This window comes from Barbus barbus, assembly GCF_936440315.1.
Source record: "Barbus barbus genome assembly, chromosome: 43".
In the NCBI taxonomy this organism is placed as follows: domain Eukaryota; kingdom Metazoa; phylum Chordata; class Actinopteri; order Cypriniformes; family Cyprinidae; genus Barbus; species Barbus barbus.
Window position 1 is genome coordinate 5,805,133 of NC_136721.1, and position 121,896 is coordinate 5,927,028.

At 37.3% G+C, this 121,896-nt stretch overlaps 8 protein-coding genes across 12 annotated transcripts in view; 3 read left to right on the forward strand and 5 right to left on the reverse strand.

The window, feature by feature from the left end:
• The window catches only part of LOC306862917 (protein POF1B-like), a 22,164-nt gene extending 8,067 nt beyond the window's left edge, over positions 1-14,097 (reverse strand). The window contains exons 1-6 of one of the 2 annotated variants that reach the window (XM_079406018.1): positions 13,592-14,097; positions 12,252-12,320; positions 4,722-4,936; positions 4,388-4,421; positions 3,810-3,890; positions 3,243-3,335 (exon numbers count right to left, since the gene is read on the reverse strand). In XM_079406018.1, the coding sequence (XP_079262144.1) occupies positions 3,243-3,335; positions 3,810-3,890; positions 4,388-4,421; positions 4,722-4,936; positions 12,252-12,320; positions 13,592-13,957 (858 nt within the window). In that variant the 5' untranslated portion in view covers positions 13,958-14,097. Of the gene's footprint in view, positions 1-3,242; positions 3,336-3,809; positions 3,891-4,387; positions 4,422-4,721; positions 4,937-6,749; positions 6,829-12,251; positions 12,321-13,591 lie in introns of those variants that run through there. The other variant, XM_079406019.1, reaches the window with a different exon arrangement.
• A 2,157-nt stretch (positions 14,098-16,254) lies between these two features.
• On the reverse strand, positions 16,255-28,707 carry LOC306861985 (brain mitochondrial carrier protein 1-like). Of its 3 annotated transcripts, XR_013783517.1 has the most exons (10): positions 28,552-28,707; positions 27,928-28,023; positions 27,218-27,356; positions 26,002-26,096; positions 23,447-23,532; positions 22,624-22,719; positions 22,372-22,496; positions 22,057-22,270; positions 18,528-18,859; positions 16,255-18,254 (listed from the first exon to the last, which is right to left on the reverse strand). XR_013783517.1 is itself a non-coding variant. In XM_079404545.1 (9 exons), exons 2-9 carry the CDS (start codon positions 27,989-27,991, stop codon positions 18,818-18,820), a joined length of 861 nt encoding a protein of 286 aa, XP_079260671.1. In that variant the 5' UTR covers positions 27,992-28,023; positions 28,552-28,707; the 3' UTR covers positions 16,255-18,817. The 3 variants fall into 3 exon arrangements, 2 of the variants coding, with proteins under 2 accessions (XP_079260671.1, XP_079260672.1); XM_079404545.1 differs by having other exon boundaries at positions 16,255-18,859; XM_079404546.1 differs by having other exon boundaries at positions 16,255-18,859; positions 28,548-28,697.
• Positions 28,708-31,872: 3,165 nt separating this feature from the next.
• On the forward strand, positions 31,873-33,030 carry LOC306862261 (glucose-dependent insulinotropic receptor-like; the record flags this gene model as incomplete). Its single annotated transcript, XM_079405011.1, has 1 exon — positions 31,873-33,030. One exon carries the CDS (start codon positions 31,873-31,875, stop codon positions 33,028-33,030), a length of 1,158 nt encoding a protein of 385 aa, XP_079261137.1.
• Positions 33,031-34,959: 1,929 nt separating this feature from the next.
• On the forward strand, positions 34,960-39,439 carry LOC306862504 (uncharacterized protein). The gene is made up of 6 exons (XM_079405334.1): positions 34,960-35,004; positions 35,542-35,657; positions 36,218-36,269; positions 36,376-36,505; positions 36,716-36,902; positions 37,039-39,439. The coding sequence occupies exons 1-6, from the start codon at positions 35,000-35,002 to the stop codon at positions 37,584-37,586; spliced, it is 1,038 nt and encodes a 345-aa protein (XP_079261460.1). The 5' UTR covers positions 34,960-34,999; the 3' UTR covers positions 37,587-39,439.
• A 4,296-nt stretch (positions 39,440-43,735) lies between these two features.
• On the reverse strand, positions 43,736-75,753 carry LOC306862505 (E3 ubiquitin-protein ligase Siah2-like). Its single transcript, XM_079405335.1, has 2 exons — positions 75,204-75,753; positions 43,736-45,732 (listed from the first exon to the last, which is right to left on the reverse strand). The coding sequence occupies exons 1-2, from the start codon at positions 75,606-75,608 to the stop codon at positions 45,181-45,183; spliced, it is 957 nt and encodes a 318-aa protein (XP_079261461.1). The 5' UTR covers positions 75,609-75,753; the 3' UTR covers positions 43,736-45,180.
• A 269-nt stretch (positions 75,754-76,022) lies between these two features.
• LOC306862506 (transcription initiation factor TFIID subunit 9-like) lies at positions 76,023-88,319 on the reverse strand. The gene is made up of 7 exons (XM_079405336.1): positions 87,485-88,319; positions 87,040-87,121; positions 86,765-86,901; positions 86,544-86,678; positions 77,670-77,751; positions 77,372-77,482; positions 76,023-77,179 (listed from the first exon to the last, which is right to left on the reverse strand). The coding sequence occupies exons 1-7, from the start codon at positions 87,518-87,520 to the stop codon at positions 77,016-77,018; spliced, it is 747 nt and encodes a 248-aa protein (XP_079261462.1). The 5' UTR covers positions 87,521-88,319; the 3' UTR covers positions 76,023-77,015.
• A 63-nt stretch (positions 88,320-88,382) lies between these two features.
• On the forward strand, positions 88,383-94,709 carry LOC306862847 (ras-related protein Rab-24-like). 2 transcript variants are annotated; one of them, XM_079405870.1, is made up of 9 exons: positions 88,383-88,868; positions 89,507-89,635; positions 90,158-90,226; positions 90,305-90,383; positions 91,101-91,168; positions 91,246-91,345; positions 91,434-91,484; positions 91,582-91,641; positions 92,412-94,709. In XM_079405870.1, the coding sequence occupies exons 2-9, from the start codon at positions 89,519-89,521 to the stop codon at positions 92,474-92,476; spliced, it is 609 nt and encodes a 202-aa protein (XP_079261996.1). In that variant the 5' UTR covers positions 88,383-88,868; positions 89,507-89,518; the 3' UTR covers positions 92,477-94,709. The 2 variants fall into 2 exon arrangements, with proteins under 2 accessions (XP_079261996.1, XP_079261997.1); XM_079405871.1 differs by having other exon boundaries at positions 88,407-88,868; positions 89,492-89,635.
• Positions 94,647-117,682, reverse strand: LOC306862846 (histone-lysine N-methyltransferase, H3 lysine-36 specific-like). Its single transcript, XM_079405869.1, has 24 exons — positions 117,536-117,682; positions 117,327-117,457; positions 115,041-115,732; positions 114,446-114,590; positions 114,114-114,286; positions 112,169-114,023; positions 111,960-112,072; positions 111,585-111,867; positions 111,240-111,340; positions 110,787-110,832; positions 108,612-108,793; positions 108,073-108,201; positions 106,410-106,533; positions 106,106-106,306; positions 104,947-105,126; positions 103,784-103,940; positions 103,481-103,686; positions 102,623-102,735; positions 102,065-102,334; positions 100,018-100,134; positions 99,789-99,930; positions 99,587-99,693; positions 97,707-97,908; positions 94,647-97,470 (listed from the first exon to the last, which is right to left on the reverse strand). Exons 3-24 carry the CDS (start codon positions 115,377-115,379, stop codon positions 96,956-96,958), a joined length of 5,700 nt encoding a protein of 1,899 aa, XP_079261995.1. The 5' UTR covers positions 115,380-115,732; positions 117,327-117,457; positions 117,536-117,682; the 3' UTR covers positions 94,647-96,955.
• Between the last annotated feature and the right edge of the window lie 4,214 nt (positions 117,683-121,896).

The following is a 121,896-nucleotide window of genomic DNA, read 5'->3' on the forward strand; positions in this document are numbered from 1 at the left end:
AAAAGCAACCAACCATATAACTGTACATGGCTAGTGTAATAAAAATAGGCTTTTGGGTTTTCAAAAGGGAGAAACGCTTGCCATACTTTTAAGGCAACACAAGTTTAAGGCAACACGTTTGGTGCAAATGTGTCTGTTAACAAAGACAGGTTGTTTTCTTCCAAAAAACTAAAAAAAACCCTGAACAAGCTACAAAACTTAAAATATTGATTCAAGTTTTATTTATTTTTAATTTTGTGAGAAGAAAGGGACAATGATCAATTATACAGTTTAATGGTCATAATTACAGTTGCATGTTTAATCAAATAAAATTGAAATTGCAAAATGGTTGGATTATCAAATCGCACAGGCTGCAATTGAATTGAATTAATATATATTCTAATATATATGCTTTAGAGTAGTGCTGTCTCGCGATTAATCGCATCCAAAATAAACGTTTTTGTTTACTTAGTATGTGTGTGTGTACTGTGTATATTTATTATGCATATATAAATACACACCCATGCATGTATATAGGCTATTTAAGAAAAATATGTTACGTTTATTTATTAAATATATTTATAATATAATAATATAATATAATATAATAAATTATACGAATATAAATATATGCATGTAAATATTTTTAAAATATATACTGTATGTGTGTGTATTTATATATACATAATAAATATACACAGTACACACATATACTATGTATAATTTTTTTTTATTTTGGATGCGATTAATCGCGATTAATCGTTTGACAGCACTACTTTAAAGTAAAGCACGTCATTGTGATCATTGTGAGTGGCTTAGTTCACAGTAAATTCTGCTTCACTTGAAATCATCTCTGCATCTGCTCTGAGTTTGATTTACTTATAACATGCATTTGGGACGGCAACATGCGCCAGCAATCTTCTTGAAATAAGAAGCACTTATAAACCAGCAGCTGTCAACAAAAGAGAAGCTTTAAGGGCTCACTATGGTTTTTTAGCTAAATAAAAGCTTGATGGATTAACGTTTGAAAATCAAGAAATTAAGACATAAATGTTGAGAATAGTAATTTTACAGTTATTTGTAACAACATATTTTCATTTCATTTATTTAATCAGGGACAATGCAAATTAATAATACACACAATATGTAAAATGCACCAGATTTAGCCAACACTGGCTAATTTTCATCCATAGTCCCTTTTGGTAATAAATAATATTATTATTTTTCTAACATATTTTTAATTTTAAAGTAAATTTAATAGTAGTAATCATAATAAAAATTTGTTTTACAGTACCTTTACTATTATTAGTAGCAGTATTTTATAGGCATCATGAAATGTCACTATTAAAAAAAACGTGAAAAAAACACTGATCACAATCAGATTTTCCCAAAATCGTTCAGCCCTAGTCATAAAACATATATGACAGCAGAAGGCCTCAACTGACCAGTCAGATGTCGCACACACATGCAAGAATATATACAGTCATGGCCAAAAATATCGGCACCCTTGGTAAATATGATCAAAGAAGGCTGTGAAAATTTATCTGCATTGTTAATCCTTTTGATCTTTTATTTAAAGAAATCACAAAAATCTAACCTTTCATTTAGATTTTAAAATGGGGGGGGGGGATATCATAAACATAAGAATTTAAAATGGGGGTAAATATCATTATGAAATAAATGTTTTTCTCTAATACACATTGGCCACAATTATTGGCACCCCTAGAAATTCTTATGAGTAATATATCTATTAGTAAATAATAATAAGTAAATATCTCTAAAGTATATTCCCATTCATATTCACAATTTTGAGCACTCCAGGGTGATTATGAACATGAAATTATCCAGCCATGGCTTCCTGTTTCACAGAAATATAAATAGGAGGGAAAACAAAGCCCAAATTCCCTTAATCATCCATCACAATGAGAAAAAACAAAGAATATATTTCTGATGTACAGCAAAAGATAATTGAGCTTCACAAATTAGTGAAGTTGCTTTAAGAAAAGAGCTAGAGCAGTGAAAATTCCCATTTCCACAATCAGGGCAATAATTAAGAATTTCCAACCAACATACAATGTTATGAAACTGCCTGGAAGAGGACGTGTGTCTATATCGTCCTAATGCACGGTGAGAAGGAGAGTTTGTGTGGCTAAAGACTCTCCAAGAACCACAGCTGGAGAATTGCACCTACATGATCACCACATGTTGTTTGGGAGGGTTTCAAGAAAAATTCTCCTAGCTCATCAAACAAACTCCAGCATATTCAGTTATCAGACACGACTGGAACTTCAAATGGGACTGGCTTCTATGGTCAGATGAAACTAAAAAATGAGCTTTTTAGCAGCAAACACTCAAGATGGGTTTGGTGAACACAGGGATAAAAAGTACCCCATGTGTCCAATGAAATATACTGCTGTATTTTTGATGTTGTGGACCTATATTTCTGCTGGAGGTCCTGGACATCTTGTTTAGACACATGGCATCACTGATTATATCAAATACCAACAGATAAAAAATCAACACGTGACTGACTCTGTTAGAAATCTTATAATGGGCCAAGTTTGGATCTTCCAACCGTACAATAATACAAACACAAACCTCAAAAACAACACAAAAATGGGTCACTGAGCACAAAACCAAGTTTCTGCTATGATATGATATGATATGATGAATAATTTGTGAAAATTACAAACACAGACACTGACGTAGCTGCTGTAGTCTTCAGTAAGCTGTTGGCCACACGATGTTGGCTTACCGACTGAAAAGATGTGCATGTATTTGCAGTGACCCAATGATGGTTTCTGTTTAACTCAGCAGAAGCTTTGTTCAGTCTAACAGGAAATGAAAGCTCTGGAAGAGTTACCCCTTGCTGTACCAACATAGCAGGTTGTCTTTTTGTGATATACCACAATAATCTAAATTTGCAACATGCATATTATTATAGTTAACATATAAAGTCTTGTAATTTTCCACTGTACAAAAGAAAACATAAAATAGCTTTATTTGCAACAAAAATGAAGCTATCGTAATATTGAAGGGCTTTTGTGTAGCTGTTACATCATACCCTTGAATCTGTTTATACACGCATCACACCTTGAAAAAGACAAGGTCAGCTGAAAGCTGGGTTGTACAACAAACGCACGCCCACGGGGCAATAACCAGATATACTGTATTTCAACACCACATCTACAGTGGAAACTGGGGACTGTTTCTACAGGACAGGAGGCTGTGGGTTAGTTCAGTGGTAGAATGATTGTACTCACCCTCAGATCGTCCTGCATGTGCACTAGCTCCTCTCGCAGACTGCTGAACGTGGCCATCAACAGACGCATGGTCTTATCAGCCGTCATACGAGTCTACATGAGAGAAAAAACAGAACGTTTTTTAATATATAATAATCCTTTCTAATCGATTTAAAAAACAAATCATTTACATTATATTCTGAACATTTATTCACAACTAATCATATATACATAGTGCATTAATCAATTTTGCTCTTTACTGAACTAAGGGGTCATTAAAAAAAATGTCAATTAAAAAATAACAGCAATTAATCTAATCTAACTAACTCAAAGTTGAATGCGTCACATCTATAATGTTAAACAACGTATCTGTGGGTATCTATTTTTATTGTACTCCTATGTGAAACAAACAGAATAACTGTGAGGCACAGTTGCGCCTGGAGGAACAAGTGTTCCTGGGACAGGCTCAAAAATGAATAATCTACAGCGGTCATGAGAGGTGTCTGAGGGTGGGGTGTACTGAGAGGTGGGTGGGGCTGAGTGGAAGTGGGCAAGGCAGACATTCATAATTAGTCTATAAGCTCTCACCTGCAGCAGGTAGCGGATTTGTTGCTTAGTCAGTTCAGACACTCCTTTAGGAATGAGACTGTCTATTTCTTCTTTTTCCACCTGCACACACACACACACACACACACACACACATACAGACAGATATACGTGTTTAACAACTTCAGTGTAAAAAGTTTAACAACTTTATAAAAAAAATTCAATAATAGGTAAAAAAAGATTATGCACTACATACTACTTACTAATAAGCTTTTATTTTCAAGAATTACATTTAAATTATTCTTCTTTCTTTATTATGATATCAGGACAATTCTATCAACTTATGTTTTTACTTTATGCCCCCACAAAAATACGAAAATGAAATTTAAAAACATTTTCATTATAGAGAAGGTGCACTGAAGTTACTATGTCCATGAACTGCATTTTTTTTGAACAAATGTCAAAAAATGAAAATGTGATATTAAATGTCATTGACTCAATTTCATTGCTAATGATAACATTAAGGTTTAGAATTAACCAACTGAAACTTGAAATCCTTTATGTAACTTGGAAAACGTTCAGCAAACTCCACAAGAACTGAACAATTTGCCACTCCCTACCTTGTAGTCAATGGTGGGGTCCAGAAGGTGTTTCCTGCAGAAACAAAGGACAACATGAATGAGTCAAAAAAAAAGAGCCTTAAAGCAGAGGCGTCCAGAGGTGTTGCTGTTCTCACAACCATTTCCAATGTGCAAAGTACAGAACCTCTTAACTCGCCATTAATCGCGGGATTAAAATTAATTTAAACTACATTTAAATTAAAATTGATTATTTAATGATGCAATTTTATAAATAGTTTTTCTATGAAATAATGACATTTTTTTTTTAAAATAGCATTACGATTCTGAAGGATGTGTTAGACCGTTAATAATAAATAAAGAGAAGCTTTCTCACCTTCCACGAATCTTAGACACATGCTCTGAGATGCAGGTGTGAATATCTGAGTTCTTGCGGTAAACCTCGGCAAGAAGCTCACCAAAGAAGCGGTTGTCCATCTTGGCGATTGGTTCCACATCGATAACCTCGGTCTTAATCTCAGAAAGACAATTCTTTATTTCTCTCAGGTCCATGACTTCCTCTCGAATGCTTGAAGTCTCCACCAGCTCCGACTGGAAAAAGGCATAAAGGATGGACAGGATATCTTGAGTGGGAGTGCAAAATCTTTGTTGAGTTACAAAAGATGCTATGCTGTAAGACTACCAACTAATCAACTCAGCAAACAAATCAGCTACAGGATCAACACTATTCTTCCTTGAAACATGCAAAATGTGATTCTTGTGTAACAGTTAGTAGGTCAAAATGGAGGAAACTTCACAAGAAGGCAATAACCTCTGTCTATGCATGCTTAGAAATAAGGCTTAACCTTTTCAAGTATGTGTTAAATTCTTTACACTAGATTGTGAGTGAGAGACATCAGCCATTTCAAAGAATAGTAAGTGAAACACCACACCCCTGTGTATCGATCCAGATCAGACAATCCTGAGTGACTTCTCTTAAAAGCAGCAAACAAAACTACATGCCAAGAACTGAGTGGACCATACATACTTAAGGCATCCTGGGGAGTAGCAAAAAAATTTGTGGCATGCAGCTACTGAAGCGGTTGATGGAAGGGTCTTTATGCAAATTCTGTATTCTGTACATTGTCATCTGCTAGAAAGCATTAGTAGTGGTGGAAATGCACAATATGAACAGCCAATATAAGCATTTTTTTAATTATCTGCATTGCTCTGATTTTTCAAAGTCAACTTAAATTTATTTGCATAGTGCTTTTCACAATACACAATGTTCAAAAGCAGATTTAAAGAATATAATGATGTTGTAATATATAATGTGGGGTACACGAGTATACTGTATGTTTGCAGATAAAGTTGAATCATTTAAATATCCAACCCAACTTGTATAAAGAGCTACATTACATTCTGCAGTGAAAAAAAAAGCCATGTCATGTTAAAAATTCTAATAAATTCCATCATTTCTATTGTTAAATATCTGTTTTCTCTTTTAAAGGCAGGGTAAGTGATTTGGTTCAGAAACCATTTTTGTTATGCTGGTTGAAAGTCTCTTCATATCCCGATAACAATCACTAAGTTTAGTGGTCTAAATCAGTGGTGGACAAAGTACACAGATCAAGTATTTGAGTAAAAGTACAGATACGTATAATAAAATATTACTCCAGCAAAAGTCAAAGTACTGCTTTTTAAATTTTACTCGAGTTAAAGTACAAAAGTACTCATTTTTTTATGTACTTAAATAAAAAAGTACCGATAGATAGATTTATTTAGCAATTTTATGTAGACTACTTAATTTTATATTACCACATTTTTATAATCCTACTGCCCAAAATACCTGTAATTTTCCCAAAATGACCACTATATGGAGTCAAGATATATATATTTGTTGTTGATATGGACTACATTGATAAGAGTGATGTAAGTTAGTGATGTTCACTGTGAAGCTTACACTGCGATGTACCTGAGAGAAAACAGATAGGTAGAGCTAGACAGTTAGCATTAGCTAACAATATTTACTTATTTTCAGTATGGTTATGAATAAACATTCATATCGGTCTGCTCGGCTCGATAATCTAAACAATATAAAAATTTGTACTGTTGATAAGCAATATAAAAACAGACGTCACATAGGGCTAAATGCATAGCAATTTAATAAAACTGCTAACTTTACAGCAGCGGGGAATATGAACGTGCATGAGTTATTTTATTTAATCTGTGTTATTTTAATGTTTTGTTTTTTGACCTAAAACATAGAGACACTGACATTGATCTGTGTGCATTCAAGCATTTCAGTAGGCTTAAATAGATCACCCTTTATAGCAGATTTAGTTCACAAACAACTGACAGTTTTGACTTAAATATGATTTTCAGTTACAATAATTAATCCTAAAATTCGACATTAGTAACTTACTTTTAGCAGCATCAGTTGCGCGCGCGGGCGCTCACAAGATCTCCAGTGTTTACTCGTGAGTTCAGTTCACTGGAGACTCGCTCTAAACGGATCGTTTGAATCAGTGAGTTCAGTTCACTGGAGACTCGCTCTAAACGGATCGTTTGAATCAGTGAGTTGTCGACTCGAGAACAGCTGCAATCGGATCATTCCAATTCGTGAATGAATCGTTTGTTGCGATTTGCGAACCAATTTCACTGAAAAATTGGTTCATTGAAAATAATATTATAATATTATAATCATTGAAAAGATTATAGTAACGATATGTTTTATGAAATGTGGTGAAGTAAAAAGTACGATCTTATGCTTTGGAATGTAGTGAAGTAAAAGTTACTCAAAATAAAACTACTCCAGTAAAGTACAAATACTTGAAAAATTTACTTAAGTACAGTAACGAAGAAGTTTTACTTCGTTACTGACCACCACTGGTCTAAATGCATTTACGCATTCATACCATAAAATGTTGATCCAATCATATTCCTCATTCCGAGGGCTACAATAGGCTGTCCTACCGGACTGTCAACAGATATATTTGCATACCTCAGCGCAGACATGATACATCATCAGCACATTCCATTACGCTATTGCAGACCGAGCAAGAATGGAAGCCGCTATTATTGTAATATTATGCCCTTTATAACGTTTTTTCGCCATGAGGTAATCTATGCCGTCTCTTATCATGTCACTGGTTACTCTGCACATTCATGTGTTTTGGAGGAGGCGTGGCTTTGGAGATAGCCTCTCCAAAATCACCTACCCTACCTTTAATATTAGATAATATATAAAGTTGTGAAAGCTACTTTTTAAAAAATAATCATTAGCCAAATGTTCTGGCTGAATAGCGCTTTCATCCTTACCTAGTTAATGGGGACTGATTCAAACTGATTTATGTTTTTGCATTCTAAAAAGCATTAGCATTGTTTAAGTAGTATTTAAAAATGATTGATGGCACGACATTGAATGCAAGGCACAGAGCAACAGTTCTGTCAGTTCTCCAGTAACATCTAGAACTTGAGGTGTGTCAGAGTGGTCGGGCTGGATTCCACTCATCCGTGAGAGAGAATCATTGAGGGTTCACTCAGGGTCTAGTTTCATCCAGAATTATAAATGAACTGACACTACATTAGATCTTGTGTTTAAATATTTAAATCACATTGACATAATTGTAAGTCATTTACCCATATGACATTACTCTAGTCATAATTCTGATACATAATTCCATAATTTTCTACTTTAAGTAAAACTGTTAGAAGTGACTGACCGAATCTCACCAAAAATGCCCAGGTCATATTTCACCCCAAAATAAAAATAAGAAATTAATAAAGGCAAGACACTACAGGCAAAATCACAGCATTTTTTTTTTTATTATTTTACTATTTTTTCACATTAACTGCAGTCAGTACGTTTGTGATTGTGCTTTTTTGATCTAATAACATAACCTGCAGAGCCTTTTAGTGTTGCTAGTGCCACGCTCTACCAGACCAGCAACTGGAGCATACATCCTACAACTGTTCTCTCACAGTAAAAAGTGCAGGTTTAACAGTGCAGTAGAAGCACTATGGAAAAGAGAAACTTGTCCAGGTGTTTGCAGGCATTAGCACTGTTTTTGACTGTGGGTGTGTCAGTCCTTGAGAACATTCCACACATTCTGTGGCAGAAAGACCAGCGGTGATGGTGTTAACTGGGTGTGTGTTTGTGTGGCCTCACCACTGAGGCTGCTGTGCAAAAACCGGTCTGAAGCTGCAACAACAACGAACCGAGTTTGTTAACAGTTGCGCATATTACTAAACTTGTGATTTTTACAGGATTAGCTGTGCATGAGTGAATGTAGTGTTGTGTAAATTAAAAATTGTTTTTGGGTGTGTTCTTACAAGATTTGAAAGATAAGAAATTATCAATGATTGAAACGTACTTTGGACATTATTACTTTTAGCGTCTGACAAGTCGCAGCAGGTTCTGCACACAGCAAGGAAGGGCACATAATAAAGTTTAGTGCTTCTAGTTTCACTCAATCACTAGAGGTAGTATCATGCAATATGCAAATTTCATTCGGTTGTTGTAATGCTGTAACCTCGGTTCCCACAGTAGAATTAAGCAACTCTGCACAGGAAGTGCTTCATTACATTGCAATCTGTAATTCTAAAGTCAGCATTACATCAGGCCCATACAAAAAAACCAACATTTAAAAATTGTATATATATATATTCCACCATGTTAATAAACATCTGAAAATACTTTGTACTTGGCCTTTAAATCAGGGCTATCATTTGATTAATAATTTTCATCAAATTGATTGTATATGTAAAGCCCAAGGCTGAGTCCAAGCCCGTTCACACAAGTCTGTTGGTTATCAAAAGCTGTAAAAAAAAAAAAAAAAAAAAATGTAAAGGTCATTCAATTTTGAAATACGGGTTCTGGAAATTGTGTACATTTTTACCCAGAAATTAGGAACTGTAGGCTTAAGTGTCTCTCCACTTTGATATAAAGCTGAATAAACATTCTTATCTAACTTTTAATAAGCATATTCCCATGAATTATGAGAAGACACTGGATAAAGACAATCACTGATACTAAACCTGTGACTGTATTTCCTTTATGGCTCTGGCTTTTCACAATACCTTACTGTCTGCAAAAATGGGCCAATGAGTGAGCCAAAAGCCTCTCTGTTCCAGCGGAAGAACAGCAGCTCATTGCTCTGGTCTACAGTGAAAGGAAGAAGGAGCTCGGTTTTCAAGTTGCGTCTGACCGCAGGAAACAAGTGGAGAGAGATACATTTAACATTTGAAGGAAGGAAGGGATTGTGTTTTATTTTTTAAGCATAATGCAACATAAAATAATGATTGCTCTAAATGAAAATAAACTGAATCCCTTTACAAAGAACCCTTTTCACTGTTGTTGAACATTTTTGAAGTAATTTAGCTTTTTATAATCAAGCAATCCTGATCCTTCAGATTCATTTTGAAAGACATATCATTTTGAATGATATTTTTACATACTGTAATTCCTCTCCTCCATTACATGGTTTTGCATTCAGATTTTGCTCCAAGTCACTGTTTTGCAAGAGTCGAGTCTAAATCATGAGCTGTCAAGCAGTCAAATCATAGGAAAAAGTTTTAATCAAGTTCTGAATCATGCAGATGTTTAAGTCTGATTAATAATGTATTCAATCATGTTTACAAGCCTTTCTAAATGTGCTTTTATTAAAGAAAATATGTATAAGGCAAAACTAATTTTTTAAATAATTAAAAGCCTGAAACTTATGTAAAACAAACAAAAAAAAACGTTGCAGAGAATAAATCAGTAAAACAGCGTAATTTTAAATAATAATAATAATACCACTACTACAATAACATTAATTGTTTGACAGTTTAGTGGATTCAGTAACACTTTTGTCAGCTAATGCAAATCTACTTTATCACATTAAATAGTGTTTTTTACACACATTTAATACGTTCCCAACAAATGCCTCATGAAAATCTCCACTCATCAGCTCAAATCCTAATTTCTGAGAGACTAGTTTGAAATATTCTTGTACAGTATTTCAACATAAAACCTCACATTAAGCATCACACTTTCTTCTCATGAAATACTCAGGAAACTCAAGTCCATTTTTCTATTCAGACAAAATGACATCATAATGTGAAACTCCTGACCAGCCTTCAATGCTATCTCACATCACAAACCTAAAATTTAAGACAACCCTGTCTGAGTGCAAGACTCCGAATTACAATAAAAGATTCCTATGTGTACGAAACTTGAATCTGATGATAAGCTCCCAACTCCTGTCCCAGCATGTCTGCAAGCACAACCCTATGACAGCCCTTTTTTAATCATTGCGTGTAATGCTTTTCAAACTGCTGTATGAAAGGCTGATGACTCAACCTTACATGGCACACACTAGACCTTCACATCCATTAGTTTAACCCACAGACTGAATTTTCAACACCTATACAGACCATCTTATATATAAAGCTGCTAGAAACCTGACAACTTACAAAATAATAAATCCAACCATGTTTTGCCTTCTGCTGCATATTATGTTTAAAAGACCTGCGAATTTGTACAGTGAAAAGACTTTCCCCAATGAAGGAAATCTCTAAATGTCAGAGACTGACCTTATGGCACAATAAAAATATATTGCTTTTAGGTTTTCAGCTTAAAATTGTTATTATTTGTGACCCTGGACCACAAAACCAGTCTTAAGTGTCAATTTTTCAAAATTGAGATTTATACATCATCTGAAAGCTGAATAAAGCTTTCCATTGATGTATGGTTTGTTAGGATCGGACAATATTTGGCCGAGATACAACTATTTGAAAATCTGGAATCTGAGGGTGCAAAAAAATTAAATATTGAGAAAATCGCCTTTAAAGTTGTTCAAATGAAGTTCTTAGCATGCATATGACTAGACAAAAATGAAGTTTTGATATATTTACAGTATAAAGTTTTACAAAATATCTTCATGGAACATGATCTTTACTGATTTTTGGCATAAAAGAAAAATGGATAATTTTGACCCACACAATACATTTTTGGCTATTGCTACAAATATACCCCAGCGACTGGTTTTGTGGTCCAGGGTCACATTTATTAGTGATTTATTTTTATTATTATTATTTAAAAAGTTGTTTTAGAGTGTGACATCTTATCCTCCTTCCCATATTCCAAGCCTAATTTCATATCTCGGTATACACAACACACGTAAAAATTATATTTTGACACGTTTTGCATAATTTGACAAAATTACAGCTTGAATGGAAATGATGCACGATAAAAAAAGTAATATTTAACTTAATTCACATCTTAATTTATCTCTCAAGCATGATCCTTACTGACACTGTTGTCCTCTTAATAAACAAGCACACCAACTCTGAAAAACTATATTAGTGTGAAATAAAATTGTCATATACAGCAAGGTATTTGTTTGTTAGTACACATTTAAGCTCTTCCAACATGCACCTGTCATCTTATCACCTGCAGGCTGGTTGACAATAACAGCAATAACAGTTGCGTTTAATGGCAACTCCCTCTAACACTTTCCTTGCAATATTATGACTATTGTCAGGCACTATCTAAATGGGCGTTAACACACTGTCTCCTCTGGGAATTAATGAGTCAATTCTTTCTGTCAGACACACCCTAAACCCTGCAGGTACTGCACTTGTGTTCAAACGCATAAATTGTTGTCATATTAGTATGTGCATGCAACTACACACACACTAAAGCCTGGGTAACATTTAAGCTTGTTCTCCCGGCTCAGATCACAGGCCAGAGGCATGTACAAACCCAGAAGAAAATGTGTCTAATACAGTACCTCGTGTATTCCATGTAAAGGCATGAAAGTCAAGGGTAACTATAGGTGTGTGTGTGCTAATCATATGAATGAATACTAACAGTTTTTTCAGCCTTAAATGTTACCGATTATATGCCTGTTTGCATACACAATAAACATTATTGCATTACCTCAGATGGTTCAGGGCTTTTGACTGGACTGGATAACTGGCTCATGACAGATGCTTGTCCATTTATGTTCTGAATACAGAAGAAGAAAACATTAATAAATAAGGGCTTCTTGAATGCATTGTCTTGTGCTAACATGCAAGACTTACACACATGTAAACACACATGTTTGTCACACTTTTTACTCTAGTAAACAGAAACTTTGTTGACAAAAAAAAAACTATTTAACACAATTATTGTCCAGATAAAGACACAAAAAACTTCAATGAACATACACTGATCAATAGCAGGGTGTGGTATCAAATGGGGCAATTTGCCACAGCAGAACCTGATTTTAAATAGCATATTACAGGCTTCTCAGCAAAATTTAAACAGTTAAACAATATACATAAAATTCTGCAATTATTTAAAGCTACACTATATATATATATATGTTCTATTTTGTTAATCTGCACAGAAGAATCTGATGGCTTCAGGCACACCAGTCTTTTGAATGTGAATATCACTAACAAAATCCAAACGCCCCCACGCAAAAAAAACTAAAAAAAACAATAAATAACAAAAAGAGATGCATATCTGAAAAATATGCCTTTTGTTGTTGTTGTATGCTGTTGTTTTCACTTGTTAATAAATGGTTTTCAAATAATGTTACAAAAAATACTCTTATACAGTATTAGACAATGATTGCTATTCATATGAGATAAGGTGTACATCAATGCAAGCAATGCAATCAAAACATGCTTTATTATTTATGGCACAGCTGCTTTCCTTTTTTTACAACTCTTTTTGAGGTTAATTTGTTGGGGCTTCACACACCTTTCACTACAGTAGCTTGACCTTTTTTCCTTTATTTATGAACATGACGAATGCCGAAAATATAAATAAAAAATAATGACAGTTCTAAAATATAAATAATTATTACAGGCTTACCAAAGTGATTCAATATGTGTGTGTGTGTGTGTTTACTTATTTTTGCTGCCTTACCCTGATTTTTTTAATATATATATATATATATATATATATATAAGGTGTGGCCCATAATGACAAATTGATCTGTATCTTGTACGCGCAATGCCCATTTTTCATCAATCTTTTTATGGTATTTATGTCAATGTCTGATCTTAGGGGGCGCTAAAGAAACCTAAAACTTTTGAACTACATTATGTGCTGATATTTAACTTCAATAGCCTGCTGCATTAACACGACAGCATCTGATCAGCAGCATCATGTCTTTTACCAATTTTGGTAATATTTTCTACTGTTCCAACCTACCTGCAACCCTGTAAACATCTGGATACAAATGTAACACAAAGGAGAAGTAAGAAATCAGAATGAACACTCACTATTTGTCTGTATGTATCGGTTTCATTAACGCTGCTGACGCTGACGGGCTGAACGTTCTGTAAGTACACCTGCTGCATGACGCGCGGGGCCTGGCTCAGGTACACGTAGGACTCCGAGGGCCGCTGCTGCTGCTGCTGCTGCACAGGCACCAGGTAACGTGCGCCGCCGTACATCATGTTCCCCTCCATTTGGCTGTTAATGTAATGGACCGGCTGTAGCTGAGCTCCCCCGAGGTTTACCGTTCGGTAAGTCGTCGACCCTTCGCTTATCCCGACAGGAGTGGATGTCAGGACAGTCTGTGTGCTCGGTTCCGCGACGGTCACTTTCCTCATTGTCGTTACGCTTTGGGAGTATGGTAGAGTCATTTCTGCGGTCGTTTAAGTCCAGAAAATTAAAGAAGAAATAGCATTGATATAAAAATGAGTTAGTGAAGTTAGCGAAGCCCTTCTGCGCGCCGCTGCTCGACTCCTGAAGTCTGTCCAGTGAAGTTGTATAAATGAGAAGAGGCGTGTTTTCCCAATCACTCCTCCCTCAGCTCAAATATCCAAGTATCTGAAACGAAACCAAAGGGAGGAGGTGAGGTGATGTCGTGTACTGTGGCTGTATTAAAACCTAGTGATGAGTTATCTGTTCTACCTAGACAACAATTCTGGCCAACGTTGGCAACTTTGGCACAACTACACATTTGCAGGGGATATTCAAGATTATTGTTGGCGTTCCCATTCTATCCCTTTCTGCAAATTAACTTAAACTGTAATTATTCAATTATATCTGGATGGTAATTTACCCAAACATTCAGTTGTTTCTCAAATCATGTTTGATTGCACTTTACAAGACATATCTTGCTCATCTGCATTAGCAGATTATCCCAAAAGCCCAACAAAACATCACATGTAATATTGCTCACTTTCTAGGTTTCTAGGGGCATGTATGGCATTTTCTTTTCTCTCAAATTTATTCATATTTTTCACTTTAATTTTTATTCATGAAGATAATTCATGGAAAATTAATGGATTTCTGCCACCTAAAACAAAGACTTTTAATATGAAAATGACATATTACTATAACCATGGCTGCATAGGATTACTCATTGGCTCATCAGCCATTCCCACTCCTTAATATAGCTCTTTTCACTTGTTTTGCTTTTGGATTTATATTTAGACATTCAAAAATCACTATTGAAACATTTCAAAGTTTAGCACTGTTTTGTAAGTCTGAAGTAGTAAGAATTTTTAAAAACTCAAATCTCATTGAATTACATGAATTCACACAAATGATCTATTTTGAATTTGAAACCGTGAACTGTGAATATTTTGCATCCCCGTTAACAATCTCATTTGTTTCTCTTAAATGTAAATCGAACATTCATTCACAAACATATCACAACTTTTTTTTTTGATAGGTTAAGCCATCTGTTTCTCACTTGGACTTGCTGTCAGTTTTTTATTGCATTATTTTTTCAATTTCCCTTTGTTTTTTGCACCGGTGACTGTGTGGGACAGTAATGTCGACGGGAGAGCAATTGTGTACTCGCTTGCTAATAATTTTTGAACTAATTTCAATTTCTAAACAAAAGTCAAATACAGCTGTGTGCTTTCATTATTTATTTTTAACAAATAAGCTTTTGATTATTTCTAAATGAAGTCTAAATTAATCATAATGAAGATTCCCACAGAATGATTTTGGGAAAATGTGGCCATATGCACTTTATATAGTGCATACAGGTTCGTAAGATAATAAAGGAATATCACATCAAATGTCCAAATATCTGTGGTGGTGTCAAGTCCCACAAATCATGATACTACACTGTATTTTGCCAGTTTTTTTTTTTAAATGTTAAATCTCCTAATATTCCTGTTCTACAGATTATACACTGGTTAAATGTGATTTAAGCTCACCGTGTCATACAAGTCTGATCTGATTAATGATATGGGGGCCGTATTCACAAAACATCTTAAGGTTAAAAGTAGCTTCGAACTTGCCAATTTAGGCTAAACTCTTAAAAATAATGTCAGTCATATTTTAAGGACTTATAAATATTTGCGTATTTCACAAAGTATTTTAGTGCTAAAATCAGATCCTAAACCTGAGAAAGACGTCTCCTAGAGGTCAAGAGGTCTCCTAAGTCATGGCAACATGATAGGCCTGCCTTGTTTTTCAATATTTCTATGATTAAATCACCAACAGAGACCCATCCCCTATCAGTCAGTCACTGCGGGCTTGTTGATATCATCCATAGCAATGAGGTCAATCCCACTCTTTCTCTTAGCTTAAGATTTCTCTCCATTCCTCAGCAGCTTTGTGAACAGCTTTTAAAAGGAAACTCTTAAGAACTTCTACTGCTATTTGAGAACTCTTAGGGGTAAGATACAATCTTTTGTGAATACAGGAGCAGGCTAAACACTTAGCATGGAAGTGCGTTGTTTCTTCTATTTCCTGATTGCAGAATGATTCATATATTATATGAATCACTTTTTTAATCAAATGCCTGTAACCTCATAAACTGCATTAACTCATGCAGAAACTCAATCTTAGTTTATTATAGCACTGCATGCACCTCAGCTACTAAACCTGTATGCATATAAAAAAAAAAAAGTTGTTGAAAAAGTCGTACCATTGTTTGCTTCTACGACTAAAAGGGACCTATAAAAAAAACAGCTTTCAGTGAACATTGTATTTATTGTCAGGGTGCACAGTTACATTAGACAAAGCAAAATAAATCAAACCATCCACAAAAGACATTCTTGATACAATTCATTGTCTATTCAAGCAACAGATCATAATAAATAATGTTTGTGTTTCTCCAAAGACACTTAATTAAAAGAGTGGATTACAAAGAAATTGGCAATTTCAAGCAATTATATAATGTATCAGGGGTTTTGCTGCATAATATTCACTAGTCAATACTTGATTACCAAATTAGTGTGTGTGTGTGTATATATATATACCCCTTTTTACTCAAATGAATCTGGGTAATAAATTTTATAATTTCCCTCATTGCACAATGTTGTCAGAAAATTCATCCTGATTTCCATTATACATCCAAACGAACCAATTTAAAAGTACCTCTACCCGAAAGAACCTTTCATATAATAATGTATTTTAAATACAACAGTATAAATGAAAAATTTTTTTAGAAAATTTGCAAAGAAAAAAAAAAAACTGAGGGAGCATAACAAAAAGGTTCTCAACCTTATGATTGGTGAGTTACTAACAGTAAACTAAAATAAGAACACTGGCACATGGCTTAATGTGGTTCTTGGTCTTTGCACATAATGAAATAAGCATTTTCCAAAGTTATTTAGAGAGGAATACATCATGCACCATGCTGTAGTCACCAAGTTCGGAAAAAAATTGGAAGTATAACAAACTTGAAAACCCCTGAATAACCCAGGCATTACATACATTAAACCCTTTAAACTTGTCCCCTTAAAGTCATATGAAGAACAGATTGTCCATATAACTTAAGCAAGAATGTTTGCTTAGACGTTTACAGTACAGTTTGATTTGCATTTTAAAGGTTATGAACAATATAGACAGTAAATTATAGCAGAAGTTCAACACTTCATGTTTGGCTAGCACACCGAGAGGCATAAAACAACCAGGCAAAGGCATAGATATAAAAGCAGGAAGTGGTAAGGCTTGAATTATGACGACATACAATGATAAATATGTAACAGTACTTTCCCAATAATAACAATAATAATGTGTCACTTTTAAAAACCAGCAACATCAGTGCAGTTCTAGTTTAATGTATGTACACTTTGGCAAAGAGGCAAGCACTCAAAAATGCTACGGACACCCTTTTCCACAAAATCTGGGTTTAAAATTAACAAACAAACTATATATGCTAATATTTTATTCTATCGTACAGTAGCAGTATTTACACACTCTGACGGCTGCCAAAATATTTGCCATTTTACATGTGCTTCTCAGAACACAAGCACACACATGCTACATACACACATGCAAATGTACATGGCAATAATGATGTCACTGCAAAAAAAAAGGAAAATAAAAGCTTGTGAAATGTCACAAGCGCTTAGAATTCTGTGCATGTTTAAGCATAAACTTCTCACCCATTCCATGGAGCTTTTCAGAGGTCCTTGACATAATATAGGATAAGTAGAGGATGGTGGGGCAGTCGTGGCCTAATGGATAGAGAGTCGGACTTGTAACCCGAAGGTTGTGGGTTCGAGTCTCAGGTCCGGCAGGGATTGTAAGTGGGGGAGTGAATAACCAACACTCTCTCCACCCTCAGTGCCACGACTGAGGTGAGACCCTTGAGCAAGGCACCGAACCCGGGCGCCGCATCAATGGCTGCCCACTGCTCCGGGTGCATGTTCACTACTGTGTGTGCACTTGGAGCACAAATTCCGAGTATGGGTCACCATACTTGGCCACACACCACTTCCCTTTCACCTAAAAGAAGCTCTTTGCACACATTGGGCCTTATGAAACAAGCGTAACAGAATTTGTGCACAATGCTGAATTAAATGCGACAACACTGAGACTACACTGAAATTTGCTCGTGCTTTATGAATGCCCATTGAGCTCAAAGATACAGGATATGAGGCCACATCACTCCTTACTAGTTCCTCTGGTATTATTTTGGGCTGTCTAGAAGTTTGCAACATGGGCAGTTTCCATCATATCTGCAGTCTACAGATGAAGCAAAATACATTATCACTGAATCTGTGTTTACATGTGAGCATTTTAAATTACAAGACAATGTCTAATTTGGAATACATGGACCTCAAATATTCCTGCTTATATTCACCAACTGCATTCAGCTCTACACTAAACTATTGCTTTACATCCCCCACATGGCGGATGTGTTTTTAGTAACTAAGAACTATGCTATAATGCCAAACTCTCAAGCCAGTGTGGAGAAACTATGCATGGTGGTTTCCAGTTTTCGCTATAGCCCTTTACCTCAAATATTCACCAGTACGGCTTCTAGCTCACCAAGCATATAATATGAAAACACCACTGGGCCTGTGAACATGGCGCTGTCGGACGAGATAGCTGCCAGGAGTGAAAAATAAAGCATTTAGGAGCAAAACAAGTGTTTAAATAAGTCAAGTACGTACAATGCAAATGAGAACAAAATAAATGTTCTTAAATGAAAATACTTATAAGTGTGGACAGAAGCACCAGACACACACACACACACACACACACACACACAAGCACATACACACAGTTCAGTGAAGACACAAACTCTACATTGGAAGCTTCTTCAGCTGCTCAAAGGTGATGAAGAACTGAAAGTTAAGTCAAGGGCCACAAGAAGATCATAGTCTATAGTCATATGGCACTTTTCCAATGTATAGTACGGCACGATACGGCTCACTTTTGGGGGGGGGGGGGGGGGGGGGGTGGTTCTACTGGGTACAGTACCTGGTACTTTAAGTACCACCTCGGCTGAGGATCCAAGCGAGCCGTACCGTTACCAAAATGTGACATGTAAACCCTGCTGATAACTGATTGGCTGGAGAGAATTGTCACATTAGATTTAAATCAGCACAGCCAGTGAAGGATCGAATGCAACTTTGTTTTGAACGAATGCAACTGTTTTGATAGAGTACACTTTTTTAACAACCATAAAATGACTGTTTCGTGGTCTGTTGAGGAAGGACAGATGTTCCTCTTGTTGATAGCCAAGGAGTGGATGCAGCGAAAGCTTGTTTGGGAGATGTGTATAATCCCACCTACTCTAAACTGCTGTGGAAATGCAAACCGAGCCGAGTCATAACACAGTGGAAAAGTGCCAATAGTCAAGTCAATTCATTAATCCAACAGATGCGCACACACACAAATATTATGCTTATGTCACAATACGAATTATGTTTTGCCTGAAGTGCAGTTCAGTGTTTTTCAGCAGTGGCACTCATAAATCACATTTTCCTATGTTCACAACTTGTACTGAATGTGTTGGGGCTGCACACAAAAACAAACATAATGTGTATTTTGATTCATAAACAAATGACTTATTTGACTTAAATTTAAAGAAAACTAAATCATACAGCATGACCAGTCTGATTTGTAGAAGACTGACTCTTATTAGCGGATTCTTTTAATAAATAGTTCAAGATGGTTCAAAAAAGATAACCATTTGAATCAGTCTGGCGAATCCTTTAGGGAACAGATTAGAATGATTTAGTCATGATCAGACTCACTTTCTGAACTGCACTGCAAGTTTGCATTATTTTTTGACTGTCTGTATTCAATGTGTGCTATCATTAAAAACACATTTGATACAGTTTGTTGGTTATAAATGAATAAATATTCGGTCACACTTTATATTAAGTGGCCTTAACTACTATGTACTTACATCAAGAAATAAGTACAATGTACTTATTGTGTTCATATTGTTTTGCAAAACACTTTTTCTGCTATTGAGGTGGGATATGGCTAAGGTTAGGCACAGGTTTGGTGGTATGGGTAAGTTTAAGGGTGGGTTAAGGTGTAAATGATGGGTGAACAGTGTCATTATAAATGTAATCACAGAAATTATGTAATTACATATAGGGATTTTAAAAATATAAGTACAATGTAAAAACATGCATGTACACAATATACTCATCATTGTACCAAATGATTCATTTAAATGCAAGTACATATTAGTTAAGGCCACCTAATATAAAGTGGGACCGGATATTCTAATACATAGTAGGGATGCAACGATACCATATTTTCAGAACCGATCCGATCCTGAAAATTCTGAGTATCTGCCGATACCGATCTAATCCGATACAAGCGCAGTTTTGTTTTAAATCGATGTAGAATTTCTATACTTGTGTGTCTGTTACTCTTTTGTGTGTTAAACACAATCTACTACATATAACTTCATTTTAATGAAAAATAACAAATAAAAAAGATACTCTAGAAAAATCATGGGTGCACAATAATTGCACGAAAACTTTATGGTGCTTTATAATGTTTTTTTGCCTTTCGTGGGGCTCAACAATAACACAATAGTATGCGCACAATATCGTATTTGGATCGGTGTCATCTGACCGATACCCGATCCGCAGAAAATGACCGTATCGGAGCCGATACCGATCCTGAGTATCGGATCGATGCATCCCTAATACATAGTATCCTTGCAATGTATTTGGACACCTTTGAACACTTAAAGGGGAATTTACTGTTGGCAAAATGGGCTTTTAACAAAACTTTGCTGTCTATGCAGTATAAGCTTTTTCTAAAGTAGTTTTCTACTGCCACATTAATAAATTAACATGATAGTTTGACAACCATAATGTGTTCAAGACTTTTTGTAGTCAACTTAAACTATCATTTGCTTTATATTTTCAAAACCTAAGAAATATTTGACATTTTATTTAAAGTAAAGGGCACTTGTAATAATATAATACTTATATTCTAAAATAACAGTTGATCTAAAAATGATTTTTTTTTTTGCAAATGTACTCACTATCAGGCCATAAGAGGTATACAAGTTTATTTCTTCATCCAAACATTATGCATTATATCACTTGCTCACCATTGGATCCTCTGCAGTGAATGTGTGCCATTAGAATGGTAGTTCAAACTGTTTGGTGCAATCAGAATTAACTTAATTAAAAGCATCACAATAATCCACACAACTCCAGTCGATCACAATGTCGACGCAAAAAGCTGCATGTTTGTGAGAAACAAATCAATCATTAAAGCATTTTAACTTTTTTTAAATTCATCCACTCTTTCCAAATGTTGGGATCCGAAGGAAGGCATCACCTGATTGTATGTCAGAAGATCCAGGGAATTTTGATTTCTCAGTTCATGACCCCTTTAAACGGTTTCTTTTTGCTAAATACCATCCTATAATCAATAATGCCTCCTCAGTGAAAAAGTCCATCCCCTGTTCTCCTCTATAATTTTTTAGAACAGTTTTGGCTTGTAAACAGTGCTTGATCTGAAACATATTCACTGAAGTAAGTAACACTATGGATTATGAATGCATTGCAGCTTCTCAAGATATTAAGTGATGGACTGGAATTGTGTGGATTACTTGTGAAATACTGTGTTTTTTTGTTTTGGTTTCATCAACTCCTAGTTTTTATTCAGACAGCACTCATTCGCTGCAAAGGATCCATTGGTGAGCAAGTGATGTGATGATAAAATTAGAGACATTAAATAACTTTTCATTTTTGGATGAACCAAACACACTTACACAATACATTTTTGCGGCTTAAGTGTCCAAACATATTTTGGGGCCACTCTCTATGCATGTATATAAAAACAGCCAACAATCAGAGGCAATTATGTTTTGTCAATGAAAAGGGGACAGAAAATGGTGTACTAACTTGTGTTGTAAAGAAAATGTCTAATGGCTTTGCTGAAAATGACAGTCAAACGTCATATTGTAACATGCTGACCTCTAGTGGTTGAACTATGCAAACACTACAAAACCAAGGATCAAAATATCAAAACAATATATTTTGTTGCAAAAGGATACAATTATGTTCCAGGGCCCCAGACGCAGCCAGTTGGGCCAGAAGCCTTTATAGAGAGCAAAAAATCCTTCGTTTTTCCAGGTCTGCATGAGTCCGTCCAGGGTGCCCTTGTACAGAAGGTTACCTGCCAGCACACGTTGATTCATCATACGTGTCCTCACAACATCCACTGGGTTGGAGGCCAAAGCACCTGCCAGACCACACGTGAAACTGGAACTAAATAAACAATATGGATCACGTTCCTCATTAAAGTCAAAGTTTGTGCCACATAAATTCAATTTTGAATTGACACAGTAAGTACTGGTAGCAATGCTCACATGAAATGAGTGAACATCGTGTCTCCCATTAGGCCTGAATGAATCAAATGCTTCTTAGTGATGTCATAAACTGGCAGCTCTACACCCACCACGATGGCCGCCCTCTGTGCAGTAGGAATTACACCCTGAAAGCAATGAAGACAATCGCAGTTTTAAAGCAAAACCTATAAATGTGTTACACTTAAAAAGCAGGAATGCTACAGAGTAATTCAAACAACTGATGGCCACACGAGACATAATGAAAGCACTCACCCTCCACAGGCCTCGCGTGCCTTCTGTCTGGTAAATGTTCATGAAATTAGACATCATGCTTCCCTGTAACAGGCTGCCTTGAGCCTGCATGCGAATCTGAAAAAGCAAAGGGAAATAAGATACAAGATAAAACAAACTCAGTATAATAGGTGTTGGAAAAACTAAAAGTGAGGTTAAAGATAAGGCCAGAAACATTCATACTAAAGCTTGTCATTAACTTCTTACTACGCAAAATGTGTTAGCATGCAATTCATAACCGTAATCATGTTTGCTACTGGCCAAATGCTATGGCTGAGTTTGTGTACTTGCATAAAGTATGATTATGTCGAAATGAAAAATACACCAATCATGAGATTTATGTCTGAATATATAGACAAAACTTTATATAAAAATAGCAGACTATACATTGGACTGGCTAATTCTAGCATACAGGGCATTAGAGTAATCAAGCTTGGTTGAAATGAATGCATGAAAGTCTCCAAGTCATTAAAAGTAAGCAATTTTTTAAGTTTGCAAAGAACCTTAAGCTGCAGAAAGCTGGCTCTCACTACAGTCTACTTTTAATCTCTTTTAGTCTCACTACACTACTTTTAATATAACAGGTTATTTTATGTAAGAATTCTCTCACCCTGCTTTCGAGATAGTTACGCAACTGCTAAAACCTAATGGATATATAATGTTAATAAAAACCTAAAAACATTACTAAACTCAAACCAAAAAAAAAAAACATTATATGCACAGTTATATTAAAACATTTGGGATTATATATGCTAACATTTGTAGTGATTGGTTTTAAAGGAGATGAAGATTTGATTTTACTTACCTTAAGCACATCAGTTGGATTTGCCAAAGAGGATGACAAAACTCCAGACACCACACCACAAAACACATTAATTATCATGGTCTCATCTAAACAAAAAAACAATTAGAGCAGCCATTAGATTCAGAATGTCCTTCAATACATTTCATTAAAAAAAAGCCATAGAACAAAAAGTTTAACAATTCAATAAATCAGTAATATTACAAAGAGAGTAAAGCCCTGTTCACACCAAGAACGATAACTATAAAGATAACGATATTAGCGTCCACACCGGCGAACGATGTCATCTGTTTATTCCAAGCGCACGCTCGTCTGCTGCTTTAAATTCACGAGCTCCTTATAGCAGGATGGATTCTGATTGGCTGTCAATGTTTGTATCGTCCATCAGCTGGAAAAAATCGTTCTGAATGTGATTCCAACGATATCGTTTCTCTGTGCCTTTATCATTATAGTTGTGGTGTGGACTCTGCTATCATTTAATATTGGAATGATTTTTAGAACTTTATCTTTATAGTTATCGTGCTTGGTGTGAACGGACCTTTAGACAGGAAAAAGATAGACAAGAAAATCAAACGCAGATTTATTGAATTTAAAAATCACCCAAAAATCCCTATTTTTTTAAAAGCTCTTTAAGTAAGGTCTTGTTCCACTATTTTAAGATGTGACACCCAGCCTTTATGGAGCAAGGCACACAAAAGAGAGAAGGATTGAGATTAGAGTTCAGTGTGATGAGTAGAAAAATAAAATGATCAAATTTTGATCGATAGTTAGATTAATTCCTTATGTGACCAACAGTTTGACAGCAGAACAGACATTAGTACCTCCACTAGCAGCCAAAGCTAAACCTGTATCAAAATAAGCATTTGACACAAAGTGGCAACATCCTTGGAAAAGCATGCCGAGTGACAGCAACAGAAATTGTCCAGAAGAGCCTAAATACAGCCTGTTCATTCAATACAATAAAAAGCCACTGTTGGTCTAGCTGCGGCCATTCTAAGATTCAAGCAATACAGATACTGGCAGAGATTCAAGTAATACAGATACTGTTTGCAGAGGAGAAGATTTTGTACCATGTCAGATGGAAATCCGCTGGCGCCAGCAGCAGATAAGGTAATGCTAGAGACGTGTCTGTCTGCTGCTTCAGCACCTTTTGTTTGGACCGCACATTAGTGATGGTGGTTACACCTTGTTTTGTATTTCAGTATTGGTAGACCTGGGGTTTGTGGCGTAATGGTAGAAAATTGAGCTAAATGCTAAATTTAGGTCTCAAAAACTATTCCTTAAAAACCTATGTAAATCCCACTGTGCATTACACCATTCACTTAGGTGTAAGTGAAAAAGGCACCAGCTAAAGCAACAGCCACAGGTGAGAAAACAGAATAAAGTTCCAATGAGGTTTGTTCCTGAGTGTCAAGCAGGCACATTTGAGATCCATTTACAATATTCAATCTCTGCTCTGATCAATGTTTATATGTGAAAATCCTAAATTAAAATGTTCATTCTTTAAAGCAATCGCATTTCCTCACATGACTATTAACCCTGTAAAACCTGACATAAGGAATGTGTTTCTTGCCGAGCATCAATTTGATAAGGATTTTAATATGAGCCAAAATACGGCCAATCAGTATGATGAAATTCCGATAGTTTGTAATGCAAATCAATTAGGTATTTATAACAGTATAGCAGACTACTAACTTAAAAAGAACATACATTTTTTGTAGATATAGACCATTGGTCTCAAACTCAATTCCTGGAGGGCCGCAGCTCTGCACAGTTTAGCCCCAAATCACACCTGCTTGGAAGTTTCTAGTGATCCTGAAGAGCTTGATTTGCTGGATCAGGTGTGTTTGATTAGGGTTGGAGCTAAACTGTGCAGAGCTGTGGCCCTCCAGGAATTGAGTTTGAGACCAATGATATAGACGGACAACTAAAATTTAATGCCATTAATAGAATTTATGTGGAGTTGGATCTTGAACCAAAAAATTTCACTGTGGGCAGGACTACTCATCACAACGCCACAGAAATAGAAACAAACATTGCGACACTCTGTGTGATCACAGACAGTTAGGACAAACATTAGGACAGAATTACATTAGGACAGAATGTAATGTTCTCTTGAAAGTTACGGCACAGTGTTAGGTAGCTAATTAAAATGTATTCTTACACGTGGCTGATCTGAAATGCGTTCATAGGCAACTCTTAATTACTTATGCATATCCACACAAACACTACTCTTGGCAACTAAACGAATGCTAGACTAACGCTCAATGATTTCGGCAGAGTCCGTTAACAGTATTGCTACTATTGCTATTATCAATTAATAAAATGTACATAGTCAATTTTTGCAAAATCCAAATAAACCGCTCAAATTTCAGGACTGCTACCCCTACAAAACTGGTTCAGGGAGTCAAAAAATTATTTCAACACCATGACTTAGAGACATCATTGAAGATATCAACAAGTGCCAAGCATGATGTTCTATTCTCATAATGCAATTTTTTATGGAAAAGATCTTGTACAACATGAACAGTATCAAAGGATTCATTCCGTAAACCCACCTTCTGGATGACTAACAAATAGTGTCTTCAGTGTGTTGTATGTACCGATCTTGATTGTCCCGTAGGAAGCTTGTCGGAGGAGTGCAGGTGAAATTCTGTGAATAAAAAGCACATAACTTCAAAGTCAATGCTTTATTTCCATACTGCGGTTAATGAAGATCCAAATAGATTAGTGTTTAAAATACATCACAAGACCATGCAATGATTAACAAGCAAATAATGTAGAGATTAAGCACCGCCCCACTTCATAATTGAAATGTAGACAAACAGGCTATTCTTAATATTCAATTACTTAACAGTAATAGTGGCAAAGTTACAGCACTTAAAAAAAGAACAAGATTCTTACATACATTTAGAAATGGATTTGGATTTTTCTGAAAAAAGATGGCACCCACCCACGCAAAATGCTGCCCTAATGCCAAGTGTTTGAATGAAATACACCAGAGATCTCCAACCATGCTTCTGCAGAACTAACATCCTGCAAACTTCAGTTCCAGTTCAGTTGCCTGTAATAATCTAGTAATCCTGAACCTGCAAGTAACCCAGGAGACTTCGCTCTGACCCAAACATTGAATCAGTGGGTTTTTGATTCAGGAACATCAGAGAATACACAAAAGAATCATCCTGAGAGACTTGCATACCAATTCAACAGGTTCATTGAAAAGAATCGTTCACGAATCAGATGACAGATTTATTGCAAGATAAGTGAAAACAGTTCAAATGCTAACAAAATTTATATAAATAATAATAATAATAATGAGTGCATAGACCTAAAAAAGAAAAATGATAGGAAATGACAGAAACTTACTAACTGTAAGCTTCTGGCCAGAAAAAAAAACACACTAAAAACAGCACATTAATGTGAGATGATGGGTTGAAAAACAAAATGCTCAGTGACACAGACACCACGACTAAGCTAAACTCGAACGACTGCAGTCTGCTCATGCCAAAGCAGTGGGAAGTTTCACTTGACTCAGCTCCTCTACAGATCCGTGCAGACCATGTGAATTAAATATCATCTATATTTAGAGTTTATTACAGCTATCAGCTGTATTTAAACCCCTTAAACCACTGCATGGGTTGCAAATATGCCTTTAAATGGGAACAAAGTATACAATAAAACACCATAACACTGATGCTAAAAGTAAAACAAAAATTCTCCACCACAAATGAAGCATTTGCCATCACTCAGAATATTCAAATACTCTGCACTCACCCAGAGTACAATGCCCGGACGCCTTCTTCACGACCAATCCTCAACAAAGCGTGGAACATGCCCCGATATCGGATCTCCATGCAGTGCGTCTGCCCTTGAACCTGGAGCCGTGTTTTTGTGAGATCAATGGGAAACGTACCTGAAAGATTTAATTATCAAATGATCAATGGTAATTTAATAATTAAATCTATAAATACATTATTATCAGCTTCAGTTGAAAATCTCTCTCTATTATCTTTCATCTAATGTCCCACCCCAGACTCTTTCAGGTTTATTGTACACTGTGTGGTGGGTAATGTTGTTTTTCATGCTCTGATGTTGTGTTGAACAAGACTGTTCTTGCATTAATAATCAAGGCTCATTTCACAGTCCCTCCAATGTGAGAAAATACTGTCAAAGTTGTACAAATTGTGTCAATACAGCAACTAAGTGTGATGATAAATAGTAATAACAATGATAATAAAAAATATATTTTATTGTTGTGCCCTAATGATTTATTTACTTTCAAGTGTGTCAAAACGTAGAAACACGTTTCAGTATATCAGTTATTGGACATGTAACCAAAAAAAAAAATTATTCAATATTTGATTAAGAATATTAATATGCATTATGGCACTCCATTTGAGATATTAACATGCATTAAGACATGCTCTATGCAACCTTTATTTGTAATAGATGATGATGTAAAAACAGCAGGTGCACAGACTCACCGAATTCTGCGACAATTGAGGCCATTCCCCCAAAGACGAACGGCTTCCAGTCCAGGTTTGCCATTTCTGTTGCGGCCCCTTCGGCTTGATGGAGTCCTACCAAAAACAGCAGAAACCCAAAGTAGGTGCAAATCAGCTGTTTTAATCTCACATTGTACAACATAGCGCTACCCGTCTGTGTTACAGCCAGTCTTGTCAGACGCATATACAAATGTGCACCGGAATAAGACGAACCGCATTAAAGATTCATTGCAAGCGCCATAGGAAATTTGCGGAAATCCTATTGGTTGCACACGCTGTCAATAATTTTGTCGGCGATGCCGATTGGTTGAAACGATCTGATGCTCCACCTACTTCCGCCGCGAAGTAGGTTGAGTGACAGCAAGCAGCGACTCGCCTATTTTGATCAAACCGTGTAACATTTAACTTTTAAGGTTTCCATAAAGAGCAGCGCATAGCCACCAAACGCACGAATATAAATCAGATATGTCTATGCTGTACTTGGCTCCGTATCCGACATCGAACGGCTTGCAACTGTTAGAGCGGAACTCTTCTCACCATTATAAAGTACAAAACTGAGTAATCACGACATTCTTGTAAATATCGCCTCGTGAGCTCACCTACCTGAAGGCTTGGTGCTTCAGTCACACTCTGTTATTTTATTTTGGACTCCATCGTCTCGACCACATGTAGGATTACTGTACTTTTCGCAGTAAAACTCCAGGAGCGCACATACGGCATGTGTCTGTAGCAGGAACTCAACTCACTGCGACCGGAAGTTCAGACCGGAAGTTCGAAAGAGACTAGACTGCCCAACCCCCTCCCCTTTTAAATGTCACCCTGCCCCTCAAGGGGAAGCAATCTTTGAGGTTTGATTTACATTCCCCCCATTTTTAAAGAAAATAAATTAATTGTCAAATGTGGGTGGTCCTTCACGTAGTGCCCCTTATAAACTCACTATAAGGTGCAGTAAATTGTACAAAATAACAACATTCAGAGCTCAAACAGTATTTATTTATTGCATTTTCATGTTTACACATTTTTATCATTCAATAGTAGTCAGCAGTCTGCTCCTTCCCCATAAAATTACAAATATAAAAATATGTTTTGTGAAAAACTACTATTTAAATACGTACAGTAGGCCTTGTAAATGTTAACGTTTTATTTAAAACTATGAACTCTCCAGTCACTGAACTCAATACCTAATATGTAAATACTGTTTTAGTTATTTCAAAGTCCCTTTTTTTCAAGGATATTTATATTTATGATATGTTTAGTATATCTAAAGTATTTAGTTGAACAAAGACACACTAATATAACAAAATAATTACTTATTGACTGTCTCTGTTATGTATTTGCTCTTTTTATTCAGATCATGAGTTAAGTTTTGATGTGGCATATCACGTTGTAAAGCAAGCGAGATTTGTCCATCTCTAACAAATACACACCAGCATCATTCGCAATGAACACCTCAACCTGCAAAGAGAGTGCATAAAGTGTCATTGTAAATCACTGTAAAAATGACTTTTTATGCATCCTTATGGCCGGGCCATAAATTTGAACACCCAAACTCATTGTAAACAAGATGCTCCTTTTAATGATGTTGGGGAATATCTTTTAAAGTTCTCACGCTCAAATGACCACAGTTTTATGTCAGTAATGCTGATCTTGTGATAAGTGGTCTGTAGATGAGATGATGGTTGTGGCTTCAGCATCCCTCTAGTTTGAGGCAGTTGTAATGTCACAGAGTGGTGCGTAGGAGCCTCATCACACGCTGGTACAGCTGCTGAACAACTGATACCAGATTCCTGCAACACACAAAAGATGTTGGTCTGCAAGATGAAGAACTTCATGAGTTACAGTTACTCATACAGGACTTATTATATTATAGGGATAAAAAAATTGTTGTCATTTACTCACTCTCAGATTGTTACAACCTATATAACTTCTTCAGAAACTCAAAAGAAGAAGTGTTTTTGTCCAAACAGCTGAAACATTCTTGTAAACTGGTTTGTAATTCTCATTTGTAAGCATCAGCTAAATGAAAGAATGTAAATGTTCAAAATAACTTCCTTTATAAAGTGCTTATGCTTTCATAGTTTCTGTGCCCATTATGATTTTCTATTATGCCTTTCATGATCAAATCTGAGACATCATGACCTTGCTTACACCCCTTATACAAACAAGAGGATCCGATATCCTGCCAAAAATAGGTATGGTAGCTGGTACAACATATTGGAATATAGTATAAAATAAAATAAAATGTCTAAGCTCAAAAAGCAAACAATCAAAAAATATAATATATAAATCCCAAATGCATATAAGTCCTCTGAACCTTACAGACTAACTTAACAAATACATAAAAATACACTCTACTGTAAAAGTACACTAACTACTTGAGTTTAACTTATTTTAAAAAGTTGAAAATTTTGAACTTATTTTGATGTGTTAAGAAATGTAAAAACATGTTGTAATGTCTTTTTTTTTCTTTCTTTTTTTACAGTGTAACCAAAAACTCACCGGGCACCATTTGACATGCAGTTGTTTCTGTCCGGGTGAAGGCAGAAGAGTGATGTCAAGCAGTACGCACAGCACAGCAACATGGAAAGAAATCTTCGCTTTAAAGACATCTTCTGCCCAGTGCTCTAAACAACCTGAACAATCTTCAGTATTCCTTTCAAAGAGCGCAAGATGTTCCTTATTTAGGCAGTTCAAGGCAAAGACATGCAGTGATGTGTAGTTGAGGGGTGGGCAAAGTTCAGCACAAACCACATCCAAGAGCTTTTTGTGGGCAGAGTGTAGCAGTGGGCACAACAACTGCTGACCAAAATCCACTTTCAATAGCAGTGAACAGTCTAGTAGGGATGAATAACATTGCCACATTGTTGACCAGCGGGAGTCTGGCTTTATTGTGTAGCGCTGTCAGATCTTTCCTCGGTATGGACGACTATGTGCAGATTGTTAAAAAGCAGTTGTGTGGTTTTAAGTCTATTGTACTTGAGGGCTTTGACTCATTCCCATGACTCCAGAGAGAAGTTGAAGAGGTTGCTGCATTAACTGATTTGTCTTGGTCCCAAAATATATCAGTATCTGTGCATTGACCCTGACTCCAATGATAAAATGTAAAAGGTTTTGGAAATGGTAAGCGTTTATTCACCCGTGAGCACTTCTGTTTATTTAGAGTTTGTTCACTCATGAGTAATCACAGTCATGCTGTTAGTGTCCATCCACCTCCCAGCCCTCTCTTCAAACCCAACCCTCTTTTCACATTCATCAGTTTTCTTTCCCCTTTTTAGGTTGTCCAAAATTAGACTGATTCCATGCTGGTAGAGAAACATCTCAGATTTCCGGCCAACAATAAGGACACTGGCACATCACCCCATTTTTAATGGAAAAAAATATTTTTTTGTCTTCATCCTAGAATGACTTCTCACTTGGAGCCCTTCCTCTGGACATCTTTTCCACAGTAGGAATATGTTCTCTGTTTAATTTATTGGACTTTTTCACTGTGATGAGAATACATTTCATGAAAAAAAATGTTCATCGGCTCTTATCACTTTTTCAGGCAAGGAACAGTCTTAATCTTCTGAGAAGTATCCTGAGAATATTTCTTTATGAAGAGTCAAGGATAAAGATTTCATCAATAGATCAACGTTTTCTTGCACTTTAGAAAGGTTAGGTCGTAATTTCAATATAATCGCAATTTCATGGCTATAGCCGCTTCCAGTAGGAAGTATGCTCTGATGGGACCTGGATGATAGACAAACAGAACAAGGGGCGGACAAACGAAACTACAGAAGCAGAAGGAAGAAGATTTTTTGTTTTTCTCAATGGGAGAAAAGTAAATCTACATCTTAGTGTCCATTTCTTCCTCTTGAAACCATCAGTATCTTGGCTTGTTTAAACTATTAAATTAATATCAACTTTGAAAAAATTGATGCAACAATGATCCCTTTCAACGTGACTCAGAAGACATCCTTGGAAACTATGAGCGAGAACTACGTAGTGACAGCACCCAGTCCAGAGCTCACAACCCCTGCTGTGATAGAAAGAGAAGTAGTGCCCATGGGCTTTATTATTAGTGCGGGATCCATTTTAATCATCTCCACCAACCTTTTAGTCGTTATTGCTCTGGTCCTCCTCATCCGCAAAAGGGGCTGCCAGAGCTGGTGTTTTGTCTTAAACCTATCCATAGCAGACATCCTGGTTGGCGTAGCTATCACTGGTATTGCCACTGATGTTCTTGAAGGAACGACGGCCTCCATGGAGAAGGGCATTTGTTTGTTGCGCATGACCTTTATCATGGCACCCTCTGCAGCCTCCATCTTAACCATGTTCTTGATCTCACTGGATCGCTACATAGCTATAAAGTTGCCACTGCGCTATTCGCAGTTAATGAATGGGAAGATGATTGCTGGGGCACTGGTTCCCGTCTGGCTCATCTCAGTGACTGTAGGATTTTTACCCAGCATTTTGAAACCGTTGCAGAAGGAAGACTATCGCAAAGTGTGCACGTTCTTCTCTGTCATAGAGCCAAAGAGCATCATTGTGGTCTTCTGTCTTTTTTTCTTTCCATTACTCTCAGTCTTCATCTATTTTTACATGGACATCCTGACAATTGCATGCGGCCATCAGAAGCGCATCCGTGCCCAGCAAGCAGGTTCACGCTTTCTGACGTCTTGCCGTTACTGGGGTCACGTAAAAGCCCTGCGGACTGTTGCTGTGCTGATTGGTTGCTTCACGCTCTGCTGGTGCCCCTTTTTTGTGGTCAGTATTGTGCAGGCATTATGTCCAACCTGTGAACTTCATTACTTTTTGGAGAACCATCTCTGGGTGCTGGGACTCTCAAACTCCCTAATAAATCCCCTTGTTTATGCTTGCTGGCAGTCGGAGGTGAGAAGCCAGATCTGTGAGGTCTTCGCTCATATTAAAGTCGGCTTGTGTTGTGTAAAACACTTTAAAACGGCAAACAGATGCCCCACAGACCACCCAACTGTCACTCAGGCAGTAACCTTTCAAGACAAGATGCTAGCCACCCCGTTAAATTACAGTAGGTCTGTCACAATTCCTGAACAACAATCAGAAAATATTTCCAATAGATAGGATATCCTTTTAGTCCACTGACCGTGAAACTGTAAAAGGTTTAGAAAAATGTGGATACTCTGGGCTCCGCATCCTTAATGGATGCGGAGCCCAGAGTATCTGTCCAAATACAACAGACGCCGCTTCATTTGAACACAATACATTCAAAATATAACCAAAGCACTTATTTCCCATTTCCACTTTTTCCCAGTTGTAAAATATATGATTGTAAGAAATTAAATACTATTTGTGCTGTATCGTAGTAGAGGGTTTCTCATCATCACTGTCATCTTGCCCACTGATGTTTATGACAGAGCCCTTTTAATAAGATAGGGCTATATTCTCTGTAAAATGGTTTTGTGCAATATTCATTGTGAACAGCACTATATAAATAAATTGTAACAATTCGATTGGAAATGTTTCTCTACTTATACATCTACCATTGCTGGAAGAAAAAAAATATATTTTAGACTTATATGAAGTACATATATTTACAACATAATATTTTGATCTTGCATTGTTGCTTCAACACTTGTTGACATGCAACAATAATTTTTATTGGTCTGAGTTTTTTAAGGCAGGCAGGGCATAGTGTTACATGAAGCTTGTCAGTGAAATTGTAAGGTAATTGAGCCTGACATAGAAAATTTCATTAATCACTGGTACTAAAGCAATTATAAATACGCTTACCAACAAAGGTTTATGGACAATGTTTTGACATGCTCTTTCACATAAAAAAAGTTTAATTTATAAAAGAAACTTTGATTTTTGTGAAAAATGTCATTTTAGGTAGAAATGACTGGTTTAGTTAAAATGGGCTGCATACACAAATACACTTTTAGACAGAAATTGAGGATGATAATAGGTTTATAGGTCTAGATATGTATCCATACAAAATCTTAACAGTCTTTAAAAAAAATACAAGCAAACACATACATGCACACAAAAGTCACCAATGCACAGAAACACACATACAACACAATCCGTTCATTTTTAATTGCATTGTTTAATTAAATATTCATTCAACTTTCTATGTAATGAAATACATTTATGGTGTTGCTATGGCACATTAAAGACAATAGTGTCAATTTACTGTTAAAATAAAATGATTTAAGCTGAAATTACCTGTGTTGTTCTCTTTTTATATTAGCTCATTTTAACTGAATGTTGTGCCATGGCTCAAGAAGGTACCTGCTGATACTCTAACTCTCATCATTTTAAAACTTTTTCACATTTAAAAAAATGAATATATTTAAGAGACCCATGCTAATCCATAAGAATATCATTAGATCACATGCATAGCTAATTTGATGGTATTACAAGATGAATTTTGTTGTTGCATCTGAACTCTTCAATTCTTAATCATACAAATCATACATGTGTGAAGTTAAAGGTAATAATCAGACATTATTCCATCATTCTGCACAGAATGCTGCTGTTTTATTTGGGTTGCCTGAATATATTGATATTTGTTTGTTTGTTGGTTTAGTTTGATCATCATGCATATCATTGCAACTGTCATATAGTCAATCCTCATAAAATGCACAGATGACAAGTTGTAGGCTATTTTTATTCCGTTTGTCTAATTTGTCATATTTTTATTCATATTTCTAATTTGTCTAATTTTGTAGTTAAGTCTTTGTTTAAGTGGACACAGTTAAGTTTAAGTTCAAACAATAATAATGAAGTCACCTAGAGCTTCCCAAAGGCCCCTGCCACTGGTTCCATATGCCATTATATACACCAACCAAACTGTTTAGGCTACTATTTTAATTTATTTGTATGCCAATAAAACTGTCAGTGTTTGCTTCAGTCCATCAGCTGTAAAAATTAATAGCAACTTTTGAGAAAAAAACACTCTAATTTACAAACACACAATAAGTAATGATAACGTTAATCTGAATCAGTCAACTACATATCCCACAATTCCGTAACCCGGAAGAAAATAGTACCGCGTGCAATCCTTCCGGAGTAACTGCGGCTCATCACAATGAAGTAAGTGATATTTTGAATGTTTGAATTGAAATATCTCGCTTACATTTGTTGCCATATGTTTCTAATTAGTCTAAGAAGATTCCTAGACCCGTCAGGATTGAAACAGGAAGTTGAAAGCTAAATAACTGGCCTCGTTTTTTGCAGCAGTAACGTTAGCCAAATGCTAATTATTCATCTGCTAAAACATGAACGTAAACTACTTTCCTTATTCTCGATTCAGTTATTCTTCTTGATTCATTTATAGGACACCGACAAATAACAAGAGAAGTAAATGCGTTCAGAATAAGTTACATAGTAAAAAAAACAAATCCTTATTACATGTTACTTTATTGCTATTTTTGTGATAAAATGTTGAAGCATTTCATTTTTCACGACTTCAAGTAGTCATAAATGCCCCTGATTGAAGAATCATAAATTCTTACACGCGTTGATCTTATGATGCAGACACCACAACAAAATAACAAGAATTGAGACAATAACTTGTGCACAGAATAAAACATGCAAATATATGCTCATTTTATCTCTGTTTATATACAGTCCGCTCACCAAAGTGAAACTCATCAATGAGCTGAATGAAAAAGAAGCTGAACTTGATGTCAAAGACAACGTGTCCTGGCACTCAGTCTATAAGGACAGCGCCTGGATCTTTATCGGTGTGTGACTGCTTAACATCCTGGCTGTGCGACAAAACCCAGTCGGGTTAAACAGTACTGGGCTTCTTAGACCACTAAAATGCTCTCTGAATAGGCCAGGGGTCTCATATCCTGCTCCTGGAGAGCTACTGTCCTGCAGATTTCAGCTCTAACCCTAATCAAACACACCAGAACCAGCTACACAAGGTCTTTAGAGTTACGACAGGTGTGTTGAAGCAAGGCTGGAACTGAAGTCTGCAGGAAAGTAGCTCTCCAGGAGCATGGCTGGAGATTCCTGGGATAGGCTATGTTCTGCCAGATGGTGGCAGCATTCACCCGTTTGACACTGAAAGTGTGCTTCTGGACAAAATGGCATGATCTCAGTCTTTCTCTGAAGCCCATTATAGTACACCTTGTCAAATTTTAAAATGATGAATATTCATTGTTTTTATATCTCATATATTTGCCAGACTAAAGAGACCCGTTAAAAAATGTAACAACATTTTGTTAGTGAATTATGTATTTATTATATTTAATGCCAACCCAGTCAGCACTGTATTTAAATATGTTGTAATCTACAGGTGGACTTCCATTTGAGCTGACCGAAGGAGACGTCATCTGTGTTTTCTCTCAGTAAGTCCTAATTGCTCTCACCCCCTTGTTTTCCCCTACATTTCAAACACATTTGCATTTCTTGCTAAAGAAGTCAGCACTTCAGTTTAATCCCTGTGCATCTCAGGTATGGAGAGATTGCCAACATCAATTTGGTGCGAGATAAAAAGACAGGCAAATCCAAAGGATTCTGCTTCCTGTGCTATGAAGATCAAAGGAGCACCATTCTGGCTGTGGATAACTTTAATGGATTCAAGGTGAAAGGCTTTTTGTATTGTATTAAATTATTGTTAAAGTTATGTTTGTTTATTGTCAAGGTCTAAAAACATGTCGATAGTATTAAATTCTCCATTAAAAGGGAATTAATATAGTCATAAATTTCAATATTGGAACATATTAGTGTCATGTAATTGACCGATTTGTTGCATATATTTTTGTTTTTTAATTGTATTTTTTCTGCTTTAAAGATTAAGGGCCGAACCATACGTGTGGACCATGTAGCAAATTATCGACCACCCAAGGACAACGAAGATATTGATGATGTCACTAAACATTTGCGAGAAGAGGGATGTGCTCCTAAAGTCCCCCTACCTTCCTCCTCTGAGTCAGAGTCTGAGAAAGAATATTCTGTACCTGTGAAAAAGCCAAAAAAAGGTGAGAAGAGGTTAAATCTTTTCAGTAAATGGAGCTACATTTGATATGATTTTTTTTCAAGATGTTTATCTTTTATTATGTAATAAACAGTATTTTTGTTATTTGACTACTTGACTGATTTGTTGTTTTACTCCAGATAAAAAGAAGAAAAAAAAGAAAAAGGAGAAGAAAGAGAAGAAAAAAGCACTAAATGAAGAGAAACATGAGGCACGGACTGAGCCGTCAGCATCATCTCCTATCAGAGTGAAGAAGGAGAAAGAGGACACGGCATACGAGAAGTATGCCACGAAAGTACCAGCAGGAAGCAGAAGGGACAGATCTGGACAAGATTTCAGGAACCCACAAGACAGAGAAGATGAGGTAGACAGATTCAGAGATAGATATGGAGGTGAGAGGGAAAGGGATAGAGAAGAAGACAAAAAGACAGACAGAAACAGAGAGGATAAAAGACATGAAGACATACGGCAACGAGGCAGGGAGGGAAACAGAGGAAGAGGTGTTGATGGAGAGAGAAATGGGGAAAGAGAGCGAGAACGAGACAGGGAACGTGAGAGAGAAAGGGAACGAGAGAGAGACCGGGATAGAGAAAGAGAGAGAGACAGAAGGGAGCGAGACAGAGGAAGTGACCAAGGGTTTGCCAAACACAGAGATCACAGTCGTGAAAGAGAACACAGGCGAAATTAAGCAGAAATAGTAATGTAATGGGGGGGGGGGTCAAATGGACCCAATGAATTTTTAAATATCTGTCTGCAATAATTAACTGTATAATGACTACCTGGCATTACATTACACACAGTGCACTCAGTTCACAGATAAATTCTAATTTTATTTGAATTTAAATGGTACAAAGACCAAAAATGTCTTGTTTAACAGTGTCAACAATAAACTCCAAAATTAAGATGCAAAGTATACCAATCATTGTGGATTCAAGTGTAAAACTACTAAAAGACATTTAGTTAAGGGTGTTCAGTTAAAAAACAAAAGATATCAGACCAAGCAGATGTGCACATTACTCAATACCTGCTCAACGGGAAACAGCATTTCATTGCTAATATTGAATAATAATAATAATAATAAAAAAAAATCACAATATTCTTTTCATGCCCAAAACAATTGTTTTCCATAGCAAGACATAATATAGTAAATTTAGTGAATCACCCTTAAATTAATCTGTTGTAACCTCGAGTTACTATGAGCTGTTCAATTCATGAACGGTCAAATATGAATTATCCATAATTGGCCAATCAGGAGTACTGCAGACATGACTCCACTAGTCTTGTTCTGTCACAGACACTAATCATTCAAGTCACTACACAAGGTTGAAGGTCAAATATCTGTTTGCACCTGACTTTAATAGTGTATGTTGTTGGGTCACCCCTGTGTGATGTCCCTCCTTGCAATATTCATATGCTAGACTACATTGATCACCAACCCCATTTTGAATAAGCTATCAAAAAATAGAGATAAAAAGCTGTTCATGCTAGTTCTTAATGGAGCTTAATCTAAATATACAAACAGGTGCCACAGGTCATCAGGTCTTTGGATGTAGCCGGCTTCTGTAGTTGTAAGCTGTCTTACTGACATTTTCACAGCATTTTCCCAACTAAATTGTGAATATTTACCATGAGAATGTTAAATGCCACAGCCATATCACCCTGCAGCCCAAGACCGGTTGCCCACTGAAGCTAAGCAGGGTTGAGCCTGGTCAGTACCTGGATGGGAGACCTCCGGTAAAAACTAGGTTGCTGTTGGAAGAGGTGTTAGTGAGGCCAGCAGGGGGTGCTCACCCTGCGGTCTGTGTGGGTCCTAACGCCCCGGTATAGTGACGGGGACACTATACTGTCAAAAAGCACCGTCTTTCGGATGAGACGTTAAACCGAGGTCATTAAAAATCCCATGGCACTTCTCGTAAAGAGTAGGGGTGTAACCCCGGTGTCCTGGCCAAATTCCCTCTACTGGCCCTTGTCTATCATGGCCTCCTAATAATCCCCATACACTTGATTGGCTCATTGACTCTCTCTCCTCTCCACCTGTAGCTGGTGTGTGGTGAGCGCACTGGCGCCGTTGTACTGTGGCTGCCGTCGCATCATCCAAGTGGATGCTGCACACTGGTGGTGGTTGAGGAGAGACCCCCCCACATGATTGTAAAGCGCTTTGAGTGTACAGCAATACACAATAAAGCGCTATATAAATGCATCATTCATTCATTCAAATGCTAAAAGCTGAATAATAGTTAAAGGAACAGGTCAAAAGCAAAACATTAGCTTTCTGCAGCAACACCATTCAATACCGCAAATTAAATTACAATAGCCTCTAAAAACTGAAATTAAAAGTAGAATTTGTTGAGAAAGTAAGACTAATATATTGCAGTACTGACTGTTGAAATGGTTGTGATTTCTGTGAGATGGATAGTTTATGTTTCCAGATTTTGTTTACAAAATGTTATGTACTTAAATTCATCTATTTTTTAAATGCATGTTCTTTTTGTGAACAATTTATTTAACTAAAGATGCATTAAAATTCCTTCTGAAATATTGTATTTACGAGTTTAGCAGACATGAATTCCACCACAAAGTCAGAATTATGAGCGGGAAATTCAGGAGCCTCATTTATAAAAGGTTCCGTAGAAACTATCCTACTTTGATCAAATCTCAATTCTCAAATGTGCGTATGTGTCTTTCAGAGAAACCAGCGTACGCACAAAAAACGTGTGCACGACTCTGTTCTTGATGTGAAATCTATAAATAGCAATGATCTTGAAATTGTGCACAGCTGAATGGTTTTAGATCTAAATCAGGGTTCCTCAAATCTTGCCAATGCACTGCAGAGTTTAGCTCCAACCCTGATAAAACTCACTTACCTGTGATTTTCTAATGATCCTGAAGACGTTGATTAGCATGCTCAGGTGTGTTTGATTAGGGTTAGATCTAAACTCTGCATGAAAGTGGATCTCATGGGTCAGATTTGAGGATCCCTGATCTAAATCCTTTACTTGAGAATGGTGAGAAGCAGGGGTTGCTTAGATTTGCAAATACCTGTAGTACTACGACTCTGCCTCAAGGAAAAATGCGTAGAACCTGACATGGTGTGAAGCATGTACAAAAAATGCAATATTATTGTACAGTCATGATAGAGTATATAATAATTTACAGAACCTTCATGAATTGAATAAGAACATTAAAAAGCAAAAACACAGATGCACATTCTTTATTCTTAAAGGGACAGTTCAACCAAAAGTGAAAATTCAATGTTTATCTTCTTACCCCCAGGGCATCCAAGATGTAGGTGACTTTGTTTCTTCAGTAGAACACAAACAAAGATTTTTAACTCAAACCGTTGCAGTCTGTCAGTCATATAATGGCAGTCAATGGGACACACGGCTTTGAGAGTTTCTTGCACAGACCGATTGTTCCGTGTCTAAAGACCTCAATGTATTGTCACGAGCTGCAGGGTTTAATTTGGTTTTGTCTGTGTATGTTTTTTTTTTTACTCTCAAAGCGTGTCCCATTGACTGCCATTATATGACTGACAGACTGCAAGGATTTGAGTTAAAAATCTTTGTTTGTGTTCTACTGAAGAAACAAAGTCACCTACATCTTGGATGCCCTGGGGGTAAGCAGATAAACATCAAATTTAAATTTTTGGGTGAACTATCCCTTTAATTATTTTGTAGGAAAGTTGCATTGCCATCTTACTTCAACCAAATCAATTCTGAATGCACCCAAGATAATAATTACGACTTCCCAGCTTGTAAATATGAATTTCCCTGGAGGACTTGAATGCACAACAATGGATTGAACCAAGTTTTCACCCTACATTTGTTTCTTCTGAATGTACAGGGTGGGCCATTTATATGGATACACCGTAATAACATGGGAATGGTTGGTGATATTAAAGTCCTGTTTGTGGCACATTAGTATATGTGAGGGGGCAAACTCCTCAAGATGGGTGGTGACCATGGTGGCCATTTAGAAGTCGGCCATCTTGGATACAACTTTTGTTTTTTCAATAGGAAGAGGGCCATGTGACACATCAAACGTATTGGTAATGTCACAAGAAAAACAATGGTGTGCTTGGTTTCAACGTAACTTTATTCGTAATGAGTTATTTACAAGTTTCTGACCACTTATAAAATGTGTTCAATGTGCTGCCCATTGTGTTGGATTGTCAATGCAACCCTCTTCTCCCACTCTTCTAAGGGGGTCAGATCGGGAGACCTTGAGGGCCATTCAACTGGCCCACGACGACCAATCCACTTTCCAGGAAACTGTTCATCTAGGAATGCTTGGACCTGGCACCCATAATGTGGTGGTGCAACATCAATGGAAACCTCAAGGCCACTGGATATTTGAAATTGCTACATGATGATGTGTTTCCCTCTTTATGCACTGAAGCTGGCACGTTCCCTGAGTTTTTCCAGCAAGATGATGCACCACCACATTATGGGTGCCAGGTTCGAGCATTCCTAGATGAACAGTTTCCTGGAAAGTGGATTGGTCGTAGTGGGCCAGTTGAATGGCCCCCAAGTTCTCCCGATCTGACCCCCTTAGACTTTTATCTTTGGGGTCATCTGAAGGCAATTGTCTATGGTGTGAAGATACCAGATGTGCAGCACCTGAAACTACGGATACTGGATGCCTGTGCTGGCATTTCTCCTGCGGTGTTGCTATCAGTGTGTGAAGAGTGGGAGAAGAGGGTTGCATTGACAATCCAACACAATGGGCAGCACATTGAACACATTTTATAAGTGGTCAGAAACTTGTAAATAACTCATGAATGAATAAAGTTACGTTGAAACCAAGCACACCATTGTTTTTCTTGTGACATTACCAATAAGTTTGATGTGTCACATGGCCCTCTTCCTATTGAAAAAACAAAAGTTGTATCCAAGATGGCCGACTTCTAAAAGGCCACCATGGTCACCACCCATCTTGAGGAGTTTGCCCCCTCACATATACTAATGTGCCACAAACAGGACTTTAATATCACCAACCATTCCCATGTTATTACGGTGTATCCATAGAAATGGCCCACCCTGTACATCACTGTACCGAAGAAAAGATCTCAGTACTTGTGTTTCATTGTGACTTTAACCTTCCATTTATTTATTTAAAATATTTTTCTTCAAATCATGCATTTGAAATAACTATGGTTAGGGTTTTTCATATTGATGGACCTGTAAGCTCGCACGTGCTAGTATTTGTATCACTGAGTTGGCACAGGAAACATCTCATTTCATTGGTGTGAATGTTAAGTATTCTAGTCCTTGACAGAGACTTGTTTATTCGCGAGTTCATTAGGATGTGGTGCTCAATATTGATCGTGATGGCTTGATTGCGAGGCATGGCACACAGCTCAGCAAACCACCTGCTCACTTCATTAAAATGTATTTATTCAGTTTTGTGTTCACTTCTATGTAGGGGAGTCTAAAATGCCATGGGAGAGAGACAGATGGCTGGGGGTCTCTTTTGACCTGGTATGTCTTGTCTCTGTCTTGGAGCTACAACAAGCTACAACTAGTGGAAGGTCAAATCGGAATTAAGACATCAAAATATATACGAGTATTATTTGAAAATCGAAGCTGATGCTAAATGTGCAAATTTAACATGGTTAGTCTTTCTGTGACTAAATTGTTATTCTTTATTGCACAAGCTTTGAAACGCATTGTCAGCCCAATGCTGTAGGAGTCATGCCACATAGATCTGGAAGCTTGGAGCTTCCTTCAGGGCTTGTGATCTACATGCAGGTACTTTGTCCTGTTCAACATGCATTTGATATTTTTATGCAGAACTTAAAATGATAGAGGTTGTACAGTCACCATCCATTTGGTTCAACTGCATAATGTTTTTATATATATATCTTTAGAGGAGTGATCCATGAACTGTAAATAACATGACATTCACTAATTTTGAAGTCATCTACAAAAAGGTGTGAAAGTGTGATTTCAGACCAATCAAGAACATTTAAAAAAAATATACAAGAATTTTCTTCTAGTAATGAATGAGCTAGATTTCTCATTTGCATATTTTGTTGCCATGACAACTGCATGTAGCGAGAACAAGCATCAGGGATGAGAGTCTGTCCACATGTTTGAGCAGCAGAGACACTGACCACACAAGCACACTTTCGTCTTTTCCTATTGGTTTCTAAATGTAAAACATTATCACCAAAACAGTACATTTGCTCTACAACAGATTTATAAAACATTTAATTTACATTTTTAAATTATTTTTCAGGAGGAGTAAAACAGCAGACAGATAAAGAAGAGCTGAGGGCATCGGTTGTGCATCAAACTTGAGATCTCTTCAAAGAACCACCCACATTCAGGGATATCAGTGCTCTTCTCGCACAGACGTCTCCAAAGTCATCAGAGGTATTTGGAAAGAGGCTGGGTTCCGTACTTGAACAGTGTAAGTGAAACTATGAAACTGCAGCAGGTTTTGGGGGGCAAAGTAGAATGACGTGCCATGTCCTTCCCACTCATAATGCCACTTGGTAAAATTGAAGTCTCTTTCAAGACACTGGAGGTTTGGAGGATAGTGACCTGAACTTGACACTGAGTCCTAGAAGGCGGCAGACTCTAAAAGACTGAGTTTGTATACAAGTAAGGCAATGTGGGTTCATTGACCATAGAGGAGAGTGAGAAATTGCTTAGATCTTACTGGGTTTTAAAGAACCAGAGTAAACAAAGCTAGACTAAACGATCATTTTGTAAGAGACGTAACAGTAACAACAAATACCAACAAAACTAAAGCGGTTTACATTTTTACAAAAGCTTTTCTTAAAAGATAACCTCGAATATAAAGTAAGAAAAAAGTACAAAGACAACAAAACCAATTAAATGCGGAGACTTTATCAACGAGAAAATAACATTTGTTTGTGCGCAGGCTAAATCTTTTACATACAGTCACTGTTGACAAGACAAAGTACGCTAAAAAGCAAAAGGTGGAACACCTATATAAAAGAAATAGTTCATTAACAAATTAAAATTCTGTCATTTCCTCTCCTTGTGTTATTGAGACCTGTATAGGAGTCATCTAGCAAAATGTGTGAGCTGCTCTTTTTCATACAATTAGATATTTTCAGTAAAAAGCCTTAAATTTCAGTCTCTAACAAAGCTATCATATGGCTTCAGAAGACTTGAAATATACAGCATAGGTTGTATGGTCTGCCTTTAGGGTGCTTTTTTGTCCTTTTTGGAGCTTGACAAGCCCCAGTCCCATCCAAGTACACTACTGAAAGAGAACAGCTGAGATATTCTACTTAAATTCTCCTTTGGTGCTCGACAAATAACTGTTAGAAAATGAAGGTAATTAAATAACATTCTTGCCAACATTCTATGATTCTTGCCAACTATCCAAAAAAAAAAAAAAAAAAAAATCAAGTATCAAATACAAATATATCTATGAATATCTGTGGCATTAGATCATGGGTAACAAAATTTGAAATGGTTGGCTGTAGTTCTGTCATTTTATGGAGTTTATATCTGTGCAGATCACAAACCAGTTCTCTCCTCTGGATAAGGACCATGAAATAAACTATATAAAGTATTGTCCTCATTATGTCTTGCAACATTGACGACAGATATGGTATTTAAAAAAAAGAAAGGAAAAAAAAAAAAACAGTGAAGAGGTCAGATTCTTGCCTTAAAAACATGGTGGCTGTGTACTCATTTTTGCAAGTGAATTTTATTTCCACCATGCACACCGCATTTCCACCATGGGCATTGTTTTATCAAACCAATATACAACTATGAAATTCAGAGGATTACCATTTACATTGCCATGTACAATTTCCATGGTTTCACTCAATATCCAAAGATGAAAACCAAAGTAGTCAGTGCAGTTTTGTACAACATAGGTTTTATAAGCTTCTGAGGCAAATGTTACACCTTCATGCCTAGACTCTTCCAAAGTTAGCATTTTGATTATGTGATGGTGTTCATACACACCTGAACATCTATTGAAGGTGTAATCAGAAAGTTGAGGTGTTTGTATCCTTGGGGTGTGCAAAAGAAATTCTCAATTGCACCAATGCTGTCAACGGATTGCTAATACCTGCACACTCCCCGCTTCATCTCGAGAAGCACTCTTGCCATCATAGCAAACTAACCTACTAGTGAATCTGGAAGTGTGCGCTGTTTTAGCGGATGGCTCTTGAACCGAAATATACTCAAATGTATACATCTCCCAACCGTTGCCTTCAGAACCTACAGTCTGATAGGGAACAGAGGTTGTCCAAGGTTTGGGGTCACTGGATAAAGCCTTACGCTGCCACCTCAGCACATGGAGATGGTCACGTTGATACCCAGGTTGCCATTGTCTGCAAACAGGTGGGCAATAGAGGTATCAAACACAAGACAGTCACTGTTCATGATGGCTGCTGCTACACCATCGTGGATCGAGCGCGGCGTGGCCTCCCATGTGAGCCGCCTACGGTTTCCATTCAACTCGAGGCGATAGGCAAAGTTCTCCGCTTGCTTTCGCGTGCCAATGAGCAGCACGATGGCAAAGAACTGCTGGTGTCCCTCATATTTCTCCTGCTTCTCTAGAACCAGCATGAAGTGGTGGCCGAAACATGACTGCATCATGACCCAGTCCACAGCCCCCGGTAGATTAATATCCGTGGCAAGAAAGACAATGTCCTCGCCTTGTAAGGTGGTAATGGATTTGTGGGCATGCATGAGATGTGGCATGACGGCCTCCAGGGAGCCCTGCCATTTACAGGAAGCCCCCGGGCACGGGCAGGTGTAGGGGCGGAACTCACAGACTTCTTCGTGCTCCGGCTTCTCGCTGTGGTGAAGGGACAGCAGACATCCAGCTGAGGCATACTGCAGAAAAACAGAAATGAGACTTGCATGAGCACCGGTACAAAAAAAACATTTGAAGAGATACATAATGACTGACTGAAAGGGAGAGAGTGAAGAGAATTCGGATCAAGAGTGCTCGGGTAAGTAATGGGACAACACTGAAAGAGTAAATGATGATGAAGGACAAAGACAGAGTAGCAGGAAAGGTGAGTGGGAGGCTGAAAAATGGTGAGAGAACAAAGGAAAAAAAGGGAAAACTAGGATAAGGGGATTACAGCAGGGCAGGTCAAGGACACAGGAGACAGGGAATTATATATAGGTAAAGCAAAGAGGGAACTAGCCATGTGTCAAGATATGTCAGTATCATTTGAAGCAAATCCATAAATTGCATAGCGTAATTTACATCCGTTCGTGTGTGTATTTGCTATAGAAGCGATGTTGCTGCTAATCATGTGTCAAGCCATGACAACCCTCTCATTTTTTATGCACGTGTCCATGCAGTTTGGAAAAATGAGTGGGAGGGATCGTGTTGCTTCAAGATGAATAGCACAGCCAGGCTCTCTCTTTGATTATCTCAAGAAGGGAATATAAATGAAGGTCAAATATGAATGTTACCCCAATCTGCTCACTTTGCTGGAAATGTGCACACTGCATGACTTTCCTTGCTCACTCTAAAACCAACATTTATCTCTCTGACTGGCCTACAGGATTGGACTTGCAACAACAAAAGGTGAAATCCCACAATAACCTGATAAATGCCCTTCCCGGGGAATTTCATCAGCTTAGCAGAGTTGCATTAAAAACAAGGTATTCAGCTCAAATTATAGGTAAAGGTTTAGAATTCAACCAAGAAATGTCAGACCATAGACAAAGCAACAAAGAAAGAAAATCCTTGCATGAATGGGCTGGGGAAAAGGAGCGAACCTACTGGTTTTCTGACAAAAGGCAAGCTCAATTATGTCTAGACAGTAAAGAACTAAGACTAAATAAAAATACTTTTTTCAAGCACACAAGCTAAGAAAATGAATTACAGATTTTTTTCCCATTTAAAATCATTCTATAAAGCATTATCCTTTCTTATGACGTTTCCAGTAAATCTATGTAAACTTCATTAATTAGAGTTAAATCATTACACCACAGGACAATCCGTTTCTATCAGGTTAGAGCAAAGCTGGAGGTGTAGGCGTTCAGCCCACTCAGCCCCCCCATCCCACCCCAAGGGTGTGCTTCAATATCTGCCAAATTAATTATTAATCTGAGTGGTAAGTCACTGGCTGCCTAGCAAAAATCAATGAGTGACAGCCGTTATCCAGTGGTCCAGAAGACCCCAGAGGCCGTAACTACCTTAAAACACTGACATTTATTGTCAAAAGCTGTTAAGATGCAGCTCGGGAGAAAGAATCGTTATATCTCCTTCACGTTACACTGGGTTTTCCAAACTGTCTTTTATTAGGACATGGCCTATGTCCAAATACCCTCAAATTCATTATGCTAATCCTTCCTCATTTCCCAGCCTTTCTTTTACAAATCAAACAATCTGACTTCTGGAGGTGAGGAAGGTTTATGTGTCCCATCTCTTCCTTCCCATTCAGACAGTCATCCTCTTATCCACCTTTTTAATGAGAGAATGACAGGATTTTGAGCAGTAATCCTAAGGCCGTATGGTGGAGATAAAGCCTCTGTCTAGAGCCTGTTGGAGCCAAGGGTATTGGCGTAGTAGGAAGGAATTGTATCAAGTTTCTGTTTAGGCTACACTGTTAAGTGTGTGATTTTTTGCGTGCCTGTATTCAGTCATTACTATACCTGATTCCAGCTGTGAACTTTGCAAAACAACCCTGTATATCACTTACCTTGCATTGATTAGCCCCTAGAGCGAACAAATTAACTGTGTTTCAACAACGCATCGGAACATTGAGTCAATGACTGTACCGATATGCCCACAATTTAAAAAAATCTATTCCGATAAAATGAGCAGAGGACCAACATACAAATACCTCTGCCACTGGCTACAAATTGAATTCACTTTAATTAAAACTTCAAATCTATCACCAGCAAACATTGCTCCAGAGACCTGATGAAATAATAAGTGAAGTGCTCTCTTTCTAATACACCCTTGACGCTGTGCTAAGCTAGCCCTGTGTAGATCCTGGGCTGGGAGCTTAGCTACTGAATTATTTACACATTTAAGTTGCAAATTATACATCTCGCCACTTTAGCCAAGAGGGGAAGTCATTGGATATGCTCATTTTGATGAATGACAATGACTTTTGACAGTTTAATTAGTTTTTTTGTGTGTTGAAATGGAAATGTGTTATAAAATTAACAAATTAATATCAAATAAACCAGAAAACGAAAAGGGCACGTAAGAGTCACAGTCTTCAGATGTTCTTTGGTGGTTTTAATCTTACCCTAGGATAAAATGCTTAATTTTCAAAACAACTTAGTGGCAAAGAGCTTATTTTTTTTCTAAACACGGCATCTGGGCCCAGATATTTCTCAGTGCATAATAAAAGAATCCTAGACCTTGAGAGAAAAACTTAACTAAGTTCTTAAAAGTAGTTTGCTGGTTTTAAGGCCAAACAGACTAAATACTATGTACTGAAAGTATGCAAGCAATATGCTTAACTTTACAACAAGCTGCCAGATAAACACATTGTTCTACAAGTACCGTTCAGTTCAAGGGTACCTTTCTTTTTACCAAATGACTGATGTCTCTGCCAACAATGTTGACAGTTGGGAAGAGCTGGGTAGCCTCATTTCAAGAAACTATTGATGTTTCCCATACACCTATTCAGAGCAATGAATGAGGCAGGCTTATCTCTCCTCCATTAACAAACAGAAGGACCTTGAATTGCCATCACCAACGTGTCAGTTGAAAAGGATGGCATCTCCACACTCAGATCCCCAGAGACTGAACCCAGGACAGACGTGATGGCATCATTACCATCTCTTTTCCCTTCTCCCTCAAGGACAGGGTGAGTGCATATGAAATGGCAAGAGAAAGTGCTCTTGAGACCAAGTGAGGCCACCAGCATCTTGGTCCCCTCTTATAAGACACCATGTCTGCACATGACCTCATCACTGCTGGGAAGCAGCTGGGTTCAGGTCATAATTAGAATCAACTCTGTGGGGGCCTTACGAAAGGCCCGTGTATCAGGCACCGAGAAATCCGATTTCTCCTGATCAGTGGCAAGCCGTCGCACCCACTTCAACCGCTGTAATGGAAGCCTAGACTCTCGCTTTCCCACTCTGGAATCAATAGCAATTTAGTTAAAAGTTTCAAAGCTGAAATCAGCCCAGTGAAGGCCAGAGTAATTAGGTTAGAGGGGGGAGGGGAATCCTTGCTTGCCATCATCTCACTCTCGCTAGGTTCTTCAATTACATTTAATGTTTTTTACACAGCAATTAGTGTAATGTGTTTGTATATACATAGTATAATTGACATTGAGATGGGAAAAAAAGCATAGCATCTGAGACTTTTGTACAGTAGGACAACATTTTAGTGCAACATTAAAATAAAATAAAAAAGTCAATGTTTGGGAATGATTTCATAATGTCTTTTACAAAAATGTATTTAATCCACTTTAATTCAAATGTTTAGTACATTAAGCCTTTTACTAATTGTTTTATAATGTCTACTTTGAGGCTAGTTTCTTTTTGACTTTGTCTTAACTTTAATCTTATGTTTTATGGATTTGTTTCTTTAAAAAACTGCATTCTATTACCATTATACTATTATGAGTGCATTCTTAAACACCTGATTATATTCCTGTAAGCACCACAACAGTATTCCCCATAGGTGGCACAACTTCATTCCCTATTCCCGTAATGTTCAGACTTTCCGGAAATTGTATTTAAAAAAATTTACCCCCCCCTACCAGTAAATGCATGCTTTACTACTAGTTGATATGTAACGAAACAAGTACAATGGGTGAGAGGGGAGGGGGATCTAGTATGTTCCTGCATCAAACAGCTAATGAACAAGTACCATAGTATATGATATCTAAAAAAAACTATAATACACTGAAAATGGAACAATGATCTTCAATACTCACCTTGCTTCCTGGAAGTGGTTTGGTATGACAAACCGGACGATTTGTGCCTGTGACACAAACACCTCGTTGTCGTGGCCAACTGAGTAGGCATCGCAACTGGGACAAATCCCTCAGGAGTGGGAAACAGGAGGCCGGGCACAACATCATTTCAAACACAACCCTACAATAACTATTCAGTCAAAATGTTTTGAGACCGTTTGCCTTGTCGGACAAAATTAGACTAACCTAATTCTAGCTTCAGCGAGAATTAGCCAAAATCAAACTCAAAGTAATGCTCAAGAAAACAAAGAAAAACAGTTTGTTTCATCAAACTGAATGTCTTAAGAATCTTACTGTCCACCGCAAAGAAATTTACTTCAAATTTGTGAGGAATTAACCTACTGACCTGCCAAGAGTCAAGGAGGCAAACTGAACACTCTGTACCCTTTCACTCGAGCGAAAACACCATTCCCACGAGTGCAAGTGTGTACGGCACCACTGAGTAATTACACTGAATGCCTCCCTGTTTACCTCTGATTCTGACAAGGATGCTTTTGTGTCCTCAAGGACACAGCCGGGATAAACCACGTTTCACATCTACTGCCAAAACACAAGCCTCGCGGACCCGTTAAAACGACGCAACCACCTCGTATGCTGCCAGACACATGCACGCAACAACAGTAAAACCAAACAAACGTTCTATTGATTCAAAACATACACCATGGAGTGCACTGTCCCCTACAGGACCAGAAATAGACCCATGCTGTGAATCACTAGCCGTACAGAAACTGTCATTGTTGAAACACCTCAATCCCAATTTAAATTGTTCTCATTCCATGCAGATGCAAAATAATTATTTTCTTTCAGTTCCCAATTCAGGATTTTCAAATCAGTCAAGACAGGTTATTTCTTCGAGAAAGCTCTCAGGATGAGCCACAAAAACATCTACGAACTGCAGCTTCCAGTTAAAATTGATCAGCCTCGATAAAAAGCTTCTATAGATCGCAGGTGAGATGTCGTAGCCACTAGGAAAGCATCAGCCTCGTCCCGTATTGTGCAAGATCCTACAAATACAGCTTGTCAAGTGACTGGGATCCCTGCGAAACAGTCTTTTCTTCTTCCTTTCTTTCTCCCTCTCTCCTCTGTTGTTGCTGCGCTCCGGAGGGTGACAACTCAGCAGAGCTGCGGACGCGGAAAAACATTCTGGACTGCAGCACTGGCAGCATGCTTGCACACGACGGGAGGGGGTGGGAGGAGGGGGAGGTGTGTGTGTGGAGGGTGGAGGGGGGTTCCCACCTCCCCATTCCTCTGCTCATGTTTTTTCTCTCTCTCATGCCTGTAGCACAGCCATTTGGGGACTTCAAGCAGAATGTAATCTACAGGTCTTTCATGTTAGATTTGGGCTCGTTTATATCCTCTGCGGCTCTTTGAAGGGCAGATATATGAACGTACACCATTCATTTACACTCGTGACTGAGTAAGCCATAAGGGAAAAAGATGATTATGAATGCATTATGAATATCTAAATCTGTGCTATATAGGGATGGGAGATATAAATAAAAATGAAAGATATTTACAGATTTTTTTTGGAAAGAAGTCTGTAATGTTTACCAAAAAAATCTTCAATGTCACATTACCCTTGAGAAAACATTCTAATATGCTAATTTGGTACTCAAGAAAATTTTCTTTTTATTATCAATGTTGATGATAGATTGAAACTTGTAAACAATGCAAAAAAAAAAAAAAAAAGGGAGAAAGACAGTCGGTCTCACTATATTCTACTCATCTTTACCCCATTTCACTTTCTGGGTGAGCGCCCTCACACACACACACAAGCCTCATACCTCTTGGCTTCCCCGCAGTGCAAAGGCTGCCTATTTTTAGCCTGATGATGACTGGCAGCACAATCAGGAGGTTACAATTAGAGGGGTACATAAGATGGAGTCTGACACTTGCATTCTCATTTCATTACAATGACATGCATGAGCATTAAGGGGTTGGTGGTATGAACAACACCACAGTATGAGTAATTTCAGATTATGTGAACACAATATATCACGGCACAGATATTTTTGCAAAATGCTATAGTTTGTGGTTTGGGTTACAGTGTACTTGCATGTATGCAGGACAAAGGTAAAAATTTGAAAAATGAGTGTTCAGAATTCAACAACTGAAATTTAAAAAAAAAAAAATAATAATAATCGGCAGATAACCGATATGGTAAAATGATATCGTGTTTATCAAATAGAATAGTTTTTTTTTTTTTTTGGTGTTGTGAGACTTTTAATATCATGCTGAGGACATATCGCACCATATCTCACCAGACAGCAGTAGGGGTGTGAATCGGCACTAGTTTCACGATTCAATTCGATATCACAATGCATCTTGATTATATCAAATTTATTTTTTGCATTTTTATTAAATGATATAAGCAGGCTACTTTTTAAAATAATGATGTTAATATATTAATCATATATAATTAATTATTGTTAAGAATTGAAAGTAAAAATATAGCAAAACATACTAGCAAATATAAAGTAATAAAGGGGGCAAAGACAATTACAAGCGATAAACAAAAAGCACTTTCAGTATCTGGGAGTGCTTTAAATATCGAAAGTTTACAGATAATCATAGTTATGGGTTTTTCTTTTTTCCTTGGCATTATTGCCATTTGATAATTACTGATGAGATCATAGACACTGGCAGCTTTAATAGACTGCATTCACACTAATGCACAGATCTATTTCCACATATCAGATGTTTGTCCTGTTCTGAAAACATAAATGTGTTTACATCAATTTCATATCATAAAAGTAGATGCAACTGCGAGCTTCAGGACAAACAAACAAAGCGCATGCGAAAGTCTGTCAGTACGGGAGTTCCGTGCATCTAATACGTACTGCATTCCAAACGACAAAAATGAAAGCATATCTAAAGTAAATGACTAAAATAACAGCGAGTGGAAGCACACACAGTCAAGCAATGCGCACGTGTCTGACGAACGCTTGGTCTTGTATTTAAAGGAGCCGCAAAGGAAACAAGCAGGTTGATCTTGGGTAGACTGACCACAAGTAGGGTATAAGTTAACGTCATGAAATATTTTAATTGTGAAAGTAAGAAATTGATGATGGAAAGAACTTAGTTACATGTTTGCTAACGAAATAATGGTCAGTGATATAGAACGAGCTTACTGATAACTAAGCAGTTATTTAATTTCTTAATACTGATTACTCGCTAGAAATGACTTCAGACACCATCTTTATTTTACTCAACCAGACAGGATTGTGGGTATCAAGGCAGCAAAGGATACATCTATTCTGCTTTTAATTATTATGAAGGCATCTCAGGAGGCAGGAAGTAAGAATTCGACATGTCTTGATGCCTTCTTTCTTCAAAATGTGTCTTTTAAAGGCAGCATTTCCAGTTTCGTATGCAGCCTTCATTTCAGCATTGATTCTGCTCCGGTATCAGACATGTCTAGTTGTTTTGGGAACATGCTTGTTCTTAAGCTCTTGGTTGTATTGGGAATAGGGCTGGGCGGTATATCGAGTTTGTACGATATATTGATATTTTCTTTATAAACGATACGATATAAGGCAATACCGTTCATATCGATGTGACAGACTTTATATGAAGGGCTTTAAAAAAAAAAAAAAAAAAAAAAAGTTTCAGTTTAAAGCGGCTCGCCATCACATGCTCTGACAGAAACTGCATGTGCCGCTGACAGAGATGCGCTGTTTCATGTGTTTGAGATGTGCTGTTTTCCTAAATGCTTAACTTACATTTCACAGGTATTCTCCATCTGTAAATGTTAGAAAGCCATGGAAATATTTCCATTTTGCTGTCGGAAGCATGAGCTTTTGCTTTGCGATTCTCCTCTAAACTTCACAGACTTCATTTAGAATGAGTGCCGCCATGCGCTTGCGCACCAAACAGATAGAGCGCAATGAAATGGGAGCGCAATAACTCTGACTAAAATATACATTTTGCTGAAATATTTGTAGTTAATAAACAATAAATGTGACATGTACCGTATACCGCAAATCAGCCAAAAAATACAGAGATATGAATTTTGCTCATATCGCCCAGCCCTAATTGGGAACATGCTTGTTCTTAGTCAAAGCTGTATTGTCGGGAACACGCTTATCCCAGAGCTATCTGGTTGTTATTGGAACATGCTTGCTCTAAAAGCTGTAGTTGTATTGGGAACATGCTTGTTCTTAAGCTGCCTGGTCGTTATTGGGAACATGCTTGTTCCGGAGCAATCCGGTCGTTATTTGGAACATGCTTGTTCCGGAGCAATCCGGTCGTTATTTGGAACATGCTTGTTCCGGAGCAATCCGGTCGTTATTTGGAACATGCTTGCTCTAAAAGCTGTAGTTGAATTGGAAACATGTTTTTATTAGCCTATCAGGTGTTATGGAGAACATATCGCTTATGCTTTTAAGGTATTGGCAACATTCATTAGGCCATCTGTTGAAGGCAACATGCTTGTTGCTCCAGGTTATGTGAGTTTTGCTAAATATTTGTTTTTGTATTGGTTAAGGGCAACATACTTGTTGCTAAAGGCTTTGAGATCTTGCTATCAGATTGTGTTGGGGGATATCAGCATATGGTTTTGTTTTGGGGGGGTTATCACTGCGCTCCCTGATCTCATCCACGCTAGGCTGCATGGATACGCAGGGAGTTCTTGCCCAGAACACAACCATTCCGCCAATCCAAACTATATGCTAATTGTCAATCATCTTTGACGATAGTGGTCCTGACAGAAATGAAAGATATGCTTGAGACGGATGGAGACAGAGAGAGCTAGACTTGCCTTGGGTTCTCAAAACCAGGCAATTCAATTAAGCAATGGTGCTTGTGGATTTATGGGGCATGAGAGATTGACCCATGATTGCAGTTTAAATTTAATGTTCGCTGAGCAGGGACAGAGATAGATCGTATTGATACCACTTCGGCACAACAACACAATGCCTTTTATTTTACAGGAGAAGGTAACATGATTTTTGTTTTTTTTTACAGTAATGTGATATCAATTCCAGGAAATGAAAGGAATCTCACCTATTCAAAGTAGCTTGAATAAGCTATGTTAAACACCTTTTGAAAAACATTTTTTCACTTTGGCTACAGCTGGCACAAGCTCATCCACTCGCTTTAAAAAGCAAATAGTGAAATTATAAAGCAGTATCACATAAGCGCTGATATTCAGTATAACAGCATGTTTGCTACTGGCATGCTTTCTACAAGAAAAAAAAATATTTGCCATCAAGTGACATTTCCGACACATTCTGGTCTGGTAATTTGTTTATTTTTCGCTTAGCCAATAAAAAAAGTTTGGTGCTAGTAATGTGCTGACCATTAGACACCAATCCAAAGCACAGAATCCACCCACCCACACACCAAACTCAAAGCAAAACAAAAAAACACACAAAAAAAAAAAAAAAAAAAAAAAGAAAATTATATATATATATAGTTTTTTTTATATAATGGGATTATTTTTGACATTTTGTAATTGGAAACATTTATACTGCTGCCAGGGCTCAAAAGAACAAAAGGCTGAAAACTGACATTTAAAAAATAATTCCACCATGGTTGTTGTTAGGGTTAGTTAGATTGTTAATAATAATAATAATAATAGGGTCTTTACCTTTTCAGAAAAAAAAGTCACTGGTGTGGTACCCTTTCAAAAGTTGCATCTTTGTACCATATTTACCCCTAAAGGGTGCATATTAGTACCTTAAAAGTACCTAAACAGTATTTATTAGTACCTTTCAGGTACTTTCACAGTGACACCTTTTGTACCTATTTTTCCAATTGGACTGGAAATAACTGCTGTATAAGATGTAAGCACAGGGTTGTGCATGTATAATATTCCAAACCTATCCAAACAGAGGGATAGGCTAGACCGCAGTTTTTAAATCACTCGCCTACCAACAGGCACCGATTTATGCCAAAGCCATACCCGAAGAGCTCAACAGTGAAGACCACCTGTCAATCAATCAACTGTAGACCCCAACACAGAGCGCTCAAAGAGCCAGGCGAGACAGTGACGGGATGAGATTGGCAGTCTGCCAGTGTGTGCACACTCCAAAATCATTGCCATTTCTCTTTCCTGCACGCGCACATGCGAACGCTAGAGAGACCAGCAGCTCTTACACAGACATGAGCAGAATGTAAAGAGCTGAGAAATGTGTAAAATTGGAGAGTTGACAGAGTGTGAAATGTAAATGATGGCGAGACTATGAAAAGAAGAGAGAGAATAAATTATAAGTGGGACGTTTTCCCCTCCCAGATTGGAAGCAGCAGTCAACATGGATACTTCCACGTGGAAATGTCTGGCATTATACAAATTTATATTCTGCCACAAGTAATTTAGTCTAAACACTATTCATTATGCCGACTCGCATGGCATTTACACCTGGCTGTATTATAAACCACTGATGTGCTATCTCAGTGTAATAAAACATCCATCCACATGGGAACTAAAGGCCATGTAAAACTGAAAACTAGTGATGCATCGACATTTCATATCTGACCTGCATTGTGTCCACATTCTGTGTCTCCTGTTCCACCTCTACTACCTACCAAAAAACAACAAAAAGCCCAAAAATAAAAAGTAATATCTGAGTATGATATGAAAGAGCAATAGGTTTTCATATTTTTTCCCCAAATGTTTTCCACATTCACAAACAACATTCAACCTATCCCTGACCAAATATTGCACATCATGACAGGAAACACACAAATCACTGACTTGAAAATCTGTCTAGTGGCATGTCCTACCACCAATATATTCTATTCCTCAAATTCTAATTGGGTAGAACAAGGTTCAATTGCACTTTCATTTAATTTGAGTCCCATTGTATGACAAACTGCTGTGTCCCCTTGAGTTTAGCCTCCTGGGAATCATTCAGTGCAGGCACAATAGTCCAAGCTGTCCATCTCTGCTCCAAATGGCCCCTGATTAAAAGGCTCCGTTAAGTGGATGAACGAAGCAGCTGGATGTGGACAGGCACAGGCTGTAGAAGGCGGCCTACAAAGAGAAGATGATTGAAATGGAGACAATTGAGCTATCCCATTAATCTCGCCTGACTTCCTTTTACCTTATTCACATGGAACTGGAACTGGGAGGGGAATATATTAAGCTATAAATCTACAAAGGGGATTGGTGGCCCTCACTTAGCTTATTTAACCCATCCATGGATTTAAGGTAAGTGCTCACTAGTATAATGGGATGAGGAAAGGTCACCCAGTAAGGGATTGATTACGGCTGGCTAAACAGCTCATTGACTGCACCATAATAGACATTAAACAAAGCTTAGGGGATGAGGGCCGAAGGTTAAACTACATAAAATTCAGCAAAACGTCTAAATGCATATTTAACTGGATGTTCAAACGGCTTTACTTCCCATACCTTACTTCCCATTAGGCTTTTATTGTGGCCCACCTGTGCAATAATCATGCTGTCTAATCAGCATCTTGATATGCCACACCTGTGAGGTGGATGGATTATCTCGGCAATGGAGAAATGCTCACTAACACAGATTTAGACAGATTTGTGAACAATATTTGAGAGAAATAGGCCTTTTGTGTACATAGAAAGTCTTTGAGTTCAGCTCATGAAAAATGGGGCAAAAACAAAAGTGTTGCGTTTATAATTTTGTTCAGTGTAATTGCCATAAGTATTCTTTTAAAAAGTATGCTAGAGTTTGCTTCTTTGAAGATGTGTCACAACGAGTTCAATTAACCTATTAACTTTTAAATGATTAATTGCTTTTTCTGTGGATCGTTGTACCCCATTATCCTGTTCAGATTCCATGATGGGCCATTTTCCTTGTGGCCAGTGAGCCATGATCAGTGGAGAGCCACTGGAAGGTTGCGGCCCTCAGGCAGAATCGTAAGCGAGGCAGATGTCGCATCATTAAACAGGCCAGACAGGGAGGGCGAGCAGAATGTGGTCAAGGATCGCTGCGTCCATCATTAACGCGCAGCAGAAGCGAAGAGTGTGCATCAGTGTGCCCACAAGGCAGATACAAAATGCTGCTGACATGGCACCAGAGGTCAATACTGTTTTCCATAGGCGTCCTCACAATCAGTAAGAGAGCAGGAGGAAGCCGCCGCTTGGGTGCACTGCATTCCAGCATCAGATAATCCAATTTGAAGATGGAGCCAGGGATGATATCGCTCAGTGCGTGATGAAAACTACTGTGCTCACGGGAATGTGCTATTACTTTGGGCTGGCTAATGAAGTGGAGGTAGACGCCTGAAACTGCGTCCATGTAATAAAAAAAATAAATAACAAATTCATGCTATAAGAACAAGCACTAGCTATAACATAGCTGATTTGGGGAGACAGAACCAATAAAAGTAATAATATTATTATAATTCACCCATATTGTTGCATATTTGTACCACAGAAATCCACATTGCACAATAAAGCTGTGTCTTTTAGTGTGGGGTGCAGATCAATATTTACTGATATTAACAAGATCTGAAAAACTTAGTTAACGCCTAATTTTCTAATAGATGTAATAGAATATAGAAAGCTAAATTAAAACAAAAAGGCCAATAAAAGGGCCTAAACATGATGCTGACCTTGTGGCTAGCTGTAAAGTAAACAAACATAAATGCTCAAGGCTTAATGTGACCATTTATAAGACTACTGAATTATCTTTAAGTGTGTGTGTGTGCGTGCATGTATATAGGTGACACTTTCATTTCTGTCATTCTTTGCCCTCTGAAGTTCATATGTCAATGTATATGCATGTATATATATATACACACACACACACACACACACACACACACACCTTACATAGCAATTACAGCTGTGACTCTGTAATATGACCTATGGACATAATAATTGAGAGGTTCTATGCTCATCAGTGGTGCAAAGAGGTGTGTATGCATTCAACTGCTTCCAAAATAACAAGTGAAAATGCGAAGAAAATATTCGCTGAATCAGCAAGAAACAGTTTAAATTAGTACTAGTTTGCTCATTACCATGCATTCTTTAAATAAAGCTAAAAAAGCTAACTTTGCATTTTTTCTGCCCTTCCATAAAATATTGTTTGACTGTGGTATTTTTAGTCTGAAAAAGAAATGCATATCATAAATGTGTTATTTATGCAAATATTCAATTTTAGTAAGGCAAACATTTCCAAAAAATTAATAAATGGATATAACCGATGCCACTATCTATAAAAAACTTCAGTGTCAAATGTCTTAGCAAATTAAAAAAAATTGCAAATCAGTGCAATTCCACTATAGTACAAAGTTGCAATATATTAACATGTTTTCCATTGCGGGACAGCATTGCCGCAAGTCAAATATTCATATTATTTACTCTTAAAAATAAAGGTTCCAAAAGGAGGCTTTTACAGCAGTGCAAAAGCCTCCTTTTGCCCCCCCCCCCCAAAAAAATTGCCATTTGATTACAGATTTTCCCATATGCACACAAAAACAAAGCAATATTTGTTGTCTCTCCAGTGAAACTATAAAATATATACAAAATATACTTGATATCACTGAGCCCAGCGTTGCTCACTATTATATTCTCTGCAGGTGTGAACTTCCTGTGCAGAAGCAGGAGGTATTATGGTGGATGACATGTTGACAAACAACAATTGCCCTTATTGACCACATGGATCCTTGAAGTATAAAGACGACCACATCCTACATTACCTCTGGTGAATGTACAGACGCCATTAAAAGCACTCTGCACTAACCTTAACGCTTCACTGCGGTCATCCTTAATGCCTTAGGCCTCCAGAGATACTCAAAGTCACTCTTTCATGTCTGTCATTTTTTGGCCTCTGAAGTTCATATGTCAATGTGCTGACCATGTCCTCTCTCAACACTACCTGCAAACACACACATGCAGTTTGTGTGTATGCAGCTGCAGTATGTGTATGCAGTATGCAGGGGGCGAGCGAGTCACCCTGTGAGCAACTCATCTGTGAAATTAATTACGGGCTGCTCACATTCATTCCTCCAGTGATATGATGAAGGGGCTGCAGTTATTACAGGAGGCGGAGGAAACGCTGTGGGCTAAAATGGTCTTTTGATCCACCCCTTAGCACAACTCATGTGTGAAAACTGCAGATTTATCATTAATACTTTCATTTATTTACTTAATTGACAATGAGTGCCTTGAGAGCTCTGTGCACGTGTGTACTTTGTATAATAATGCATGTGACATATGCATGCATGGTTTATGAATAGCTGCACGCTTGGGTTAGTTTGCCTATACTTGAGAAAAAAAAAAGTATAAGAAGAAAGTTATGTACAATAAATGTACGCAGTATATAACAAAATGCACAGCAATACATTGTGCATGGTACATATTTACATGGCACATGAGATATTACCATGGTATTATATTCCAAAAAAACAAAACAAAAAAAACTTATTAAAAATAAAATCAAATAGTAGTAAATGATATTGACAACATTTCTGAAGCTTAAAATAACAATTTAACAAGAAACAATTCACAATATTTTAATATTCACTCAATTTCAAATACATTTTTTATATGAATTAAAATTAGTGCTTTCGAAGGATTAATCATGCTTAGTACACATAATATATAAACTTTTATTTTGGATGTGATTTTTTAATTTATTATGTACATTTAAACACACAGTATATATTTTTAAAATATTTTCATGTTTACATGTTTATATGTGCATATTCTTATTTTATATTATATATAAATATAATTAATATATTAACATAACATTTTTCTTAAATATATACACATGCATGTGTTTGTATTTATATATACACAAACATACAGTATACATACATATATTATGTAAACAAAAACTTTTATTTTGGATGCGATTAATCACGATTAATTGTTTGACAGCACTAATTAAAATACATGGAGTATGTAAATAAATATCCCCCCACCCCCAAAATGTTGTTTATATATAAAAAAAATACATAGACTGATAAAAAAAAAAAAAACTATATATTTTATATATATAAATATATACAATATTTATTCTATTTAATTTTTTATAAAGATTTCATATGCATTACACACAAAGTATTTGCTAATATTTATGATTTGTTAATATGTATTTTTAATCTAAAAAACACTAAGTCAGAGATAATTATATATTGACTTTTTTAATAATAATAATAATAATAATAATAATATTTTCCCAATTTAAATACATGTAAATATTTTATATTTTAGATAATACACAAAGTTTTAATTTTATTTAAGTGTAAAAACAAAGACTTTATAACAGATTGACAAGGCTGTCAGTATAATTTGGAACTAAAACTTTTGTTTAGCCAAGTGGAAACTAATCGGATGTTGCCCAAAATATCAAAATTACTAACATCATCCTGCCTGATAGATTTCAATAACTATGGTAAACCACGGTAAAAATAATGATTTCTTGAAGTATGCAACAATTAATCTACAATTAATCTAAGCTAGCAAAAATCAAAAACAATGGTTTTCAAAGGCTTTGTGTGTTTTGTACACTGATGCTTGGAGGAGTATTACTCTCAGTGCTGCAATCAATGCAATGCATACACAGTAGCTAAGTGTCACCAATGTTCGCCACACTGGGGTGCTCTCCTCTTTAAACAGGGTGTGATGGGGATCATAACAAATCTCTAATTCGCTGTTCACCCGCCTCTATTCATAGTGACAGCAGCTTGTGTCTTAACAAACCCGCAGAACAGGCTGAAAATAGACTCACACAGCAAAATAAATGCCCAAGCCTGAAGGGACTAAGTGTCTCCATGTCTAATCTGGTTACGTATGCCAGCCGGACACAGCCGCCCGCTGCCAGAGCCTGGCGTGTGAGAAAAGCAGCTCAGTGACAGCTCTGAGGAACTGCTCCCTTCCTGCCAGACTCTCTGGGCCTTGCTCCAAACGGACATCCTACATGAGGTGTGCTACTAAGACATCTGAAGAGACTACGGCTGATATCCAAGTCTTTCCTTTCCTTTTCCACTTCTCCCAAAGCGTGCATTTCTTATAAACCAAATAAATCATTCTTTGGAATGTGAAAAAAGCAGATCCTGTTTCTGTTGTGTGCTAACAGGGATCTGTAGCAGGTTTAAGAATAAATCAGGAAAGTTCAAGTCGTGGTACAACATGCAGACTAAAAGAAAGTGCAGTCCCTCATGATTTAATGATCCGTTGCTGGCCGACGAGTTAAACATCTTCTACGGCTGCTTTGATTCCAACGGCGGCAGTGTGTCTCTGCCGACCAGCGCGTCAGGAAGCAGCAGGCAGAGCAGTGATGATCCTGTAATCACCGTGTTGGTGGATGAGGTTCGGAGGGCGCTTAAGAAAGTGAACGTCAGGAAAGCAGCCGGACCTGATGGGATAACCGGCCGTGTTCTGAGGTCCTGTGCTGATCAGCTCGCTGGTTTGTTCACTTCTATCTTTAATGAGTCCCTTGCTACCTCCGTGGTTCCCACCTCATTTAAAAAAATCTGTCATTATCCCTGTACCAAAGAACAATAAACCCTCTTGCCTGAATGACTATCGCCCAGTTACCCTCACATCAATAGTCATGAAGGTTTTTGAAAGACTTGTAAAGAGCCACATCTGCTCCTCCATCCCTGATACTTTGGACCCTCTTCAGTTTGCCTATCTCCCAAACAGATCTACGGACGATTCCATCTCTCACGTCCTCCACTCTTCCCTCACACACATGGACAGCAACAATGGGAATTATGTAAGGCTGCTATTCATTGACTATAGCTCAACTTTCAATACTATAGTCCCCATCAAGCTGGCTTCTAAACTCACAGACCTCGGCCTAAACTCCTCACTCTGTGACTGGATTCAAGACTTCCTCACCGGCAGACCTCAAGTGGTGAAAGTTGGCCAGTTCACCTCAAACTCCATCACCCTGAACATAGGAGCCCCACAGGGCTGTGTCCTGAGTCCCCTGCTTTACTCTCTCTACACGCATGACTGCGTGTCCTCTCACAGCTCCACATCTATTATCAAATTCGCTGATGATACTGTGGTTCTGGGCCTCATCTCCAACAACGATGAGACCGCATACTTGGATGAGGTAGAGAGACTCACATCATGGTGCCAGGACAACCGTCTCTCTCTGAATGTGAGCAAAACTAAAGAGCTGACCATGGACTTTAGGAAGAGACAGCACCGGCCCTACACTCCTCTTATGATCAGTGGGACCCCTGTGGAGAGGGTGAGTAGCTTCAAGTACCTCGGTGTAAACATCTCCGAGAACCTGACTTGGACTACACACATCCAAACACAGGTTAAGAAAGCCAGGCAAAGACTGTACCATCTGCGACACCTGAGGAAATTCAGGGTCTCACCAGCAATCCTGAAAACTTTCTATTCAGGGACCATAGAAAGTGTATTGACTCAGTGCATCTCAGTGTGGTATGGAAACAGCTCCAATCAGGACTGCAAAGCACTACAGAGAGTTGTGCGCTTAGCTGAGCGCATCTCAGGGTCTGCTCTCCCCTCTCTGCAGGACATCTACCTCAAACGCTGCAAAAATATAGCTGTTAAAATCATCAAGGACTCTAATCACCCTGGTAACCATCTATTCACTTTACTTCCATCTGGTAAGCGCTTCCGTAGCCTGATGGCAAAAACTGAGAGACTTAGGAGGAGCTTCTTCCCCCAGGCCATCAGGCTCCTAAACTCTAACTCTGTGCCATAAATAAAAATCTTGAATCTTGACTGTGTAAAAAAAATAAATTATCAGAAACCTGGCCTTCTTTAATTATAAGGAAGGTTAGTTCAGGTTGTAAAATGTCATGTGGTGCAAATCCACAACATTATCATATTTATAAATGAACAACTGAAATTAATTATAAAACAATACACTAAAAAACGCTGGGTTGTTTTTTCAACCCAAACGCTGGGTTGAGGCCGTTGGGTAGGACGTTGAGTTGTTTTAACCCAGTTTTGGGTTGAAAATTGGTCTTGAACATAACCCAGCGGCGCTGGGTTGGGAACGCGGACGTGAAAGAGCACGCACGTCACGTTAACAGTCGGACGACACCAGTGCGAGAAGCCGCCATTTTCTCCGCCTGAAAGAAGCGAGAAGCGAGTGAAAGACGTTATGGTAAGTAAAGATTAAAAATGTAAAGTCATAATTCATAGTTTGTGTCCGGGAGCATTTTGAGGTTTCATGGAAGGCGGAAATAGTCCAAAAAGTGCTTATATTGAAAAATACGCGGACGCGGTTTTCGCCTCAGAAACGGTCTTAACGGCCTTTTTTTTACTGAACGGAAGAGATACTTTTAATATAACGTCCGTGAGTGTCTTATGTCATATTTACATACGATTTTACATTATCTGCACCTTTCGAGGTGTTAATAGACTGTTATTAACACATTTACATGTTAATTCGTGATCTTATTTTTCGCGGTTAAACTGAATGTAGTTTCCTAAAGGAAACGGCGTTATGTAATAAAGACTATCTTAATTATTTTGAGGCTGATGAAGTGATAATTGTTATAAGTAATGTTTTTCATGTAATATTTCAGACTTGTTGAGCTTGTGTGTTAATGCCCGCTCCGGGAGTTAACGACACCGAGGCCTGCTTGTGTGAGGACGCGATATTCTCAGCTTCTTCAGAAGAGAGGGAAAGATAAGGCAAGTAAACTTCATAATCCTATGTTAGCAACATTTTTTTTTTTTTTTTTTTTAAACTAAGAGTAAAATAATGTTTGTTTGTTTTTTTGTAGATGTTGAAAGCCAGAGGCATCATTCTTTTGAGAAGTTATTTTTTAGAAAATAAATGTTTCTGTTGTCTCCTGCCTGTTTATTTCACATTTGGATGCAACAACAGTGTGTTTACGTGTTCATATTTTATGTAAACATTGATGTCTGTGTTTTTCATTGCAGAACTCAAACCAACTTTGGAGATGTCTGATTTGGAGAGTCATCATTCTTGGTCTTCCTTTCTTAAAGGAATAGTTCACACAAAAAAATAGTTTACTTGCCCTCATGTCATTCCAAACCTATAAGACTTTTGTCTGTCTTTACAACACAAATGAATATATTTTAAATTTTCTCATAATTTTTTGTTAATCCATTGAGAGTCTAGATAATCTGTATTTTCAAGATTCATAAATAGTTATTGTTGAAGTAATCCATTCCAATATTTATATATAAATAAACCTTAAATTATATGATAGCGAATGTCTGTTCAGAAGAAAATATTGGTCTCCCAGACTTGCAATGGAGGACAAAGCTTAAGAGAATATTAAATATATTTATTTGTGTTCCAAAAATTTGCAGAGTTTGTGTGGGTCTGGAACAACATGGGGGAGAGTAAATTATGACCATTTTCATTTTTTGGTGAACTAACCCTTTAAAGAGCAGCCCTCCACGTACATGGAAGATTGTGAGGTATGTGAATGTCATGTCTGTTTTAATGTTTCAGTAAAGAAGTAGCTTTCTGAAAGCAATATATTTATTTAAACAATATTACATGCCCTCACACTAGTGCTGCCACTATAGCATTCTAGAGCGCTGTGGTAGACAGACATTAAACAACCACACAAAGCAGATTAAATTATAAAACAGACTATTTACCTATCCTTACTGATGTGGATACACTTCTATCTGAAAATGGATAATTTAATTAAATGTTTTCTTTTTTCAAATGTTTTTTTCTTTTTAGGCCACTGATGGAGAACAGGCGGTGACTGGGATGGATGCTGGTCAAAGAGGAGAATGACATTTCCCCCAAACTGATGCAACAGTGGTATTAAAGGAGGACGCTGCCCTGGATGTTGTAAAAGATTTCACATGCTGTGCTGATGGGGCTTCTTCATGACTACATCAATTATGCTAAAGAGATCATGAAAATTGACAGTGATGCATGATCTGTATTCATGGACTATGAAACAAACTGTAAGTGTATAATTTGTAAAAACAAAATGTTAAATGTGTTGTTTAGTAGAAGTGAAGTTTACATGCTGTCATTCATACACATGCTTGCATTCTTTCACACACATGCATCTGTTGAATGTTATAATATCAGTCTTAATGTTGTGGTTTATTTGTGTAATGTTGTACCAGAATAGTTTGTAAAGGACTTAACTATTAACTAATTGTACAATTATTGTATAATAGTGTTTTTGTATATTTTTATGTAATATATAAAATTTACCAAAAAAGTCAAATTTGATCAGAAGTTATATTCAATAAATGTTAAATGCTTCATTTATAAACTCTGTAGCTGTTAATGCCATACTTTTCTGCATTTCTTCTTGCATGCATGTTACTTTTTGACTGTTTTCTCTTGTTTTTAATAAATATTTACCTTTTGAAAGTCATTCTTTGTGTGATTTTAAAATGAACAAGATTTGTAGGTTTAATTTGGGATCATTTTAGCCTAGCAATGTAGTAATTTTAAACCATAAAAAAGCAACCCAGCATGCTGGGTTAAACATAATAACCCAGCGCTGTGTTCGTCCCTTTTTGACCCAGCGCTGGGTTGCCAAATAACCCAAATTGGGTTGTTTTTAACCCAGCAGTTTTTAGAGTGTACCTTAAAATACTGATTAAGATGTGTACACTTGCATGCACTCAAGGTGTAAAGGTTATTTATTACTTTTAACTGGATGGTTACACCACATGACCTTTTTAGAGAAGGCTACCAAAGCCATGACATTGTGCTTATGCACAAAGTGCCAAGCTATTCGTTAACACCCATTAAGTCACTCTAGGTCTTTGATAATCAGACATACAGTATCTTAAGGACAACGGTCACAGATACACCACGTTACGTAACCTGTGATCACAAAAGAAATCTATGTGCTTTGCTGATGAAAGCATGATGAGATCTGTGTTTAAAGGATTAGTTCACTTTAAAAAAAACTTTTACTGATAATTTACTCACCCCCATGTCATCCAAGATGTCCATGTCTTTCTTTCTTCAGTCGAAAAGAAATTAAGGTTTTTGATGAAAACATGGACTTCATTGGGACCCAAACGGTTCAAGGTCCAAATGACAGTTTCATTGCATCTTCAAAGGGCTTTAAACGATACCAGACGATGAATAAGGGTCTTATCTAGCGAAACGATCGGTCATTTCAAAAATAAATAAAAAAGTTTAAGTTTTATAAGCACAAATGCTCGCCTTGCTCTGTTCTGTGATGCGCGTTCATGACGTCACGTAATACGCAATGACGTTGAAAAGGTCACGGTTGACTTAGGCGGAAGTACCGAGTCAGTGTTTACAAATGTGCGGAAGGAGGACCATATACACATATTCAAATGTCTTTATGTCAGTTTATCGTTTAAAATGCCCATTTCGTGTGCGTATCCTGGGTGTTTTAATATTAAAAAGCCTACTGACTCGGTACTTCCGCCTACCTCAACCGTGACCTTTTCCACGTCATTGCATATTACGTGACGTCACGAACGCGCATCACAGAACAGAGCAAGGCGAGTTATAAAAACTTAAACTTTTTTATTTATTTTTGAAATGACCGATCGTTTCGCTAGATAAGACCCTTATTCATCGTCTGGTATCGTTTAAAGCCCTTTGAAGATGCAATGAAACTTTGAACCGTTTGGGTCCCAATGAAGTCCATTTTATGGAGAAATGTTTATCAAAAACCTTAATTTCTTTTCGACTGAAGAAAGAAAGACATGGACATCTTGGATGACATGGGGGTGAGTAAATTATCAGCAAAAGTTTTTTAAAAAGTGAACTAATCCTTTAAGTTCCTTTTACTTTATGGATTTAAAATAAAACATGAAAGGATGTGCGAAAACAAAGTAATTTTAGATTATATTTTCATAAAATATTATTAAGTCCAACACTTATTATCATTTAGAATAACAAATATGCACCAATAAATTGTGCAAAGACGAAACCAGTAAAAAGCATTATAAAATCAGTAAATATTACTTATTCAAAGTAGTACTGTCAAAATTAGGGCGTTAACACAGGTGATTCATTTTTCCAGTTTAACGGCGTTAAAAATGTAATGCAGTTAAAGGAACACTCCACCTTTTTTGGAAATCATTTTACAACTCCCCAAGAGTTAAACAGTTGAGTTTTACAGTTTTCGAATCCATTCAGCCGATCTCTGGGTCTGGCGGTAGCACTTTTAGCTTAACTTAGCATAGATCATTGAATCGGATTAGACCGTTAGCATCTCGCTCAAAAATGACCAGAGTTTCGATATTTTTTCTTTTTAAAACTTGACTCTTCTGCAGTTATATCATGTACTAAGACTGACGGAAAATTAAAAGTTGTGATTTTCTAGGCCGATATGTCTAGGAACTATACTCTCATTCTGCCGTAATCATCAAGGAACTTTGCTGCTGTACCGTGGGTGCACCAGGTGCAATTGATATTATGCAGCACCTGAAAGTAGTCCCCGGCTATATCATAACTAGTTACCTAGCTGGGGACTACTTTCAGGTGCTGCATAATATCATTGCACCTGCTGCACCCATGGTACGGCAGCAAAGTTCCTTGATTATCATTGAAAATCACAACTTTTTATTTTCGGTCAGTCTTAGTATACGATGTAACTACAGAAGAGTCAAGTTTTAAATAGGAAAAATATTGAAACTCTTTGGTCATTTTTGAGCGACATGGTCTAATCAGATTCAATGATCTATGCTAAGCTCCGCTAAAAGTGCTACCGCCAGACTCAGAGATCGGCTGAATGGATTCAAAAACGGTAAACCCAACTCTTGGGGAGTTGTAAAATGAGCCATTTTCCAAAAAAAGTGGAGTGTTCCTTTAACGCAGAGGCGGGGCTAGGGTTGGCCACCCCACTCACAACTGCTGCTTCTGTCTCTTTTTTTCTTGACAAGTATTGAGTTTATTTAGATGCAGAACGCCTTTATGACTACATCTGTGTACGGGAGACTTTTCAGACGCACACGCCAACTTTGACTCCACGCCAGGCGCTAGTCAGACGAGTGCGGAAAAGGTCCAGGTGACGAGGGAGCATCAACAGTGAATTGTGGTCAGGTGAGATGTTGTCAGGCCATATGTCCGTAAAAATTAATCTTCTTGTCCTGTTAGCTGTTATACTGTGCTCGTAGTGCGTGCTTTTCAATTGCACACACAAATACGGCGGAGTGTGCTGTTGCCTGCATCATTTCATATTAAAGCGTCAATGAAACTATGAGCATGCATGTCAGATTCGCGTCACGTTCAGCAGCAGCTCTTAAAGTAATAGCAGCCAAATAACCTGATAACCCAGCTGCTGTGAAGTCTGATAATAAAAGAACAAAAAAAAGGAAATCAATAACTTCTCATAGCTTTATGGATTCATATATTTAATTTAGAATTTAGTGTTTGATAACTATATTCAATTTCTGTATATTTCCTACTTGCTGAAGGGCACAGGTATGACATTTATTATAATGGGTTCATGTAAAACTTGTTTTAAGTTCACTTAAATTAGAATTTGTTATTTTGTAAATTCTAATAAATGTTAAAATTGATAGCTCTCAATTATACTGTAATATTAGCATAGTCAACATTACATATGGTTAAATATTATGGAAAAAAAAAATTCCTAGAGACATCAGTATTGGTATCAGTGATACTGGCCTCCAAGATGATAAACAAATATCAAAAATATACTCTACATATATCTACATTGAATGTGAAATTATTGCAATATAAAAGTATATTTAAAATCTTTAATGTTAGATGGGATTAATCGCGGTTAATTTCAGAAAAAAATGTGCAATTAGGTTTTTTTTTTTTAAATCGATTGACAGCACTAATTCAAAATAAAAATTAAATATTTCTCACATTATTTTGAAATTGTGTCATCATTTATTCACCCTCATGTCAATCCAAACCTGTATGACTTTATTCTGTAAAAAATAAAAGATATTTTGAGAAACATCTTTCTTTTTTCTTTTTTGTCCACACAATGAAAGTTGGTCACCAAACATTTTTCAACAATCTTCAAAATATCTCCTTTTGTGTTCCACAGAGAAAAAAAGTCATACAGTCATAACTCAGAAAGCATCTCAACTTAAGAAATATCTGTAATACTGTAACTTTCGAATCTCAAGTCCAAAACCCACAATTTATTGAACCAAAGCTGCAATAACAATCTAGCATTAACAAAGTGTTTGCTTAAAATTGCAAAGGCAAGCAGACAATAAATGGCCCATTTATTTGTTTAATTCTAAGGGTTATAGAAAAAAAAAAGAAATAGTCATAAATGTGTCACAAAAAATTACTTTAAGATTTTAAATTAGTATATGATATGATGCCTGGCAAAGTTGCTGTCACCTGTTGAGTGCAGCACATGGCACAGTCCAAGAATGACTGTTTTCACAACATCCCTCCACAAAAACCTGAGGTCCCATATACTTTAATGCTGTTAGTACAGAGCATCGAATAACTAGCTGACAAAGCCCTTTGCAGAAACAACAGCGGATCCAGCTTTACTTTCACTACAGAAGTTGAGGGCTACTTTCCTTTACTGATGGCCGGTATCACCCTAGAGACTGCACTACATCACGAACCAGTTGCCATGTACTGATTACAGCCACTGTAAAGGAGGAAACATTACCCCAGGGAACAAGAGTAGTGATCAACTTTCACAGGCCAGTGATAACATATAGAATACAACTTTAATGTACTGATGATGCAATCAAGGTGTTTCAGGTAAGTCACAGTATATCTATATCTATCTATATCTATATCTATATACTGTGATTTACCTGAAACACCTTGATTGCCTCATCAGTACATTAAAGTTGTATTCTATATGTTATCACTGGCCTGTGAAAGTTGAAGAGCTCAAACTGCCCAAAAAGTCAAAGAAATTAATGTAAAAGCAGTATCTTTCTAAAGCAATTTGGTAATCAAATAACGATCACAATCAAGTTATGTTAGGTTTTAATAAAACTTCTTACATTTAAACCAAGCGATCAAACTTGTTTCCAGTAACTGCGCCAGTAAAATGTGACTAATTCTCATTTGACAATAGAAATTATAATTTTCCCTGACAATATTTCAGCAATCACATCATGTGTTTTCTATCAGCCGTTTAGAATCAGAAATAGCAGTTTTGGAACTGTGAATGAACCACTTTTGATACAATTCAGTTCCCCTAGTCTTTGTGCAATACCTCAATCGCAGAACACAATCAATAAAATGTTGCCATTTATTAACAAAAAGCATGAACACGTTATTGACATGACAGTGTGATAAAGAAACATAAATGAGAAAATAAAGCACACAATATGAAAATAAACCAAAAATAAACAAGCATTTTGCTTTTCTTCCTGTTGTGTATGACTATTGTCCATTTAAAGGGTTAGTTCAACCAAGAATTAAAATTTGCCTGTGTTTTACTCACTCTCGAGGCATCCTAGGTGTATATGACTTTCTTCTTTCAGATGAATGCAATCGGAGTTATATTAAAAATTGTCCTGACTCCTCCAAGTGTTATCATTGCAGTGGGCGGGTGGGTTTTTTTTTTTTTTTCAACGTGCACATCCATAAAACATGCCTCACAAGTGTTTTTTACATTTGAAATATGGATATTTTTCTTACAAAAATGCATGGATTAGCTACAGGAGGCCTTTATTCACGCCCCGGAGACGTGTGAGGCACATTTTATTATGGATGCACGCGCTTTATTTGACATCTTGTGGACTGTTGAAAAAACACCCACCGCATTGATAATGCTTGGAGGGTGAGTAAAACACAGGCTGATTTTCATTTTCGGGTGAACTAAGCCTTTAATGGCATTAATAATATGATAAATGTGATATACTAATTATAAAATGACACTGCAAATTTTCCACAAAATTCTGGAAACACCACTAAATCAGTCATTTAAATTGCAAAGATATCCTGGTGGGACTCCTAATTGATCAAACAGATTTGCAAAAATATCTGAAAACGTTTGTGTTTTCGTTTGTTTCACTTGGACAGTTTACTTATGCACTGAATTGTTTGTAGAGATTTCTCACACTGAAATAGTAACAGGATACTTTATAAGACGCAAAACCAAGAGCACTGGATTAGATTGATATAGACCTTAGCCAGGTTAGACGGCATATTGAATTTAACGCAGATGAAAACGAGGCTGTGAAGGATAGATTTACAGTCTTAATGACAGACACTGTAGGCTACATATTATTCACTGTGCATTTTATAACTGCAGATTGTGTACTGCAGTTAAAGACAATGCACATACTTATATCTATAATGGCTCGTTTCCACCGAGCGGTACGGTTCAGTACAGTACGGTACGCAATTATGTCCATTTCCATTGGCAGAAGTTGTGAATGGTACCAAAATAGCAAACCGTACCGTACCACTTTTTTGGTACCCTTCCGTTGGGGTACCTAGCACAGCAAAGGGTACCAAAAGGGGGGAGCTAAACTCACTGCAGAACTGCAGAATTGGTTGACTAGAATCGTCACTTTTCCGTGATACAAGGAGATAAAGCTTCTCCTTCACTCCTTCCACTCTGCTGTCCATAAGTGTTGAGCTTATTTACATCAGAATGCACAAAAAAAGAAGTGTATTTTATATTTTCACAATAACAGCCATTTCTCAATGTATTCTTGTCTGTTCTTGTGAAACGTCGCTGCCCAAAACCCACGTAATTTTCTAAATATTATTGTTATTGTGTCATGAAATTTAGTTTTAAGAGTTTTTCAGTCGAGAATGTAGTTGTTTAAAACTCAAATCTGCGGTTTATTTATAAAGATAGTGCCTATTTGAAAATTTGCTATACCGATTTCGGAGCTCCAGCCGATCACAGGGCGCTCCGAGCTCATGTATCCACCTAGAGCAGCCTTAGCTCGGCTAGTCCTTCCGACATTTGCCGCTGGCTCTGATGTCTCTGTAGTGATTAAACATTAGATACAATTCGTTTCGGGTATATTTAACAGGCATTCATGGTCTCATGAATCTATTATTTGTTCCTGGTCATATCGTTTTGGCTGAGCACAAAGTTATGTTTAACTTTATATATTTATTTTGAACTTTACCATAGTACTGCGCTGACTTTGTAGCATACATTTGACTGAGTTTGATTTTGTCTTTATTTCCTATATATAAGCCTCTTATACTTTGTACTTTTATAATGGCTATTATTGTTAATTATAAATGACATTTAACAAAAAGAGGCAGAGTTCTGCTTATTGTCATGCTTTATCTTCGCTAGCTACTTTTCGGCATACACCGCACCTATAAAGTAAGGGTACTGTTGGCGGTGGAAACGCAAGCCGGGTCAGGGTGTTCGTTCCTGACCCGTTCGTTCCCGACCCCTTCTGTGTGAACACAAACACGTCCCGGGATTAATTCCGGGATTATTAGCGAGGCCGCGGCAGACTTGTAAATCTGTTGTGTTCGGCGCTGCCACCGTGCTAGTGAAACAAAACATGAAACGTATTCAGTGACTTAAGACCTACCTCTGTATTGGCTCTCTAGCCTGTGGAAAAGCAACAGGTTCTTAAAGGGCTCGCCAGTCGAACCAACAAAGAACCGGCAATAGCACTGGCTCTGAACTAGCACCTGGTTCCTGCTGGTGGAAAGGGGGTAATAGATTCCGGAAAATCACTGGCAGTGTGAATGAACCACAAACAAACGATCCCAGGACAAATTCTCTGTGTATTTTCTCGAATTTCTGTGTGAAAGAGGCTTTAAGGCCCAGATATACTCCAAACGAAGTTCGTTTTCATTCTTTGTTTGGGGGCAGAAAGAAGTTTAAAAAGGTGTGGCGGTATACTGTTTTTTAACATTCCAACATCCCCGCGCTGCTGGAGGCAGGGTGTAGATTAATGTAAACATGACAGGTATCAATGGTCAGAATATTATAGACAAAAGAATAATGATTAGCAGCAGTTCAGAGTCAAGTATCCTGTTTGCAAAACAAAAAAGCACCATTTCCATAATCAGTCCTTTAAGTGTGAACGGCTCATAGTCTGAAAACTTTAGCATGATGTGGAAAAAACCACTGGAGTCATCACAAACCTGTTTGTTACTTTATTTTATTAGTCTTCGTTTATTTTATTAAACTGGATAAATTATTACACCGTTTTATATGTTATGTGGTGTCATGATTTGCTAAAAAGAAAGGTTTATTATTGTATGTTTTTTGGCATTTCATTTATTGTATACCTTTTAAATGAGCTTATTGAAAGAAGAACAACAGCAGCAGTGTGGTGTAACATTTATTTGAAACATGTATTTTGTGCTACCTTATATCTTTACTCTTTCCTTTCATTCTTTTTATGGCTTTGAAAAGCTTGAATCTGATGTTTCTCTACGTCGCTTTTTACATAACTCCGAGTCGTCAACATCAAGCTTCGTTGCAATTTCTTTCTAGGAATTAAATGCTTGCTCTGAATCTTTAAAGTCTCTGTGAGTGATCGTAAAGGTGTGGATATATTTGTGGCAGCTCAGCTATTCGACACAGTGCATTTATGTTGCTAGTGACTTGGAGATGTTGTTCTCCTGCCTGACCTCCGTTGAATGAGTAATGAACCTTTGGAAAAAAAACAAATATAGAAAAATAATTGCACATCAAAGAAGGTGGAGTTCCCATCCATCGATTGCGTAACGCCACGGACCGATGGTAGCTCAAAGGTGTTTAGGAGCCAAAATTAACTCCCCAGAAAGTTTGCTTTGGTGAGCTGTTTTGAACTGCCAAAACGAACTTCGTTTTGGCCTGATTTTGTTCGCAATGACGTCATATCAGTTCGTTCTTCGATTTCATTTGAAGTATATCGGGGCCTTTAGTCAGACTTATTTTAAACCAAATCAACTGACTATAAGCCAGACTAACTAAAATAAAGTCTTATTTGGTAAACTTGTTTTATGAAACAGGCCCCTGGTTACCTGTTGACAGCAACATTGCTCAAAATGTTGCCCCGTGTATCATCAGCCTTAGGCTAAATGGGGATGCTTTATGGATGGGGTGCCTGTGAAACTATGCCCTTATTTTAAAGCTGAAATGTGCCATTTCTTCAATTTGAATTACAAACACAACAATTGTTCTCAAACAGGTTTCCAAAGCACTCCCCATCCGCCTCCCTACCTTCCATTGGTTTGGCAAACTGATAACCCCGCCCCCAAAACCACGCCATTGGTTGAGACGATGTTGATACGCTGGCGATGATCGGGACATTTAAAAAAATGGCTTAGATTTTCCTACGAATGACTCAATAGTCAATATTAAGGTGTGACAGATGAAAGGGGTTAACACGCAAAATATACACATCAGCTGGTTATGTCATTGGAAATATAAAAGAAGGTGACTTAAAAATATGAAAGAAGCAGAAGTGCTGCATCTTGGCCTGATGCAAAATACACCTGTGGCGTCAGAGCTGCGTCTAAACTCATGACTGCGTGTGTGATCGTACAGCACTGAATGAAACAACATTGCATGCAACTTTGGATTGGTTATGATGGCAGCGAATTCATTTCACCCGTGCTACAGGTTTGTTCTTACCTTACACGGAAACGGCAGATTAGATGCAACTTTTTCCATTGCCAAGTTCCTTATGCTCGGCGTGAGAGGGCCGCGACAAGTTGGACAACAGCTGAGCTTTTGCCGACATTGGTTACACACCAGATGCCCAGCCTGGCACTGCAAGATCGGGGGCAGCACGTAGTCGAAACACACCGGGCACTCGAACAGCGCTGTCAGTTCAGCTGACTGTCCCGGTAGAGCAGCGGCTGGAAGGGCTACAACGGCCACGGGGACCGTACCAGAGCCCGCGACAGAGCCGGATACCCCCGCGGCGGCGGCAGCAGCAGAAGCGGTTGTTCCTCCAGAACCTCCATGCTTACTTCCTCCTGCTTTACCAGCTCCGAGCCCTCCGGCCCCGCCTCCCGCGGAGGACGGACGGCTCATGGCGAGGAGTGTAGATCTGTAATGGTGTAAAACCCAGACGAGTTCAAGCCCGAGAGCCCCGCCGTATACTCCCGACTGAAGACAGACTCGGTTCCGAACAGCCTCCAGTCCCCCGCGGATACAACATGGCCGCCATAGTTTGAGAGCGAGTAACGAGTCTATTGGATGAAGGGGCTTTGATTGACACTGTCCTCAGCCAATCACAGAGTCGCTCTTGACGTTTACGTAAGAGTCGCTGAAATATGTAGTAATTACGTGAGCGAAGTAAACAGCAAACAGTTGCACTGTGGGACCTTCAACACGACCAAGGATGTTTCACCGTTCGGTGCAATCAGCAGACTGTTTTTTAGTCTAAAGTTTTTACAGGGCTAGTAAGTGGAACAAGGCAAAAAAGGAACAAATGAATAACATTATATGATCATGGTTATATTTAATATCTCTAATAACCACCCCTCTTTTCTGGTTCAGTTAAATATTTTGTTCACTTCAGTGAGCATGCTTGGGATGTACAGAAGAAATGTAAGCACAAACAAAATGGATACATTCATACATTCTTAATCTAGATACATTTAAATTTTGAAATACACATTTCTGGAATACTGGATGTTCTAATATATGTACATCTGATGTACTTTGTTCTCTGTAAATACACAAGGTAAACGTGTATTGCTACCACCATTTGAGCAACAGATACACCTTTGTTAACTTGCTATAATGTACACTTAACCATTTAACTATTTGTATTTCAGAAACTGTGTAAATCTCATTGGCTGTCTCTAAATTATACATCTATATATTCTGCACACATCATCAGGACTGATCATTGAATATACAATATCAGATGACCAGAACCATGTAAAGAAGAGTCTCCAAATATTCAATATATAATATAGTCTTCATAACTACATTATAGTACTATTAACATTTTAGTGTTAATATTTATTCCTGGAGTAAAAGCACACAGATCTGCCTAACCAGCTCCCTCTGCTGGCATTTTATTGATTTATTTTAAAATGAACTATATATAATGAAATTTTATTTATACCTACCTAATATATTCAAATAATGAAGGTATTTATGAAATTATCTGAATAACTATCCTTGAAAGGCTTTCCTTCAACCCCACCCCCCAAAAGATTTAGATTTTTTTACACCACAGTTAACCAACTAAACAACTAAATTTGTTCTATGTAAATACATGAGATACATGAGCTTGTGAAACAACAACCAAACACACAATTTATGAATTTATTTTTATTTTTTGTACTTCCAAAAAGGAACAATAAATGGTAATTGGCTGTTATTATCTAAGAATCTAAACAAGACAAGACTACTGAAAGGCAAATTCATAGTTATCAATTGCTTATTTACAGAATCACTTCCATACTAGTAAGAAACCACAGCAGGTCATAGAGCATCATAGTCATCCTCATCTTCATGCTTCCTCTTAAGAGAGGTTGAGTCACTAGATGAGTTCTGCGACACCATATTAGTAGTGATGAGGATGTTCTTGGAGCCGATGAGAGAAGGATTGATGAGGACATTTTGAACTGTGGGAGTGGTAGGAGTAGCTGTGAAAACAAATTGAATCATTCATTTAATGAGGTTAATGCTAGAATTCACCACATTACCTTAAATCTGGCATGTTTTTATTTTTCTAAGCTCAATCAATAGCTTAACTTTTCATCTGCTCACTGATTTGGCACAAAATGTTCCATATAGTCCATACAAGAAGAACTGCTTATTCTAAGGTAGAAACTTACCTGATTTGACAGAGGCAGCCTGTGAGGAGGGAATCTGAACTGTAAAGCGCTGGCCGGTCAGTGACACAGGCGTCCCCACTTTAGTCCCCACTGTCTGCACTGATGGCGTACCTGCAATAAATGCAATGATGATCCTTTAAACTCAGGTTTAGATTTTGTACTTGTTCACCAGGGAGAGAAAAACTAAGTAAAACAACTTAATGCTCCTCTTGTAATAATGAAGCTTAGTGAATGTATATTGGAAATTGTGTGCATGCTTGAAATATTTGAGTATTCTTAAGTATTTAGAATAACTGACCAAGAGTTGGAGTGCTTGGCCTACTGGACACTGCCCCCACACTTAACCGTGGCACTGTTATCCTGCCCGCAGACGAAGACACCTAAACATTCAAATCAAAACCATATCAGACTGTACATTCTGCCACACATTTTAACTTACATCTGTTTGTTTCCTATGAAGAACCAGCATTCTCACAGCCTGGATATGGAGATGAGGATACTGAATTTCACCTTTCTATCAGGCTTATAGTTAAGTGAAACTAAAGCAATAAGAAAAATAAATAAATAAAGTGACAAAAAAATACAACTAAAATGTTAAAATGAAAATAAAATATAAAAATCTAATTCAAAATATTAATTATACTAAAATAACTCCAGTTTCTATACTACAAAAGGACAAAGAAATTAATAAAAAAAAAACATATGCATATTTCTAAGGAATATACATTTTGTTATGCCAAGCTTTATATTTCATCAGGCAGACCCTGCATTTAAAAAAATAAAATAATAATTATTTATATATATATATATATATATATATATATATATATATATATATATATATATATATATATATATATACACACACCATAAGTATTGGAACAGTAAAGACTAAATTGCTCTGTTGGCTGTGGAGTAAAGACATTCACAAATATGATTAAAAGATGAATGTCACATTTTATTATTGGGTGATTTCAACACATAGATGTTTTACCAGCTAAGAAGATCAGTACTTTTATAGTTTCATCTCCCTATCTGATGTGAGCATAAGTATTGGAACAGTTGCCTCACATGTCTTTCTAAGTGTGTCCTGTTGCATTAATTCTTCAGATATTAAAAGCAGGAAACGTGTCGTATCAGTTATATCTATTACTTCTGTATTCTGAATCTTGCATTCGATGACACAAACCAGGATGAAGACGAGGGAGCTGACTTTGAGAGAAAAGCAAGCAATTTGGATGCTAAAAAAAAGAGGAAGTCAGTTAGAGCTATAGCAAAAACAAAGGGCATGGAGAAATCAAGAGTTTGGAAAACACCAGCGACACCAGCAACCAACAACGACCCGATCGGCTGAGAAAACAACAGTAGTTGATGACAGACCAATCATAAAAGCTGTAAAAATGAACCCTAAAAGACATGTCTGTAAAATCACCAACAACTTCCAGAAAGCTGGGGTGATGCTCTGACAATCTACGGTCCTCAGGAGACTTTGACACAGAATGCTACACAGCAAGATGCAAACCTCTGACCAGCTCCAAAAACAGAAAGGCAAGATTAGAGTTTGCAAAAAAAGCACAAAGGTGAGCCAGAAGAGTTTTGAACTGTGTTTATGGACAGATGAGACAAAGATGAACCGTTATCTAAGTGATGGGGAAGCAAAAATGTGGAGAAAAAAGGGAACTGCAATGATCCCAAGCATACAGCCTCATCTGTAAAGCATGGTGGAGGTGTTGTCATGGCATGGGCATGCATGGCTGCCTCTGGAACAGGCCCTCTCAACTTTACTGATGACTTAATGTATGATGACAGTAGCAGAATGAATTTGGAAGGGTACAAAACCATCTTGCCTACCAATATTCAAGAAAATGCCACCAGATTTATTGGGAAGTGCTTCATATTACATCAGGATAATGACCCAAAACACCCTGCCAGTTCAGTCAAGGAATTTATAAGGGCAAAGAAATGGAAAGTCTTAGATAGCCCAAGTCAATCTCCAGATTTAAATCCGATTGAACATGAATTTCACCAGCTGGAGAGGAGAGTAAAGGCAGAAACTCCCCAAAACAAGCAACAATTAGAATTGGCTGCATTAAAGGCTGGGAAAAGCATTTCAAAGGATGAGACCAAGAGTCTGGTGATGTCTATGGGTCACAGACTCACTGCTGTGATTGTGCGCAAGGGATCTGCAACTAAATAATAGCTTTTAATCTTGTATCTGCCGTATGTTCAACAGTCCCAATACTTATGCTCACATCAATGAGTGGGATGAACTCTAAAAGTGCTGTTCTTTTTATTTGGTAAAACATGTATGTGTTGAAACGGCCAATAATAAAATGTGACATTCTGTAGTTTTGTCTCATATTCATCTTTTAATAATTTTTGCAAATGTCTTGACTCCACAGCCAACAGAGCAATTTAGTCTTTACTGTATATACACACTATATTGCCAAATGTATTGGGTCACCTCCTTCTAATGAACATGTTTGACTACTTTAGGAATTTCTATGAGTATAAATCTTAATGTTTAAGCGTATAATGATATTCTAAGGAATTGTGTGCATCTAATTTTATAGCAACAGTTTGGACAGGACCCTTTTCTATTCTAACATGACAGTACCTCTGTGTATAAGGCATGGTTCAAAAAGACATGATTGATTCAGTCAGTGTGGAAGAACTTGACTGGTCTACAGAAAGCCAAGTCTTGATCCCAGCTGAACACCTCTGGTGTGACTTTAAATGCAGACCTTGAGCCAAAAACTCATCACCAACAGCAATGATTTGTATAGACACTATAAGGACAAAAGCCCCGGGGACATATCCCCAGTGAAGACCTCGACTAAAAATACAATAAAACAAAATAACTAATAATATAATAAAATACCTATTAATTATACCATAATACTATTATTGTTAGAAATTGCAGCAATATAAAAATAGAAATAATACATTTATACATTTAAAATTTTAATTAAACATAAATAAACAATATCCTGGCCAGAGGAGAACTGGCCCCCCGACTGAGCCTGGTTTCTCCCAAGGTTTTTTTTTCTCCATTCTGTCACAGGAGGAGTTGTGGTTCCTTGCCACTGTCGCCTCTGGCTTGCTCAGTTGGGGACACTTGATTTCTAGCGATTATTGTCAATTTGATTTCACAGATACTATTTAAACTAAACTGAGCTAGACAATGACATCTCTGAATTCAATAATGAAATGCCTTTAACTGAAAATTGAGTGTTTAATCTTATTATTATACATTACTGACACTCTATCCTCCAATTTGATACTGTTAAGCGCTTTGACACAATCTGTATTGTTAAAAGCGCTATATAAATAAAGGTGACTTGACAAAAGTGTTGGGACACCCCCTTCTTTAGAACAGAAAAAGGCAATAACAAAAATGTGGCAACAAATATGGAAACATAATTCATGTATTTAAAAATTTTATTTCCATCTCTGTTGCAACAGTTCTAAAATGACAGTACCCTTATGTACAAGTCATTGGTGTATGGTGATGAGTACGGATGCACCGATATGAAAATTTTGGCCAATATCGATAACCGATAATTCTTTATATTTGAAAGCCGATAAATCGAAATTAAATTTTTAAATCAAATTTTTGAGAGCCTGATTACAAAAAAAAGGTCTCATCATTAAAAGCCACGTCCCAAACACTTCAACATAAGCAGCCTAGTTTGAACAGTGTATGTTTTAAAAATAATTTCACTCTCCTATTACCAAATTTCCTCATAAAAAAATCTTACAAATAAATAAAATAATGCAAACAATCAATGGACATCATTACTTACATGTGAAGAATCAAAATGCATGCTCTATGGATCAATAAAATGGAAAAGCCTCTGAACGGACAATAATAAAAATTATTTTAATTACTAAACAATATTTTTAAGGAAAATAATAAGAGAAAAATAAAAGTGGTGCTTATTGTTAATAATGCATCTATAATTTTGATAAAGTAACAAATACCACTGTTTTAAATAGCAGCAATGCTGTTTTGAGCTGCATGCGCTGTGACTGAAGAACTGAATGAACAAGTAAACTGAAGCGTTTGCTAGCAGCTTATTTACGTCAAGGAAATGCATCCTATGAGATGAATCAGATATTAATACAACATAAACATAATATTACAACTTCTATACATGTACAAAATGATGCAGTTATTGCGTGCTATATTCAGAATGTGTATCTCCTCGTGGACACGCTCTTGGCTCTTCCCATAACAACGTGCTGAAACACGGCAAATAAACCCAAAGAATTCACAACGTTTTATTATAATAATGTTCTCATTAGAATGTTACATACACACCTTTCCCAATCATAGTTATTAATGTTGTGCGCTGCTGTTTGAGCTGTGTGTGCGGAGCTGAAGATCAGCGGTAAACTGAAGCGTTCTATTAACTTAACCAAACGCATTACATATGAGATAAAGCAGATATACATAAAATAAACAACATTACATCGTACAATTGCACAAATGGCTGCAAATGCACAAGCAAACTTAACTGTGATGGAGGTGTAGCTCCGTTGCTCAACGCATGCACAAAGATTCAACAACATTACTTTCAGTAATGTTCACATTCACATGTAGCCTTTATGACTTGTTGCACTTAAGTGTATTTTCCTTTTCATAGAGATTCCAATCATATTTTAAGCATTTTAAAACCATCATGGTGCACATCTGAAGTGTCTCTGAAGGAAATAATGCATTATTTAAGATATCGGCCAAATTTTCTTATCGGACCGATACCGATAACAGAAAAAGTTAACATTTATTGGTCAATACCGATATGGTGGCCGATATATCGTGCATCCCTAGCGATGAGTTTTTGGCTCAAGGTCTGCATATAAAGTCACACCAAAGGTGTTCAGCTGGGATCAGGACTTGGCTTTCTGCAGACCAGTCAAGTTCTTCCACACTGAAGGAATCAATCATGTCTGTCACTGAGTTAACCCATGAGTATACATGAACTATGGGCACGTACCCGTATAATACACACACACACAGTGTGCAGTGTTACACAGTCTGGTTGCCGGCACCGACATCTGTATAAACAGACTTCTGTAATGTTTGACCCATACAAATGTTGTGTGGTTGAAGTATGTTGGGGTAATGTGTATTATGTTCATTGGGAAGTCTGTACATGACAAGGTGTTTGTTTAATATAATTTGACAGCATCTATAAGTTTGTTTATACATAAATCCATGGTACAAATAACCACAAGACTCATTTAAACAGTTAAAACATTTATTTGGTAGAAGTTTATACAGATTAAAAGATATACAGTTGCAGTGAAATAAATGTGTAACTGGTTGGGTTTTTAGGCCTATGTCGTGTGTTTAAAACTGTATTTGTATTTGGAGTTATGTATTGTGTGTTTGTATGTCTAAAGGTTATATATTGTAATTGGGCCTGAATTTACCCAGAGTGGTACGTTTCAGAAGGAGGAGCTTAAGATGTAAAATGGCCACCGGAGATTGTTTGGTGTGCTCTTGCCCCAACAGTGTGTAGCGTGGTCGCACTCGTGTCCTGTTTCTCAGTTGCAGAGAGTGGACTTTTTAAATTTGGTGTACTTCCTTGGTGCACGTTTGTAGCACGGTTTTTCTTGCTGGGAATTTGGTTGGCGGCTGCACAATAAATACACCTGCAATTGGACTTTAGTAGATTGGCTGTTTTTTTTACCCCAGACGCAAAGGCTATTCCGGACAATGTCTTTTTGAACAGTGCCTTATAGACAGAGGCACGGTCATGTTAGAATAGAAAAGGGTCCTGTCCAAACTGTTGCTATAAAATTACAAGCACACAGTTCCCTAGAATATCATTATATGCTTAAACATTAAGATTTGTACTCACAGAAATGACTAAAGTAGTCAAATGTTCATTAGAAGGGGGTGACCCAATACTTTTGGCAATATAGTGTATATATATAAATATAAGAGAGAGAGAGGAGCGCTGATCTACAATGGTCTACGCTGATCTAATACGTCTCTGGAGAGACCATTGCGTCTGACCTCTGATCACTCATCACCAAATAATCACTAGAAGATTTGCTTTTCTAAGTTTATCTACCAACCAGAATCTTGCTTACCTATGTATTGACGTAATTAGCAAACTATGTCAGAGTATAACTATTGGTGTCTGGAGCATGTACACAGAGCAGCCGACGAGTATTGAAGCGAACTTCTGCTGATGAAACTGCGAACTATTTTTTTCAGTAAATTTTTCTTCAATTGATTGCATCTCTGACTACTGGTCTTCATTCAACACACCTGGTCCTTGGGTTTTAACTGTAAATTCTCCTACTAACTAAATATAGTATGTGAGCCCTTTAGAATTTTACTATATTTCTGCATAAATATGACCCAAAACCTCATCAGATTTCAGAAGTCCTGAAAGTAGACGAAGAGAACCCAATCAAACAACTGAGAGAAAAATATCTTTTGTCATTTATTTATTGCGAAAAATGATCCAATGTTACATATTTGTGCATTGCAAAAGTATGTGAATCTTTGCTTTCAGCATCTGGTGTGACCCCGTTTTGCTGCAGTAACTGAAGGTAAAGTTTCTTGTAAATGCTGATCAGTCCTGCACAATAACATGTAGGAGTTTTAGCCCATTCCTTAGTGCAGAACCACTTAAACTCTGTGATGTTGGTGGGTTTTGTCCTATGAACTGCTTGCTTAGGTTCTTCCACAACATTTTAATTGGATTAAGGTCTGGACTTTGACTCAGACATTCCAAAACATTAACTTTGTTCTTCTTTAACCATTCTTTGGTAGAATGACTTGTGTGCTTGGGGTTGTTGTCTTGCTGCATGACCCACGTTCTCTTGAGACTCTGTTCTTAAACTGATGTCCTGACGTTTTCCATTAGAATTTGCTGGTATAATTCAGAATTTATTGTTCCATCAATGATGGCAGGCTGTCCTGGCCAAGATGCAGCAAAACATTCCCAAGCCATGATACTACCACCACCATGTTTCACAGATGGGATAAGATTTTTAAGCTGGAATGCAGTGTATTCTTTTCTCTGAACATAATAGCTTCTCATTTAAACCTATAAGTTCTATTTTGGTTTCATCCATCCATTAAACTTTTCTCCAATAGTCTTCTGGCTTGTCCACATGATCTTTAGTAAGCAATTTTCTTTTTGGAGAACAGTGGCTTTCTTCTTGAAACTCTGCTATGCACACTATGGTTGCTCAGTGTTCTCCTGAGGGTGGGCTCATGAACATTAACATTAGCCAATGTGAGAAAGGCCTTTAGTTGCTTAGAAGTTACCCTGGGAACTTTTGCAACCTTACCTCGCAGACTTTTACACGTTCTGCTTTGGAGTGATCTTTGTTGGTCGACCATTTCTCGGGAATGTAACAGTGGTCTTGAATTTCCTCCATTTGTACACAATCTGTCTGACTGTGGATTTGTGGAGTCCAAACTCTTTAGAGATGGTTTTGTAACCTTTTCTAGCCTGATGAGCAACATCAACTCTTTTTCCGAGGTCATCAGTAATCTCCTTTGTTCGTGACATGTTTCACTTCCACAAATAATAATAATAATTTGTTACATTTATATAGCACTTTTCAAGGCACTCAAAGCGCTTTACATACAAGGGGGAATCTCCCCAACCACCACCAGTGTGCAGCATCCACCTGGATGATGTGACGGCAGCCATAGTGCGCCAGAAAGCCCGCCACACACCATCTTATTGGTGGAGAGGAGACAGAGTGATGAAGCCAATCAGTGTATGGGGATGATTAGGAGGCCATGATGGTCAGAGGCCAATGGCCAAATTTGGCCAGGATGCCGGGGTAACACCCCTACTCTTTTTCGAAGGACATCCTGGGATTTTTAATGACCACGGGAGTCAGGACCTCGGTTCAACCTCTCATCTTAAGGACGGTACTTTTTACAGTATAGTGTCCCCATCACTATACTGGGGTGTTAGGACCCACACAGACCACAGGGTGAGCACCCCCTGCTGGTCGCACTAACACCTCTTCCAGCAGCAACCTAGTTTTCCCAGGAGGTCTCCCATCCAGGTACTGACTAGGCTCAACCCTGCTTAGCTTCAGTGATCTTCAGTGATCAACCCTGCTTAGCTTCAGGGTAGGCATATCACCCTGTAGCAACTGGTCTTGGGCTACAGGGTGATATGCCTACTTTCAGGACTTAAATGAAAATCTGATGATGTTTTGGGTCATATTTATGTAGAAATATAGAAAATTCTAAAGGGTTCACAAACTTTCAAGCAGCACTATATATATATATATATATATATATATATATATATATATATATATATATAATTCTTATCCTTAATTTTAAAGCGTTGTGACATTTACCATTGTTCAGCATATTTTGCAGGAAAAATTTCAATAAGCCATTTCAATAAGAATCAACACAATCATTGATTGTTGTTAATAATAAAAAAAATAATAATAATAAAATAAAAAAATAGAATCAACACAATCGTGAAATTCACATGAGGGGGGAAGAATTCCCACACAGACTTTGCAACAGATTCAAGCTCATGTGAATTCGCATCACAAAATTGCTTGATTTAAAAAAAAGTTACTGTCTGAGCTGTGTTTAAAGCCTGGAATACACTACGTGATTTTTCCACAGATTTTACAGTCTGAACAAGTTGACGCTAGTTGAGGAAAGTCAGAGCCAGTCTGCAGATTACAGCTGACAGACTCCACAGAAAATTGCGTAGTGTATGATGGTCACAGACTTTGATTCCATCCCGTCGGAGGATATCAAGCATGTTTGATATTTTCAGCCGATTTTAGAACACGCATTTTCATTTGTCATGAGTCTCCTAGCAACAAGGCACACGTTTCTGCATGAGTTCGTTGTGATCGGAACAACAACTTTAAAGTCTGGTAGTGTATGATCTTCAGTCGGGTAGTGTATAATGCACAGTTTTCCTTTGTCACTATTTACAAAGTCGGTAAGTGTATGATGCCTACCCCCGGTTTCACAAACAAGGCTTAAGCCCCTTCTAATCCGCTTGAGAACCATTGCTTTACATGTACAATTACAGTAGTAATACATCCCAAGACCTTGTTATAAGGAATCCCTAGGTCAGCTAATCCAAATTTTAGACCCAAAATACAAAAACTGTATAGTATCACATATTATTTAAAATAATACCTTTTTCTGCAAGGACTTCAGTCTGTAGTTTGGTGCGGTGAGACAGTAGCGGTCTGGTGGAAGACGTGGGCCTGTGTATGGTTTGATCAGGGGCAAAGGAGTTTGGTTCTTCTGCCTTGCTATGTCCAGCAGAAACTGAAACCATGGACCAACTTTGAATTCTCAGAAGTCACAAATGCGTTATGAATTAAAAAAAAAATAAGTCAAGAAGAACAACTTACATCTCGTGGTGGAGGAGATGTGAACGACTGATCCACTCGACACTGGATTGCTAACCTTATATCATCTGCATCCACAGTGGACTTCTTGGCATGGGTGGAATATATTTTTGCATCTTCAATAATAGTTGTTACATATCCTGAAAAGAAGGGGAAAAAAACACAAGTCCGTGAATTTTAAAATGTTATTGGATGACTTCCTAGTACAGACCTGTAACTGATGGAGATTGTCAAAGCATTTAACAATATGCTGAAGGGTTAAAGTCATATTGGCTTACTGTATGTAAACTCCAGCATTTGATTGATCACTCTGGGCTCGTACTCCGTGATCCCCATGTCTTTAAGAATCTGCATCATAACCTTTGAAGATAATAACAAAAAATAAATAAATAAAAAATGAAAATATAATGTATATTAAATTAGCATGCAGCGATGGACCAGCAAATATCTAAGCTTACATTTGAACGCACTAATCATGAATACATTTGAATTTTTCAAACAAACCTTTTAATTAATAAAAACATGGTAAATTATAACACATTCTGTTAATCGCGCCGAATTCAAATGCATTGCAGTGGACCAGTTAGCAGTGTGTGCACAAAGAAGAATATGATGAATAAAATACATAGTCGCTCTTTAAACATGCTGCTCTAATCGCTATGGTTTAAAAAGAATAAATGTTGCACAACACGGAGACAAAACAGTTTCTAAAGCATTATTTACCTGGGCATCTTTAGGCACTGTTTTCGGAGACGCCATTTTCACATGAGCTCTAACTCTTCTCGGGTTGTGTTTCAAAACGTAGTAAGTTGCCTACCTAGACATCATTTTGGCAAACTTAGGCGGTGCCGAAGCACAGCAGCCAATCTGAATGAAGAAACCTTGAGTGGCAGAGACAAGCAGCCAACCACAGGGGGATAATCAAATACTCAGCAACCTGTCACGCACCAAGTGAATCGAGCAGCAAATCAGCACGTGCCTGTAGTGATAGGACGTCCGAATCATTTCCGCGAACCGATTCTTTCGAAGAGAGTTTAATTCAGACCATTGAATCGGATTAGACCATTAGACCAAAAATGACCGGAGAGTTTCGATAATTTTCCTAATTTAAAGCTTGACTCTTCTGTAGTTAACGTACATCTGTACTAAAACCGATATCGTTCCTAGCCATATCGGCCTAGAAAATCGCAACTTTTCATTTTCCGTCGGTCTTAGTACACGATGTAACTACAGTAGAGTCAAGCTTTAAATAGGAAAATTATCGAAACTCTCTGGTCATTTTTGATGACCAAATGCTAATAGTCTAATCCGATTCAGTGATCTATGCTAAGCTAAGCTAAAAGTGCAACCGCCAGACCCAGAGATCAGCTGAATAGATTCAAAAACGGTAAAACTGAACTGTTTAACTCTAGGGGAGTTGTAAAATTAGCCTATTTCCTATAAAAGTGGAGTGTTCTTTTAAATGAAGTTGTGAACATATTTCCAGTACGTGTTCCTCTTGACGCTTCTGCGATTCGCTGGAACCGATTCACACTGATCCGTCAACAAATGTTCAACCAGTTCATTAAAAAGCTTCGACTCAGTCGATTGATTCTTAAATGATTCGTGCATCGCTATTTGAGACACAACCACTGGCCATGAAGTCACATCCTCCTCTACATAAACAATAAAAAAACAACAACACAGTTGTTCCAGCTAGCCATACACACTACAGTTCCTCATTGACCGAATACATAACATTTGTCAGCCCATTTACTGTAACTGTTTTTTTCCCTCCATGTAAACGGGGAAACATGACTTGGACGTTCTCTAGCTCTGCTGTATTTAGTGATGTTGAAAGCTAAGCTGCTCTCTTCTGTCGTATTAGATTGAAAAACGTTCAACATATCACTGAACAATTTTTTAACGTGTCGTCAGTTCTGTGATTGTGACTCGCTGCCTATGTGTTTATACGTCAAGTAGTCTTCAATTTTATTATTATGAGCTTTTGTGGAACATCAGTGTGGATTGCTACCTAAACCATTAGCCACCCAGTTACAGTATTTATCTGTCTGTAGAGTCGCTCTGGACCTCTGAAGTCCCGGCAACAGATACAACAAAAGCCTAGGTAAGTGAAAAAATGCGACAACGCCAGTTAACCTCTAGTGTGTTTCATGTGGATAATATTTTATTTGATATACTGAGACTGCGTTATTAGCCAAAGCTAGCTCTGTAGATGTAGTAGTGCTAGAAATCTTATAAACACAACATTTAAGTGTACTTTTAAAGAGTGTTTTTTATATACTTCAAAAGGCTATACTTATGTTCTAACTGCACTTAATGCTTTCAAACACTTAACTACATGTTATTTGCATTTAATGTCATTTTTATTTACATTTGAATGTCATATAGGCCTATTTAAATATTTTTGTAATTATACATGTTTTGCAATTATGATGTTGCAATTTAGTACATTTAAAATATATTGACTTATGTAATATTAAATGGAATACTATAGGTAAAATTGTCACTTTAAAGTAACTCAAGTCAACGACAGTCATGAAAATACACCTAAGTGGTGTTTTATTTCATTAATATATTACCTGCAAGTACAGCTCTCTCTATTTATTTGTTTTGTAATAAAAGTGCACATTAAATACAATTCATCAGACTTCTGTTTTCCAGGATGATACTGTTGATACAGTAGTTGTAATATGCCTTATAAAAACACTTATATGTTTATATTTATAGTGTCTTTTTCAACAGATCTATATAATCATGACTGCCATGCGAGTGGATGCTAAGGTGGTCATGCTTGGTAAGGAGAGTGTGGGTAAAACCAGTCTGGTGGAAAGATATGTACATCGCCGCTTTCTTGTGGGACCATATCAAAATGTAAGTATGTGTTAGCATAGCAGCCTCTAGAAGCAATTAGTCCGTTAGAAGTAGGCTAATTGACCATTTTCTGTAATAGTTTGTTTTCATGAAAGATATTTTTGTGTATGATGTAAGTTTGACTGGCGATCAACAATCTCTAATCATGCGTCACATACTATAAACCTGCTCCACAGGTAAAGTCACCTTCCATGGATGTCATTGGCTTTTTCACGATGACCTGTTATGATGATTCTAGGCTTTATGGCCCGGTTTCACAGTCAGGGTTTAGACTAAGCCAGGATTAGGCCATAGTTCAATTAGGACATTTAAGTAATTTTTATAAACATGCTTAGAAAAAAAACATTACTGGGTGGATCTTGATACAAAACAAAGGCACTGATATATTTTAAGATCAGTCAGTGCAAGTTTATTTCAGTTGAAACAGCTCAGACTTACATTTTAGTCTAGGACTAAGCTTAAGCCTTGTCTGTGGAACCGGGGGGTATGTGTTTTTTAATAAATTGTTTTTGTCTCATTAAGACTATAGGGGCTGCGTTTGTTGCAAAAGCCCTCAATGTCAATGACAAGGTGGTTACTCTGGGAATATGGGTGAGTGTAGTTACTTGGGACTTTATATACGCTGGTCAACCACTCATTTGTGACTTCACATGTTTCCTTTGATCTTAGGACACTGCTGGGTCTGAACGCTATGAAGCTATGAGCAGAATCTATTACAGAGGAGCCCGTGCTGCCATTGTCTGCTATGGTATATCTCTCTGTGCAGTTTGACAGGAAGTGTTTCTTTTTTTTTTTTCCTCGTCGGAAAGAAATCCAAAGTGCAGCATGTACCAGCTCGGTCTAGCAGTCAGGTGACACTGAGCAAGGAAATGGCTCATGCTTGCTCACTCTGTGGACAAATTACAGTAGTTACAAGTCCTGCTAGGCAGTTCACACGATTGATTAAAAAACAAACAAATTTTTTTTTTTTCTCAATGTACTTTTTTTGGACCGTCAAATGTAAAATGTGCCCTTGAGATATTTTATTTTATTTTATTTTTTAAATTCAAATCAGATTTCCTTCTACATTTTAAAGATTGGCCCAAAATTTAACATTTTATTTTATTTGGTTATTTTAATACTTTTTTATTTGAAACTACTGTTTATTTTATTTTTTTTAGATGTATGATAATAATAATAAAATCTGGAAACAACTATTTAATTTTATTGTTATAATATCATACTTAATATTTTTCTCATACACAGTAAATGTTTTTTTTTTTAAACACCACCATTCAACAGTTTGAGTATAATAAAAGCAAAAAATAAAAGTATTAATTTCTTTCTTTAAAAAAAACAAAAAAACTTTTGAATAGAAGTGTACATGGAAAAATCAGAAGAAAATTAGCCTTTTCACAAGTGAAAAAGTTTGAAAACATCACATTTTTATCCTAAATTCATGTCTGTTTTTCACAATCACACTTAGACTTGACTGACAGCAGCAGTTTCGGAAGGGCCAGGTTCTGGGTGAAGGAGTTGCAGAAATGTGAAGAGGTAAAATAAACCCACGTCGCACAAAAACATGAGCACAACTTCAGCACAACTTTATGGATGCATTAATTTATTTTCAGCACTGCAAGATATATTTGTGTGGCACTAAGAGTGACCTCATCGAGGCCAATCGAAGTGTGCGGCAAGTAGACTACCACGATGTTCAAGACTTTGCAGATGGTAAGCAAGTATTTAGCTGTTTTTGTTTTCTATGTGCACCTATTACAAAGCATTTCAATAAAACAACATGAACTTTTAACATTTACAGAAATAGGTGCACAACATTTCGAGACCTCCAGCAAAACGGGAAAAAATGTCGGTATGTTATGCTTCAGTTTATCTGCTCTATTGAACACTGTATTTGTGTAACACGCAATTAGATACCGAGAAGTTTCACTTCTTTTTTTTTAATACAGATGAGGTGTTTCAGAAAGTGGCTGAAGATTTCAGTAGCTGTGCTTTAGAGTTCATCCGAGGTGAGAAATCGCTGTAACGTGAAACTTTAAAGAAATTTTACACTTTATACCTGGGTCTGTGTGTTTCAGGTACAAGGCTTTTCAAGCCCCGTTAACAAATGTAGCACTTTCTCAGTTACTTGTTGCTTAGCATAAGCATGAAAAGCACAAATGTTTGTCATTATAATGACAATAGATGAAGCAAACTGCTTGTAAGGACCATCTTTGTGAGGAAACAAAGGTGAACCCTTTAGCATTAGCAGCCCACAACCAATTCCATGACCTAACCCATTTTTAACATTATTAATAGGAAATCATATTAGCTGTTCTTTTTTCTCTGATAAGTAATGGTACAGAGCATGTATTAATTTCTAAACCTATTATCCACCTTATTTTTAATGTAAAAATATGTGGCCAATTGTAACGCGAATGTGAAATTCTTCTGGTGCCATCTAAATTATGTTATGTTGATTTATAATGTGAAACTGGTATTTGTTGTTGTGTTATTTTAATATATTATTTTACTCACTGTTTTGTACCGTAAACTGCACTTCATTCTTCTAGTTATTATCCTATAGCTGCTAATGTATCAGTCTCGCACATCATTCAAAGACAATAGCTTACTTCTGTGTTGCAAAATAAAGTGGGTAGAAATATTAAGCATAAAATTCTGTATGCATTTAATAACAATTTTATTTAGGAATGTAAATAATATTATATAACTGGTACAATAATGTGATTATTGTTGCTATTTGGATTTATTTATTTATTTTGGTATTGTATCCTCACAGAGGAGAAGGGGGTGGATCTTGGGCAAAAGAAGGACTCTTATTTTGACAACTGCTGCCATAACTGACCTATCACAGGAAAAACTGCTGTATCATATGATCTATTTTGGGATGACTGGAGGTTCACCATCTTTTATACTCCTCAAAGCATCAGCTGGAATTTTTTTCTTTTATGATTTTTTCTGGTGTGCAGTAGAACATGAAGGATTCCACTTTTCCCAGTGTTCAAGCAATGAACTCTTTTCTTTTCAGGAACGTTTTTTTTTTTTGGGACCTGAGAATGTTGACTGAAGCAAATATTAACAGTGCATGGCAATCCGTTTTACCAAAAAGACAAGACACAAAACAAGCTTTAGGGACAGATGCCATTGCATGGAGGTTATCGTTGCCAATTTTCACAAACAATGCCTTGAGGGATTTATCACCTTTCATGATTTAAAGTGTCTCCATTTTATAGATCTTTTGAGGATCGTAATGTTTACACCCTTCATTTATCGCACTGCACTCATGTATGAACAATTTAGTTTCATATGTCCACACTAAAGTATCAGTTTTGACAGATCTGAGACTAGTAATGATAAAGATTTAGATGTTGATGGAGTGGAAAATTACATAGTACAAGTAAAAGGCAGTTTCCAATTACTATGTTCTTAAACTGTAAAGAAGTTGAAAAATTGATGTCAAAGGCTAATAACCATAGTTACTTGAGGCATTTATAATATCATGATTAATCTGATATACGGAGTATCAACAACGACAAAAAAAACTCAAGCGTTTCAGTTAGTTTGCTCTGTTTGGTAATGAAGCCCATATCTGTACCGCGTTCCAAAAGCAAGTCAATTTGCAGCATTTGATGAATGTGATGTTAATGTTTACAATGTTATTTTTACTATTATTTAATTTTCAATGCAACTGAAGGGTAAGATATTGTAAACTGGGACACTAACTTGTCAGTTGTGAAAATGTTTGTGCATACTTTGTACATACAGCCTTAGTTCATATTGTGCCTGTATTAAATACTGATCAACAAGGCCTGTAGCTAAAAAATATGGTTCTTGTGAAATTTTGTATATTTTACGTCATTCCAGAGAGATCCTGATATTGTGCCATTTTCACTGGTTGTCCTACAGGAAAGAAGGACAATATTATATTACTTTGTTACATTTTACTGTGAAATTACATTAAAAAAAAAAAAAAAACATAAGCATGTGATCTTAAACAGCTGATGCATATTTTGTTTAAAATGTATCAAAATAGTATAAGCAAAGCAGACCAAGTCATTTAAGACTGCCAGATATTGGAAAGATGAAATATCAAGCGTGTGTGCAGCCTGCTTGTTAATACTGTAAATGTATCTTAGACCTCTGAGGAGTAATAACCTAAATTCATGGATTTTTTTTCTACATATCATATTCATCCTTTGCTGCCTATTCTTGCTTCCTTTTTTTTTTTTTTTTTAAAGTACTCTCTCACCAAAATAACATTACCATTTAGTGTAACATATCAGAGGACTGGAATTCATTGATTATGAATATTTTGAATTTATCTCATATAAAAATTATGTGTCCTCTGTGTTGGACCTTTAAAATATATATATATAATGAAAATATTTAAAAAAGCTTCAGCCTAGATTGCATAGAAATTAATGTGAAATTATTGAATGAAATGATCTGAAATGGAATCAAATTAGAAACTCTGCACTTCCAGGCTCTTTTGCACAAAGAAAATGAAATTAGTTGCAAGATTTTTGCATTAATTTCATGACAATTGCCCCAAATTCTCCATAAAATTCTCATTACTGTAATGCAGAAATAAAATGATCCTATCTGGATACAACAACTATTATTATTATTATTACTTAAGCCTTTATTGTCAGCATATCTAAAATTAACGCTACCATTATGTATACTTACAGTTTACAATATAAATATAATTGTTTTGTGTTACAGTAATGACTAGACAATTGCATGTGGAAATGTGCCTAATTGTCATGCAATTAATGTTGCAATTCAAAACACTTTAATTATCCTGAAAATACACTTCATTTTCTTTGTACAAAATATCATTTGTTTTTATTTTGGGGTGAAGTATCACCCAAACATTTGTTGACAGTTTTTGTGAGATTTACAGTTCAACGGTTCTAATCACATTTCATTAATGCAATAAATCTATTTGAAAAGTACAATTTTGATCACTGTATTCACAGAGGTGGTAAAAACAGCAGCAAAGAAGCGTAAGAAGTGTGTACTGTTGTTTATTCTGTACAAAGCACTACAGCACAATTAAACTCTCTAACAAGGCAACAGATTTTTTTTTTCCCTTTTGCCTGAAATTTGTCTGAAATATACTGAAGTGGAATGACTCTTAGAGCAGCGTTAAAACTATTAAGTGCAATTATATACATAAATACAGTTTAAGAAACAAAAATTAAATGCTGTTCATTATGAAAAACACTTGATCAGTTAGATGGGGGTGAGGAAAGCCAGCAGAGAAATTTCAGGAGTGTAGACATGCAACAAGCCACAATCATTTGTCCTATACATTAGCTTCACAGAAGACTATAGAGGGCTTTATTTGCCAATTAGTGTTTTACACTACATGGTTTCAGTTCAAATTGTATGTTGAACATCTTTTAAGATATCAGCCTTTATGGAAATTTTACATGAATTCACTAAATGCCAAAGACTTGACTGGGAGTATTTAATTATCAGGCTTGCAAAGCCTGTTATCTTCTTCCATATAGATTTAATGTATAAAAAAATATATACAGCAAGATGGAACAGACTCAACTGACTAGTTCAGTTAAGAGACCTAGTTACATAGTTGCACTTTCTCAATGACTGGTGTAAGCCAGGGACAGGACTTCCTGTTTGTTTGAAAGTTTTGTAACTGCTGGATGCCACAAGTGTTTAAAAAACCACACAGTTCACCTTTAAATTCACAGCATAGTTTACACCAAAGAATTTAGGGAATATCTGTCTCCTCAGTGGATATGATCAATCAGAACACTTTCTTTGTAGACTGCATCAAGCTCTTCTGGATTTTGTGCCAGTTTGCCAAAGATTAATTCAAAGACAATTCTGGGAATTTCCTAAATGATCTCAAATAAATAAGCATACTTGTAAATATTCTGCTTTTGTCTTAATATATTAGCAGGCAAATTTTGGACTACTATACAAAAGTGCTTCAAAATGATAGTCTTCAAGTTATTTATAACAGTTGGCTAGGATATTTTAATCTTATTAATTACGATCACAATTTACTGCACTCTTAGGCCCAAAGTAAACTTCAGTTTTGACGCAAATGCGACAACCACAGCCTTTCAAAATGAGCTTCATTTGATAGCGTACATGATTTTTGTCTAATCTATGTACTATTTCTCTCTAGAAATGATAAAAACTCTTTGTACTATTTTAAATTAGGATTGTGTGTATCTTTAACCCCCTAAAGTCTCCTATGCTTCTTTTTTGAAACAATGATTTAGCCCAATGTTGCCACCTTGTGTACCAATTAATTAGTAATGTGCAAGTTACAAAAACTGGTCTGCACATGTACAGTGCATGCGTACCGTGCAGATGATGAAATTACGTGATGTGCACTGTATGCATACAGCCTTTGCGTAAAAACCGAAGTATACTTTGGGCTTTAATCATTTGCCTGGCCAAAAAATGTTGCTGTCTGGATTTAAATAAGCAAATACTTAAGATTTTAGGATTGAAATATTACTTCAATGATTAGTATGTTTCTGACATGTTATATGTTTGACAACGATTCTTGTCGTGTCGTGGCCAATCTTTCGCAATTTGGGCCCAATGAACCTTGACATTGTCATCCAGGAATATGGACAAGTGTACATCTTTCGAAATAAAAACTGTGCAGTGCATCAGTTAGGGTTTAAAGAATTGTTGCCAAACATACAACATGCCAGAAATATATTCATCCCAGCAATAATAACCCAATCCTAGACTCTTCAGTATTCAGTAACTTTTTTGTTTTGTTTTGACGAGGCAGTGTATATGAATCACTTACTCAATAGTAAAATTTCCCCTAAGCTTAAATTCTGTACCATTTGCTCACAGAGCAAATATACAGCACATGAGTTTTGGTAAACCAATTTATAGTCATTATTATTTGACTTGAAGAAGGCAATGGAATTTCCAAGGAAAAATATATTCCCTTCCCTAAATACTATATCTTCACTCTCTTCATTGTTGCTTTTTGGGGATGTTCAACATCTTTCATAGTCCCAGATGTAGCAAGAAAAAACGTGACATTGGCTACAATCTGATATTGCATGACGTCGTTCTGTATAATCTGTTTGAAACCATTTTTTTCGAAAACATTGTCATCTTCATCAGTCTATGTCATCTTCATCAAAGGGATTACTGACAGGGATGCAAACCGTTCTGTGTACCATCTTCAAGTATGTTGTAGTGAAAAGTTAATTTACATCAGATAGCCTCAGCGAAAGTAGTGAAAGCATGGCTATAAAGAGGTCTGTTGGGAAATTTAAACCTCAGCTCAGTTTGCTTCAATCGATTAAACCTTCATACTTCGGTTTTCTTCTTTATCCTCAATCGTTCCGAATTATCTTGAGTTACGCTCTTCTCACCATCCCCTTCTAATTGCATCAAACTTTCTTCCTCTTCTGCTTTTTCTTCTTCATAGGGAGAAATTGGTGAATATGCACAGTTTAAAGAGATGTCGATTGGTGGAGGGCTTCTGGAGGGGCTAAAGGACACCTGAGGGGCTACATCAGGGGGAGAGGGAGCCTGCGGGACAGGCGTAGTGTTTAGGGTTGTGGATTTGGTTTTGGCAGCTCTGATGAAGTTTATAGGGTATGTTGTCATGAGTTCCTGGGGGTATTCCCGGATCTCGCCAGGCTCCAGGGGCTCGGGGCCGCAGGGGTCATGCTCGCTGCATGACAAGCGGCCATCCAGTTTAGATATAAAAAGCATGCCATCTCGATGTTCGACACAATAGGAGCTAGGGCACATCTCACAGAAGGAAGCTGCTTCCTGCCCACACAAGTCACACTGATGCCAAGGACACTCCCAACGCCCTGAAATGCAAAACAAGTTATTCCCTGATAATCTTCCCCTCCAGTGAGCTGTTAATTGATGTTGAGCATCATTTTGTCTTAATTTACAGAGAATATTAACTTAAATTGAATCTATTCCTCACAGAAAAATGTCCTATGATTTCACAACACAACACGCGATCATGTATGAACTTCAATATCACCATTGACTTTATGGTCGGTGAGTGGTCTGTGTTTGAGACAAATTCAAGACTGACCTGCAGGTCTCTTGGTGAGACTGAGGCAGTCGGCGTGGTAAACCTTAGGACAGCCCGGCCTCTTACAGGACACAACCTGTCCTCCATCTCCACAGCTAAAGCACTCATCTTCTCGCTCCTTGATTGCCCCCTGCTGGGATTTACGCTTCATCTGAGACTTCTTCTTCATTTTACGGCCTTTATCATCTGATGGGGGGTTGTTCTGATAGACACAGAGTTGATGTCTATTTACAATCACTTATCGAAGCAGAAAATATGCTTTAGATACAAAAAACATTGCTGGGTCAGTATCACTGTGGGGTGCATTTTGGTGTCCTGTACATAACATAACATTTGCCATGATAACATAAAAATGACTATGAAAGGGTGTGTTATATTATGCAAAGTTTTTATATTCATAACAAAATATAAAAGATACATTTTCTCTTTTTTTGGTGTAAAGGATGCATGTTATTTTGCTATGTCCTATGCACTGCTCATTAAATTTGAATGATAGTAGAATATTGTCAAATCATAACATTTAAAAATTGTTAAATAAGAGATTACTCAATTTGAGTGTATCGATCATTTGGTAATAAAAACAACATTTTTATTTAATAATAAAAAAAAAAAGAGTTTGTCCATGTCCCTTGAATAGTTGTCCACCCTGTCATGTTGGGGAATCCGCCCCTTTAAGAAAAGGCCGTCCCCTTTAGTGACAACAGATTTTTTGTCTCTTCAGTGGCGGGAATTTCAACCGCTTAGGTGAATAAGTTGGTGACTTTTCAAATGACAAATTTTCTTTGTATGAGTTTGCTTACTTGCTTTGCCAAAGCTTAACATGTCCACCCTGTCGGCATAAAATATGTCAGAAGTGATTAGAATACAGTATTTTCAAAATATGTAAGTTTAAATATACCAAACTCTCTTCAAAAACCAGACTAAATATTTAGCTAGTCACAGTTTGTTGTAAGCTAATATGCTAACTGAAGCTCAAAATGTCCACCCTGTCGTTGCCACTCATGACACATAACAGGGTGGACATAGGATTCATTTATAATTAATATTGCTAAAAACTATATCAATGCGGGGGGGGGGGGGGGTGTATATATATCAATGTGATCGAGGATGTAATTATATTATTTATTATTATTATTATATTTTTTTCCAAAGTTGAATAAATGTTTCATTGTCATATTTTGTCAGGCTTTGTGTGTTCTGCATTATGTGTCCACCCCGTCATGTGCTGGTCCACCCTGTCATCTTGATATTTTACAATAATATTTTAAATAATAATTCAATCATATCTATATAATCCAGTGTGTTCAATAGCTAGGTGTGGAGGCAATAACGTGCAAACAAAAAAACTGCATCCAAATATAACCGTTTTCTCCAAATAAGAAAAAATACATGTGTGAATTGTATGAGTTTCTTTAGAAACACATGATTTACATAAAATCTTTTATGTATTTATAATCTGTAAAGGTTAAATGTTTTATTATATATATATATATATATATATATATATATATATATATATATATATATTCAATTTGTTTTGCTATAGACAGATTATTGGTTCCCCCTGTGTGTTTTTATTTTATTAATAATGATAATAATTATTATTATGAATGTAATTATTTTTTTTTTATAGATTGATAATTGGTCTAGATTTAATTGGGATATGTATAGATTGATAATTGGTCTAGATTTAATTGGGATATGTATAGATTGATAATTGGTTTTCCCAGTATTTTTTTTAAATAATAATAATAATAATAATGAAATATTTATAATCCCAAGAAAAAAAATGTTGGTCAAACCAATTAGCAATGGCATGATATAAAATAATAATAATATGATACAATATAAAAGCTAACACCATGGGATCATCTCCTTACTTTTGGCCTCACTCCCAGGAATCCACTGCAATTAGATGCCCCACACTTGCATACCGTCTTCCCATTGCCCAGACACTCAAGGTTATAGTTGAATGTTAACTCAGTGCCTTGGAAGAAAACATCAGCACTTAAATGTTTTGCAAAATGTTTATATGCAAGGCTGCACTACAATGTTTATAATACATAATGAAATTTGACTTACCAGCAGGGATATCTGTAAGCGCAAAAAGCCCAACACGTGTGTCTCCGTTGACAGTCCATTTTTGAGTCTCGCAATTTGGCTGACAACTGTGGTTCATAAAACGGGCTTCATTTCCCTTGGGCCCGGCATCAATAATTCGATCCTTCCAGAAACCACAAAGCAACATATTATGTTTCCAATAATAGAAATTACAAATAACAAAACAAGTGTTGTCGTTTTAAAATCTCACCTTGTCCAATGTAAGCATGTAGAAATTGCCGATATTGTTCTCCTGAGCATGTTTAATCCGGGCACGGCATTCTTCCTCATCAATCACCTCTCCAACATATTCGTTAACAAATCCTCCCTTGGGTTGAGTTTTCGATAAAAACAAAGAATTTGTTAGAAAGCAGACTGGACAAACTAAAGCTAATTATATCTAAATCCACACTGGCTCTCTGTAGATATATTTTATGAGGGAGGAGAGAAATAGACGTTGTAGAAATTGAATTTTTTTATTTTTACTCTAGAACTGAACAGTTTTTGTGTGATTAGAGTATTATAACAATTATATTGTTATAATATTGTCAGATTTAGTTTAACATGCTAAGCATCAACTGTGAGCATTAAAGGGATATTCAACCCAAAAATGAAAATTCCGTCATTATTTACTTACCCTCATGCCATCCCAGTTGTATAAGACTTTCTTTCTTCAGATGAACACAAAGATGTTTATAAAAAATTGTCACTTCAAAAAACTCAACATTCACAAGTGAACATGGCAGGAATCTATACAAGCAAAACAATGGGTGTGTGTAAAAAATGATAATATTTTAAATCCTTTTTAAACTGTCATGCATGAGCTCAAATGGAGCTTCATGGAGCTCTCATTGGACCTGTGTGCGACCAGAAATGGTTTATAATTAAATATAAATCTGGGGGGGCTACACAGAGATAGATTTTTTTTTTTTTTTTTTAAATAAGTAGTCCATCTGAAGACAGAAAGTCATATACATTTGGGGCATTGTAAGGATAAGTAATCAATGAGAAAAAAAAAAATTATTTGGGGTGGAATATCCCTTTAAGATGTGGTATACTTCATCTTCTGCTCCATCTTGCACACAGTTGACACAAAGCCCTACAAAGTATACTCTACTGACAGTGAGCATGGATGGACACATTTGGTGTGTATGCACTAGCTAATGGACCTTTGTTTTGACTGTTTAAAGCACTATCACATGCACTCTTGTTCACGCACAAGTCTGCACGAACACAAAAACCAGACATCAGCAGACTGTGCTGAAAACCAACAAGGGAAGTATGCTTTTGGCTTTTGTTTGAGTGGCACGTAAGAAACGGACTTTCACACCGGGTAGTTATAGGAACTCAATTACAGGAACTAGCCAGTAGGGCAGTCCCCTGAGAAATAGGACCATTTTCCTGGTTGTATTCGCACCACCAGTAGGAACTCTGACGTAAGTCGACTAAGAGCGGCGTCATTTAGGCGCAGCATTCAACAATGTCAACAACTGGAGGATAGAGAAGTGCCTTTACATTGCCGTCTGTCCATCACTGTTTTCCATGTTTGTGGTATTAGTTAATGCAGTAAGTAAATGTAAACTTACTGCAGTCGTGGCCTAATGGATAGAGAGTCAAACTTTTAACCTGAAGGTCACGGGTTCGAGTCTCAGGTCCGGCAGGGATTGTCAGTGGGGGAGAGTACAGCGCTCTCTCCATCTTCAATACCATGACTGAGGTGAGACCCTTGAGCAAGGCACCGAACCCCCAACTGCTCCCCGGGTGCCGCAGCATTGGCTGCTCACTGCTCCGGGTGTGTGTTCAATGTGTGTGTGTGCGTTTGTTCACTACTCACTGCTGTGTGTGTGCACTTGGATGGGTTAAATGCAGAGCACAAATTCCAAGTATGGGACACCATACTTGGCCACACGTCACATCCTAAACTTTTTAAAAATGGCAGGTACCAGTGTTTCATATGGCCTGCGTTTGGCCAATCAATGTACTTATGTCTCTGGTAGTTCCTATTGTGTTGGGTTGAACCCTACTCTAAAGCAGGAGATAATTTAGTACCCCAAAAGGTGTTCTGATGACTAAAATCCCAGTTCCTACAGTGTGAAGATGCTAAAAAGCGGTCCTTCCACCAATAGTTATGGTAACTATAAAAACGTTCCTCTGGTGCAAAATCCCCTAATGATGGTTAATGGAGTCCCTGCACATGATGAACATCTGAAATCAGTTCAGGTTTTGGAAAAAAAAAACATAATATGTAATTTAAATACCTTTTTGATGTCGTGAACACAGAGCAGCCCCCAACCTCGAGACAGCGTTCTGAAGATCTCCACCTGGCAGTACTGTCGTTTGGTGAAGCACTGGTTCTGGCAGCGCTCACCTGCGGGACACACCTGTGGGTGACACTCGTACAGCAGCATGCGGTTGATGCACTCCGAATCCATACCGCAGGGGTTGTCATCCGTCGCTTTGCAGTTGCAGCGAGGAATTTCCGAAAGGTCTGCTGAAATGATCAGCACTTTGCCAATTGGTTTGTTCACCTAAGAGATTGACCTGGTTAGGACTCGTAACGACATTATATAAAGCTAGCATTCAATCTCATAGTGCAGGGCTGTCCAAACTCTGTCCTGGAGGGCTGGTGTCCTGCAGAGTTTAGCTCCAACTTGTCTCAACACACCTGCATGGAAGTTTCTAGTATGCCTAGTAAGAGCTTGATTAGCTGCTTCAGGTGTGTTTAATTAGGGTTGGAGCTAAACTCTGCAGGACACCGGCCCTCCAGGACCGAGTTTGGACAGCCCTGTCATAGTGTATCTCGTAGGAGCATGTACCTTAATATGTTTGTATGGTGGAGGTTTCTTGTAATTTCGTCGGTCCTCCTGCAGCTGCCGTAGTTCTTTCTCGGCTTGCAGTTCTTTGAACCTTACTGCAGCTTCTTCCAATGCTGAACCACATTGAATATTTGTATTTCAGCAATCATTTTTCATTTGAGCACTGATTTGAGTAACACCAAGAACCACATAATACAATTTAATTTTAACACAAGTTGCCTTCGGGATGCTAGGTTGTTGTGAATGCTTGTCAAGACATTTATATGCAGTTGGTAAGAAGTTCCACAAATTTTAGCATTAAGAGTTTTATATGCAGTTTCTAAGTGGTTGCCCCAAGTCCAATCCCTCGATTCTCTTTTTCAATGTAGGTCCATAGGATTTTTTTTAAGGGATGCACAATATATTTGTATCATAATGGTTATCAGCCACAATTTTATAATTTATTGGTATAGGTCACTATTGCATATGTAATAGTTATATCTTTGCCTGCATCCAACACTTATTTGCATACTGTATAACATCTATAAATGAAAGACATTGTTTTGGAACCCATCGACCCCAATTTAATATTCTTTTAAAGTTACATTTTAGAAAGACTAAATTTAATAACACTTAAATTTTTAGCAAATCACTTTAGCAAATCTCACAATGACTATCCATCTTTTATGCTGTACATTATAATGTTGTGGTGCATAAATTATTTACTTTCTGCTTTAAATTTATTCAGACAGAATAGCACTGAATATGGGCAATAACATGAAGTGTCGTAATTTTATATATCAAATTCATTGAGCTAAAAATGTTAATCTGATCACATACGGATAGCAAAAGCAAAATGAAATTATTTACAAAAGATACCTTTCTTATAAGTAGAGTCAACTCCCTTTCCCATTTTCTCTTTACTGTTGGCATCGCCCTCCATGTAAGGAAAAACACGCGCTTGGTAAGTCCACAGGTAGTCATTAGAGCCAAAGAAAAGAACCGCGAACTCTCCAACATCATGTCTCATGCGTAGGATATTCTCAGGAATGTCTTTGGGATTGCTAACCTCTGCCGGCCACCATCTATCAAACAGTAGAGCAGAAACTGTTGTGTAAAATGACTGCAATAGCCAGGAATTGATGACAGTAAATGCTAAGAGTGGTTTTTGTGGTTGCTGACCTGTAGCGACCAACTTTTACCCACACTATCTCCTTGTAGTGCGGTTTCTTTCCAGCACGACAGTCGTTGCAGTACCAGCTGCCTTCTGGCATGTCGATGTTCAGACACTCTCGGTGAAATGCCGCAGGACATGACTCACAACACAGCAGACTACCTCCTGTATAGAGAAGTGATCCAGATACAGAGAGGAAGTGTTTTGGATGAGGAAATGTTTTTAATAAATTAATATAAAGTGAACATGACACTCTTTAAAGGGGTCATCGGATGCCCATTGTTGATATGATTCTGTAGGGTCTTAGTGAATAGTCTATAACATACTTTGGTTAAAATTTCTCAATGGTAGTGTAAAAAACACCTTTTTTACCCTGTCAAAATCAGCTCTGTTTTCAGCAAGCCATTCTAATCCATGTTGCTTTAAATGCTAATGAGCTCTGCTGACCCCGCCCCTCTCTTCCATGGAGTGACGAGCAGACTGTAAACTTCAGCCGCGAAACTGGCTAACTAGCACATTATTAGGAAAGACGATTTACAAAGATTCATAAAAAACCCTTATACTCACTTCTTCTGTAGACAAAGCTGGATCATGAATGATTCACGTGAACATAAACGCATTTAGGCAGATTGGGTGCATTCCCTTCAAAACGAAAGTAACGTTAATCCTCTGTGTCTTCAGCAGCTCAGATGTAGGGAGTAAATGACGACTGCTATATTCATTACTACATCCAACAATAAAACACCTCAATCCCTTAATCGGAGACATTCTTGTCTTCCCCTGCACCGGAGTCGACACAATGGCGGACAGCTCTCAGGTCACTCAAGGCGGGTCTAAGGTAAGATGGCCTTGTCAATCAACTATTGTGGGAGCGGCCTGTACAGAACTACGTCATTCTGACAGGAATCTCAGAATAGCCTGATTTGAGAAAGGGGATTTTAATGGGGATTTAAAAAAATTTTTTTATCATTGTAGGATGGATGTGTACACACACTTCCAACACACATCTATGTTCAAACAACTTATAACGTGAATTTTGCATCCGATGACCCTTTTAAGCTGAATTTAAAAAAATCACCAAAAGATTTCTAAAGCCATGTGAAAGAAATGGTTTATTGTACATAAAATCAGAGGTGCATTTGAAATTGGTGTTCAAGGCAGCTGAATTAACCTTCTGAGCAGACGAAGCACCAGCTGACGTTGACATGCTCGTGGTTGCGGCAGCCTTTTCTTGGTGTGAAGTGATTGGGACACACTATGTTGCTGTCGGTGAGTGTGACACTCCCAGCAGGTATGCAGTAATCATTGGCATGATATGCCACAGGGCATCTGATACAGCGGGTTAGCTGGCCTGAGACACAAAATACAGTGAATTTCATAATAAAAGCATGCAAATTTAAAATGTGCAATTTACATGCTGTAACATGTTTTTTAGTATGATATATTGGTACTATATTGATTATCGGCTTTTTAAAAATATATTCTCTAGATATTAATATATTAAATGTATAAATATATTGAATCTCAAAATGAATAATTATTTTTCATACTGTAAAATTATAATTTTGTGATGCAATCATTTAAAATAAAAAAGTCATCATTTAATGACTTTTTTGCAGTCTGGGGGAGGTTAGTTAGTCAAAGTTAGTTACCAAAATCATAGTCAGTCTGCCGATTTCACTGAAGATTGTGCAATGTATGATAGACTCTGCATAGACTCTGATTTTTAATCTTCATACTATAATTGCAGAAGTTTGATTATTTCGTGCCAATTTTAGAACACATTGTTTTCTTTTGTCACGCATCTCCTAGCAATGAGGCACATTTCTACATTAGTTGTTTGACATGTTGTGTTTGGCATAACTTGAAAGTCCAGTAATGTGCGATCCTCAGTCATTTAGAGCACGATGCCCAGTTTTTCTGTGTAACCATTTACAAAGTCTGCATGTGTATGATGCCTGGTTTTCTGAAGTCTGTTCAGATTGTAGTGTCATGTAGTGTATTATTGCTAATGAACACTGCCCCAACAAAAGCAACATCTAAAGACTACTGCCATGATTATGAGGAAAATGGCCCTGTCAGCTCTAAAATAAGTGTACACGGTCATTGCTTTTGACATTTTGTATTTCCAAATGTTTAAACCTATAATAATTAAAAAATAACAACTTGACTACATTTTATGGACTTCATATTACACACAAAATTTTTTTTTTTTGCCACCAACCAGCTGTTCTCAGATGCAGTTGTTGGTGTTTGTTGGGGCAGTGTGAACCAGACTTCATATGTAGCATCACCTGATGTGGAATGTAACTACTCTAAACAAAACAAACCTTTAGATACAGATGGATTGATAGGGTTTGCGATGAAACACGACAGGCAGGCATGGAGAGGGCAACGAAAGGCCCGGTTCAGAGGTACTGTGGGTCCATGGCTGGCAGCACACTCCCCATGGTAGAACTTTCCACATCCTGGAAGCATACAGCGCCTGACGTCCTCACCCAGGTTCTTACAAGAAAAGCATGAATGTATACCTAGTAAAACATTCACAAAACCAGCTGTCAAAGAGCGGTAAAACTGTACAATTGTGTCAAGACTTTTTAAAATAGTTGTGTGAATTATGAAGCCGGCTCTTACCAGAGGTGCACTCCTGACATAAATATTTCCCTGCAGGAGGCTCGTTCAGGCCAGTGCATTGTAGATGGAAAGCCCCGCAGCATTGCCCTTCACAGAGAAGGAGGTCTCCCTGCTTCTCACATGCCTTCAGAAACAGAGAGTCATTGCGGTGTGTCCTAATATACTGTGGCTATCAGATGAATTTAGTGAAGTAACATTTTAGATGATTAGATAAATCAGTTTGCTAAAACATCCTAAGATCACTCACCCCACTTTTAGTCTTAAATATTGTTTTATCAAATGAAAAATATTTGACACTGTCAGTTTCCTATGGTTAAAGTTGGCTTGGAATTAAAATATACTCTATTTTCTAAATGCATGTTATAGATTGTACTGTGAATAATCTATCCATGCATACATCCATCTATGTTTAATGTACATTATTTGTTTTATTATTCTTATTTTAATCTAATAATTCTTAATGAAAATGTCTTGATTTTCTGGTAAAACAAGAGACCTCTCTCTGCTAATGGATGCTGGACTCCAATCATTTAGTCCAAATCCTGTTTCTTACAGTCATCTAGAAACTTGCATTCAGATCCGCCTCCATTTAAGTCCCCAACCTACATTTTTTACTTTCTCTGATTATCCATTTCACATGAATGCACATCATAACACAAAGATCTCTTGCTACTTTTCGTTTCATCGTAGCTTTAAGCCTATGGAAACTGCTCCACATGGAACAAAAATACAGGTTACTGTCAATATTATGATAATTCAGTCATTTTTCTTTTATCTTCCTTTGTTTTACTAGTAACAATAATTGTTAGCCAAAATAAGTGCCAGTCTGGTTACTGGTAGTATGCTAACTGTAGTATGACTGTATGTGTTGCTATGCGTCACAAGCCGGGCTTGAATTTGGGTCTCTAGTGTGGTGGTTGAGAGATACACCACTGAGCCACAGGAGTGGTAATGTTGGACCCAAACTAAACACTTAAGGCAGCATTCCAGAAAATGAAGATTTATTTTAAAAAAAATCTTTGCAAGAATAATTCAACAAAAGTTCTTCTTGGCCCGAGGTATTAACAACATCAAAAAAACAAAAGAGAAAATAAAAATTCCACGAGGGGAGAAAACAAAGCCAGAAAACAATTACAACCAAAGAAAGGAACTCAGGATACCTTACTTGGGATAGCAAGAGATGCTTTAGCAAGACCAGGCAGGAAACACAGGGCAAAGACTCAAAAACAGAGTTAGAAACCAAGGGGAAAATACACAACTTAAATAAACTGGGGGAAACAAGGCACAGGTGAGCTGGATAACACTAACAAGGCCACACAAAGAAGAACTAAGGCAGAGGAGAACACAGGGGACCTCTAGAGGTACGGAGACAAACTACAGGAGGTAGGACGTTGACACTGTCAATTAAATAAATAAAAGGTAGACAACAGAAGTTAAATGATAAATAGTAATAATAATAATTGCAAAGTCCACATAATAATAATGACTTTTTTTAAGATGATGAAAAAAACAAACATTGGCAGCCATATTTTAATGAGATTTTAATAAGCTTAAGCATTTAAAGTGGCAGATGACATAACTGTTATTGTCTCTTGGTGTGGACACTAATATAGTTATCATTACTTTTATCTTTCTTGGTGTGAACGAGTTTTAACACACCTACCTGACACACATTCTCCTTGAGTAAAGTGCTGCCACCTTTCTCCACTGAGAGCCTTTTATCAGAGACTCCTTCATCGGATTGTGAATTTTCTTCTCTTTCAGAACACAAGCCATAACTAGATTCAGCCATCTGAATGAAATGCCACATATTCAGGTTAGTTAAATAAGTGAGCATTTAGGAAGGTTGATTTAATATTTTTGTATTATTATTTGTATTGTGGCACTGAATACTTCATTTCAATCTATGTTCTTAGAAATTAGATTTATTTTTTTAAACAAAACACATTTTTAATCAAACACATAATTTTGCACATGACTGATATGTAAACAGACTATTTGAGAAGCTACAGTAATTACAGTGGCCAGTTATTTAATGTACAATCTTCTAATATTTCTGGCCAAAGATGATGTTGTTATGGCATCCACCTGTTGACCATGCCTTTGTGCTCTTGCTGCTGTTATCCAGTAGCTGTTTATGTATGCCTAATAAAGTGGCCACTGAGAAATAACAGAAGTAAAAGACTAGTTCCTTTTACTGACCTCTGGACCTGGGCATTTGAGAACGTCTGAACCATCCTTAGCTGATTCTGGGTTAACTGCATGAGGTGTTGCAAGGGCAACTTCTGTCTCCACCTCTGTGCTTTTTAGGATTGGGGCAGTTGGTGTTTCGACTGACTCAAAAGACAGCTTGTTCTTACTTTTTGATGATTGTTGTCCCATCCCTTCATTTACAACACACATTAATTCAAAAGACAATCAAGGCACCAAATAAAATTGCTCTAAAAAATCCCTGCTTTAGATTTGAGACATCTTGTTTCCAAAAGATTATTTGAGATTCAGGCTTCTTCACATTTCCAACATGAAAAACTCATGATTTGACGTAAATGAATAATTCACTGAAAACAGGCATTATGAAAGTCTCTTCTACTATAACTTATACAACCCGAATTCCAGAAATGTTGGGACGTTATTTAAATTTGAATAAAATGAAAACTAAAAGACTTTCAAATCACATGAGCCAATATTTTATTCACAATAGAACATAGATAACATAACAGATGTTTAAATGGAGAAATTTTACACTTTTATGCACTAAATGAGCTCATTTCAAATTTGATGCCTGCTACAGGTCTCAAAAAAGTTTGCACGGGGACAACAAAGGGCTGAAAAAGCAAGAACTTTTGAAACGATTTTAGCTGGGAGAACATCTACAAACTAATTAAGTTAATTGACATCAGGTCTGTAACATGATTAGCTATAAAAGGGATGTGTTAGAGAGGCAAAGTCTCTCAGAAGAAAAGTTGGGCTGAGGTTCTCCAATCAGAGAAAGAGTGCGTAAAAAGATTGTGGAATACTTTAAAAAATAACGTTCCTCAATGTCAAATTGCAAAGGCTTAGCAAATCTCATCATCTACAGTGCATAACATCATCAAAAGATTCAGAGAAACTGGAGAAATCTCTGTGCGTAAGGGACAAGGCCGAATACCTTTTTTGGATGCCCGTGGTCTTCAGGCCCTCAGACGACACTGTATCACTGTAATTGACATTGTTAAATGGGCCCAGGAATACTTCCAGAAACCACTGTCGGTAAACACAATGCGCTGTGCCATCTGCAGATGCCAACTAAAGCTCTATCATGCAAAAAGGAAGCCAAATGTGAACATGGTCCAGAAGCGCCATTGTGTCCTGTGGGCCAAGGCTCATTTAAAATTGACTGTTTCAAAGTGGAAAAGTGTTCTATGGTCAGACGAGTCCAAATTTGACATTCTTGTTGGAAATCACGGATGCTGTGTCCTCCGGGCTAAAGAGGAGGGAGACCTTCCAGCGTGTTATCAGCGTTCAGTTCAAAAGCCAGCATCTCTGATGGTATGGGGGTGCATAAGTGCATACGGTATGGGCAGCTTGCATGTTTTGGAAGGCACTATGAATGCTGAAAGGTATATAAAGGTTTTAGAGGAACATATGCTCCCCTCCAGACGACATCTATTTCAGGGAAGGCCTTGTGTATTTCAGCAGGACAATGCAAAACCACATACTGCAGCTATTACAACAGCATGGCTTCATAGTAGAAGAGTCCGGGTGCTGAATTCTCTGATCTTTCACCTATAGAGAACATTTGGCGCATGATTATATGAAAAATACGTCAAAGATGACCACGAACTCTTCAGCAGCTCGAAACCTATATCAGGCAAGAATGGGACCAAATTCCAACACCAAAACTTCAGAAACTCATAACCTCGATGCCCAGACTTCTTCAAACTGTTTTGAAAAGAAGAGGAGATGCTACACCATGGTAAACATGCCCCCGTCTCAACTATTTTGAGACCTGTAGCAGGCATCAAATTTGAAATTAGCTCTTTTTGTGCAATTGAAAAATTTCTCAGTTTAAACATTTATGTTATCTATGTTCTATTGTGAATAAAATATTGGCTCATGTGATTTGAAATTCTTTTAGTTTTCATTTTATTCAAATTTAAAAAAACGTCCCAACATTTCTGGAATTCAGGTTGTACTACTGAAAGTTAAAAACGATTTTATCATAGTCATCATTTTATCATGTAACACATATTTGGTGGCAATGGTCTCCATGAACAACTTTCAAGAAACAGGGTCCTGGAATTGTCTCTGGTTGTTAGCCATGCCCCAAAATAATATTGTTAACTTTATGATTTTAATAAAATAACAAACTGTTTTGAAAGCGTTTAATAGTCATACCTGAATTTGCAGATTGTCCAGATGAGCAAATTTTTTGTGACTTCACCTGTAAATGATAATGCTATTAGTCCAATTTTCCATTCATTAGACTAAGCTGTAACACTTTAGTTTAGGGACCAATTCTCATTATTAACTACTTGCTTACTAGCATGCATATTACTAGCATATTGGCTGTTCATTAATACTTATAAATCACATAATAATGCCTTCTGCATTACCATATTTAAGATCCCTTAATCCTACCCCATACCTAAACTTAACAACTACCTTACTAACTATTAATAAGCAGCAGTTAGGAGTTTATTGAGGCAAAAGTAGTAGTTAATAGTTGCCTAAAATTAAATAAAAAAAAAATAGACTACAATTGCAAGATGTTTTTTTTAGAACAAATATTCTTTATGTAGTTATCTATCAAAGTAAACTTTCTAAAACAGTTGTAGTTAAAACAAGTACCTTTCTTTTTGGCACAAGAATTGGTTCAGCTTCGATGGAGCTTTCTAGAATCTTTTTGGTGGGTTTCCGTTGTCTCTTTGTGCTTAGACACACACCATCACCTATTAAATGATGGAAAAATCATTTCTTTTTGACTGTTATTTGTGTTCTGATAAAAAGTACTGAATATGGTTAGCCCTAAAAACAATATAAAAAGCAATAAAAAAGTGGTTCTGGCTTGCAATAGGTCTACATATGGCTAATGCAAAAACAACATGGCAGAAATGTTTGACAAATATCAAACTATTTTCCAAACATTTGTGAATTTCTTCATGATTATATAAACTTTCAGAAAGAGCTACTCACCAATAGCTATAGCATTTTGTTTTTGAAGCTCCTCCTTATGATAAATTTCAGCACATGGTGATGGGATTGTTTCTGGAGGTGGAGTAAGAGTGTCTACAGACAACACCTGTCTCTCTTGACATGGCGTGGGATTTATTGAAGGAGTGCTCCGAGACAGGTCTTCTGGAGGAGGAGTCTGTAATTCTGGCAGGGGTCTTGACACACCTTGTTCTGTCACCTGAGGTTTCTGTATACTTTCGCCAGATGTTTTCTCCACTGGGCCACTGCAGTTATTGTTTTCAACCTATTCAAAAAGTTGCCAAAATTTTTAAGTAGATTACAAAATACAAGAAAACTTCCACATCCAACTTGATTTTCTAGCATAAACTGAGCTACCTTAGTAAAGGACTCAGGTTTCTTTTTTGCTTTCTTCTTAGTGGAAAACAATTGATCGTATTCCTCTGTCCATTCTATGAGTCTTTTGCTAGGTTTTCTAATACGTTTGTATTCTGTGAAAAGCACAAACATTTTTGAGCCCACTTTAAAATTCCACAACTACATATTATCCTTGGATGATGTTTGCATGGATTACATTGAAACCTTACCTGATGGGATGTCATTTTTTTGACAGTTGCTTTGAGTATTTTCAGATGCATTGATGGTAGTTTCCTTCCCAGGTACAAAAGGACAAGACTTATTTGTATCACCCATCAAAACGTCACAATTTTCTGAGGGTAATTTTTCTGTTTCTTGAATACAAGTACCTTCGACTACATGTAACGCTTTGTCACTGACTTGGTCAAACTTTTGCCAACGCTTTTTAGGCACATTAGCTGAGAACTTGGTGTTTGGTTCTTCTGAGGGTGGTTGGTGCTCAGATACCAGTACGTCAACTCTATCTTTCGAGTGGATATTTGCTGTGATCTCAGTGGTTTTCTTTTTTGAACAATTTTTTTTGCAAGGTCTTTGAGCATTTCTTGACACAGTAGAGGTTAGCTGAATTTCTGGGATCATATTTGTCCCAGACTTCGGTTTGATCTTCTGTTTTGATGCAATTTTGCCCAGTTGACATTTTTGTGAATCCACTGTGTTTACTGTGTTCATCTTATTCTTAACGTCCAGAATCAGTGATGGCTCCTCTTTAATAAGTTCATTTATGGGTAACGGTTCTATTACCAATGTGGTTCCATCTTTTTCCCGGCTATCGTGCATATCCTTGAGCATCATTAGGAATGTGCTAAACTTATAGTTTGCATCAGGATGAAATGACAAAGGCTGGCCACCCTGTTCATTTGTTAGTGATTTGAAGGTTATCTCTTTCATGTTTTCCACATCTTCCATCTTTAAGCGCAAAGGAGTAGAACTAGAAGATAAATTGGAAGCATGACTCTCTTGTTTGCATTTGGATGAATGAAAGGCAACAGGTGCTTGAAATATCAAAGAAGCTTCATCTTCAGATTTGACTAAATTTGCATCATCTTTACAACTCAGAAGATCCGATGATAACTGGATGCGTATGTTACTGTTTGAGTCCTCTTTCAGATCACATCTTGTTGTAGTTGGCATCTGCTGTGAAGGGACATGGTTGTCTACATCTGTTGTTTCAGGCATTGTAACATCAGAAAAATATACACAATTCTCTGTTTCGACATTTGATGCTGACTCTTGGTTTACCAGTTGTTTCTTCATCCACTCTGCCTCCTCCATTGCCTTCAGTGCTCTTGTCATCAGGCGACTACTTGCTGGAAGGCACTTCACTCTCCTATCGAGAGCTTTCCTGGCTTCTGTAGATAGATGTTCAATTCCGGTGATGTGATTGTCTTTGGGTTTCATGCTTGCGGAATCTGGCATCTTAATTTTACAAGATACCTTCCCAAAAGAACAGTTCACAGATTTAAATCCAGCACGGCTAAGTCCCCCGTTGACCTGACCTTTCCCTGTTTTGCTAAACCAAAGGCCACCCTGGTTCTCCACGTTCTTCTTTACTTCTTTGTCATTTGTAATGGTTAGTTGACTTGAGGTTGAGTTTGACTGATTATTAACAGCGCAGTGTTTTGAAATTTGCTCAGTACTTTTGGGACATCTTCGGATCTGTGGTACAGAGTCAATGTCAGAGTAGGGACTGTCCAAAGCTTCCATAACCTTATCCTTCTCACAAAGAAATTTCTCAGATTTTTTTAAATGTGTTGAAGACTTTCTCTGTTTCTTTTTGTTTTTAGACCCCTGATGATGTGGTAAGGTGTTCAGATGGTCTTTTTGTGTAACGGTTCCATTGGTCAGAGGACTAAAATTGGGTAATTCCACTGGCACGGACAATTTGTTTTCTGTGTTATTTGTAGTTCCTTCAGAGATTGTTTTGGTGAAGTCTGAGCAGGGAGTGGTGACCCTTGGTTTCTCCAGGAGAAGTGCTTCTGCTTCAACCACACTAGCTCTCCAAGAGTTCAGAAAACGCTTGGGTATCTGCAAAGTAAGCCAAGAATAACAATTTCACAAGGGTTTTAAAAAGGTGTCACAATATCCATTTAACTGAAAGGATGTTTCAGAAATTACAGAGTGTCTGGTGTTTTCATTTTGTTGGCGTCCACCTCCTCTTACAAAAGGGAGATTGTTAAACTGATATCCACCCACAAATATATGAGTAGATCGCTCAGGGACCCATGCCTGTTCTTCAGGTTCCCCAAATGTCTTGAGGAAATACTGACGATTGGTCCTATCTGGTGGCTCTGAAACATAATAGCACAAAGAAATGTAAGAAAGGACAATTAGATTTTTCTGGGTGCATTATGTGGGGAAGGAAAGCTATTGAAAATGTTGTGAATATGGTTCATAATGTTAGGAATGGGTGTTCTGTGGTTTTATGTCTTCTGTTTTTGTGTACTTACCTTTAATTCTATGGTAAACTCCCTCAACTGGGTGAACAGTCACCTGACATGGCCACCATGGTCTACGGTTGAATTTAGCCCAAATTACTTCACCCTCCAAATATTTCACTGGTGGTAGAGCCTTTGTTTTCGTTTTTTTTCTCTGCTGGTAGACATCATATATAAATGAGTTTAATTTACTGCTGAATATTTGCAGTATCACCTACAAATCATTATTTTTTTATATTTAATATGATTCATTTAGAATTTTAGCATATGCATTTTATGAGAATATTTCTCTTAGTTATTGTATTAGTAAATACTTAATTTTTTCTCTCTCTCTGGTCAAAGACCTGCCTATGCAAGAATACAAATGTATGGTCAGCCTGAAAATACAAAAATAAAACCACACAATTATTGCTTAATGGCATTTGATGCAAAATATATACTCTCCCAAAGCATAAGAAAAGTTTCGAAATTGTACAAATGTACTGCTCTCTAAGCTAATATAATGAAAATTGTATCAGTTTCTAAGATTTTACATGTTATCATTTTAAGAGCTAGTGCCACAGTTGATTGTAGGACAGTGGGATGGTGGAACAGAACCAGAACTTGCCATTATAATCCCAGCAGAGCTGCTCACAAGAGAAGAAAGCCCACAATCACTTGTAGACTTGTCTTTAAATACAGCTTCTTGCCCCAGAGATGAGTGAGCATTTGACATTTTGTTTCTAGACTTGACATCCAATTTTGTCTTCAAATTTGTATTTGTTGTATGGTGTTTCGTTGAGCCACATGACGCTCTTTCCAGTTGAGAATCCATAACTTCATCCTCGTCCTCATCTTCAAACAGTATTGACTCGAAGTGCAGGCCGTTTTCAAATGGACTGGATGAGTCCAGACTAAAATCAGGGCTGGGTGGAGATGTGCAGCTGTCAGTCAAAGCTGAATCCATTTTGAGACGGATGTGTCAACAACTCAGTCTGGCTACCACGCCCCCATCTGAGTTCCTTGTGTGCACACTGTCCCATAAGCCTTGTGGGTCCCTGTCAGGCAGAGGCAGGTCCTGATTCCCAAAGGTCAGATCTCTAAGGCTTTTTTTCGGATGATAAGTGAGTAAGACTTGACTCTTAGCCTTTAACCCATAGACAGATGAGACAGGAAGGTCGAGGGTTAAAGCCAAGTGTCTGTCTGCTGGTTTGTGATGTTTTCCATGTACTTTCTAGCGGATCAGGCACCTGTGGACAGGTACGGCAATGTGTTGCATTACTGAGAGTATGCACATGTGGGTGAAGCATAATGGCACATCTGAAAAACAAATTTGTATATGCATATAAACATTCACTTAATCTGTCTGTGTAAAAAACAATTAGTGCTTAATTCTAAAATGCTGATAATAATACACACTACTCAAAGTTTTCACTCAACTGACTGAAAAACTTCTAAAAAAGGCATTTAGATTTAAAAGCTTAAGCTTAAATGCTTGAAATTAGATCAGCAGAAAAATTTGTGTGCTTTTGTGTAATTAAAAACTGTATAAAATGTTATAAATAGTAAGGTATAATAGTAAATGAAAGCTACCAACAAGTGACCAGCATTGTTGTTTACGTTTATGTCTTTTAACTACATATAAAATATATAGTTCATTTATGCTTATATAATGACATATTTTCACGTGTTTATTAATTATTATGCTGGAAATGTTGGGCTAAGATCAGGACTTTGCCTTGACTATTCCAAAACATTACATTTCTCCTGCTTGAATCTTTCAATGGTAGACAAGCAACAAAAGTAGTGTTTAGAGTGGTGGTCTTGCCGCAGGAACACTTCCTTATTCATCTTAAGGGAATCATTTTTTTTCTGATATAAGGCAGAATTCATAGCTCCAACAATGATGGCAAGATGGGCAAATCAGCCCAAACTGCCACCACTGTCCTATACGGTTGGGATGACATTACCATTATTGAATCAGTCTTTAGTTTTCTCCAAATGTGATCATTAAAACCAAAATACTCTATTTTGGACTCTGTAGCATTGAAGCAACAGCATCCTCCTTGCTATACTTCATGTCTACCTGATGGTGGACTCACAAACCTTAGCCAATGTCCTGAAGATCTTTAGATGTTGCCTTGAGGTTCTTTGTGACCTCCTTGAAAATTATGTCCTGCATTTGGAGAGATTTTTGCTGTTGACCAATTCTGTGTCTTTTTTTTTTTTGTATTTGGAGTAGATTTTTGAAACCCCACTCTTTTGCAACTCTTTAGAAATCTCTTTTGACCAGACACTAAGAGATAGAGATCCCATTATTTAAAACACCTGCTCAAATTACCTCCATTTTTACTGAATCCTTAATTACTGAATTATTATGATCTGATATTTCTAGATGCCCGTATATTTCTCCAAAATGTATTTCCACCACAATCGTTAAATAAGTGGAATATACAACATGAGCAAATACAAATATTTGTTTGTCATTTGTTTAATTGGATTATACTTATATGGAGATTTGTTAGATTTGTACATTTTATGTTGAAATAAAGACATTTCTTAAGCGTTCAAACGCGGATTAATTACGTACTGCTTACTATTCGTAGTAGGGGCAGTATATAGGATACCATTTCTAACACACTCCATAACACAGGAACGCAGCACATATATGACAGAGAGAAGATAGAACTCTGACTGATACATTTCACATGAAGAAGTACAACATGATGAGATACGGTCATGACATACATGTAAAACTGGCAGCGCTGGGCTCATTGTCACGCGTGCTTTCTCATTAATATTTATATGATATTATATGAATAAAATCTCCCGAACAAACATCAGCACGAGTTCACAGTTACAACGGTCTTCCTCTTAATATTTCGTTATTTTAAAACAACCTAAGGAAACTTACCATTTACATGTTGGTCAATGTCACTGATATTGAAAACTCTTCGTTTGTGCGCGTCAAATGACCTTTTTTCCCAAATTGTGAAAGTGGATCAAGAAAATCCCAGCCGCAGCTGCAGTAGTAGGCCGGAGAACCTGAGAACACATTCATACTATCATCACTCTACCCCTTCAAAATAAAAACAGATCAAACACATGCATTATAACACTCACACAGAGAGGAACCTTTCCAGTGCGCGATGTCTGAGTCACAACGTACCTCTTGGGTTACGACACGGACGTTGTACTTTTCATTTTCAATGATTATGGTTTCCTTGCTGTCGACCTGCCCCTGGTTCTGTTTCAAGCCCGTGACTGTATGTGTCTATGAACAGCAGCCAATCGGCACGACAACCCAACCCCCTGCGAGAGGAGCTCTCCTCAACTCCTGTGCTTCACTTTATCCCAAAATACAATTATACATTTCATAAAACACTCAAATGTACGTTTAATCTAACATTTCGTGTCCTATTAATAATATTTTACCACTCCCTTGCCAGAAACTGAGCTCTTGTACCGAGCAAACATTTCTACCCTCAAGTGGTATTTTCCTTATAATCCTATTCTGAAATAAACCTATGCATTTGACACAAACTCGGAACCGTTTGAAAATACGCGATTTTATTCAAGTTCAGCGCTCTTGATCATTCAAGATGGAGTCTGCCGTGTGCTGGCACAGGCCACAAAGTGTTAAATTTCGATTTGAAGTAGGGCTTTATACATTCAAGAAGTTGTGACTCGTTTTTCTCAGTAGAGTTGATTACATGTCAGTGCGCGTTAAGATACACACGTGCGTTCAGCAGTGCTGCGCAATAAATAATGGCAGGATTTCAATATTGCCCATAATAAGAGGATTTTGTGTAACAAACAAGGCATACAGAAATACGAGCAGGCAACGCAGCAAAAAGCACTTCTCCGTTTCATTCAATCACATTTGTAACATATGAAAATTACATCGAACCTGTGTTGATTCTTATATTATTTGGACGTGCAAACATGTACGGCGCATTTGTTTTCCTTTCCTTTTTTTCTGAAGAGAGGGAAAATGGAGGAGTCCGACACCATCTCTACGTTTGTGGCCGATTTTAATCTCGTGTGAATGTGAGGGCTTTAATGCGACGAGCAAACAGATTTAGATAAACAGCGAAACGCATATCTCGTGCATAGCAACAAATCCTGCATAACTCAAAACCACTGCCTAATAGTCCCGTGAGGTTTATTATAAGGGAGGGCTTGTTTGAGGTTAGAGAACCGTTATCATGTCGACTGACGACGTCGTTAAACATGTTTCAGCGCTGTCTGTGGGCCTGCTGCACCTGACAGAAAACACACCCGAGATACAGTAAAGTTTCCCAGCCTCGCTTATAAACTATATCTTAATATTGTTTCTCTGTCAATTTTAAAGCGAGTGAATACATATTTCTCTGTCAGATATGCCAGGCTCTACCTTTAGCCTAATTCAACACACTGGCATCTGAAATATTGCACACTGTCTGAAATTAATGATTACTAACTGATATTAATAATTTCTGACTTTTTTTTTTCTAATAGTGTTGAAATTTGACCAGTATTGAAAATCATTCAAATTGTGTGAATTCTTAGTTATTTCGTCCAAAAATAATTAATCAGTTAGCTAAATATTGATGACAATATGTGTGCAAATAAATGTTGAAGAAATTTGGCACACAGTTTCTGTAAAAGATATGCTGTCCTTTTTCATTTTAAGTAACTTTTGGGGTTTCAGAATATCTGTATTGTAAAATCTATTATTCTGCTATAAAAATAAAATATATTTCACAAATTAATCTCTGTTGTGACTGGAACAGTCAATGCACCTCTATACCAGCACTACACCTTATATTTAGTTAAGTAGGCCTATTGGTTTATGTTGTCATGCAAAAAAAAATTACATCAAGAGGGCCCTTTAACGCTGGGGCCTACAGACCCATTGCACCCTATAATTTATTTATTTATTTATTCATAGGTAACAAATGTAATTTTATTATTTTGCTAACTTGTAATTAATAACTTAATAATAATTTATAATTGTCTTATTGTTTATGTTGTTCTTTTCTGAAAAATAACTACCACACGTTAGTATTTTTAAGCCTAAAACGCATACTGCTCTTTCTTACGCCCCCCAGTGGTGAGTAATTTTTGTCTTGACCTATTACCCTTCAACAATCGTTCAGTAGAGTTTTTGTCCTTTGGTGATTAGATAAGACTTTTGTTGATTGTTTTTGTAGACTCATTTGGTGTATGAACAAAATAAAACAGAACCTGGATATTTAACTTTGACAAAATGCAGTTAAATAATTTTCCTCTGATAAATACACTAAAACGTTAATCCAAGAACTGATATTAGTAAGAAATCAGTATATCGTTAGGTTAATATTAAGAAAATATAATTATTAGACAAAGGCATAATTTGTTATGTGTTAGTATTATACTTTAATTGATGGCCTACTTAAAATCTCCACAAACTATCAATGTAGTACCAAATGCTACTGACAGGGGGCAGCACAATCCAGCAAAAGAATTTCAGAAGCCCACTGCCCTGTCCTCTGTCCCAAATAGCGCACTTGACATGGATTTGCGTTTGCTGGTGCATGTCAGTTAGGTCTACAGCAGGAGTAGGCAACGTCGGTCCTGGAGTGCCGATGTCCTGCAGAGTTTAGCTCCAACCCTGTAGCCCTAGTAATTCTGAAGACCTTGATTAGCTTGTTCAGGTGTGTTTGATTAGGGTTGGAGCTAAACTCTACACTGTAAAAAAATCACCATGATTTTAACGGTAAAAAACTGTGAAAATACTACAGTAAGAACCTGTTAAATGATTAACGGTAAGTTCCTGTACAATTTACAGGGACAAACATAAACTGACGTTCCCAGAATTCCCTGCGTTGCATTTCAAATTTTGTTCGAATTTTATGTTTTTTCTTTGAAATAACTATGTTTCTTAGTTTTTTTCTTATCAGTTATGCATATTTCAGTTTAATGAGTCTCACCAAGATGGTGGTTAGTGCTTGTGTGAATGACACTGTGCACCTTCTATATATGTTGTTATTTAAAAGTGATGGGCTTTGGTTCATCATGTAACTTTTGGCGCTTTTCCTTTGCATAGTACGGCACGGTACAGTTCAGTACAGCACACTTTTGGGAGGTTTTCCACTGGGTACAGTACCTGGTACTTTTTTTAGTACCACCTCGGCCGAGGTTCCAAGCGAGCCGTACCATTACCGAAATGTGACGTTTAAACTCTGCTGATCACTGATTGGCCGGAGAGAATCATCTCTGCCTGCGTCATTGAACTTGCGGCACGAGACACCACAGACCCGCTAGATTTAAATCAAAATAGAATAGATTTTAATAAGCGCACCATTTTTTTATCAACCAAAAATGGCTGTTTCGTTGACTGTTGAGGAAGTACAGACGTCCCTCTCTTTGATAGCCGAGGAGCGGTTCCAGCGAGAGCTTGATGGAGCGACGTGGAATTAAAAGTTTTTTAGGAGTCACGGCAGTAGAGGCGGCCCAACTATAACGACACGTGAATAATCCCGCCCACTCTAAAAGCGGTACTAAACTGCAGTGGAAACGCAAACCGAGCCGAACTGAGCTGTGTCGTGTCGTGCCGTGCCGTTCTGAGCCAAGCCGAGCCGAGTCGTACCACGCAGTGGAAAAGCGCCATTTCTCATCACCACCTGCAAACCTTGGTGGTTAACAGTGTATTTCAAAGGTACAAAACAGATTTCAGTACTTCAATAGGTTGGTATATTAACATTATATCAGTTAATGAAATTACGGTATTTAAATGTAAAAAGTTAAAACCGTAAAACCTAAAATGTTTTTACCGTATTTTTTACGGTAGAATTCCGGCAACCACAGCTGCCGTTTTTTTACCGTAAATTTAACGGATTTCTATTTAGAGTGTACAGGACAGCGGCACTCCAGGATCGACGTTGCCTACCCCTGGTCTACAGCATCATATTGATATATTTTACATTTTATGATTTATGATTTCCCACATCAGTGCTTCCTTAGTGCAGTGGATTAGTTCCTACGTGACAGTGTTACCGAAAAGGTTAAGAGGCATTTAGGACAGGGCCATGGAATCTCCTCATGTTGGTGAGTAGAGGCTATCCTACACGTTACGCTAGCATAGAGCAGCTGATCTGGTGAAGGTGTCTGGTTGTCACCATCTCTCAAAGAGAGTTCCGGAGGCCCACATGTCTGAGTCTGCGTGTAGAAGCCTTTTCCTGTTGTTTGAGATTCCACTCTCCACCCCCGTTGTTTTCCTCCTTAACCTCTGACCCTCGCCATCCCAGCTGACAGCTGTCTTCATTTGTGACAGCTCTGTCCTGCTTTCTATCTGTCTCACTGCTTCCCTTCTTTTCCACATCCTCTCTTACTCAACTTTTTAAACAAACCAGTGTCGATAGCACGAATTGGCATGAGTGGTTGAGAAATGAAAATAAATGTCCCACTCAATGTTTTACTGTACATCCTGTATAAACAAAGACTGTCGGTTTACAGCACAA

Excerpts from the sequence above, each read along its gene's own strand:
- LOC306861985 (XM_079404545.1), bottom strand. The coding sequence starts at position 27,991 with ATGGCAAACCTGGACTGGAAGCCGTTCGTCTTTGGGGGAATGGCCTCA. Across the intron at positions 26,097-27,217 it reads GTCCGGGCATTGTACTCTGG|AATTTCACCTGCACTCCTCC; the intron begins GTGAGTGCAGAG and ends TTTTATTCACAG. Across the intron at positions 22,497-22,623 it reads GCACGCGAGGCCTGTGGAGG|GGTGTAATTCCTACTGCACA; the intron begins GTGAGTGCTTTC and ends CATTGCTTTCAG.
- LOC306862504 (XM_079405334.1), top strand. Across the intron at positions 35,658-36,217 it reads CAGCGCCTGGATCTTTATCG|GTGGACTTCCATTTGAGCTG; the intron begins GTGTGTGACTGC and ends TGTAATCTACAG. Across the intron at positions 36,903-37,038 it reads TGTGAAAAAGCCAAAAAAAG|ATAAAAAGAAGAAAAAAAAG; the intron begins GTGAGAAGAGGT and ends GTTTTACTCCAG.
- LOC306862505 (XM_079405335.1), bottom strand. The coding sequence starts at position 75,608 with ATGAGCCGTCCGTCCTCCGCGGGAGGCGGGGCCGGAGGGCTCGGAGCT. Across the intron at positions 45,733-75,203 it reads ATCTGCCGTTTCCGTGTAAG|TATGCCTCAGCTGGATGTCT; the intron begins GTAAGAACAAAC and ends GTTTTTCTGCAG.
- LOC306862506 (XM_079405336.1), bottom strand. The coding sequence starts at position 87,520 with ATGGCGTCTCCGAAAACAGTGCCTAAAGATGCCCAG. Across the intron at positions 86,902-87,039 it reads AATGCTGGAGTTTACATACA|GATATGTAACAACTATTATT; the intron begins GTAAGCCAATAT and ends CCTTCTTTTCAG. Across the intron at positions 77,483-77,669 it reads GCCAAGCACTCCAACTCTTG|GTACGCCATCAGTGCAGACA; the intron begins GTCAGTTATTCT and ends CATTTATTGCAG.
- LOC306862847 (XM_079405870.1), top strand. The coding sequence starts at position 89,519 with ATGACTGCCATGCGAGTGGATGCTAAGGTGGTCATGCTTGGTAAGGAG. Across the intron at positions 90,227-90,304 it reads TGGTTACTCTGGGAATATGG|GACACTGCTGGGTCTGAACG; the intron begins GTGAGTGTAGTT and ends CTTTGATCTTAG. Across the intron at positions 91,346-91,433 it reads TGTTCAAGACTTTGCAGATG|AAATAGGTGCACAACATTTC; the intron begins GTAAGCAAGTAT and ends TAACATTTACAG.
- LOC306862846 (XM_079405869.1), bottom strand. The coding sequence starts at position 115,379 with ATGGATTCAGCTTTGACTGACAGCTGCACATCTCCACCCAGCCCTGAT. Across the intron at positions 102,736-103,480 it reads TGACTCTACTTATAAGAAAG|CATTGGAAGAAGCTGCAGTA; the intron begins GTATCTTTTGTA and ends AATGTGGTTCAG. Across the intron at positions 99,694-99,788 it reads GCTTACAGATATCCCTGCTG|GCACTGAGTTAACATTCAAC; the intron begins GTAAGTCAAATT and ends TTTTCTTCCAAG.